This window comes from Ornithorhynchus anatinus, chromosome 3, assembly GCF_004115215.2.
Source record: "Ornithorhynchus anatinus isolate Pmale09 chromosome 3, mOrnAna1.pri.v4, whole genome shotgun sequence".
Classification (NCBI taxonomy): domain Eukaryota; kingdom Metazoa; phylum Chordata; class Mammalia; order Monotremata; family Ornithorhynchidae; genus Ornithorhynchus; species Ornithorhynchus anatinus.
The window spans coordinates 108,860,650-108,972,378 of record NC_041730.1 but is presented as its reverse complement, the minus strand read 5'-3'; the positions used below and the strand labels follow the sequence as shown (position 1 = coordinate 108,972,378).

Genomic DNA, 111,729 nt, shown 5'->3' with positions numbered 1-111,729 from the left:
GTGGGAACCTGGATTTTCCACATCCGGCGCTCTTATCCCTACTGCCTGGTGGGTCTGTGATGACTTCTGCTACCTATCTTTTTCACAATTTCCAGCCCCAAGGACTATTTCTACCTCCCACACTGCTCTCCTCTTCTCTCCCTTCTCCATGGTCCCAAACGTTCTGAGACACTGTTGTGGTTCAACCGACAGGTCCAGATTCAACTTTGCTCCAACCCTTAGTGCTCCTAACTGGCTGGTGGGTGTGTGCTGGGGGAGTGGTCCTAGAATCACTTTATGGGAAGCAGCATAGCCTAATGGATAGAGCAATGGTCTGAGAGTCAGAAGAACCTGGGTGCCAATCCTGGCTCTGCCACTTGTCTGCTGTGACCTTAGGCAAGTCACTTCGCTGGGTCTCAGTTACCTCATCTGTAAAATGAGGATTGAGACTGTGAGCCCTCTGTGGGAGAGGGACTGTGCCCAACCGATTAGCTTTTATCTACCCTAGTGCTCAGTTTAGTGCCTGGCACAATAAGCACTTAACAAATGCCATTAATCTTCTTATTATCCAGCAGGACAACAGCTAGAGCCAACTCAGAGTGCAGTGGCAGAGAGGTGGGAGGAGCAGGGAGGAATGCCTAAGACCAATGGATTCCAAGACTACATGGGGGACAGTGGTCAAGGAGTTGGGGGATAGGAATGAGGGACACAGCTCTGGGCATCTCCTTCCTGCTGCCCATGAAATTCCAAGATGGGTGTTTCCTCCGCACAACCAGACTCTGGACCTTTTTCTTCTCCATTCCATCTCCTAAACCAGTCTCAGGGTGGCTGCCTCCCAACAGAAGAAGGTGGCACTGTTGAATGGAGGAAGTGGCAGGGATTGGATCACTCATGGCTTCACTTGTCCATGCTAATAATCCCCAACCAACCCCAGGAAATCCAAGGGACTCTACTACCTTTTCTGGTGAGGTAAGTAAAGTAAGCAGGAACTTGAACCACCAGCAATGGAAAATGTCAGTGTCCTGGCAAGGGGTAGTGGAAAAAATGCAATTCTGGGAGTCAGGGGGACCTGGGTTTTAGGCCTGCCCCTGCCACTGGTCTGGTGTGTCATTTGGGGCAAGTCATAGCTTCTCTGCCTTGTTTTTCTTAGCTGCAAAATGGGGATGAAGTCTGCCCCACTGGGATTTTATGAGGCCCCCAAATGACATGGATAAAGTCAACCACTTCGGGAATGAAAATACTATGCAGAAAACTAGGATAGTATTATTGACCAGTAAATGCTGGGTTTGGGGGAAAGTAAAACCATGTACAGGGAAAGGAGAATCTGCTCTTCAATTAACACTGGTAACATTAGGACCTGGGCATGGGCTTTACCACTGAAAGACGAGTACTGGAAAGTACTATGTCCTGTACAGTCTGCCCCCTTTCTATTTTGAAGTAAGACATTACACTAGTGACATAAGTAAGTTCTGGCTTCCCCGTTTATTTGTTACCTTGAATGTTTCTTCATTGAGTTTTTGAACCTCTTTCTGTGTCACAGGTTTGACATTTGGGGTCCCCATGGGCTGTACCGCTACTCCACGATTCCTATGAGGAGATCTGAACAAGGTGAGTTGCAGGAGTCGGCTGTTTTGTTTTTTGTTTTTTTTGTATTTGTAAAGTGCTTGCTATGTCCTAAGCAGTGTCTATGCGGTGGGGTAGATACAAATTTAGGGTGGACACAGCCCCTGTCCTACGTGGAGCTCACAGTCTAAGTAGGAGGAAGTAGGATTTAATCCCGATTTTACAGTTGAGGAAACTGAGGCCCAGAGAATTTAAGAGATACTCGAGGGCAAAAAGCAAGTAATTGGCAGGGCTGGGATGGGAACCCAATCAACTGATCAATCTGTTTTTCTATGACCTTGGGAGAAAATATAACAATAGAACAGGGTTTGAAGACTTGTTCCCTGCCCACAACAAGCTTACGTTCCAGAGTTCCTCTAACCCCCAGGCCCATGCTGTTTCCACTAGGCAATGCTGCTGCTTATTCAGCAAGGCTCAGTGGAAAGAGCACAGGCTTGGGAGTCAGAGGACATGGGTTCTAATCCCGGCTCTGTCACTTATCAACTGTGTGTCTTTAGACAAGTCACTTAACTTCTCTGTGCCTCAGTACCTTATCCGTGAAATGAGGATTAAGACTGTGAGCCCAACGTGGGACAACCTGATTACCTTGTATCTACCTCAGTGCTTAGAACGGTGCTTGGCACATAGTAAGCATTTAACAAATACCATAATTATTGTTCAGAGTAAGCTAAAGCTTGTTATTCAAAGGGTTCCTAGAGACCAATGTCTTAAGCCCACCCTATACTGGGACTTGGGGCTCTAATTTGCTCATGAGCAGGGCATTTAAGTTCCCAAGGTAAAGAAAAATATGTTATTTGTTAAGTGCTTAGTATGTGGAAGCACTCTGTACCCAGCCCTGAGGTAGATACAAAATAATCAGGTCAGACAAAATCCCTGCCCCATATGGGGCTAAGTCTAAGAAGGAGGGAGTGCAGATAAGGAATCACCCCTTTTTCAAAGCCTTATTAAAATCACATCTCCCAAGATGTCTTCCTTAACTAAGCCCTCATTTCCCCTACTCCCTCTCCCTTCAGCATCACCCTTATACTTGGATTTGTATCCTTTGTTCACCCTACCCTCAGCCCCACAGTTCTTATGTACATATCCATAATTTATTTTAATATCTGTCTCCCCGGATAGACTGCAAGATGCTTGTGGTCAGGGAACGCGTCTACCGATTCTGTTATATTGTACTCTTCCAAGCACTTAGGGCAGTGCTTTGGATGCAGTAAGTGCTCAGTACATAATGGTTGATTGAAGAGCCTGAGAAGTTGTGACTTGCCCAAATCATAGAGGAGACAGGTAGCAGAGCTGGCATTAAAACCCAGCTCCCCTGACTCCAGGCCTGTGCTTTCTCCACAAGCAAGCAGGCCATGCCTGATTGGGGGAGCCTTTCCCAGTTTAAGCACTGTAGGATGAAGCTATTTTTGAGACTTTGTACATTTTTAAATAATATGCAATATGATTTTTGTCTTTGTCCCAAGGAAGTGTGATGATGGGCAAGGAATAGGATTTCATTGATCTCCAGGGCAGTGGCCTGCTGGTTGCATCCATCCATCACCCCCAGATGGGCAGAGCTGGGCACTTTAGGCTATAAGGAAGGGCCCAGCAAGGAATGGGAGCAGGAGGAGGAATGGTAATGTGCCCTGGCATTGGGCTTTTGCCCCTCAAGTGGCAAGGTAAGACCCAGCCACGGAGAGTGGATTCCAAAGTTCCTTGAGCAGCAGGGATCGTGTCTACTGATTCTATCGTATTCTATTTTCCCAAGCACATTCAACTCAATAAGCACTCAATAAATACTATTTTTTTGCGTGTGGTATTTGTCCAGTGCTTACTATGTGCCAAGCACTGTACTAAGCGCTAGAGTAGGTACAAGTATTCTGGCTGGACACAGTGTCTGTCCCACAGGGGCACACAGTCTTAATCCCCGTTTTAGAGATGAGGCAGCTGAGACACAGCACAGAAAAGGGTAACACAGCAGTCAGGTGGTGAATTAGAACCCAGATCCTTCTGACTTCCAGACTTGTGCTGTATCCACTAGGTCATGCTGCTTCTCATCTTGACTATTGAGTGATGGATTGACCGACCTGGTCGGGTAATAGAGTAGTGATTTGCTCAGTAGGCATGGCCCAAGAGACCACACACCAGTAGCATCATTCACCACAGAACCTCCTTGTTAAAGCGCCCCACTGGTCCCAAATACCAAGATGTCCCCGCCCGGCTTAATCCTTTGCAGTAAAGCCTTGTGTCTTCTACATCCTAGAAAATCCAAACTCCCAGAAACCTCCCCAACTCCTTCCCATAGTCCCAGTTGATCAAAGAGTACCTCAGGATGAAGTAACTATTTTCATTTAGTGAACAATCAGTGGTATTTACTGAGCACTTACTGTGTGCAGAGCACTGTACTAAGCACTTGGGAGATTACAACATAGCAGAATTGGTAGACATGATCCCTGCATACAGGAACTTAATAAATAAATTAGTAATGAATATATGCATAAGTGCTGTGGGACTGAGGATGAGGTGACTATCAAGTGCTTTCAAGGGTTCAGATCCAAGTGTAAAGGTGACACAGAAGGAAGAGGGAGTAGAGAAAAAGAGGACTTAATCGGGGAAGGCTTCATGAAGGAGCTTGATTTTAATAAAGTTTTGAAGGTTGGGGCAGTGGTGGTCTGTTGGATATGGAGAGAGAAGGGGTTCCAAGTCAGATAGAGGATGTGGGTGAGGGTTCGGGGCTGAGGTAGACAAAATTGAGGTACAGTGAGTAAATTGGACTCGGAATCCAAAGTGACCGCAGACCACCCAGAAATTCTCCATGCTGTCTGCTGTCTTTCAGCCTAACCTTGAGCCATTCTCTTCATTCTTTCTTGTTCTGATTGTTCGGTCAGAAAAATATTGTCTCTGTACTGATCATCATTTCATAGTGAACAGAGTATAGTATATCGAGCAGAATTTGGCTCTATTGCCGATAATGAGGGAAACTGGTTTAGTAAATGAATAGAATGTGGTGTGACCCAAATACCAACACTAAGCTTTGAAACTTCCCACAAAGCCCCTGGAAGCTATTTCACTGGGTGAAAGCATCTCGGGGGGGTAGGGCATGTTTTCCCCATTCTTGTTATTCAAGGCAGATTGTTTCTAGCAGGTGAAGAGACTGCAACTTTCGTCCCCACCCCTCTTCTCTCCTCTACTATCCCTTATCCTAGCCACACACCCCCACCTCCTACACAGACACACACACAGACACACACATACACACACCCACCCACACACACCTCCCCCCCCCCAAGCATGATTTAGCATATAGGGCCTGGGAGTCAGAGACCTGGATTCTAATCCCGGCTCTGCCACATATCTGTTGTGTGACCTTGGGCAAGTCACTTAACTTCTCTGGGCCTCAGTTACCTCATCTGTAAAATGAGGATTGAGACTGTGAGCCCCCTGTGTCCCACCTGATTAACTTGTATCTACCCTAGTGCTTAGAACAGTGCTTAGCACATAGTAAGTGCTGAATAAGGACCATTATTATTATACTCTCTCTCTCTCTCTTCCTCTGTCCTTTCCTCCCTTCCTCTCTCCTCCCACCAGGTTGAAGTTTTCCCATCCTAGCTGAGCCACTTGAATACTAAGGTTTGGCTGAAAGAAGATGTGTGTCTATAGGCCTTGGGGCTTACCTTGAATTTTGACAACTGGGACAGGGAGCAAGGGCTGCAGAGGCCCAGAGCAAATGACCTTAATGGAGGAGGCAAGTCTGCGCAGACCAGGAGAGGGAGCCACCCTCCCCTACTTAAAAGGTGTCTCCTCCCTCCCCATGAAATGTGGAAGGATTGCAGGAGCCATAAAGAACAAAATATTATTCAACTTACACTTTCCCCATATCCTACCCTCCCTCTCTGGGGGCATCAAAAAGAGAAAACTGTTCCCAATCCATGTGTCTGCTTGCCCCAATGCCCTGACCCCTTCTAGCCCTCTTGCTTGGCTGTGAGATCAGACCTACCCCCTCGAATTTCTGCCATCCTACAAGACCACAGGCTTTTGGATATAAATAGGCTGCTGTTTTCGCTTTCATGTTTTATAAGGGAAAGGACAACATGAACTGTCGCTAAGGCCTAGAAGCAAGTTTCTGCTTGGCCTAGGCCCATCCTGCAGCACTTCTGAAACGTTTCATTTACTCCAGTTCTCAGCCCAGTGCACTCGGGGAAGCCTCGATTGAGGCTTCCTCTCTCCCGCCAGTATTGCTCTGCTTTTCCTGACTTCCTGGGCTTCTGGAAGAAGAGATGATGGAAGCAGAGAAGTTGATCTTCCCATAGGTCACTCAACCCAACTCCCCAACCTGTGTTGGTAGCCCCAGTATCCTCCTCACTGAGCTGGGTTTGACCTGCATGTTCTGTCTGTTTTAAAATGTTGTCAATTTCAATCTATTTTCCCATATGTAAGCAGGGATTCCTTATTTAAAACCTCCTCAAAAATGATATTTAATCGTGATATTTACTAAGTACTTACTAGGGGCCAAGCATTGTTCTAAGGACTAGGGTCTAAGGACTAGGGTTGATTCGGGGTAATCAGATCAGATCCACTCCCTGTTTTACCCTGTGGCTCTTGAGCAACATGATATAGTGGATAGAGCACGGGCTTGGGATTTTGGAGGTCATAGGTTCTAATCTTGGCTCTGCCACTGGTCTACTGTGTGACCTTGGACAAGTCACTTCACTTCTCTTTGTCTCAGTTACCCCATCTGTAAAATGAGGATTGAGAATGTGAGCCCCATGTGGGACAGGGACCATGTCCAACCTGATTTGCTTGTATCCACCTAAGCGCTTAGAACAGTGCCTGGCACAAAATAAGCACTTAACAAATGCCACAATTATTATTATTATTATTATTAATAGGAAAGGAGAGTTTCCCCCATTTTACAGATGAGGAAACTGAGGCCCAAGGAGTTTTTGTGACTTGCCCAAGTTCACACATCTAGCCAGTGGTAGAGCTGGGTTTAGAATCCAGGCTTCCTGATTCCAGACCAGTGCTATTCCCCCAAATGTCAAAACAGATCATTGTAGTCTCTTCAGATTTGCACCCAAAAGTTCATGAAATTCTTCTCAGTGTTAATATTTAGTCAATGAAAACAAATCATTGCACGTCAAATGGACCAATGTTCAAACCTAGAGCAGCTAAGTCCAAGGGATGTTACTCAAGCCCTGAGCATGAGATAAGAAGTTAGAGTCAAATGCTCCAAACAAGATTTCCATGTCTCTGAAAAATGCAATGTCTCAATTGAACACCTTAAACGCCAAGCAAAGAGCAAGCGTCCCAGTGTTCATTTAATCAGTAGAAAAATTGGGCTCCGGCAAGGAGTCAGGCCAAAAGTCTCATTCCTTCCTTTAAGCTGCAGGTGCTCAGATTTCCTAGTGGAGTTTGACTAAAGTCGGTTTCACTTCTCCTTTTCCTTCTTCTCTTCAATACTCTACTCCTGGGGTGAGCAGAATTGACATTTCTTTTGAATTGTGAGTCTGTTAAGATACTTTCTGCCCTGCTTTCTAACTTCCTGGTTACAGTTTACCAACAACAGCTTTCTAACCCACTACTGCAACCAGACTCTTCTCATTCCAGGAACTGCAAGGTTGCATCAGCTCCGGTCTCTGGCAACCACACTGACATCAAGGCTGCACATTCAACCCCACTGTACCCTCCTAAAACGTCCTCCTGGAGCCTTTTTGTTTTCTCTTCTAGCGTCTCTGACCCCTAAATTGTAAGATCCCTGAGGGTAGAGATTGTGTCTACTTACTCTATCATACTCTCTCAATCACTTAGTTCAGAGATGGAATGAGAGCCATGGAGGCAATAGAGAAAGCAGTACCAGATGCCGCAAACGTTAAATATAACAACCTAATAAGAGACAGCCCTTTTGTGTGTACAATGTGGTTGGGACTAGGAGTACCACATTGGCCTTTTCAGCCACATATGACTCATGGGGGAATTTCACCACCAGTGGTGTCTCCTTTGAACGTGAAGGACAACTATACACGTGTGTGTGTGTGCATGTGCACGTATAAAATATATGTATACATATATGTATATATACATAGGGGAAAAGAGACAGAGGGAAGAAGAGAGAGACTACAATATGCTGCACGAGAAGCAGCGGGCCTAGAGGATAGAGCATGGGCTTGGGAGTCAAAAGGACCCGAGTTCTAATCCTGGCTCTCCCATTTGTCTGCTATGTGACCTTGGACAAGTCACTTAACTTCTCTGTGCCTCAGTTCCTGCATCTGTAAAATGGGATTTTTTTTTAAGGAATTAGTGCCAGGCACTGTACTAAGAGCTGGAGTGGATATAAGCAAATCGGGTTGGACACAGTCCCACATGGGGCCCACAGTCTTAATCCCCATTTTACAGATGAGGTAACTGAGGCACGGAGAAGTGAAGTGACTTGAAACAAGGTCACAGAGCAGACAAGTGACAGAGCTGGATTAGAATCCAGGTCCTTCTGATTCCCAGGTCTGTGCTCTATCCGCTTGACCACACTGCTTCTGATTAAGACTGAGTCTTATGTAGGGCATGGGCTGTATCCAACCTGATAAGTTTGTATCTACTCCAGAACTTAGTACAGTGCCTGGTAATAGTATGCACTTAACAAATACCATTAAAAAAAAGTAAGTGCTCAATGCTATTGATTTTTTTGAATCATCCTTCTCCTGCCCTCGACAAATATCCTCCTTCCATCTCCTATTCTAGGATTCTCCAGAGTTTTGGTGGCCATATCTCCCTGAATTCTATTGTACATCTTATCTGACATTTTTATTTTTTCCTGGGGATTCTGAAGGGAAAGCAAATAAATGTGGCAATCATGCATAAAGACAATTTACACTGAACCTCATTCTCAATTCCATCAAAAGGCTATGAACTTTGAATAATTCTCTTGTTCACTCAGCTTATTTTTGACAGTAGATTCCAATTACTTAAGACCTGAATTTTATCTAATGCTGGCTCCTATCTCAGAAGCAACATATTCACTAGCATGGGCCTGGGAGTCAGAAGGAACTGGGTTCTTACCCCAACTCTGACACTTGTCTGTTGTGTGACCCTGAAAAAGTCACTTCATTTCTCTGTGCTTCAGTTCCTTCAACTGTAAAATGGGAATTAAGACTGTAAACTCCTTGTGGGATATGGACTGCGTCCCACCTGATTAGCTTGTATCTACTCCAGCACTTAGTACATTTCCTGGCCCATGGTAAGCACTTAACAAATACCATTAAAAATTATATACTCTTGATGCAGCATAAAATTATATATTTTAATGTGTTTTTTTTCTATTGTTCAAATACTAGTGTAGTTAGTACTAGTACTAGTACTAGTAACTACTAGTGTAGTTACCACTAGAGGAGCAGCGTGGCTCAGTGGAAAGAGCCCGGGCTTTGGAGTCAGAGGTCATGAGTTGGAATCCCAGCTCTGCCACTTGTCAGCTGTGTGACTGTGGGCAAGTCACTTAACTTCTCTGTGCCTCAGTTACCTCATCTGTAAAATGGGGATTAAGAGTGTGAGCCCCACGTGGGACATCCTGATTCCCCTGTGTCTACCCCAGCGCTTAGAACAGTGCTCGGCAGATAGTAAGCGCTTAACAAATACCAATATTATTATTATTATTATTATTACCACATTACACTAGTAATTCCCCGATTAGACTGTAAGCCCGTCAAAGGGCAGGGACTGTCTCTATCTGTTACCGATTTGTACATTCCAAGCGCTTAGTACAGCGCTCTGCACATAGTAAGCGCTCAATAAAAACTATTGAATGAATGAATGAAGGTCAGGTGCTCAAATTTCATATACTGATAGAGAATTCCTTGCATGTTGGAGTTACGGTTCTTCCATGGTTTAGTGGATTAGCAATTCAACCCAAACCTTCAGAATTTCTGATAACCTTATTATTCCAGTCTTCTTATGCAGTGTTAATTGATGCTGAGAAATAGAAGAAATTGGAGTTGGTAACTCATGTTGCAAAAGGAGCGCTAATAGGTTTTATCTAAGATATTTTGATTCAGCCTGAGGATGGGCCCTGAGTAAGACTCCCCATTGTGCCGTAGTTAGATCCAGTCTTTAGCATCCTCTTGTGGTTAGCTCTGTACAATGTCCCCAAGCTGTGTTTACCTAGAACCGTTAGGGGAGGAGGTTGAGGTGAATAGCATCCTTGTGCTGCTTCAGCTAGCTTAATCCCATTCTCATTTATTTTTATGGGTTCCCCAGCTGGTTGAGCAGATACTTCAAATGATTGTTGTCGTCTGAATTACCGATATTTGCCAGTTCTACCAGCATCTCTTTTGGGCAGTGATTTGGTCTACCCAGCTGAAGTCAAGAGGAGGTCGGAGTAATTATCTTACTGACTGCTTCATGTAGACAATTCAGCCAGGTAACTCATGCCAAGGTAATAATGTTGGTATTTATTAAGCGCTTACTATGTGCAAAGCACTACTCTAAGTGCTGGGGGAGACAAGGTGATCAGGTTGTCCCACATAGGGCTCATAGTTTTAATCCCCATTTTACAGATGAGGTAACTGAGGCACAGAGAAGTGAAGTGACTTGCCCAAAGCCACACTGCTGGCAAGCGGTGGAGCTGGTGGTCCGGTTAGGCAATCTCCATAGTCATTTGAAATCAGGCAACAGCAGATTGCAATATTGCGAGGAATAGGACCCAAACAACACTCCAGCTTTGGAGACGAAGCCATTGTGGTTTATGTTATGTTAATATGATGCAAGTATTTCTAGCTCATGATTTTATCACCCAGCATCTTAAGTAAAAAATGCCCAGCATCACAGTGTGCCATCATAACTCCCTCCATTGTGTTAATAGGGTGGTTAGTAGCCCATTTTTTTCTGATAGAGAAGCAGCGTGGCTCAGTGGAAAGATCCCGGGTTTGGAAGTCAGTGGTCATGGGTTCAAATTCTGGCTCTGCCACTTGTCAGCTGTGTGACAGTGGACAAGTCACTTTACTTCTCTGTGCCTCAGTCACCTCATCTGTAAAATGGGGATTAACTGTGAGCCTCACACGGGACAACCTGATTATCCTGTATCTACCCCAGCACTTAGAACAGTGTTCTGCACATACTAAGCACTTAACAAATACCAACACTATTATGATATTTGGTAAGCACTTGCTATGTGCCCTGCATGGTATAAATGCTGGGGTAGATACAAGTTAATTAGGTTGGACACAGTCCATGTCCTACATAGGGCTCATAGTCTTAATCCCCATTTAGAGAAGCAGCGTGGCTCAGTGGAAAGAGACGGGCTTGGGAGTCAGAGGTCATGGGTTCGAATTCTGGCTCTGCCACTTATCAGCTGTGTGCCTGTGGGCAAGTCACTTAACTTCTCTGTGCCTCAGTTACCTCATCTGTAAAATGGGGATTAAGACTGTGAGCCTCACATGGGACAACTTGATTACCCTGTATCTACCCCAGCGCTTAGATCAGTGTTCTGCACATAGTAAGCACTTAACAAATACCAACATTATTATTATTATTTTACAGATGATATAATGAGACACAGAGAAGTGAAGTGACTTGTCCAAGGTCACACCGCAGACAAGTGGAGGAGTCGGGCTACAAACCAGGTCCTTCTGACTCCTGTGCTTTTATCTCCTAGGCCGTGCTGTTTCACTTTTATAAAGGGTCATCAATCAATAACTCAATCTCATTTCCTAAACATTTACTGTGTTCAGAGCACTGAACTCAATGTTTGCGAGATTTGTAGACTGTAGATTTGGAATGTTTGTAGATTTGGAAGACGTGATCCATACCCACAAGGTTCCAGGTTCATATATATCCTGGCTGGCTGGTGTTAGGTAGAAGCAGCATGGTGGAGCAGAAAGAGCCCGGAACTGGGAGTCAGAGGAACTGGGTTCCAATCCTGACTCTGCCGATTGCTTGATGTGTGACCTCAACTTCTCTGTGCTTCAATTTCCTCAACTGTAAAATGGGGATTAAATACCTGTTCTCTCTCCTACTTAGACTGTGAGCTCCATCCAGGATAAGGATGGTGTCCTACCCCTGTGCTTAGAACAGTGCTTGGCACATTAGTAAGCGCTTAACACGTAACATAAAAAAGGGGCATACAGTCTAGAGGGGGAGCAGATATAAAAATAAATTACAGATGCAAATTTACATAAGTACTATAGGGGTAGGAATAAAAATAAAGTATGTACATAAGTACTGTAGGTGTAGGAATAAAAATAAAGTATGTTGTACATAAGTACTGTAGGGGTAGGAATAAAAATAAAATAAAATTAAAATAAGGAATAAAGTATAAAAGATAATCACTTAATATTCACCCACCCTCAGCCCCACAGCATTATGTACATAGCTATAATTTACTTATATTGATGTCTATTTCTCCCTCTAGACTGTAAGCTCCTTGGGGACAGAGAACATTTCTACCACTGTGTTGCATCGTTCTCTCTTAAGTGTTCATTCACTCATTCATTCAATAATATTTATTGAGCGCTTACTATGTGCAGAGCACTGTACTAAGCGCTTGGAATGTACAAATCAGTAACAGATAGAGACAGTCCCTGCCCTTTGACAGGCTTACAGTCTAATCGGGGGAGACAGACAGACAATAACAATAGCAATAGATAGAATCAAGGGGATGAACATCTCAGTAAAACAATAGCAAATAAATAGAATCAAGGTGATGTACATCTCATTAACAAAATAATAGAATCAAAGTGATGTACATCTAATTAACAAAATAAATAGGGTAATGAAAATATACACAGTTGAGCGGACGAGTACAATGCTGAGGGGAGAGGAAGAGAGAGGGGGAGGAGCAGAGGGAAAGGGGGGAAAAGAGGGCTTAGCTGAGGGGAGGTGAAAGGGGGGGTAGAGGGAGAGCAGAGGGAGCAGAGGGAAAAGGGGGAGCTCAGTCTGGGTAGGTCTCTTGGAGGAGGTTAGCTCTCAGTAGGGCTTTGAAGAGGGGAAGAGAATTAGTTTAGCGGAGGTGAGGAGGGAGGGCATTCCAGGACCGTGGGAGGACGTGGCCCAGGGGTCAATGGTGGGATAGGCGAGAACGGGAGGTGGGCGGCAGAGGAGCGGACCGTACGGGGTGGGCAGTAGAAAGAGAGAAGGGAGGAGAGGTAGGAGGGGGCAAGGTGATGGAGAGCCTTGAAGCCTAGAGTGAGAAGTTTTTGTTCTTGCAGAGGTTGATAGGCAACCACTGGAGTTGTTTAAGAAGGGGAGTGACATGCCTAGATTGTTTCTGCAGGAAGATGAGCCGGGCAGCGGAGTGAAGAATAGACTGGAGTGGGGAGAGAGAGGAGGAAAGGAGATCAGAGAGAAGACTGACACAGTAGTCTAGCCGGGATATTACGAGAGCCTGTAACAGTAAGATAGCTGTTTGGGTGGAAAGGAAAGGGCGGATCTTGGCGATATTATAAAGGTGAGACCGGCAGGTCTCGGTGATGGATTGGATGTGTGGGGTGAATGAGAGAGCCGAGTCAAAGATGACACCGACGTTGCGGGCTTGAGAGATGGGAATGATGGTCGTACCATCCACAGTGGAAGTCAGGAAGAGGACAGGGCTTGGGAGGGAAGATGAGGAGCTCAGTTTTGGACATGTTGAGTTTTAGGTGGTGGGCAGACATCCAGGTAGAGATGTCTTGGAGGCAGGAGGAGATACGAGCCTGAAGGGAGGGAGAGAGGACAGGGCAGAGATGTAGATCTGTGTGTCATCTGCATAGAGATGATAGTTGAAGCCGTGAGAGTGAATGAGTTCACCGAGGGAGTGAGTGTATATGGAGAACAGAAGAGGACCAAGAACCGACCCTTGAGGAACCCCAACAGTTAGAGGATGGGAGGGAGAGGAGAAGCCTGTGAAGGAGACTGAGAATGACCAGCCAGAGAGATAGGAGGAGAACCAGGAGAGGACGGAGTCTGTGAAGCCAAGGTGAGATAAGGTATGGAGGAGAAGGGAATGGTCAGTAGTGTCAAAGGCAGTTGAGAGGTCAAGGAGGATTAGGATAGAGTTGGAGCCATTGGATTTGGAAAGACGGAGGTCATACAGTGCTCTGCAGATAGTGCTCATAAATATCATTGATTGATAAGTACTCTAGAAGGTGATGAGCACAAGTGCAAAAGGCTTCCGTGGTAATTTTGAGGATATAATCATGGGAGATTAAAAATTAATTGGGGAAGGTGTCCTGGAAGAGAAGTGATTTCAGAAGGGCTTTGAAGATGAGGTTTGTCTGATGTGAAAGGAAAGAGAGGTTAAGGCAGAGGCGAATGCGAGGAAGAGGTCTGAGGTGGGAAGACATGAGAACAAGGCCCAGCAAGTAGGTTAGCTGGAGGGGAACCCAGAGTGCAAGCTGGGGTACAGTGGGAGAAAAGAGTAGGGAGTTGATTAGACTGTAAGCCCGTCAAACGGCAGGGACTGTCTCTATCTGTTGCCGACTTGTACATTCCAAGCGCTTAGTACAGAGCTCTGCACATAGTAAGCGCTCAATAAATACTACTGAATGAATTAAGTGGAACCATTGATCTATCTGTTGCCGAATTGTACGTTCCAAGTGCTTAGTACAGTGTTCTACACATAGTAAGTGCTTAATAAATATGATTGAATGAATGAATGTGGCTCCTTTGAGGTTTTTGAGGAGTTCAGTCAGTCAATCGTATTTCTTGATCAATTACTCTGTGCTCTGCAGAGTACCCTGTGCAGAACACTGCAGTAAATGCTTGGGAGAGTAGAATAACAATAAACAGACACATTCCTGTCCACAGTGAATTTGCGGTCTGGAAGGGGAGACAGACCTTAACTGGGAGTTGGGAGTAATGTGCAGACTACCGTTACAGAAAAACAATCCAGGCAGCAGAGAATTGTATGGACTGGAGAGGGGAGAGACATGAGTTGGAGAGAGAATATGAGCCAGGATATCAGGGTGAGTTTGTGTCCAAAAGGCTCTGAGCCTTTCAGAGTGCCCAGAAAAAAGCCAGTTTCATTCATTCAATTATATTTATTGAGCACTTACTGTGTGCAGAGCACTGTGCTAAGTGCTCGGGAGAGTACAATACATCAGTACAGGCAATAAGCAGTCTAAAGGATTTCCAAAAAGTGACAGCATGCCAAGGCCATTGCTGATGAGCCAAAGGATAAGCCCAGGAAAAGGGGCAATAGTCACTTGTTCTCTCAGAGGAGTCTGCACCATACAGGGAGGTCCCTCTGGAAAGCGGCAGATGGGGAGTCAGAGGACACCGGTCCTAATCCTGGCTCTGCCACTTGTCTGCTGTGTGACCTTGGGCAAGTCACTTAACTTCTCTGTGCCTCAGTTACCTCACGTGTAAAATGGAGATTAAGACCCTGAGCCCCACGTAGGACAACCTGATTCACTTGTATAGGGAAGCAGCGTGGCTCAGTGGAAAGAGCATGGCCTTGGGAGTCAGAGGTCATGAGTTCTAATCCCGGCTCTGTCGCTTGTCTGCTGTGTGACTTTGGGCAAGTCACTTCACTTCTCTGTGCCTCAGTTACCTCATCTGTAAAATGGGGATCGAGACTGTGAGCCCTACATGGGACAACCTGATCACCTGTATGCCCCCAGCACTTAGAACAATGCTTTGCACATAGTAAGTGCTTAATAAATGCCATTATTATTATTATTATTCTATCTACCCCAGAGTTTAGAACAGTGCTTGGCACATAGGAAGCATTTAATAGATACCGTAATTTTTAATAGGCTCAAGGGGAGAAGTGATGGATCCAAGTCTCCACACTCCCTCAAATGAAAGGAGATGGTTCACACGTGGCATTGGACACTCAGGGCAGAATAGAGAGCAGTGGCATGGAGTGGGCTGTCTTGTTAAGCAAGGAGATTCGTTGCCTGGGAAATCCGAGGGAAATCCGCCGTAAATAGATAAGAAGCACTAGTCTGCAGGAGGCCCCAGGAGAGGATTCCTTGTAGAGGTCCTAGTGGCCTCTGAACCTCGTGGTGAGGTTGATTTCTCCATTGGAGGAGTCCCGCTGACACCATATCTGATGCCGTCACAAGAACCTGTGCCCAACAGGGTCTGGGGAGAGCCTGAGGACAGAGTAGTGCAGGCAGGCAGGATCCCTCCGACCTCCGACAAACACAAGCACGCATACACAGGTGTGTGTTCATGATATTATTTTTGTTATGGCTCTTCCTATAAATGCTTCTACCACTTGTTTTACATTTCCTTTTGAGTTTTCCCATCACTGTAGACAAGACCACTATTCTCCTTATCTCACAAACCTGTAACCTTGGCATTATCCTCCACTCATCTCTTTCATACAGCCTACGTATTTGGCACATAGTAAGCGCTTAACAAATATCATTCTTAGTAGTATTATTATGTTCTATATGACTTCAAATCCTGTTGGTTCCACCTTCACAACACCACAAAAATCTTCCTTTCCTTCCTACCCAAACTACTCCCATGCTGATCCTAGAACTTATCCTATTCCATTTTGACTACTTCATCTGCCTCCTCATTGATCTTCCTGCTTCCTGTCCCTCCCTACTGCAGTCCATACTTCACTCTGCTGTCATTCATTCAATCGTACCTGAGTGCTTACTCTGTGCAGAGCACTGTACTAAGCGATTGGGAGAGTACAATACAACAATAAGCAGACACATTCCATGCCCAGATGAGCTTACAGTCTAGAAAGGGAGGCAGACATTAATGTAAATAAATAAATGTTACAGATGTGCACATCAGTGCTGTGGAGCCGGGAGGGGGAATGAATAAAGGGAGCAAATCAGGGTGACACAGAAGGGAATGGGAGAGGAGGAAAGGAGGGCCTACTCAGGGAAGAGCTCTTGGAGGAGATGTGCCTGCAAAAAGGCTTTGAATTGGGAGAGAGTACTTGTAGGATTTGAGGAGGGAGGGTGTTCCATGCCAGTGGTAGGTAGTGGGTGAGGATCCGGTGGCGATATAGGATCAAGGAACAGTGAGAAGCCATTAAAGGACTGAAGTGTGCAGGCTGGGTTGTAGAAGGACAGTAGTCAGGTGAGGTTGGAGGGGACCAGGTGATTGAAGCAGCGTGGCTCAGTGGAAAGAGCACGGGCTTTGGAGTCAGGGCTCATGAGTTCGAATCCCAGCTCTGCCACTTGTCGGCTGTGTGACTGTGGGCAAGTCACTTAACTTCTCTGTGCCTCAGTTCCCTCATCTGTAAAATGGGGATTAAGACTGTGAGCCCCACGTGGGACAACCTGATTCCCCTATGTCTACCCCAGCGCTTAGAACAGTGCTCGGCACATAGTAAGCGCTTAACAAATACCAACATTATTATTATTATTATTATTGAATATTTTGAAACCAAAGGTGAGGAGTTTTTGTTTGATGCGGAGGTGGATGGGCAACCCCTGGAGTTTCTTGAGGAATGGGGAAACATGTCCTGCATGTTTTTGTAGAAAAATGATCAAGCAGCAGAGTAAAGTATAACTGTCCAGTTCATTGTTCTAAAAAACTGTTAAGCTACCTCTCCCTCTTCCTCGAGAGCCTCCAGGGGTTGTCCATCCACCAACACATCAAACAGAAACTCTTTATCATCAGTTTTCAAGCACTCAATCAGTTCATCCCCACCCACTTTATCTCACTGATATCCTACTACAGCAGAGTCTGCAAACTTCATTCCTCTATTTCCAGCTTGCTCACTGTGCTTCTAGCTCTCCTTTCTTGCTGCAGACCTCTTTCCCACATCTTCCCTCTGACTCGAACTCCTTCACTATTTACATATGCCAGACCACCACTCTCCCCACCTTCAAAGCCTTCTCCAATTAAGCCCTCTTTTCCCCAACTTCCTCTCCTTTCTGCATTCTCTATGCACTAGTTTTGATACTCTTTAAGCACTTGACATTCACCCCACTCTCAGTTCCACAGTATTTAAGTACCTATCCATAATTTATTTGTTTATATTAATGTTGGTTCCCCCCCACCCCCTTAACCCCCACCTGACTGTAAGCTCACTGTGGGCAGGGAATGTGTTGACCAACATTGATGTCTGTCTCCCCTCAACCCTGCTGTCCCCCCCAATACTGGTGAGTGCACTGTGAGCAGGGATTGCCCCTCTGTGTTGTGTATTGCACTCTCCCAAGCACTTAGTAAATACCACTGATTGAGCATTTGTCTGTTGTGGTTCTCCCATTAGACTGTAAATTTAACAAGGGTAGGATCTTTGTCTTGTTTACTACTGTCCCTTCCCACATTGTGTTGTCCAGTGTAGTGCTCTGACCCCAGTGGATGTCCAGACATTGTGGAAGTCTCTATCTCTCTCTCCGTTTGTCTCTGTCATATTTAGTTATATTTATTGAGCACTTATTGCGTGCAGAGCACCGTACTCAGCGCTTGGGAAAGTACAATACTAAACAAAGAGTGATAATCCCTGCCCACAGTGAACTCACAATATGGGGGTGGGGAGGAAGACAGACATTAATACAAATAAACAGACCTCAAAATAAATGAAATTACAGATATATACTGAAGTGCTGTGGGACTGGAAGAGGTGGGATCAAAGGGAGCTCTGATCACCTGCCTCTATGTGGGTTAGGGTAGATGGGGTGGGGAATTTGAATTCAAGCCACCACCCATTGAGAAATGATGGAAAAACCTGGTCAGACCCATCCTTACTGGTGGCAAGGTAGTACAGCCAGGAACTTGATGTAACACATCCTGGGAAACCAGAAAAGAGAAAAAATAAGAGGGAAAAGAAAAACTTCACTTCTTCCTCAAAACAGAAAGCTACAGAGCAGGGGGAGTTGGCTGTGGTTCTTCCTCACCCCCTACACATTTAAGTACTGATGGGTTCGAATCCCAGCTCTGCCACTTGTCAGCTGTGTGACTGTGGGCAAGTCACTTAACTTCTCTGTGCCTCAGTTACCTCATCTGTAAAATGGGGATTAACTGTGAGCCTCACGTGGGACAAGCTGATTACCCTGTATCTACCCCAGTGCTTAGAACAGTGCTCTGCACATAGCAAGCGCTTAACAAATACCAACATTATTATTATTATTATTACTTACCCATTCATTCAATAGTATTTATTGCGGACTTACTGCGTGCAGAGCACTCTACTAAGCTCTTGGAAGAGTACAATAGAACAAAAGACACATTCCCTGCCCATACTGAGCTTGCAGTCTAGAGGGGAGAGACATTAATATAAATAAGTTACAGATAGGTACATAAGTGCTATGAGGCTGGGAGCAGGGATTAATAAAGGGAGGAAGTCAGGGCGAAGCAGAGGGGAGTGGGAGAAAAGGAGGGCTTAGTCGCTTGTCTGCCATGCGGCCTTGGGCAAGTCACTTCACCTCTCTGAGCCTCAGTTATCTCAACTGTAAAATGGGGAGTGAGACTGTGAGCCTCTGGTGGCTTCTATCCACCCCAGCTCTTAGTATAGTGCCTGGCACATAATAAGCGCTTAACAAATGCCATCGTTATTATTATTATTTTTCAGGGAAGGCCTCTTGGAGGAGATGTGTCTTTAACGAGGCTTTGAGGGGGGAAAGTAATTATACCCACCCACTCCTCAGCACTTTGGTAAATAGCTTTTTGCTCAGTTGCTTCCCCAACCTGTACTTTTTTAGTGTCTGTCACTCCCACTAGACCTTAAGCTCTTTCAAGGTAGGGATCTAGTTCTCTAGCTCTACTGTACTCTCCCAAATGTTTAAAACAGTGCTCTCCACACAGTAGCTAGTCAATAAGTACTATTGATTAATTTGATGATTGATCCTTTCTGCACATGAGAAAAAACAAGCTCAAAATTCAAGCAGTGGTCGAAAAGCACGTCAAACAAGTGGGCACAGAGAAGTTGGACAGATGGGAATATCAGGACTTGATCCAATTCCTGTGGACTATACCCTGGCCAGGCCAAATTTTTGCTGTTCTAAAAAGCAAGTTTGAACCTTTGAACAAATAATCTTCGTTGTATAGGAGGTCGATAATACTTATTCATCACTTGAGAAGAAAGTGTGGATTGCTCAATGGCTGAGGGCAAAGAATAGCAAATTTCTAGTATACTCCCTACGTGATTTCTTTGAGACCCTCGATTTAATTTCATGGCTACTGAAATTCAAAGTGGATGTTAGCAGTTCAAGTGGCCTATCAATCAAATTTATTGAGCGCTTATTGTGTGCAGAGTATTGTACTAAGTGGTTGGAAGAGTACAATTCAACAGAGTTGGTAGACACGATTCCTGCTCCCAAAGAGTTTACGGTCTGGAGGTTTATCAATTCCTACCTTATTACTGGAGATTTCAGGCTTCTGAAGGATCACATGTCTTCCCTTCTCATCCTACCAGGAAGGGATTTGGATTTTGCCAAGCTCAAGCCCAACAAGAAAATCTGTTTTCTGCTGCATAGGCAAGGTCAGGAGGGTTGCCGAATTCAATTAATGATCAACCACTGAGCATCTCTTGAAATTTGGCCAGTTTTGACAGCTTGGTTCTGCAGGAAGCCACATAGGTACAGCTCTCCATTCTCGACATGTGTTAAGATGACATTTCAGCTACCTTCAGTCCAATTTTGGTGAATTTGTGTTTGCTTCACACTTTGGGAATGTTAATCGAAAGTAGAGATTATGTGTGCTGAATACATTGACATTTTCCTTTCTTGAAAATATGTTGCATTTCTTCCAGTCAATTTTTTCTTCCCATTCAGGACATAACATTCTGAGATTGGTGGGCTTTGGCCTTATTAATAATAATAAAGTTGGTATTTGTTAAGTGCTTATTATGTGCTGAGCACTGTTCTAAGTGCTGGGGTAGATACAGGGTAATCAGGTTGTCCCACATGGGGCTCACAATCTTTATCTCCATTTTACAGATGAGATAACTGAGGCGCAGAGAAGTTAAGTGACTTACCCAAGATCACATAGCAGACAAGTAGCAAAGCTGGCATTAGAACCCACAACCTCTGACTCCCAAGCCCGGGGTCTTTCCACTAAGCCACACTGCTTTTCTAATAATGGTATTTAAGTGCTTACTATGTGCCAAGCACTGTTCTAAGCACTGGGGTAGATATAAGGTAGTCAGGTTGTCCCACATGAGGCTCACAGTCTTAATTGCCATTTTACAGATGAGGTAACTGAGACCCAGGGAAGTGATATGACTTACCCAAAGTCACACAGCTGATAAGAGGCCGAGTCGGGATTAGAACCCATGACCTAATGTTGGTATTTGTTAAGCGCTTACTATGTGCAGAGCACTGTTCTAAGCGCTGGGGTAGACACAAGGGAATCAGGTTGTCCCACGTGGGGCTCACAGTCTTAATCCCCATTTTACAGATGAGGGAACTGAGGCTCAGAGAAGTTGTGACTTGCCCAAAGTCACACAGCTGACAAGCGGCAGATCTGTGACTCCCAGACCCATGCTTTTTCCACTAAGCCACGATGCTTCTCATCAAAGGGGCCTCCTTCCCACAGCCACAGCAGTCGTGACTGGCTGGATTCTTGTCAGTGGTTCCCAGTCCATCTCGAGCATGCTTCGTGTGTGTTGTCAATGATGATCTTCAGTGGTGAAGGAGGATGGTGCCCCAAGAATCTTTTTTTTTTTAAAAATGGCATTTGTTGTTAACTATGTGACAGGCACTGTTCTAAGCTCAGGGGTAGATACAAGCATGAAGCTTACATTTTTAATCCCCATTTTACAGATGAGGTAAACTGAGGCACAGATAAATTAAGTGACTTGCCCAAGGTTACACGGCAGACAAGTGCCAGAGCTGGGATTACAACCCCCGTCCTTCCGACTCCCAGGCTCGTGGCCTATCTATTAGTCCACACTGCTTCTCCTCAGCCATGTTGTTTTTGTCTTCAGTTTGTGAGCTGGGGCGTTTTGTTCTGAATCTTTAGTCAGTGGAAGTTTTACAAGAGCTCCTGTATGCTTTCCTTACCTGTAATTTAATGTCTGTCTCCCATGATGATATTTGTGTTGCCAGAATTCCATATCATCCAGAGGAATGTGACTGTTGGCTTCTTTGGAGGGGCTTTGGTGAGTATCCAAGAGCTGATGACTTAAAATTGCGGTTCAGGTAAATTTCTAAGTGGGAAAATTTAAAGTTCTTACTGAGTCTCCAGATTTGGACCTCTGGGACTCCACTGACCTATCTCAAAATGCAATTTGCCTCCCAAATGTTTAACATTTCTAGAAGACTTACCCCTACCTATGGAAATCAGGAAGCTTTGACCACCCTCACTGACTTTAAGCCCCCGTCCAGCTTTGTAGGCTACTGTGTAATAAACTAAACCAAATAGCTTGCTCCTGGGCTTGGCAATTGGATCTGAAGAATGGTGGCTCCTGAAGGGAAACCTGAAGCTTTAGAAATGTGGATGGAGGCAGGGAAGCTCCTTGGGAACATACGGGAGTAGAGACTTTAGGTGGACGCCTTAAGGAAAAAAGGCTGTGGCTAATAACTTCGGGGAAGCAGACATCTCTGAACCTGAATCCTTTGACCTTTTGCAGAGACCCCTTAAAAGTGGATTATCATTCTGGTAATAGTATGATTTCCTTGCCGGAACCCCCAAAATCACTAGAGCCCATATTTGGATGTCTCTGCCGCTGCCTTTGACCATCCCTGGGTACCTGGAGAAAAGACATGACCACTATCCAAGGGGCGCTGTCTACCTTCCTCTCTCATTCACCCAAAACATCCAGTCTGTCACCAACACCTGCCAGCCTCACTTTCACATTAACGCCAAGAGCCGCCCTTTCCTCTCCATCCAAATGGCTATCGTGCTGGTTCAAGCTCTCATAATGTCCTGACTGGATTATTGTGTTAGTCTCCTCTCTGATCTCCCTTTCTTCTGTCTCTCCCCACTCCAAGTCTATTCTTCATTCTGCTGCCCAGATCATCTTCCTACAGAAATGCTCTGGGCATGTCACTCCCCTCCTCAAAAACCTCCAGTGGTTGCCTATCAACCTTCGCACAAAACAGAAATTCCTCACTCTTGGCTTCAAAGTTCTCCATCACCTGGCCGCCTCCTACCTCACCTCCCTTCTCTCTTTCTACTGCCCACCCCACACGCTCCGCTCCTCTGCTGCTCACCTCCTCACAGTCCCCCATTCAGCCTATCCTGCCGTTGACCCCTGGGCCACGTCCTACCACTGTCCTGGAATGCCCTCCCTCCTCACATCCACCAAACTAGCTCTCTTCCCCTCTTCAAAGTCCTACTGAGAGCTCACCTCCTCCAGGAGGCCTTCGCAGATTGACCCTGCCCCCCCCCCCACACCCTCCCCCACCCTCTGCTCTTGCCCCTTCCCCTCTCCTCAGCTCTGTGCTCATTTGTATATATTATTTATTACCCTATTTATTTTGTTAATGAAGTGTATATCTCCTTGATCCTATTTATCTTGATGATGTGATGAAATTTTTTGTTTTGTTTTGTTCTGTTTTGCTTTGCTGTCTGTGTCTCCCCTGTTTAGACTGTGAGCCCATTATTAGGCAGGGATTGTCTCTATCTGTTGCTGAATTGTACATTCCAAGCACTTAATACAGTGCTCTGCACATAGGAAGGGCTCAATAAATACTATTGAATGAATGAATAAATGAATATTAGATTAAGAATGATTTGAGGACAGGAATTGTGTCTACCAACTCAAGTGAACTGTACACTCCCAAGTGCTTAGTACAATGTTTCGCCTACAGTAAGTGCTCAGTAGAGTCTGATGATTGACTGATTAATTGATCGATTGAATGATTTCAAATTCTACCCCTTCTATCTCTGCAACCTTCCCCATCCCTCCTCATCTAAAAACACTGAGAAGCAGCATGACCCTAGTGTAAAGAACACAGAACTACTGCATGGCCTAGTGGGAAAAGCACAGGCCTTGGAGTCAGAGGACCTGGGTTCTAATCCCAGCTCCACCACTTGTCTGCTGTGTGACCTTGGGCAAGTCACTTAACTTTTTAACTTCTCTGTGCTTTAGTTACTTCATCTATAAAACTGGGATTAAGACTGTGAGTCTTAATGCAGGACAGAGATTGAGTCTAGCTTGATTAACTTGATTACCCCAGTGCTTAGAAAGAGCGTTTGACTCATAGTAAAGGCCTAACAAATATCACTTTTAAAAAACCAAAAATCTTAGAGTCAGGAGACCTGAGTTCTAATCCTGGAACCACCGTTTTCATGATGTATAATTCAGGGAGATTCACTTACCTTTTTGGTGCCTCAGATTTCTCGTCTCTCAAATGGGGATTAAATACCTGTTCTCCTTCATCATTAGAGCAGCGTGGCTCAGTGGAAAGAGCCTAGGCTTTGGAGTCAGAGGTCATGGGTTCGACTCCTGGCTCTGCCACTTGTCAGCTGGGTGACTGTGGGCAAGTCACTTCACTTCTCTGTGCCTCAGTTACCTCATCTGCAAAATGGGGATTAAGACTGTGAACCTCACATGGGACAACCTGATTACCCTGTATCTACCCCAGAGCTTAGAACAGTGCTCTGCACATAGTAAGTGCTTAACAAATACCAACATTATTATTATTATTATGTGGGGGAGGGATTGTGTCCAACCTGGTTAGCTTGTGTCTGTCCCAGATCTTAGAACAGTGCTTGTCACATAGTAAGCCCTTAGCAAATACCATCATCCTCCTCCTCACCATGATTGTATCTACTGTAGTGCTTGGCATAAAGCCTTGTCTCATTTGTGGCATTTCTTAAGCGCATGCTCTGACGATCATTACATTGAAAATACTTGTTCTCATGCTTCTTCCTTTCTGTCTGCCATCTTCAACCACTCATTCTCTGATGGCTCCTTCTCCTCTGCCTTCAAACACGCTTATTTACTCCCCTATCTGTACCCTTTAGTTATCCTCCAATTCCCTCCCATTCTTTTCACACTCAGGAAATGGGTCATATACTCCTATTCACACTCAGGAAATGGGTCATATACTCCTAAGGTCTGTACATCTTCTCCAACTCAGTCTTGACCCTCTGCAATCTGGCTTCAATCAATCAATCAATGGTATTTATTGAGTATTTCCTATGTGCAGAACACTGTACTAAACGCTTGGGATAGTACTATCCAATGGTATTAGCAGACACGGTCCCTGCCCACAAGGAGCTTACAGTGTTCTCTCCACTGATACTCCTCTCTCCAAGGTCACCAGGAGCCTGCTCTTTGCCAAGTCAAACCGACTCCACTCTAATCCTCCTCAACTTCTCGGCAGCTTCTCATTTTATGGCCCACTCTCTTCTTGACACACTAGCAGTGAAGCAGCATGAACTAGTGGATAGAGCATGGGCCTGGGAGTCAGAAGGACCTGGGTTCTAATCTGGAATCTGCCCCTTGTCTGCTGTGTGACCTTGAGCAAGTCACTTCACTTCTCTGTGCCTGTTACCTCATCTGACAAGTGGAGATTGAGACTGTGAGTCCCATATGAGATAGGGACTATGTCCAATCCGATTTTCACGTATCCACCCCAGCGCTTGGTACGGTGTCTGGAGCATAGTAAGTGGTTAACAAATAACACAATTATTATTATTATTATTATTATTATTATTGTTTTAACTAGTACGGTTCACTCTTGGTTCTCTTCTACCTCTCTGACTACTTCTTTTGAGTTTCTTCTGCCTCAGCTCTTCTTCAACTTCCCACACTTTCCCAACTTGGGACATCCCTCAAGGCTCTGTTCTAGGTCCCTTTCTCTGGTACATTGTGGCCTAGTGGAAAGAGCATGGGCCTACAGTCAGAGGACCCATGTTCTAATCTCAGCTTCACCATTTACCTGCTCTGCGTAACCCTGGGCAAGTCACTTAACTTCTCTGTGCCTCAGTTCCCTCATCTGCGAAATGGGGATTCAATATCTGCTCTCCCTCCTTCTTACTATGAGTCCCACATGAGGACCTAATTGCCTAGTATCTACTTCAGGGCTGAGAACAGTGTTTAGCATATAGTAAGTGCTTAACAAATACAATTATCATTATTATTATGTACCTAAATGCTGATGATCAGAATTAAATATGTAAGTGCTAAGTGTATCTGCTGTGTTGACATGACTAGGTTGTTTTTGAATTCACTGAGGAAGGCTTTCTATGCCTGATGGTTATTTTGATTTTTTTATCTATAGACATCTTTTTCTTTTCCTAGGCAGAGGAAAAATGGAAATATGATTTTCTCCATTTTTTTATTTTGTTTCCCTGCTAGGCATGCTGTCAGCAGCAGATTTGCAGCAAATGTGTTAATCTAGTTGGACCTGCTTAGAAAAGCAAATTAATATCATTTCTCATTGAAGTTCAGGCTAATTTTAGCAGGATGATCTGGACAGAAGAAAGTGAAATAAGTCTCTACCTCTCTCATTTGTGTGCACGTGTGCACTCAGGTGGGGATATAGAGGATGGAGGATGGCTATGAGTTTGCACTGGTGAAGTGTTTGTGATGGGCAATTGCTGTGCATTTAAGAATTGGGCAGAATGTGTTTTTTAAGTGTGTGAGTGTTGCGAATGGCATCCTTGAGGATGTGAGCTTGAAGGGAGGTGGTTGGGCTGTGGCCACAGAGGAAAAGATCCGGCCCTCCAAATGCCTGCTGTAACATCGTGCTCTTAGCCGGCTCTTGGCCTGGTGGGTCCGGTGAGCACGGCAGCACACAAGTAGTTAAGCTGAAGTTCCTCGTGTTCCCCGGTTTATGTAGCAGCCTCTGACTGCTAACCTGCAGCCTGGCTCTGGAGAGCAGAGAGGAGGAAGCTGGAGCTTGTCTGGACGTCGCCGGCTCTGCAGAGGAGGCTCTGGGGGTTCAGAGGCAGCTACAGCGGCAGGCTCGGGTAGGTAGCGTTTGCCTTGATGGGTATTTGGTTTTTTCCCGGGGAGGGACGAGAGCTGGTCGTTCACGTTTGCGAACAAGATCCCTGTGACATGAACAGTGAGCAGATGTCCACGGTCCCGCTGCTTGCGATGGGAAGAAGTGGTCGTGGTGCAGGCATGCCGACTGACTCCCCGCACTCCTCTCTATTAGATCTGCTTCGGTTCCTTCAGTCTGTCTGAATGCCAGGCCTGGAGAGGTGATCTGAATGTCACTGTTCCATCGTGAGCTAAAAGGGGGCAGTTCTGCAGCACAAAGGCATCGTTCATACAATTGCATTTGAAGGTGATTTCCTGAATCGGGCAGCTGCAATTAAGGATGTAAAATTCTGATTCCTCTGGCCAGGAGAATTCATTTGTTCCAAACCATCTTTTGCCTCAAGAAGACAAAATCCTGGAGGGAGCCTCTCCTTTTCAGACCTTCCTGTCAAGGGCTAAAGCCTTTCCTGAAGTCCCCTCTTCCAAGCCCTTAGCTGTTTCAAAACCAGCCCGGCAGTGCCAGGCATTCCCTGGCTTGGTGGAGCACCCAGACAATCAAGGCTAAGGGCACGGGGCCCAGAGTCGGGGGACGTGGGTTTTAATCTTGGCTCTGCGACTCACCTGCTGTGTGACCCTAGGCGAGTCCCTTCACTTCTCTGTGCCTCAGTTCCCTCATCTGCATAATGGGGATTCACCACCCGTCCTCCCTCCTACTTAGTCTGTGAGCCCCATGTGGGATCTGATTATTTTGTATCTATTCCAGTGCTCAGTACCATGCTTGAAACATAGTAAGTGCTTAACAGATACCACTGTTATTATTGTTATTATAATTATCATTATCATTATGAGGAAACAGAGACGAGATCAGATTGCAACCGCTGGGCTGGTCTACTCCTTTCTTGATCTAATAATAATAGCAATCATGGTGGTATTTATTAAGCATGTGCCACGCACTGCAGTAGATACAAGGTAATCAGGTTGGACATGGACGCTGTCCCACATGAGGAAAACCATCAAAGTAGGAGGGAGGACAGGTTCCGATTTTACAGATGGGCAGGCAGGTGGAAGAACTGGAATTAGAATCCAGGTCTTCTGTCTCCCAGGCCTGAGCTCTTTCCACTAGGCCATGCTGCCTCTTCAGAGAATTTTCTGCCCATAGGCCAGCACCAGTCATTTTCCTGGCGACATTTGCTTGGCTGTGGCAGGGATAAAGGGTATTCATTCATTCATTCATTCATTCATTCATTCAATAGTATTTATTGAGCACTTACTATATGCAGAGCACTGTATTAAGTGCTTGGAATGTACAGTTCGGCAACAGATAGACACAATCCCTGCCTAATAACAGGCTCACAGTCTAAACGGGGGAGACACAGACAGCAAAGCAAAACAGAGCAAAACAAAACAAAACAACATCATCACATCATCAAGATAAATAGGATCAAGGAGATATACACCTCATTAACAAAATAAATAGGGTAATAATATATACAAATGAGCACAGTGCTGAGGGGAGGGGAAGGGGCAAGAGCAGAGGGTGGGGGAGGGTGTGGGGGGGGAGCAGGCTCAGTGTGCGAAGGCCTCCTGGAGGAGGTGAGCTCTCAGTAGGACTTTGAAGAGGGTAAGAGAGTTTGGTGGATGTGAGGAGGGAGGGCATTCCAGGACAGTGGTAGGACGTGGGCCAGGGATTGATGGTGGGATAGGTGTGAATGTGGGACTGTGAGGAGGTGAGTGGCAGAGGAGTGGAGTATACAGGGTGGGCAGTAAAAAGAGAGAAAGGAGGTGAGGAAGAAGGGGGCAAGGCGATGGAGAGCTTTGAAGCCAAGAGTGAGGAATTTTTGTTTCGTGCCAAGGTTGATAGGCATCCACTGGAGATTTTTGAGGAGCAGAGAGACATGCCCAGAGTGTTTCTATAGGAAGATGATCTGGGCAGTGGAATGAAGAATAGACTTGGAGTGGGGAGAGGCAGGAGGAAGAGAGATCAGAGAAGAGGCTTACACAATAATCCAGTCGGGATATTATGAGAGCTTGTACCAGCAAGATAGCTGTTTGGATGGAGAGGAAAGGGCGGACCTTGGTGATATTGTGAAGGTGAGACTGGCAGGTGTTGGTGACAGATTGGATGTTTTGGATGAATGAGAGAGCAAGGTAGACAGCCCCCTTGGATAGTGGTCATGTCTTTTCTCCAGGTACCCAAGGATGGGCAAAGGAATTGGCAGAGACATCCAAATATGGGTTCTAGTGATTTTGGGGGTTCTGACAAGGAGATCATACTGTTACCAGGATGATGATCCATTTTTAAGGGGTCTCTGCAAGAGGTCATAGGATGCAGGTTCAGAGATGTCTGCTTCCCTGAAGTTATTAGTCACAGCCTTTTTCCTTAAGGCATCCACCTAAAGTCCCTACTCCCGTATGTTCCCAAAGAGCTTCCCTGCCTCCATCCACATTTCTAAAGCTTCAGGTTTCCCTTCAGGAGCCACCATTCTTCAGATCCAATTGCCAAGCCCAGGAGCAAGCTATTTGGTTTAGTTTATTACACAGCAGTCTACAAAGCTGGACGGGGGCTTAAAGTCAGGGAGGGTGGTCAAAGCTTCCTGATTTCCATAGGTAGGGGTAAGTCTTCTAGAAATGTTAAACATTTTGGGAGGCAAATTGCATTTTGAGATAGGTCAGTGGAGTCCCAGAGGTCCAAATCTGGAAACTCGGGAAGAACTTTAAATTTTCCCTCTTAGAACTTTACCTGAGCCTCAATTTTAAGTCATCAGTTCTTGGATACTCACCAAAGCCCCTCCAAAGAAGCCAACAGTCACATTCCTTTGGATGATGTGGAATTCTGGAACATAAAGAACTTATGAAACAAACTTTATCCAACTTAGATTCTTCCAGAATTCGTCTCACTACCCAGTCTTACAAGCAGGAAGTCCTCACTTCACTGGTTTTGCCAGAAGGACAAAGAAGCCACCCAGAAATGGACGGGGGTGTGGGGAAAGGTGCCAAGGTTGGAGGGAACAAAGCTATAGGATAATATGGTGATTAAACAAGAAGGCCATGTCTGGAATTTGGGGAAGTCAGGCTAAGAATATTGAAGGCCCATTATATTATAGGATAAATCAGTGAAGCTCTGGAAATTCTCATCTGGAAATAAACCAATTTGCAGAAATTACTTCCTGTCACTTAAGTGAAAAGCCAACACAATCAATCAATTGTATTTATTGAACACAAGAGAGACCTTTAGTGAACGAGTTCATGAGAGGGCTAAATAGAGTGTGCTATTCCATCCTCAGCATTCCAGGCAAGCTGTTTATCTGCCAATCAATTTTTTTCATCTAAATTGGGAAAGACAGTTTATGTTTCAACAGGAATTATGCTACAGCTAAATGATGTCTAGCTAAAGATGGCTGTTCTTTCACAGAACAGTTGTCCTAATTTTCCTGAATTTTTCTCTTTTCAGGAAGTTCTTGAATGAGTTTAGAGGAGCAATAATACACTTTCATGGTGGCCTGGCGTTTTCACCACAGCTTAGATTAGCACATGGAAAGGACTCTTAAACCCACAGAAGGAGTGAATTCCTGGGTTCCCTTGAAAGTTAATACTACCTCCTTAGGGACCTCAGGTACTTAGTTGGCCTAGTGGAAAGAGGTCAGTCCCGGGAGTCAGAGGGACTGGATTTTAATCCCTTGTATGACCTTGGGCAAGTCACTTGTCTTCTCTATAACTTAGTTTCTTCATCTATAAAATGGAGATTCAGTACCAGTTCACCCTCCTACTTAGACTGTGTCCGATCTTATAAACTCGTATCTGTCCCGCTGAACACCCCTTGGCACATAGTAAATGTTTAAAAAAACTCAATTATTATTATAATTTTTATTATTATCTCTCCCTTCCTTGGTTTTGGGGCATTGACACTGGGCCATTAAGGACTCCTGTACATTTTAAAAGCCTTAGAATAAGTGATTGCTTACATTTTAAAAGTTTCTAGTTCTGCATCTCATCCCCACCTTCCATACACCCTAACCACCCCGGCCCTCACACATACACTTAGCCTAGGGATTTGGCCATTTGTGCTCCATTCTAGCCCAGGCTTGCTTAAAAATAATTCTTTGTCCTTAAAAGATAAAGTTGGATGGCTCCTCATTGAAAGAGAGGTGGCATGACCTAGTAGCAAGGGCATGAGATGGGAGTCATGAAATGCAGGTTCTACTTCCAACTCTGACACAGCAGTGGTAGTACCGGTGGGAGGTGAGGAGTGGTAATTTTCTCTCTTTCCACCCTTTACTCTCCACCCAAGCTGCTGTCACGTTACTCTAAGCACTTATCCTATCCCACTTTGATTCCTGAATCAGCCTCTTTGCTGACCTCCCTGCCTCCTGTCTCTCCCCACTCCAGTCGATGCTTCACTCCGCTGCCCAGATCATTTTTCTAAAATATGTTTAGGCCATGGTTCCCCACTCCTCAAGAACCTCCAGAGGTTGCCCATCCATCTCTGCATCAAACAGAAACTCCTCACCATTGGCTTTAAGTTACTTAATCACCTTGCCTCCTCTTACCTCTCCTTGCTACTCTCTTAACCCAGCCCACACATTGTGCTCCTCTAATGCCAACCTACTCACTAGACCTTGATCTCGTCTCTGGAATTCCCTCCCTCTTGATATCTATCACTCCCCCTACCTTCAAAGCCTTACTGAAGATACAACTCCCCAAAGAGGTCTTCCCTGACTAAGACCTTGATTTCCCTTCTCCCTCTCCCTTCTGCATCACCCTGACTTGTTCCTTTCATTCATCTCCCCTTCCCAGCCCGACAGCATTTATGTACTTATCTGTAATTTATATATATTAATGTCTGTATCCCCCTGTAGACTGTAAGCTCATTGTGGTGGGGAACATGTCTGTCAACTCTGTTACATTGTACTCTCCCAAGTGCTTAGTACAGTGCTCTGCCCACAGTTAGCGCTAAATATGATTGATTGATAGCAGTAGCATCATTTACTGAGCCCTCACTTGGTACTTGAGAAGTACTGATTGATGAAGAGATGGCCAGGGTGAGACTTTGGGCAAGCCACTTTACTCCTCTGGGCTTCAGTTTCTTCATCTGCAAAATGGGAATGAGGTAATCTGGTCTCTCTCTAGCATAGCCAGAAAGCAGCATGGCCTAGTGAAAAGAGCACGGGGCATGTATTCTAATCCCATCAATGCCATTTGCCTGCTGTATGATCTTGGGCAAGTCACTTAACTTCTCTGGTCCTTGGTTTCCTCATATGTAAAATGGGTATTGTATATCTGTTCTCCCTCCTATTTAGGCGGTGATCCCCATTTGGGGTCAAGAACCCCATCTGATCTGATTTTATTGTATCGACTCAAGGACTTAATATAGAGCTTGGCACATAGTAATAGCTTAAGAAGTACACCAGTTATGAGTATATCTATTGTAAATATTACTTGAGCCCCATATAGGACACAGACAGTGTCTGACGGAATAACCTTGTGTATATAGCCTTGTATATACCCGTCACTTAGCAGATAGTAGGCTCTTCAAACTATCAGTGGCATTTTTTGAATGCTTATTCTGTTCAGAGCCTTTGGAGAAGTACAACACAGTAAGTGCACATGATCTGTATCTTCAAGGAGTTTACAATCTAATGGGAGAAACAGTCATTAAAATAAACTACACACAGGGAAAGCCAAGGAGTATAAGGATATGTACATAAGTGATGTGGGGCTGGGGATGGGGAGAGTATTAAAGTGCTCAAGGGGTACAGACTCAAGTGTATAGGTGACTCAGAAAGGTGGGTGAATAGATATTATTTTAATTGGGCTTTGAAGATAGGGTGAGATATGATATGATATGAAAATATGAAGAAGGAAGGAGTTCCTAGCAGGAGGGCATGAGCAAGAGGTCCATGGTGAGAGGGACATGAGAGCAGGACAGAGAGACTGGATCAGTGTTAGAGAAGGGAGGTGATCAGATTGGATTGTAATGGGAGAAAAGTGATGCTTAATAGTAAGGAGAGAGGGCAGATTTAGTCCATTAGAGCCAAGGTAAGGAGTTTCTGCTTGAGGTGGCGGTAGATGGACAATGAATGGAGATTTTTTGAGGAGTAGGGAGATGTGTGCAGAACGATGTTTTCAAAAAATCACTTGGACAGGGGACTGAAGTATGAACTGGAGGGGGAAGGACTGGAGGCTGGGTGGTCAGTGAGAAGGTTAATGAAGTAGTCAAGACAGGATATGATAAGTGCTTGGACCAGCATGGTGACAGTTTGGACAGAGAGGATATAGGATTTAGAAAATCTGAAGATAGAACTGACAGGATTTGATGACTGACTGAATATGTGGAATGAAAGATAGAGAAGAAGTGAGTCCTAATAAATGCCATAATTATTGATGATGTCTATTATGAGTTGTAGGAAGAGTACTAGACACAGATTCTAATCCCGGCCCTGCCACGTCTGCTGTGTGACCTTGGGCATGTTACTTCACTCTCTGTGGCTCAGTTACCTCATCTGTAAAATGGAGATTGAGACTGTGAGCCCCACATGGGACAGGGACTGTGTCCAACCTAATTTGCTTGTATTCACCCACATGCTTAGTACAGTACCTGGAACATAGTAAGTGCTTAACAAATGCCACAATTATTATTTTTAAATAGAATCCCAGCTTAAATTAGAAATGAAAGCATCAAAAAGTGTTTATCTCCAACATCTTCCTTCCCTCCTAAATAGCTGGGCTCTTCCATAAGATTGCCATCTTTATAACAGCAGCAGGGAGTCAGGGATTGTAGATGTTGTAATCCAAGTATGCATCTCTCATTAAGTCACTTTTATCAGTAAAGGTGAGTCCAAACTCCGAGTTAATCAAGCATAGCAAGGAGAGGGCTCAGTCTGTTCTGTGCCTGGTGAACTGAGTCAATCGGGGAGCTAGTCTGCCCTCTGCCTTTCATTTGTGCTGACGAAGCTGGCTCCCGGCTTTCACCTCAGAAAGACCGAAGCCATAAAAATCTCTACGTTCATGACCTCATCGCCAGTGGATTCTGAAGTGAACCCACTCATCGTTTCAGTTAAAATGAAACCTGAACCGCAACCTATTTTTAGAATCTATTATTCTCCTTCTGACAATCCATGAGGATAATGCAGGAGTTTGAAATGTAACATTAAGGGGCAATTTTAAAGGAAAATGTCCTCCTCAAATCGATTTTGAAACTTTGATTTCAGGAACCTGTGATCTTGAAGAGGCCTCGAGAAAACCTAGCTATGTCTAAATATATTGTTTTACGTAGCAGCTTCCTGGGTTGTTGGCTAGCCTTTGTCCCAGTAATGTTCTGAATTTGCCACCCAGCAAAGCTTGTTCTCATCTCTTGAGAAGCAGGATAATCTCAGAGATGCTTACTGTAAGAGAAGACCATTATGGAAACCCCTCTCATCCTTCTCCAGCCCCTTGCCCTGATATGGTACCTGTACATCCATGATGTTTTAGAAGGTGGAGGGAGGAGCTTCTGGTCTGGAACAGTAGAAAAGCAGCACCAGGAGATACTTGAATCCAAGATGGGTCTTTTACTGGTCACCATTGGACTGAATCTATTTTTTTAATGGCATTTGTTAAGGGCTTACTGTATGCCAGGCACTGTAATAATAATAATAATATTTGTTAAGCACTTATTATGTGCCAAGCACTGTTGTAAGCACTGGGTAATCAGGTTGTCCCACGTGGGGCTCACAATCTTAATCCCCATTTTACAGATGAGATAACTGAGGCACAGAGAAATCAAATTGACTTGCCCGAAGTCACACAGCTGCTAAGTAGCAGAACTGGGATTAGAACCCATGACTTCTAGCTCCCAAGCCTGTGCTTTTTCCACTAAGCTAGGCTGATGCTTAAAGTTGTCCCATGTGGAGTTCAAAGTCTTAATCCCCATTTAGGTACAGAGAAGTTAAGGCACATAGCTGACAAGTGGTGGTTCAGGATTTGAACCCAGGACCTCCGACTCCCAAGCCCATGCTCTCCCACTGTACTAAGGACTGGAGAGATACCAGCTAATTAGTCTGTCACATGTGGAACTCACAGTCAGAATCCCCATTTTATAGATGAGAGAACTGAGGCAAAGAAAAGTGAGTTTCCCAAGGTCACATAGCAGACAAGTGGCAGAGGAGGGATCAGAACTCAGGTCCTTCTGACTCTCAGGCCACACTGCTTCTTCTTTTCATTGGGCCATGATGCTTCACACCCACTCTTAGCCTCTTTTTTCTGATATGGTTTGGTTCCTAGGACTCTTTTCCTTTGAAAAAAGGTGGGTGTTGTGATCGGGTTTATCAGGGTGAAATGTACTTAAGTGTACAGTAATTTCTCAGGAACTGCCAAATGGAAACCAGACCTGTCATCTAACTTCTGGCAGTTCAGCCTGTCAGTGATCCAGGTGGAGACTGGGAGCTTCTGAGAAAATCTCCAGCTAGTTCTACCGATGAAAAATGGTATATAAGAATAATAATAATGATGGCATTTGTTAAGTGCTTACTATGTGCAAAGCACTGTTCTAAGTTCTGGAGAGGATATAAGGTGATTAGGTTGCCCCATGTGGGGCTCACAGTCTTAATCCCCATTTTACAGATGAGGTAACTGAGACAAGAGAAGTTAAGTGACTTGCCCAAAGTCACACAGCAGATAAGTGGCAGAACCAGGATTTGAACCCATGTACTCTGACTCTCAAGCCCGAAGTCTTTCCACTGAGCCATCCTGCGGCTATAGTGACAGCCATCTGTCTAGGGAACTGTTGCTGGCCAACAAGAGGGAGCTTAGGCCTCCCAAAGGCCTCTAGGGAATGAAATGGGAACGACAATTTAGAGGGCTACAACTCTGTGCTTAGCTTTTGGTGATGAGCATTCATTTTCTAGCAGTAGTCAAAGCCCCTATCTCCAGAACATCCCTCTAAAATAAGAAGGTACAAGTGTTAATAACCTCACTTTTTAGGTGGAGAAACTAAGGTCCCAAGAGATGTAACTTCTGTGGAAGAGCCAAGTTTCACAGATTTAGTAAAGGATGGATACTACAATTAGTTTGTAGATCTTCAGTTTGGAAATAATAGTTGTAATAGTATCAATTGCATGCTGATTATGTGCTAAGCATGGGGGAAAACTATATAATTAGGTCAGACTAAGTATTTGCTCTATTTGGGGCTCACAATCTAAATGGGTTAGGCAAATATAAAGAATGATAATGATGAATTACAAACAACAATAAGTAACAAAGCCATTATACAAGATAACAAAACCTAAATAAATCAAAACAGTGCTTTATGTCTCCTCTGCTAAAACATAAGATCCTTAAGATCTTCTAGACTGTGAGCCCTTTGTTGGGTAGGGATTGTCTTTATTTGTTGTCCAATTGTACTTTCCAAGTTTTTAGTACAGTGCTCTGCACACAGCGCTCAATAAATATGATTGAATGAATGAATGAATGAAGGACAAGGATCATGTCTACTAATTCTATTGTACTTTCCCAGTTACTTTGTTCTACATTCTGCACATTGATGCTTATGGGAAGTGAACCACCTCTAGTATATTGCACTTTACTAAGGGCTTATTCATTTATTCAGTCATATTTATTGAGCACTTACTGTGTGCAGAGCATGGTATTAAACACTTGGGCAAGTACAATACAATAAACAGTGACATTCCCTTCTTTCAGTGAGCTCATAGACTAGAAGGGTGGAGACAGACATCAATACAAATTTAAAAAATTATAGATTTGTACATAAGTGCTGTGGGGTTGGGAGATGGGAAGAGCAAAGGGAGCAAGTTAGGGCTACGTAGAAGAGAACGGGAGATGAGCAAAAGTGGGGCTTAATCTGAGAAGGCCTTTTGGAGGAGATGTGCCTTCAATAAGGCTTTGAAGGCAGGTGAGAGTAATTGTCTGTCATATTTTAGAAGGGAGGGCATTCCAGTCCAGAGGCAGGACTTGAGCTAGGGTTCAGCAGTGAGGCAGGCGAGAACTACGCTCAGTGAGAAGGTTAGCACTAGAGAAGCCAAGTGTGCAGGCTGGTTATAGAAAGAGAGAGTGAGGTGAGGTAGGAAGGGGCAAGGTGATGGAGTGCTTTAAAGACAATGGTGAGGAGTTTTTGTTTGCTGCAGAGGTGGATGGGCAACCGCTGGAGTTTTTTGAGGAGAGGGGTGACATGTCCGAATGTTTTTTTAGGAAAATGGTCTGGGCAGCAGAGTGAAGTATGGATTGGAGTGGGGAGAAACAGGAGGGTGGGAGGTCAGCAAGGAAGTGATGCAGTAATCTAGGCAGGATACGACGAGTGATTGTATTAACATGGTAGCAGTTTGGATGGAGAGAAAAGGGCAGATTTTAGTCTTTGGTGGGACCAACAGGATTTGGTGATGGATTAAATGTGTGGGCTGAATGACAGAGAGGAGTCAAGGATAATGCCAAGGGCACAAGCTTGTGAGACAGGAAGGATGATGGTGCCACCTCAAGTGATGGGAAAGTTACAGGGAGAACAGGGTTTGGGTGGGAATATAAGGAACTCTATTTTGGACATGTTAAGTTTGAGGTGATGGAAGGACATCCAAGTGGGATTTCTTCAAGGCAGGAGGAGATGTGTCTTAACACAGTACTCTGCAAGTGCTCAGTAAATACCACCGATTGATTAATTAGGTTATTGATCCTTAAGTGTGGTTTAAGCCCTCTCAGGATCACACCTGGAGAGTTTCCAGTGGTTGCCTGCCACTAGGTAGCCACTGCCCAAGGTAGGAATGGAATGGGTAAGTCCTCTGCTTTACTTTCCCTTCCGTAGATGAGACAGGTAGAGTACTAGAAACTCTTCAGGTGTGATCCAAAGAGGGCTGAAACCAAACTTAAGGATCAGTAACCTAATCCAGGTGAGTTTTGACTTGTAACAGAAAAAGGTGTCCTATGAGAAGAAAATATCAAGAGTAATTCCTGATTGACAAAGGGAAGCTGAAAGGGGACTACGCCCTTCCCTTTTTGCTACCATTATCTAAAAGCAGCTGTCATTCAAAATAAATAAAGATTGAATGGTAAACTGAAATGATCTTTGCATTGCTAACCACCAGACTGCCCTCTCAAGGTTGCACCCGGAGAGTTTCCAGTACTCTCTCGGTCTTGATTATGGGAGGGAGAGTCAAGCAGAAGCATATCTGCTCCATTTTGAGCTTGGGCAGTGGCTAGTGTGTGGAAGGCAATCTGCTACAAGTCAAAATTCACCTGTGCTAGGCAGCAGCGGTGTGGAAGAGAGTCGAGGGTGGGCACTCAAGTTTACTGCGTGGAAGAAGGCAATGGTAAAACCACTTCCATATTTTTACCTAAAAAACCCTATGGATACACTACTAGAATGATTGCAGTTGGAGCTGAGGTGTTCTGGGAGAGACATGTCCGTGGAGTCCATGGTGACACGGCCGTTTAGATTGTGAGCCCATTATTGGGCAGGGATTGTCTCTATCTGTTGCCGAATTGTACATTCCAAGTGCTTAGTACAGTGCTGTGCACAAAGTAAGCGCTCAATAAATTCGATTGAAAGAATGAATGAATGGAGTCGTTATGGGTCAGAAACGACTTGACAGCATGAGACAAGATGAATATGGTTTCACAGTCAAGACATAGTCTAATAGACAGCACTACTTTACTCTGTGGGGATAGAAAAGATTTCTGACAAGGCTCCTCCAATTTGTAATCATCAGAGAGTCAATGAACTCTCGTCCCTCCACCGCCCCGGTTACCCCTAAGCCCCTTGAAATCCCTGTCCCAACCTACCCAACATTTTTCTAGGGTTGTGAACTTCCAAAAAAAATTGAGTTATCACTCTTCTTCATTCTCTTCTCCATCCAGTGGAAGATTCCCAAGATGTGTGGGGAGCAGGAGAGAGAGAAACAACTCTTGTTGAACAGAGAGAATAACAACAGCCCAGTACAATATTTGGGTGCCTAGCAGCTTCATTTGTGTTTGTGTTTGACTCTGCTACCATTCAAGGGATTTTGGGAACTCTGTAGCTTTGTAGAAGCTTGTGCTTTACCATTTTGGTGGTTTTAAAATTTTCAGGTTTCTCCTAGGAAGATTTAGATAACAATTGAACAATTGATAGTCAGTGGCTAGAAATGTCCAAGTATTTCTCAAGACTTGGTCAGAGCTCTTTATGGAGAAACTTGTTCTTTTCCAGTAAGCAGCAAAGCTCTTTTCTGAGACTATCACAGGGAGATTCTGAAATAACAATGAGGGGAGAAGGACAGACATAAGGATGGAGTAGGTACAAGGAGAGAACAAGGGAGAGGTCGGTTGCCAGTACTTGTCAGGCTTTTGCAGAGTGGCTGAGATTGGGATGCAGACCGTTGCAAGGTTTACTTACCCTCAATGCACTATATAACCTTTTATGGCAGAAAGGTTCAGTTTGCCATTAAAGGTTGCAATAAATTGTTATCGGTAGAACTGCAAGAGATAAATGACCAGAGACAGATGCCCAAGTGATTACTCTGAAGGACACATACTTTCCAAGGAGGATTTGCAGGCTGATTTTAATGTGGGGTTTTAATCATTTGTTTGCTCCTATAAAACCACAATGTGGAAAGTCTGCAAGTTAGCTGGTCCAAAGACCAGTGGCAGGTTTTAGGATGAGTGAGGGTTAAAAAAATCAACTCCCTCCCTCCCAGTTTCCCCTGTACAGACTTCACCCCTTGAGCTGTCTCTCAGCCACCTACAATGGGTTTCTGAGACCTCTGGGAACCGGGGTTTGTGGAAAGAGCATGAGATCGGTAGTCAGAAAACCAGCATTCTTACTCAGCTCTGCCACGAGCCTGATATTTAGTTACCTTGGCAAGTCTCAACTTCTCTAAGCCTCAGTTTCTTGACCTGCAAAAGGGGATGAGATTCCTGCCATCACTACTTGTGATTCCCTGGGTGGGAAGAGACTGTCCAGTCTGACTATTTGTATCTAGCCCAGTGTTTAGCACACAAGAAACACACTTCACCCTGCTGCCTGGATTATCTTTCTACAGAAACACTCTGGGCATCTCAGTCCCCTCCTCAAAAACCTCCAGTGGTGTTTAGCACACAAGAAGCACACTTCACTTCGCTGCCTGGATTATCTTTCTACAGAAATGCTCTGGGCATGTCTCTCTCCTCCTCAAAAACCTCCAGTGGTTGTCTATCAAGCTTCACGTGAAGCAAAAACTCCTCACTCTTGGCTTCAAAGCTCTCCATCACCTGGCCGCCCCCACCTCACCTCCCTTCTCTCCTTCTGCAGCCCACCCCATACACTCCATTCCTCTGCCACTAACCTCCTCACGGTCCCTCATTCGTGCTTGTCTCGCTTCTGACACCTGGCCCACGTCCTACCGCTGACCTGGAATGCCCTCCCTCCTCACATCTGCCAAACTAACTCTCTTCCCCTCTTCAAAGCCCTACTGAGAGTTCACCTTCTCCAGGAGGCCTTTCTAGATTGAGCCCTCCTTTTCCCTCTGTCCCTCTTTTCCTCCCCATTCCCCCTACTCCCTCCCTCTGCTCTACCCCGTTCCCCTCCCCACAACACTTGTGTATATTTGTATATATTATTTATTACTCTATTTTATTAATAATGTGTATATATCTATGATTCTCTTTATCTATTTTGATGGTATTGATGCCTGACTACTTGTTTTTTTTGCTGTCTCCCCCTTTTAGACTGTGAGCCCGTTGCTGGGCAGCGACTGTCTCTATTTGTTGCCAAATTGTACATTCCTAGTGCTTAGTACAGTGCTCTGCACACAGTAAATGCTCAATAAATACGAATGAATGAATGGATGAAAGAATAAGCATCGTCATTATTATTATTGCATGGAGGAAGAGAAGCAGGGTGGCCTTGGGAGGTAGGTAGAGAGCACAGGCTTGGGAGTTAGAAGGAACTGCCTTCTAATCCTGGCTCCACCACTTGTCTGCTGTGTGACCTTTGGCAAGTTATTTAATTTCTCTGTGCCTCATTACCTCATCTGTAAAATGGGATTAAGACTGTGAGCCCCATGTGGGATAGGCACTGTGTCCAAACTGATTAGTCTGTATCTTCTTTAATGCTTAATACAGTGTCTGGTAATTAGTAAGGGCTTTACAAATATCATTGTTTTTTTTTAAAAGGAGACTTACATTTTCCACATGCTCTGGCTCTAGTTCCTTATCTGATTTGGGCTAGGTGAGATAATGATAAAGACAAGGCAATTACAAGGTCATAGAATTCCTTTCAAATTTGAGATGTATACTAGCCCTCCCACTTAGACTGTGAGCCTCATGTGGGACAGGGATTGGGTCTGACCTGATTATCTTATATCTACCCCATTGCTTAATGTAATGCTTGGCTCATAGGAGGCACTTAATAAATACCACAATTATTATTATTTTTCTGTTGCAACACAGAAGTAGGCCCTGTCACTGAATTCTGCTAGCGGTACAGCACACTGACCAGTGATTCATTGATTCATAAGTAAAAAACTGAATCAAGAAGGTCCTCACATTCTTTGGGAGATTATCAAGCCATAGAGTGATAATAGCCTCCAGACCAAACTGGAGATCTATAGAGAGATAGTGTTGTCTAAACATCTCTATGGCTGGGAGGCCTCTCTATGTCTACAGGGCCCAGACTCCACACAGGAACCAAAGTTGGCTCCTTATTCAATCAGTGTAATTTACAAGCCACATTCAATATCAAAAGACAAGATAATAATAATAATGGTATTTGTTAAGCGCTTACTATGTGCAAAGCACTGTTCTAAGCCCTGGGGGGATACAATGTGATCAGGTTGTCCCCCGTGGGGCTCACAGTCTTAATCCCCATTTTACAGATGAGGTAACTGAGGCACAGAGAAGTGAAATGAATTGTCCAAAGTCACATAGCTGACAAGTGGCGGAGCTGGGATTAGAACCCAAGACCTCTGACTCCCAAACCCAGGCTCCTTCCACTGAACCATGCTGCTTTTCTGTATCACGAGCAATGAAGTTCTGGAACAGAGGTTACCTAGCATCAAAAGTATGCTGGCCTCAGGACAGCTGGAGACACACGCGAGGAGACAGAGCAAGAGCAGTACACCTTAAACAACTGCTCGAATGGTGCACCAAATTTGGGAAACCGAAAACAGTGGAAGACAAAGGAAATGTTATAACAGTACTGTAAAACAGAGGCTTAGACAGTACTACATCCCAGGTGGAAACTGGGAGTCAGGTACCGAGGATAGACCTGTATGGTTTTAGCTTAACCCAGGGGTGGGGTGGGTTGGTAGGGGGGTTCTTAGTGACTCAGGAATCACTTTAGGTGCTCCCAGACCCTGGTCAATCTCCACTGGGGTCCTAAAGCCCTCTTGTTCTCTTGTTCTTCTAATGCAGAATTGGTGATCTTTTTGGCTCCGTGCACCCCAAGTCCCTGCCCTGCTATAGCTACCACCACTCTTAGGCCAAAACCTAAGCTTCTGCCACCAAAACAATAGGGTCATCAGGGACTAGCTGACAGTCCTCCTCCCGGAATTGGCTAAAGGAAGCTTGTGGAGGGTTTGTTGTTATGTTGTACTCTCCTAAGTGTTTAGAACAGTGCTTTACATGAAAGTAAATGCTCAAGAAATGATTGAATTGAAATGAATTGAGGCAACACTCCCTCCCACTCCCACAGCTCACCCGTTCCACGTGTCTCCCCAGCACCTGGAGCTTCTCCTCCAGTCTTACTGCAGGCACACACCAGGATCTGATATCTCAGTAATGTTTAATGCTTTCTTACTAACGATGAAAACAATCCTAGTTCTAATGGCCTTGCCCTATATCTCATACTTTCTTCCTCCCACCCCTAGCACCCTCTGTATTTCCCCGTAGGTGTCCTAAAGCTCATGTTCCTCTGGTCCTTTCCTTTCTTCTTTGGGAGCTTCTCAAATTCTAGTCTCACCCTTTCTGAGTCATTCAGAAAGATGGTCTCAGCATCCTTTTTGCTCCTCAGGGATAGGAGTTTCACTCCTCCAGAGTCCTCATTCTAGACTCCTAACCTCAAGGATGTCATAACCCTAATCTGGGATCCTTTCTGATCCCTCCCTCTTCCTTGGGTCTGCATGGTGTCTACATCATGAGCCCTCCCTGAGTCCTGCTCTTCCAAGGCTATGGCTTGCTACCTTCTCCTCAAGATGGAGAAGTAGCGTGGCTCAGTGGAAAGAGCATGGGCTTTGGAGTCAGTGGTCAGGGGTTCGAATCCCAGCTCTGCCACTTGTCAGCTGTGTGACTGTGGGCAAGTCACTTAACTTCTCTGTGCCTCAGTTACCTCATCTGTAAAATGGGGATTAAGACTGTGAGCCCCACGTGGGACAACCTGATTCCCCTGTGTCTACCCCAGCGCTTATAACAGTGCTCTACACATAGTAAGCGCTTAACAAATACCAACATTATTATTAAGATATCCTGAGATTTTCTTCTACAACTGCCCTCATTCCTTCCTCCCCAATCCTTCTCTCTAATTTGCTCAGCTAAGTAGTTACACTAGCGCCTGGGTGGGGCACCGTGGAGTGGCTCACTTGGCCTCTTTGTCCCCTCCCTAGTGTGGGGGCCAGATGGACCAGCTGTCATAATGGTGCACTGCTATCCAGAAAGGAAGGGCTCTTTTCCAGCAAAAAGCTTCATAAGGAAAGAGAGACTTCATAAAGGAAGGGGAAGCAGAAGATAGAACAGTAAAACGGCTGCAAATATCAAACATAACAACACAGCAAGGATTTACCTTTTTGTACATACAGTATGGCCAGGACTGTGGATTCTGCATTGACCTTTTCGGCCACATATACATTCAAGGGTGAACTTCACCATCAGCGATATCTTCAAATTCAAAGGACTGTGGCATATTAGGCTTCCGACTTGAACCAGAAGGCACCTCCAGACACTTAAAACCAGCTTGAGAGGATGCAGTGGTGTCTTTCTATTTCTAAGGGCTCCATTAGAGGTTGCCTATGCAGTTAATGACCCATCTCCTGGTACATTGCAAATTCTAAATAACCCCAGCTTTAGAAATAAACAAATTACTGGGGTGATACAAAAAGCAGCAGGAGGACTTCAGTCTTGTCTAGGCTACTGGTAGGGTGATATGGCTGAAGGAGGCAAATCTTTCACCTTCATCGAAAAAAAATCTCTCCAAGAGCTAAACCAGACATGAAATCAATTAATCAAAGATACTTATTGGGCACCTTCTGAGTGTGGAGAATCATACTACTCTGAAGACTACTACTGTAGTGTGACTCATATTCACTCCCCTCACATAGCTTATAATTTAATGGTGAAGACTGACAAAAATTACTTTTAGATAGTGGGAGCAGAGGGCAGAATAAGGATATAGGAGGATGGGACACACACATCTGGATGAAATAGCTTAATACATGACAACTTAATGAATTAATTAAATGAAATGAATCCCAGGATAATGCTGCAGTTGCTTATATGTTTTTCTTTAAGAAGTTTTGTTGACTTTGCAAAAATGGATGAGTCCAAACATACTTTTACTATCTCCTATACTCTTACTATCTCCCTGTCCTTCAGGGAAGGTGTCCAGGTGGCCTGACAAATGTAATCCCAGAAAGCAAGTCATGGAGTTTCTGCCTTGCCTCTCCACTGAAACTTAGTTGCCACACAAACAGGAAATGTCTGAGCTTGAAATAAGCTTTGGACCTAAAGATTCTGGGTAACAAAGTGACCAAACAGAGAGCGCAGCCCACACTAGCTCAACATTATCAGCACATTCTTATCACTTCTGTGGTTCAGGTTCCCAGGTTCAAGATAGTAACAACCTTGCAGTAAATTGCTAATTCATTTGTGAAAATCCTGTCCCTCTTGAGATTTTCAGCCTGGAACTTCGAGTGCCTGTGGAATGAACGAAGCTGAAGAGTTTCTAGTCGGATCATTTCCACTTCTCAGAGCCTATTAACTGTACAATCAGGTAAGGAATTCAGAGTGGGGAGGGTTTCTAGGTGTGTGACTAGGACATGGTTATTAAGCTCGAGAAAGAACTTGGGGAAAGATCCTGCCATTAGCTCTTATCTTTCAGTATACTCAAAGATTCAGTTTCGTGATGGGGACTGTACTCTAGCTGACCTTCCTGAGAAACTGGAAATTTGGGAAAGAAAGAGCAGAAGAGATTTGGATGTAGGACAATTAGCTATTAGTCTCCCATCTTTCCTTCTCCCCTCCCTTGCCATCCCCTCTCAATTGTTGGGAGGGAAGAAGTCTCTGCCAGCTGGGAAGAGGACTCCTTTCAGAAATGAGGTGAGATTTTTTTGGTGGGTGAGTGGGGATTCCTTTCAGGAAGACACTGAGTCAGTCCTGAATTGGTAACAGAGTTCGGACTGATCCACCACCCCAAAGCAGTTCATAGTAATTGTGGTGAAAACTTTAAGGAAGATATAGGGATGGTGGGGCTGGTTAGAGTGGTGGGAAAAGGAGAAGAGTACATTAGCTGTAATTAGAGCCATAAAATGAAATGTGCTTTTTGTGGTATTTGTTAAGCTCTTACCATGTGTCTCAAACACCTTTTCTAAGCCCTGGGGTAGGTAACAAGTTAATTAGGTCTGTCACAGTCCCTGTCCAACGTGGATCTCTCAGTCTCAGTTGGAGGAAGAATAGGTTTTCAATCCTATTGAATTTTACAGTTGTGGAAATCGAGGCACCAAGAAGTAAAGAGACTTGCCCAAGGTCACACAGCAAGCAACTGGCAGAGCTGGGATTAGAACCCAGGTCCTCTGACTGCCAGGCCCATGCTCTTTTTCACTAGGCCACGCTGCTTCTCTTTGAAATGGTGATTATGATAGATGTAGCTGGACAGAAGGACTATATTTCAATACATAGTAGCTACTGTGATGCTCTCTCTCCCCATTCTTTTCTATCTGAGGATCTTGGGAATGGTGGACCATTTAGAAGAGAGACACAGTGAAAGCATTTCTTGTAACATGTCAGTTTGATAAATGGCCTCTTGTGATGATGCCATTTTCATCCCAAAGCTACAAATATCTTGCACAGGATTCTTTGAGTGTTTACCAGCTGTCGCGTCTCCATTTTTAATTGCCTCTCTTAAATATGGCAAGTCTCCTCCCTGCCAGCAGGAAGGTTGAACGAAGGCTGTGGCTTTGGAGGGGATATTCTAGATTCCATAGAGAGGGCAGGGGCTACCGGCCTGGCTGGCTTTTGGAAATGATCAAAGCTACAGATTAAAATTCCCAGACTCACTAAACTTCAACTAATCCACTTCTCCTCCCCATCCAGGGCTGGATTAACGGTGGACTGGAGCAGGTTATTTCTGGAGATTGGATCTGAAATTCCTACTGGGGTGTCCTGGTAAAAGGCTTTAGACTTAGTGGGAGGTGTTTGAATGGCAAAGTTTCCTTGGCTTCAGCTGGCTGCTTTCCTATCTGGCTCCAATTGTCTCCTTGGCTTAGATACAGTTGAAGGAAGTAATGGAAGCGAAAGGGCTTTCCACAGTGGTTCTTCTGTTGCAATCCACCCTGGTGCATCTGAGCAGCAGTCTACTAAGACCTGCAGAGCGGTGAAGCCCAGAGCAGCTGCTTCATTCTAACAGGTTTAATCTAACCTTGTTCCCCCCTACCCCCCTCAAAGCAGGGTAGGATTGTAATGTTTAGTTTCAGAAGATTTAAATGCACCCAACATTCCTTCCTGCAAAATCCTATGGAAACTGCATAGTCTAATGGAAAGAGCGCAGGACTCTGGGTTCTAATCCTGGCTTGCCCACTCTGTGTCCTTGGCTTAACGTTTTTGTGCTTCAGTTTCCTCATCTGCAGGATAGAGATCTTAAATTCTGTTCTCCTTCCCCTTTAGACTCTGAGCCCCATGTGATACAGGGATTGCATCTGAGCTAATTGTAGTATATCTACCTTGGCACTGATCACAGTGCTTGGCACATAGCAAGTGTTTAACACCAAAATTATTATTACTAAAGATTGTTACCTTGGCTTGGCAGTACTGTAAACTTCTTGTCTCACTGAATAATGACCTGAATCCCTAGGTAGTAGAATATACTAGTACTTGGCCAATCTGTGTAGGCTGACTTGGCAGCCAGTCAATCCACGTACGTTGATTGAGCAGCAAGCCAACTGATGTTACCTGGTTTAGCACCCGGCCAATTGGTATAGCCTAGTTTAAAAGTCCTTCTCAGGGTCGCACCTGGAGAGTTACCAGTACTCTACCAGTCTTGACTACGGGAGGGAGAGACAAGCAGAGGCATATCCATTCCATTCCTAGCTTGGCCAGTGGCTAGTGAATGGAAGGCAATCTGATACAAACTCACTTGTGCTGGACAGCAGTGGCATGGGAGAGAGTAGAGGGCAGAGACTCTAGTTTACTGCACGGACGGTGACAGTGGTAAAGCACTTCCTTACTGTGACCAAGAAAACTCTATGGATAAACTACCAGAATGAATGCAGTTGGAGGTGGGGCATTCTGGGAGAGATGTGTCTGCAGTGTCGCTATGGGTGGGAGATGACTTGATGGCATAAGAGAAGCTTAATAGTGAGCCAACCAGTATGTAGCCCAATTTAGCTGGCCAGCTAAAGGTGTGCCAAGAGGATGGAGAGAAGGGAGGGAAAAGTGGGGCCCAGCTCTCTCTCCAACTCTAGTCCCTGGGCCATCTCAGAGCTTTTTTGTTTTTTAAATGGTATTGGTTAAGTTTTACTTTGGGCTAGGCGGTATACTAACTGCTGTGGTATCTACGAGATAATCAGGTTGAACACAGTCCATGTTCCTCATGAGGCTCACAATCTTAATCCCCATTTTACATATGAGGTAACTGAGGAACAGAGAATATAATAGACTTGTCCAAGGTCACACAGCAAACAAGGGGAGGAGCTGGAATTAGAACACATGTCTTCTGACTCCCAGGCATATGCCCTTTTTACTAGGCTATGCTGCTTCATGTTCTCACACTGGTACATTGGCAATTAAACTGGAAACCATACCAAGCACATTTCCAGTCTTTGAGGAGGTGTTTTAGTCTCAGGACACACCCCTATATGCTCTCCTTTCTCAGTAGAGAGCAGCCCTAGCTGGCACTGGCCTCTTAGGTTGGTATGGAATATAGCAGCAGGCCTCAAAAACACACCACTGAGGTGACCTTAGGAGCCTACTGGAACTGGGCCATGTTTCCTGGTGACAGTTTTAGAGATCCTCATGTTGCCATGATGACCAATCAATCAACCAGTCAGTTGTATTTATTGAGTGCTTTCTGTGTGCAGAGCACTGTACTAAGCATTTTGAAGTGTGCAATATAACATAATTGGTAGACATATTCTCTGCCCACAGTGAGTCAAGGTTGAGGGGGGAGACAGATATTATTAGAAATAAATAAATTATGGATATGTACATAAGTGCCATGGGTCTGGATGGGGGCAGCCCGGAGGGGATGGATAAAGTCCAAGGGCAAGGGCGATACAGAAAGGAGAGTGGGATAAGAAGAAATGAGCACTTAGCTGGGGAAAGCTTCTTGGAGGAGATGTGTTTTTAATTAGATTTGGTATGTGGGGAGAATTTATCCTCTGTCTCATATGAAGAGCGAGGACAATCGAGACCAGAGGCAGGATGTGGGCGAGGGGTGGAAGGTGAAAGAGACTAGATCAATATACGGTGAATAGGTTGGCATTAGAGGAGTGAAGTGAGTGGCTGGCTGGTAGTAGGAAATCAAGGTGGTGAGGTGGGCCTGGGGTGGGGGTGGCGGCGGGGGCTAGGCGAGTGACTCCCCAAATTTTCTGGGACCCCCATGTCTGCCTCACTGAGCTACACAGTTTAACACATCTACAGTTTAGGGCCCTGGCCTCTGGGCAACTCAGCCCAGTACTTCAGGCTTGATTTCAGGAAATAGAGCTGAGGGGATCCCACCTCTCTCCTGAGGGCCGCCTACACAGAGGCAACTTTAATGCTCTGCCAGGTTGAGGGTGCAGCCCGTGGTGCTCCCTTGGAAAGGATTCTTGCACAGTGTCTGATCCAGAAGGCCTTTTGTTATTTTCATTTTGAGTAACTACTGAAAACTCTCCCGACTTTTTGTCCTGAAAGGCATTGGATAGACACCCTGATGGGAGGATAGACAGAGTCAGCCTCCACCCTTTAGAATGTCCCATCCTCTTAAGATTAAGCCCTTTCCACTGATGTAGAAAACGCTACTGCCATGGAGAAAAGGTGAGCTGTCTGGGTCTGTGTAGGTCAGGAGAAGCAGCATGGCTCATTGGAAAGAGCACGGGCTTTGGAGTCAGGGCTCATGAGTTCGAATCCCAGCTCTGCCACTTGTCAGCTGTGTGACTGTGGGCAAGTCACTTAACTTCTCTGTGCCTCAGTTCCCTCATCTGTAAAATGGGGATTAAGACTGTGAGCCCCACGTGGGACAACCTGATTCCCCTATGTCTACCCCAGCGCTTAGAACAGTGCTCGGCACATAGTAAGCGCTTAACAAATACCAACATTATTATTAGTGGATAGAGCAAGGACCTGGAAGGCAGAAGGACTTGGGTTCTAATACTGGCTCTGCAACTTGTCTAACCACTTGTTTGACCTTGGTTGTCATTTCACTTCTCTGTGCCTCAGTAACCTCATTTGTAAAGTGGGGATTAAGACTGTGAGCCCCATGTGGGATAGGGACCGTGCACATCCTGATCCATCCCAGCAGTTGGTACAGTGCCTGGCACATAGTAAGTGCTTAACAGATACCATAAAGAGGAACCACCATTTTGGGGCAGAAGGAGTGAGTTGGCACCACTGTGGTCCCTTTCCCTGAAATGGGGATCTTGACACCTTTAGCCTGGGGTCCCCACCAGCTTAAGCAGCTTCCAGATCCACTAGACTGTAAGCTCCCTGTGGGCAGGGATCATGTCTACTAAGTTTACTGCACTCTCCCAAGCATTTAATACAGTGCTCCTTACACAATAAGTGCTCAACAATACCAATTGATCGAATGTCCAAGTTATGTGACAAGTTGAAGAAGGTAGGGATTTGTGGTCACTCTAAGATTACTCAGTCACTTGTTCCAGTCAACCTCTAGTGAAAAGGGGATTTAGAGTAAGTAGATTTTCACATTAGTCCACCCTAAGGTCATTATGGGCAGAGAACGTGTTTGGTAATTCTGTTGTGTTGCACTCTCCCAGGTGCTTAATACAGTGTTCTGCAACAGTGCTTTGCACATTGTAAAAGCTTAACAAATGCCATTATTATTATTATTATAGTAAGCACTCAATAAATACCATTGATTGATTGATTTAGGACTCAATTTCTCCTGTTCATTCCCTGATAGATAAATTATTCTCTTTCTCCTTCTGTTTCAGCTTGCATTCCCAATGGCCAAGCGTACGTTCTCCACGTTGGAAATTATGTTAATCTTTCTCCTAGTGATGATGACGGCTGTCACTGTGGCCCTTCTGAGCCTCCTCTTCATCACCAGCGGGACAACTGAAAGCAAATCAGGCAAGTTGCTCTCGTTCGATGTGCCGGTCTTGGGGTTCAGACATAACCACGGTCCTAGTAGGGAGTGTGATAACTGGACATACCTCATCCTCATGGGGCTGGAAGCTCCCCGTGGGCAGGGAATGCTTCTAGAGACTGTTCTATCATACTCTCCAAGCGCTTTGTGCAATAATAATAATGATGATGGTATTGTTAAGCGCTTACTATGTGTCAAGCACCATTCTAAGTACTGGTGTAGTACAAGGTAATTAGGTTGTCCCACGTGGGGCTCACAGTCTTAATCCCCATTTTACAAATGAGGTAACTGAGGCACAGAGAAGTTAAGTGATTTGCCCAAAGTCACACAGCCGACAAGTGGCAGAGTCGGGGTTAGAACCCACAACCTGTGACTCCCAAGCCATGCTCTTTCCATTAAGCCATGCTACAATGCTCTGCACCTAGTGAGTACTCACAATTACCATTGATTGATTGATTGATTATTGATGGATGGACAGACCTCCTGCTGAATTAAATGGAACTGAATGAGCATGGCCCAAAGGAAGAAGATGAGGGGCTGCAGACTGTTATAGATTTAGGGACTCTCGTCCTGGAATTCCCCTTTCCACAAACTTCCATTCCTTGGGGTCAGAAATGCTCACTGTGCCTAAACACCTTGGCCTCTGGAGCGGAACATAATGAGAGTATCAGCGGCGACTTGTACACTCATTAACAGAGCAATTTGCCTCTGAACTTTAGTTATCTTCCCTCTGAGGGTTGGTGATCCAAAACCTGTTTCTTTAGGTGGGGCCTGAGATAGTGGATGTGCCCAGAGAGAGGGAAGTGGAGAGGAAGAAAAGGAGGAGGAACCGAGCAAAAGGGAGAAAGAGTAAAAAGTGGGGAGAGGGGAAAGATGGGCAGATGGACAAGAGGGAAAGAGGTACAGAGAAGGGGAAGAGCAGGGAGAGCGGAAGCCCTGGCCTGCTTCTTCTGCTACTGCCTCCTCTGGAGCAGCCTCCTCTCTTGCTCCCAACTGGGTCCTTGGCAGAGACGAGGTCCAGGGAAGGATGCTTCTCTCTCGGCCGGCCTCTACTGCTTCTGCCAGTTTGTCAATAGTGATGGTTGCTAACCCTGGGTTAACTGGCCCATCTTGGCTGTGTACCTGCCAGGGCTACCAGGCCCTGTCTGCCCCCACAGGAAGCCCCTGGTCTTTTTTTTTTTAAGAGTGTCCATATTTCCAGACCTAAAGGTCCACACTTGAAGTCCTGGGCCCTTGGAATAGCACTTAACTGGGAACTGCGGGGGTGGGCTTGAAAGCCAGCCAGGACTGACCTCCTTTGTCCAACCCCGCTCTTCTCTACCTAAAGAGGGAAAAACTAAAATCTAGGCAAAACCCTTGCTTCCTTTATGAATTCAAAGATGGTTGATCAGAGAAACTGCTCACCTGGCAACACAAATATCATTATTCTTCAGGTGGTTTTCCTCTTGAATCCTATCACCTGTCTGGTGCAATCAATCCACAGACCATATGGGTCACTTTAAGCATTCTTGGATGGTCACCGCATTGATGTTCTCTCCAACATCTTATTCTGCTTCTAGAACCGTCCCACACTTCTCCAGCACCCACCTCCAAGATTCCTTCAACCACCATCAGCACCAGCTCCCAGGATCCTCCCGTGTTTCAGAACTTCAGTGGCTACCATATTGGTGTTGGACGAGCTGATTGCACTGGACCCCTGGCAGATATTCCTTTGGTAGGAATATCGCAAGTTCCTGTGTAGATTGTAATTTGACATATTTTTTCCAATGTTTATTTCTATGAGCTGATAACTGTGAAGTAGTTCACTTTAAAAAATGACTGAAGTTTCTAATACACCCCCACTGTCTCACTCACTTTATGATCCATTCTTTTTCCTATGGCTCCCACCTACCTAACCTCTCCCCACCACCAGTTAGACATTCTCATGATTATTCTTACTTTTTTGTATCTGTGAGTCTTTCTTTGCCTAGGTTTCTCTCCATGCCTTATGGCTCCTTCTCTGTGTTTATTTTTGTCTGCCTCCATTTCGAGCTCTGCATCGTCTCGGTAGCTCAGCACACTGAGGATGCTCAGATGGACTGATGGTATCCCTAGCTTCCAGTATTTTATATATAGTGATATGTACTACCATACTGCCTTTCCTTCCCATCTTTTCTATTTACTGGCTATCACTGTGAATAACCTAATTCAGCTCACTTCAATTACGCATGTGAAGAAGACAGACATTTTATTCATCACTGTTTCTTCCTCTGCCATTACTGCTGAGTAGCTATGGTGATACACCTCTTCTCTCCCCCACACACGCACTCCAGAGTTCCTATCCTGAGTAGAAGGTGAGTATGTTTTTTGATCATATTCCTTCTCCCATTCATTCCTTCAATCACATTTTTTGAGCGCTTATTGTGTGCAGAGCAAAGTGCTTGGAAAGTACAGAACAGCAATAAAGAGAGACAATCTCTGTCCAAAACGGGCTTACAATCTTGGGGGGTGGGGATGACAGACATCAAATCAAGTAAACAGGCATCAATATAAATGGAATTATAGGTATATATATATATACACAAATTCTCTGGGGGAGGGGAACAAAGGAGAGAGTCAAGGTGACGCAGAAGGGAAGGGGAGCTGAGGAAAAGGGGGCTTAATCTGGGAAGGCCTCTTGGAGGTGGTATGCCTTCAGTAGGGCTTTGAAGGGCTTTGAAGGGGGGTAGAGTGATTGTTTGGTGGATTTGAGGAGGGAGGGCGTTCCAGGCCAGAGGTAGGATGTGGGCCGGGGTAGGTGGCGATACAGGTGAGATCAAGGCACAGTGAGAAGGTTGACACCAGAGGAGCTGGGTGTGAGGGCTGGGCTGTAGGAGGAGAGAAGGAAGGTGAGGTAAGAATGGGCAAGGTGATGGAGAGCTTTAAAGCCAATAATGAGGAGTTTTTGTTTGAAACTGGAGATTTTTGAGGAGGAGGGTAACATGCCCAAAATATTTCTGTAGAAAGATAATCAGAGCAGCACAGTGAAATATGGACTGAAGTGGGGAGAGGCAGGAGGTTGGGAGGTCAGAAAGGAGGCTGATACAGTAATGCTGTCAGGTTAGGATGAGTGACTGTACTAACGTGGTAGCGGTTTAGATGGAGAGGAAAGGGTGGATCATGGCGATGTTGTGAAGGTGAGACTGTCAGGATTTGGTGATGGATTGGATAGGTGGGGTGAATGAGACAGCGAAGTCAAGGATGACACCAAGGTTACAGGCTTGTGAGACGGGAAGGTTGGTCTACACTGATGGGAAAATCTGGAAGAGGACAGGGTTTGGGAGGGAAGATAAGGAGCTCAGTCTTGGACCTGTTGAGTTTGAGGTGGCGGGGGGATAACAAAATAGAGACGTCCTGAAGGCAGGAGGAGATACGAGCCTGGAGGGAGGAGGAAGAATAGGGAGGCGATATAGATTTGGGTGTCATCCGCATAGAGATAATAGTTGAAGTCGTGGGAGTGAATGAGTTCTCCAAGGGAGTGAGTGTAGATGGAGAATAGAAGGGGACCAAGAATTGAACTTTGAGGGACCCCTACAGTAAGGTGATGGGAGGGGGAGGAGGATCCCACGGAGAATGAGAATGAATGGCCAGAGAGATAAAAGGAGAACCAGGAGAGGATGGAGTCAGTGAAGCCAAGGCTGGATAAAGTGTTGAGGAGAAGGGGATGGTCCACAGTGTCAAAGGCAGCTGAGGAGTCGAGGAGGATTAGGATGGAGTAGGAGCCATTGAATTTGGCAAGAAGGAGGTCATTGGTGACCTTTGAGAGGGGAGTTTCAGTGAAGTGATGGGGATGGAAACCAGATTGGAAGGGGTCCAGGAGAGAATTGGAGGAGAGGAATTTGAAGCAGTGAGTGTAGATGACTCACTATAGGAGTATGGAGAGGAAGCATAGGAGGGAGATGGGGCGATAACTGGTGGGGCGGTGGGATGGGGGAGACATGGTCATGTTTGAAGGCTGTGGGGAAGAAGACAATGGAGTGTGAGTGGTTGAAGATGGTAATTAGGGAGGGAAGGAGGGAAAGGGTGAGAGATTTTATAAGGTGTGAAGGAATGCAGACTGATGTGCTTGTAAAGGGAGTGGCACATGAAGGGAGGCAGAAGATCTCCTCTGGAGATACTGCTGGAAAAGATGGGAAAGTTGACAAGGGGGCCGAGAAGAGGGGGGCTGGAGGAGTGGGAGCTGTGATTTGGGGGAGCTCACACCTGATGGTGGTAATTTTCTTAATGAAGTAGATGGCCAGATCACTGGAGGCGTGGGATTGAGGTTGGAGTTGTGGGGGAACAGGGGGCCTGAGGAAGGAGTTAAATGTGTGGAACAACTGGTGAGACTGTTGGGCATAGGTGTCAATAAGGGAAGAGAAATAGTTTTGCCAGGCAGAGTTAAGGAAAGAAAGGACAAACTTGAAGTGGAAAAAGTTGGCCTGATGTTTAGATTTCTACCAGCAGCGTTCAGTGGCTCAAGCATAATAGCGAAGGAGGTGGACATGGCTTAGTGGAAAGATCATGGACTTGGGAGTCAGAGGACTTGGGTTCTAATCCCGGCTCCACCACTTGTCCGCTGTGTGACCTAGGGCAAGCCACTTGACTTCTCTGTGCCTTAATTACCTCATCTGTAAAATGGGGATGAAGACTGTGAGCCCCACTTGGGACAACCAGATTACCTTGTATCTAGCCCAGTGTTTAGAGGAGTGCTTGGCACATAGTAAGTGAGTGAGTTGTGTTCTCCCCTCACCCTAACCTTACACTGTGATTCCAGAGGTTGCACAGAGCAGAGTGCCACCTCTTGCTGGCGGGGGGGGGGGGGGGGAGGGGGAATAGAGACCCACAATCAGGGTGTCTGGGATGGCAGGTGGGAGATCTGGAGTGGAAGGAGTCATCTGACTGAAGACACGACACACTAAAATCCAAGGTGAGATATTTTTGTGAGGAGTTTTATGACCCTAACATGGCCTTCTCTGTTACCACCCCTTCCTTTGAAAAGAGTGGGTAATCAGAAGGTAATTGGAGGAGTGTCACACTGTCTAAAATTAAATGCTGAAAAACTAGATGGGGAAGCATTCAAATCATGAAATTTCCAAAAATCAACCTCATTCGTAGTAGGGCCAGGGATCAGGGTGGAAGTTAGGGGAAAATTTAGGCCAGGAAAATCATGAGGGATCTCTAATAATAAGAACAAGAATAATAGATGCAGGAATAATAAAAATAACAATAATAATACTGATTTTAATGAAGTGCTTGGTAATGTGCCAAAGCCCAGTGCTAGGGTAGATATGAGATGATGAGATCAGACATGATTCCTGTCCCATATGGGGCTCAGAATCCAAGGGGATGGAAGAAGAGATTATTTTAGCTCCATTTTGCAGATGACAAAACTGAGCCACAGATGGGTTAAGAGACTTAACCAAGGTCACACAGCTGACCATTTGTGGATCTGGAGCTAGAATACAGGTCTCCTGATATCGCTATGAAATTGAGAAGCAGAGTGGCCTAGTGGAAGGAGCACGGGCCTTGGTCATGATGAAGATAATGGTATTTGTTAAGCACTTACTATGTGCCAAGCACTGTTCTAAGCGCTAGAGGAGTCAGAGGACTTGCGTTCTAGTCTTGGCTCTGCTGAATGCTGCTGTGTGACCTTGGACAAGTCACTTAACTTCTCTGTGCCTCATTTCTCTGGTTCTCCCTCCTACTTAGACTCTGAGCCCCCTGCGGGACAGGTAATGTGTCCAACTTAATTCACTTGTATTTGCCCCAGTGCTTAGAACAGTGCCTGACATTTAATAAGTGCTTAACAAATACCGTTAAAAAATTGGTTAAGGAAAGCCAGGTGACAGAGACAGTCCCTATCTTTTTGTTTCAGTTCCATTAGCGACTAAGAAGAATGAATCTAATTTAGGTAAATTTGCCCTTCATTTACAAAGAAAATACCACCAATGGTGAAGTTCACCAATGAGTGCGTGTGTAGCTAAAATAATAATAGTTACAGTATTTGTTAAGTGCTTACTATATGCCAGGCATCATACTAAGTGCTAGGATGGATACAAGCAAATCCGGTTGGACACAGGCCCTGTCCCATATAGGGCTCACAGTTTTAATCCTTATTTTTCCAGATACGGTGACTGAGAAGTGAAGTGCCTTGCCCACTGTCACACAGCAGACACTTGTCAGAGCAAAATGTTTGCAACACATTTCCCCACTCCTCAAAAAATTCCAGTGGGTGCCCATCCACTTCTGCATCAAACAAAAACTCTTCACCATTGGCTTTAAAGCACTCCACCACCTTGTCCTCTCCTACCTCACCTTCCTACTCTTGTCCACAACCCAGCCTACCCACTTTGTTCCTCTAATGCTCACCTTCTCACTGTGCCTCGATCTCGTTTATCTCGCCGCCGACCCCTCGCCCACATTCTGCCTCTGGCCTAGAATGCCCTCCCTCCTTAAATCTGATAGGCAATTACTCTCACCACCTTCAAAGTCTTATTGAAGGCACATTTCTTCCAAGAGGCCTTCCCGAACTAAGCCCCCTTTTCCTTTCATTTATTCATTCATTCATTCATTGACAATCATATATATTGAGCTCTTACTGTGTGCAGAGCACTGTACTAAATGCTTGGGAGAATACAATGCAACAATAAACAGATTCATTATCTAATCACAACAAGCTTAAAGTCTAGAGGAAAGGAGACAGACATCAATGCAAATAAATAAATTACAGATATGTGCATAAATTCTGTGGAGCTGGGAGCAGGGATGAACCAAGGGAGCAAGTCAGGGTGATGCAGAGGGGAATGGGAGCAGAGGAAAGAGGGCTTAGTCTGGGAAGGCCTATTGCAGGAGATATCTTCTCCCACTCCCTTCTGCGTGGTCCTAATCCCTTTGTTCATCCCTGCTCCCAGCCCCACAGCACTTATATATATATCTGTAAAGTATTTATTTATATTAATGTCTGTCTCCCCCCCAAAGACTGTTAGCTCATCGTGGGTAGGGAATGTGTCTGTTTATCGCTGTACTGTAATCTCCCAAATTCTTAATATAGTGCTCTGAACATGGCAAGCGTTCAGTAAATACGATTGAATAAATGAATGAATCCAGGTCCCAGACGCAAGCTCCATTGACTGAACCATGCTGCTTCTCTAAAAATGCCAGTGTGGGACCCAAACTCCCAGCCTCATTGTAGATTTAAAAAAAAAGATGTACTTTATTGGATTGCTATGCTTAATGTTTGCAGTACATGGTGCTATTTTCTCTTTTGTCCCCTTTTTTCCCATTCATTATGAATTGAAATTCACAAATAAGATTGGAGGAGATGTTTCTATTCATTAGCCTATAGAGGACCTTAATCAGGCTTGCAGAGAAACAACAACAGTATGCTACTGCCACCTTTCCCTCAAGGTTTTGATTTAGATGTGAAAGGCAAATCCATTATGGCTGAAGAGCAATATTAGTCGGCTCTGCAGTTGGGCCATTCATTCAATAGTATTTATTGAGCGCTTACTATGTGCAGCACACTGTACTAAGCACTTGGAATGTACAAATCGGCAACAGATAGAGACAGTCCCTGCCCATTGATGGGCTTACAGTCTAATCGGGGGGGACAGACAAAAACAATAGCAATAAATAGAATCAATGGGATGTACATCTCATTAAAACAATAGCAATAAATAATAATGCTAATAAAATGCTAATAATAATAAAATAATAATAGCAATAATGATGATGGTATTTGTTAAGCGCTTACTATGGGCCCGGCACTGTACTAAGTGTTGGGGTGGAAACAAGCAAATTGAGTTGGATGCAGTCCCTGTTTCCCATGCGGCTCACAATCTCAATTCCCATTTTCAGATGAGGTAACTGAGGTACAGTGAAGTAACTTGCCCAAGGTCACACAGCAGACAAGTGGTGGAGCCAGGATTAGAACCCATGACTTTCTGACTCCCAGGCCCACGCTCTATCTTGTTGGCCATGATTTCTCGTTTGCCACACTGTTTAGTGGAGGCCCGCTTTTGGTACAGCCATTCTTTCAGAGTCCTAGAGCTGGAGACACGACTCTAGGTCAGCAGCAGGGGAATCCGTCTCAGTTGCTCTCTTGCTATCTTCCTTCTCTGCAGATGGGGTATGCAAAGTCTGGCCAGGTGGCCGGTGGCCTTCTCACCAGACTCTACAGTCGAGCTTTCCTCATAGCAGAAGCCAATACAACCAAACGAGTGGTGTTTGTCAGTGTCGACATAGGCATGATGTCGCAGAGACTCAGACTGGAGGTAAGCATTTGGTGGGGAGGAATATGGGTAAAATCCCCTACCCGCTCAATAGCGCGGGACAAGTTGGCTTCAACTCCCAAGCACTTAATACAGTGCTGTGCACACAGTACATGCTCAATAAATGAGATTGACTGGCTGGCTTCAACTACAATATCCTAGAGGTGCTTCGTCTGTCTGAGAAGGAGGGTGGGTAATGACAATCCAAGACATCTGGCTTTTGGGAAGTTTAGGTGGAAGCACCAAATCATTTCCTAGCCCCAAATGGGCCCTAGAAATATTGGCATGTCCAGTGAGAGGAATTTTCCATTAGGAGTGTCAATCATTACATCTGATTGGCCTTTGGGGACTTCAGTCAATCGTATTTATTGAGCGCTAACTGTGAGCAGAGCACTGAACTGAGTACTTCACAGAGGGTGCGCATGACCTGCTAAAGAATTGACTCTGGAAAAAGCTTTTCCTACTCAGGAGCCAAGTCTCAGTGCATCCAGTTCTCAAAGTGAAGGGCAATTCAAATTATTCCATTAGCCCTATCATGCTAATGCATGAAAGTGCCATTTGATGGCTTGAATTTTCTACGTTGTGAAGTACATTAGATAAATGATAGGAAGCTCATTCATTACAGGAGTGGGGCTTGGTAGGTGATGAAAAATAAAGAGCAAACACAGAATCCATTAGATGCTCAGAGCCCGGTCCTGTGGGATTGTGGGATGCTTAAGAAGTGAGTTGAACAGGAAAGCAAGGGCTAGTTTGCCACTTGTCTGAGCCTGGGGTGAATTCTTCGGTGGAATATATTAATATTAATTGTGGTGTTTGTTATGGGAGGTACTATGTGCCAAACATTATTAAGTACTAGGGAAGATACAAGATAATCAGGTCAGGCACAATCCCTGTCCCACATGAGACTCACAGTCTAAGGAGGAAGGAGAACAGGAAATGAATCCCATTTTATAGATGAAGAACTGAGTCATCCATGGTCACACAGCAGGCAGGTTATGGAAACATGTCTCCTGCCCCTCAAAACCTGTGCTCTTTCCACTAGGTTAAGCTGCTTCTCCTTTTTAGAAGAGTGATTCAAAGTGTAGCATCTAAGTAGCTCTTTAATAATGTCTGGATGGAATTGGTGATATTTTCAAGTTGAGTCACTGTTCCAGGTAACTGGGTGGAAGTGATTTCTGGACCAGAGTTGAAAAATGAGAATTGATTTTGCAGGGATATTTGGGAACCTCCCATCTTGATATATGTAAAGAACAGGTTTCAGCCTCTAGAACTACTCTAAGGTAAGTGTTTCTCTCCTCCCCGCTAAGGAAATCCAAATCCAGGGGAGGTTGCCAGTGGACTCCCAGCAGGATCGTCATGGGGCTTCTTCACCACTAGCCCCCAGGCTAGTGTCCTGATTGATGTTCTCTCATGTAAGAAACCAAGCTCCACTCAGAACTCAGGGAAGTATAAAAGCTCCAATTACTATAATGGTTTTGAGATATTGCTATTGATAATGTCAGTTACTGTTATTATGGTCAATAACAATAATAATAATTTAATGGTAGTATTTAGCACTTACCATGTGCCAAACATTATGCTAGTGTTGAGTTAATACAAGATAATCACTCTTCTAGATTCTAAGATCATTGGGGGCAGGGAACATGTCTACTAACTGTTATATTGTACTCTCCCAAGTCCTTAGTACAGTGCTATGCACACAGTAAGCACTCAGTACAATTTGATTGATTGATAATCAGATTGTCCATAGCTCTGCCCTACACCGGGCTCATAGTTTAGAACGTAGGGAAATATGGAAATTTTATCTCCATTTTACTGATGGGACTGAGATGTCTTACTGTGAGGTCATGCCGCAGACTAGCAGCAGAACTGGGACTAGAACCTGGATCTCCTGACTCCCATTCTTGTGCTTTTTCTACTCGTCTTGGACCTTTATTCATTCGTTCAATCAATAAATCATATTTATTGGGTGCTTACTGTGTGCAGAGCACTGTACTAAGCACTTGGAAAGTACAATTCAGCAACCAATAGAGACAATCCCTGCCCACAATGGGCTCACAGTCTAGCAGGGGGGAGACAGGAATCAAAACAAGTAAATAGGCATCAGTAGCATCAAAATCAATAAATGGAATTATAGATATATACACATCATTAACATAAATAAATAGAATTATGAATATGTACATATATACACAAGGGCTGTGGAAGGGGGAAGGGGATAGAGCAAAGGGAGCAAGTCGGGGCGATGGGGAGGGAAGGGGGAGCAGAGGTAAAGGGGGGCTTAGTCTGGGAAGGCCTCCTGGAAGAGGTGAGCCTTCAGTAGGGCTTCGAAGGGGGGAAGTGTGGGCATAACCTGGACCTTAGGAATCTGCTCCAATCCAGGACCCGGCCCAGGAGCATATCCTAGCTCTTTACTGAGTTTCATGTGGGTTCAGAAAGATGCTAGCTAAGGTGACCTCTTAGCCTAGCAGAGTGATAAAGTGCTCCATTCTGTGTACAGCTCAATTAATCCTAACTTTATTCCACATGGATAGGGAACAAATTAACCTTTGACTTTTTTTCTTATCCCTTCTGCTTTTTAGAGCTTGGGGAAGATTCTTTTCATTAACATTATCTCCTCTTCCTTCTGGCTTTGGACATCTCTTCCATTTTACTCTCATTTTCTTGTCTAAGATAAATCACAACATGAATACCTTCATGTTGATTCCCTTGCTTGTCTGATTCTGAGAATAAAAGCCCTCCTTGCATCTACTCCACTAGCCTTAATGTACTTCCCCTGGATTCTCAGGTTTCAATCCCCTACCCTAGCATTTAGCACAGTGCTTGGCATGTAGTAAACAAATACTACAATTTTTATCTCCCCAACACTCTCCCAGGCTGGCTATCTGGACCCCAAACTCCCTTAGTAATTATTCTCTCAAACTGTTGAAAAACACAGGGACTGTGTCAACCAACTCTGTTACATCGTTATATTGTACTCTCCCAAATGCTTAGTACAGTGCTCTGCACACAGTAAGCATTTAATAAGTTTTACTGATTGATTCCTTTTGAGACCCCTTGCATTTCTCTGCCCGGATGTGCCTTTCCACCTGCTCTCCTTCCTCCTTAGAATGTGAGTCTCATGTGGGACAGGGATTGTGCCTGACCTGATTATCTTGTATCTTCCCCAGTTCTCAATAGTGTTTGGCACATAGTACCACCCATAACAAACACCACAATTAATATTAAAATATTCCACACCAAATAATTCACCCAAGGCTAGCTCAGACACGTGGCAAACTAGCTCTTCGTTTTCCTGTTTGACTCACTTCTTAATCATCCCACTTCTTAATCATCCCACAGTGCACCGTGATGACAGGACCAGGCACTGAGCATCTAATGAATTCAGTGTTTGCTCTTTATTTTTCATCACCTACCAAGCCCCACTCCTATAATAAACAAGCCTCCAATCATTTATCTAATGTACTTCACAACGTAGAAAATTCAACACATTAAATAGCACTGCCATGCCCAGGTGTGCCTTTCCAAATATATACCAACTCTGGACCATTTCTACTGGCACCTGTGTCTGCTGGTCAACTAACCCCCTCTTCCTGTTTACCCATGGTGATGCCGAGGGCAAAGGGAGGGCTTGGGCATCCCCTGGATTCGAATGCCTCTGACGACTGCTGAATTCCTTCCTTCTGGCCCTGCCTGTTTGGCTTTATGGCAACCAGCCGATGACCCCATATACATAAGCCTTTTCTTTTTCTCTCCTATCTTGGCTACCTACAATCCCTTGCTCCCAGTGGCTGAGGCTGAAGGAGCCCGTGTCCAACATTGCAAGAAATCCAAATTGTGCTTCAGAGTCATAGGGGTGTATCTGTGTCACTGGTTCCTCTGATTTTCCAGGGATAGATTCTTTGGTGTCCTTAGAAAAACCTGGACTATTTATGATGATGATGATGATGATGATGACGTTTGTTAAGCGCTTACTATGTGTTAAGCAAGGACTTACTATGTGTGCTAGAGAGAGCAGTGTGGCTTAGTGGAAGAAGCACGGGCTTGGGAGTCAGAGGTCATGGGTTCTAATGCCGGCTCTGTCGCTTGTCAGCTGTGTGACTTTGGGCAAGTCACTTAACTTCTCTCTGCCTCAGTTATCTCATCTGTAAAATGGGGATTAAGACTGTGAGCCCCTCATGGGACAACCTCATCACCTTGTAGCACCCCCAGTGCTTAGAACAGTGCTTTGGACCTAGTAAGTGCTTAACAAATGCCATCATTATTATTATGTGTCAAGCACTGCTCTAAGCTCTGGGGTAGATTCAATCTAATCAGGTTAGACAGTTCCAGTCCCACATGGGGCTCACAGACTTAATCCCCATTTTACAGATGAGGTAACTGAGGTACAGAGAAATAAAGTGACTTGCCCAAAGTCACAGCAGACAAGTGGTGAGCTGCAATTAGAACTCAGGTCCTTTTGGCACCCAGTGCATGTTCTATCCAGTAGGTCAAGCTGCTTCAGCCTGGTAACACCCTCAGCACTGCCCTCTCAGGGAGGGTTAGAATGGATATGCTCTGGGCTGCTTTGTTCAGAATTTAGTTACTCTTTTTCAATAGTATTTGTTAAGCACTTACTAAATGCCAGGCACTATACTAAGCATTGGGGTAGATACAGACTAGACAAAATCATGTGCCACTCTTTAGCTCATTTTACAGATACAGTAACTGTGGCACAGAGAAGTTAAGTGATTGTTAAGTCATACAACAGACAACTCATGGAGCTGGGGTTAGAACTCAGGCCCTCTGAATCCCAGGCCCACGCTCTTTCCATTAGGCCACGTTGCTTCATGGCTTAGAGAAGCAGCATGACTGAAAAGAAAGAGCAAGGGCTTGGGAGTTAGAGGTCATGGGTTCTAATCCCAGTTCTGCCACTTGTCAGCTGTGTGACTTGGGGCAAACCACTTCACTTCTCTGTGCCTCAGTTACCTCATCTGTAAAATGGGGATTAAGACTGTGAGCCCCACATGGGACGACCTGAATACCTTGCATCTACCCCAGCGCTTAGAACAGTGCTTGGCATGTAGTAAGTGCTTAACAAATGCCATTATTATTACTATTACCTATCTCAATTTGAAGAACTAAAGCCTAAGATGCTTCTTCCAGATGCTGGCTCATCCACAGGACTGACTCTTTCTCTCAAGCCAGTTGTCTGGTGGGGCTTGTTCTCCTTTCTGCCTTCTTGTCCTCTCGCTTTATAGCCCAGCCAGGAACAACTCTTCTCAAAGCAGGGGAAGTAAGTCTCTTAAAGAAGCAGTTACTCCTTCTTGACTCAGTAGTTTTTACTGCTGACAATGAAGAGAGGAGTCAGTCAAGTAGGTACTGGGTTTAACTTGCCTCTCTTCCATCTACCCACCCTTACTTGTTCTTGTTCTCTTTTGTTCTATCCCTTCCAAACCTCATAGCCCTGCCCTTAAGCTGCTCTCATGAAGACGTTATCTGTGGGTTTGGGAGGGGAGTAAGGGAGAGAGAAGCTACAAATGATTTAGAAACTGAGTCAAAGGAAAAAAGGAGCAGAAGATGTAACAGAAGTCTGCCCTTCCTTCCCTGTCTTCCTCCTAGAGTTTCAGGAATTGTGAAGAACATGCTCCAACCAGCGCTTTCTCATTGGTTTATTTCTCTTGAAGGTCCTGAAAAGACTGCAGAGCAAATACCCTGGCTTGTATAGGCAGGATAATGTGATCCTGAGCGGCACACACACCCATTCGGGACCGGCGGGCTATTTCCAGTACACTATCTTCGTGCTGAGTAGCAAAGGCTTTATCAAGCCATCATTCGAAGTCATCGTGAATGGCATCGTGAAGGTAGGCCGAGCTCAGAGAGTTTGGGTTGGTGTTTTTATCATGGCTCCAGTGGGGGGCCACGGGGTAGCCTGATACTTGCAGAGGCTGAGACCACAACATAGGGGGCCTGCTTTGGAGAGTTCATGTGGCTCCTGTAGTGGCGGGGCTCTGGATTTGAGCACCACCTGATCTTAATAGTAATGATAATAATAATAATGGTATGTGTTAAGTGCTTACTATGTGTCAAACACTGAACTAAGTGCTGGGGTAGATACAAGGTAATCGGGTTGCACACGGTCCCTGTCCCACATAGGACTCACAGTCTTAATCCCCATTTTACAGATGAGGGAACTGAGACACAGAGAAGTAAAAATGACATGCCCAAGGTAACACAGCAGATAAGTGGTAGAGCTGGGATTAGAACCCAGATCCAGGATAGGTGCCTCCCCTCCCTCTTACTGGGGGGAAACCCCTGAGAGGCCCAGATTGGTAGTGGCCACAGTCACCCGGGAGCATATAGAGTAGACCGGGAGTTGGGACCACATCAGCTGCAGGATCCTCCACTGCCCCTGGCCCAGAGACCCACCCCTCCAACTGGGGGATTTTAAAGAGGGTCATGGAAAAGGGTAAGAGCTCCTGAGGAAGTTTTTAAAAGGTTAGGGAACAAAAGTTTATGTCCTGGGAACTCCCCAAGCTGGAGAGATAGGCCAAGAACCTCCCACTGGTGCCTCCTCTATCCATTCTTTCTGGACCTCCCACATCCATAGGGATGTGGAGTGAATGATCGAGGATGCAGAGTGTCTGCACGGTGGAAGGTCCCTTCTCTTGCTAATCCACCTCAGCTGTGCCCAAAGCTGCTGCCCTGCTGGCTTTTCCACCACCATCCTGCTGCCATTCTAGGGGGGCCTAAGCCCTGGAGGTGGAAGTTGCTTCGTGTCCTCCCTCTTTCCTAGGTTCCGGCAAGAGCTATCATACTTGGAAGGTGGCAATTCCACAGTGGTATCTCTCTACATTACCCTTAAGGTTCGCAGGAGCCATTTTGGGATGCGGAACTGCTTTGGAAGTGCATGATTGGAGCTGTCCAGACCAGGATCAGCTACTGAATTTAGGGATAAAAGATGAGGCCATTTCATATTACCACTTCAGAACAAGGAAACTTCTAAAACAATATCAGTTTTCCATGACTAACTAAATGGGATCCATAGTTCAAGTTCCATCATTAATTAGCCTTGAAAAGTAAATCATGGAAAATATACTTGGTATCATGTTCAAAATTTCATAACCAGCAGCTTGTAGTTTACCCAGAAGCTTGCAGCTTCTCCCAGGTTCTGCTCCTGTTTTTACACCTGACAGCACTGAGTCATACCACTGGCTGAGGGGAGAGGAATCATCTTACTTGAGGAGTCCTTCAGAGTTTTCTAACCCTGTCCAAATCTGGTCAGCATTCTGAGTATGAGAATGGATTGTCTATTTCCCTATCCTCCCTTTCTGGGTCTGGACTTCCATGGAAGATTTTTCAAGAGTAAAATCAGACACCAATCAGCTTGGACATCTCTTCTCCAGGATTATTGTACTGACTTGTCTTCCTTTACATCTTCAGAGCATTGAGATAGCACATTCGAATATGAAACCAGGAAAAATCTTTATCAATAAAGGAAATGTGGAAGGTGTCCAGATCAACCGCAGCCCTTATTCTTACATGCAGAATCCTGAGTCTGAGAGACAAAGGTAAGACAGAAGTAATCATCAATAATGAAACCACTAAAGTGAAAGCATTATGATCTCCAGTCCGTGTATGCAAGTCATTGACATTCCGACCATCACACAAACCAAACATCTATCCTTCCCCTAGCCCAGTAAAGTTACCGGGGGTTGATTTTTATCATGACTGAACCTTTTCAATTTTTAACATTGACAGTTCTTGACCATTAGATGTCTGATTTTTGATAATTCCTTGCAAATCTAGGAAAAAACATGGAAGTAAAACTTAACTACACCATTTGATTTTCCAATAGATTGTAAGCTCCTTGAGGGCTGGGATCATGTTAACCAACTCTGTTATATTGTACACTGCCAAAGGCTTCCCACTCTCAGAGTTGCACCTGGAGAGTTTCCAGTACTTTACCAGTCTCGACTACTGGAGGGAGAGTCAAGCAAAGGCAAATCCATTCCATTCCTAGCTTGGCCAGTGGCTAGAGAGTGGAAGGCAATCCGACGAACTCACCTGTGCTGAGTAGCAGCGTCATGAGAGAGAGTCGAGGGTGGAGAGTCTAGTTTACTGTGTGGAAGAAGGCAGTATTAAACCACTTCCATAGATCAAGAAAATTATATGGATACACTACCAGAACAATCGCAGATAGAGGTAGGGCATTCTAGGAGAGATGCATCCATGGCATCGCTGTGGGTCAGGGATGACTCGACGACGGAAGACAAGACTAAAAGCTTAGTACAATGCTCTGCACACTCAGTGGAAAGAGCATGGGCTTTGGAGTCAGGACTCATGAGTTCGAATCCCAGCTCTGCCACTTGTTGGCTGTGTGACTGTGGGCAAGTCACTTAACTTCTCTGTGCCTCAGTTCCCTCATCTGTAAAATGGGGATTAAGACTGTGAGCCCCACGTGGGACAACCTGATTCCCCTATGTCTACCCCAGCGCTTAGAACAGTGCTCGGCACATAGAAAGCGCTTAACAAATACCAACATTATTAAATAGTTACCATTGATTGATTGATTATTCACATTTTATCCGCAAACACTAGAAAAGTTAACAACAAGTTTGGCAGTAAAGACTGTTCAGATAAATGATCCATGAATCTCAATATACTCTGTCTCTCATCAGGCAACAGGATACTTGGGAAGAACAATGTGATGTTTGTGCCTGTCTCATCTAACATCTCTAACACTTCCCTTGAATATCTATAATTTTCTTCTCTAATAATCCTTTATGGTTTTATCATCCATGAATTTATCCAAATCTTTTTTGGACCTACTGATATTTTCTGACAGCACAACTTCCTGGGATACTTTACTAGGGACACTAAATCACAGAGGAAATGAGAAAAAAAGTGTTTTCCGTGGAGGCTTCTGTATTCAGTGAAGGAGGAGGTTGAGATACATAGGAACTGGGAGACCAGATGCCAAAGGGAAAGCTTTGGGCAGACTGGCAGAATTGCATTCTGAGGAGAGGGATGATCAAAAGGGTTCTTTTGATCCCCTGGATTGATGGGAAGCCACCCCTGGGGGAGAACTGATTTTGGGGGTGGGAGGGTCAGTGGAAAAGGGTTAGAGTGCTTAAAGAGATGTGTGGTGAAAGGGAAATGTTTGTTCTTCAAGACTGGCATCTGGATGACCAGAGAGAGAGAGAGAGACGGAAGAGGCTAGGGGCCTTGAATGTGCTATCTCTCTTGTAGAGTGATGGTCAACTGGTTGGGTCCGGGAGCAAGAATCCATTGGGAGATGCAGTAGGGGCTCACTGTTTACTCTGTTTGGCTGACTAGGTATACCTCCAACACTGACAAGGAAATGGTGGTCCTGAGGATGGTGGATTTAAAAGGAGAAGACCTGGGCGTTCTCAGGTACTGTGGTGTGCCTTCCCGAGGGCCTGCTTTCTCCAGGGTATCTGAGGGAGTTATTATTTGAGACACAATTTCCCCCTCCAGGAGGAATCTTTTCCTTCACAACAAAAAGCCAGAGTGGCCCAGGAGATCATAGGAATCAAGAAGTCTGGGCACTAGACCAAGAGCATTAATGACTGATTCTGTGAGGGAAATCTTTCGCTTCATCGCTCTGAGCCTCTGGTAATCTACACCGACCTCTATTTACTGGGCCATGGTCATTTCACTTTCCCTGTAGGGTAATTGGCTAATTGAACAGTGGTTGCAGCAGGATGGTAAGCATATCCCACATCTCCCTGAAGGTCCTGACTGATTTACTCATTGACCTGCCTGGTGGCAGGAGGCCAGACAAGAAGAGCTCAAGGACTTTAGGATCCTCTGATTTTACAACAGGGCTCCTTAATCCTGTCTACAGGGAAGTGGACTGCCTTATCTTCAACTCAACTTTGCTTCAGGTCACATAAATGAGGCCCCCCAGTTTTCTCTCATTTGTTTCGGAATCACTTAAAGACCCGGCATGAAAACGTTATTCTGTTTTCTGCTCCATATGTTCTTTGCTCATCTTGTGGACTCTCCATGGCACATGAGGAGGCCTATGGATCGTCATTCCAGGCCGTGGTGATGCTTTTCCATCTGTCACTTAGAAGCCTGCCATTTGGAAGATGTTGATTCTGCAGCCAGGCCAGTGGACCCCGGTTGGAATCCTTCCTGCTCGTCTTCCGTTACGCAGTGATAATGGCCTATTAAATCAACCTTCTCCCTCCTGCAAAGTCTATTTAAAATATGAAACAAAATATTTGTTGCTGGGTAAATTAGCTATCCAGGTGCCTGTGGTCTGGTTCCATCCCCCAGTCTGATTATCTGAGGAGGGAGGAAGAGAATTTCATTTGCTCTACCTATCCCCTTCTCTGGGATGGTTTTTCCCCAGACAGAGGTTTTGGAAATTTGGATTCATAATTACATCTACAAGTGGAAGAGGATTTTATCTCCTTTGTACTTTCTGCATAATAGTGATGATAATAATAATGATGATAATGATGATACTGGTATTTGTTAAATGCTTACTAGGTGTCAAAGTTTAAGAAGCAGCCTGGCCTAACGGAAGGAGCACCGATCTGAGAGTCAGAGGACTTGGGTTCTAATACTGGCTCTGCTATTTGTCTGCTGTCACTTAATTTCTCTGTGCCTTAGTTTCTTCATCTGTAAAATGGAGATTAAAACTGTGAACTCCATGTGGGACAGTGACTGTGTCCAACCTGATTAGCTTGTATCTACCCCAGTTCTTAGTACAGTGCCTAGCACATGGTAAGTGCTTAATAAATACCACAATTATTGTTATTAAGTGCTAAGTGCTGGGACAGATATAAGATAATCAGGTCCCACATGGGGTTTAACAGTCTAAGCAGGAAAAACAGGTATTGAATCCCCATTTCACAGATTAATTCATTCAATCAGGTTTGTTGAGCACTTGCTGTGTGCAGAGCACTGTACTCAGTACTTAGGGGAATACAATATAAAAATTAACACATAGACACATTCGCCGTCCACCACAAGCTTACAGTCTGTTTGAGGCTCAGAGAAGTTAAGTGGCTTGCCCAAGGTCACACAGCAGGTATGTGGTGGAGCTGGGATTAGAATTATTTCCTTATTAGACATATTCTCCCAAGCACAGGCTTGGGAGTCAGAGGTCATGAGTTCGAATGTCACCTCTGCCACTTGTCACCTGTGTGACTGTGGGCAAGTCACTTAACTTCTCTGTGCCTCAGTTACCTCATCTCTAAAATGGGGATTAACTGTGAGTCTTACGTGGGACAACCTGATTACCCTGTATCTACCTCAGGACTAGAACAGTGCTCTGCACATAGTAAGCACTTAACAAATACCAACATTGCCCCTTGATCGGGAGTTTTGCTCCTAGGCGCTCTTAGGAGTTAAGCCACTAGACCAGAAGGGATTTTGTCCTATCAGCTGTGCTTAGCTGCAATTTTCTACCTCTTGCTCCCACAGCTATGACCTGGCTCTTAGTATCTCCTTTTTTTTTTTTTTCCCGACCCAAGGTGCTATTTGAGAGCAGGTGTTGGAATGAGAGCCAAGTGACATTCTGACTCTGTGCATTTTCAGGTGCTAAATGCAACAGAAAAGGGGACATAAAACACTTTCTTAAAACAGTTTTGGAAAGTCAGCAGGGTTTGATTTGAGCCATTTGATCCATTTTTAGTGCCAGATGTAAAACATTTAGTCAAGTTTTTTTCTGAGGGTAGAACTTCCAGAGTTGAGTTTCTGGATAGAAATTTCTTTTCTCCTATTTATGGCTAACCTTCTTGAGTATATTTGCTGTTTCCGTTTCCCTCTCCACAGCTTGCCCTGTGGCCAGGTCTGTAGTGAGCAAGGTCTGGTTTCTGAGAGGATTTTTCCAGTGGAAAATTCTCCTTGTAACCTGCGTCTTTAAGGGACCAATTTATTAATGTTTTGGGGAAGGAGACGGTGTGTTTAGGGGAGAATCATAATCATTGCAATAATGGTGGTATTCGTTAGCCCTTACTCTGTGCCAAATGGTGTGCTAAGCATTGGATTAGGTACTAGGTAATCAGTTTGGACACAGTTTTTCTTGTCCCTTTGCACATAAGCCTGCTAGTCCTCCCCAACTCCTGCTCCCAGGCAGCACAGCTGAAACCTGTCACTGGTCGTGGGCCATGAGAGGATGGGGTCCTGTATGAGCTAAGGGAGCAGAGTACACCTGGGTCCTTGCTGCAGTCCCCATAGGGTTGAGAAGGACTCCTGGGTTCTACTGGTTGTGTAGAAGGCTCGGGATGTTTACTTTCTCTGCCCGCCATGTGGAAGAAGAAGTTAATGCTGGTCCATCACACTGCTCCTCCTTCCCCCTTCCCTTTCTCTCCCTTTTCCCTCCCCTCCCCTTTCCTTCTTCTACAGTTCCCCTCACTTCTCTCCCCCTCACCTTCTAGCTTGCTCTTCCTTCCCCTCCCTTTTCCTTCCCCTCCCCTGCTGGCTAGAACAAGAAGTAGCTGCCTGGCACAATGACCTCCTTACATTCCACTATGCCCCCGAGGATTCCATAAAACCAAATAACCCCCAAACTCAGGGTAGGGCTGGGGTGTTAATCTAACCCAGCAGACACCAGGCAGGCATTGTATGGTTTGTGTGTGTTGGGGAGGAGGGGACAGGAGGGGCTTGGGGGGTAGGAGGGAAGACATTTAAAACCGTGGTCGCTGGGCAAGGTGGGGATAAGGCATTTAGATGAAGGAAGCAGTGTTATGCCTGTTTAAATGGTACGATTGGTTCTTTTTAATGACCAACTGTTAGGAAACAATGATTTGTTTGGCTCTGTTGCTGATCCCTGCTCTACTCCAACTAGTCCTCTATCTGTAAGCTTTCTAGTTGATCTCCCTGCCCAGATTGTCTCCCCACTCCACACTGTCTTGCACCAAGCAACACTAAAGAGTGTCGTCAGACATGGGTTTTCCCCATCACTCTCCTGGTCAGAATCCCGATCAAGCCACCGTTTTGGTCCCTCTACTTAAATTCCCTTAGTTACTATCAGGCCCCTACACTTCCAAAAGGCAAGTAGACTTTCTGACCCCTGCTCATGCTGCACCTAGTCCCCTACAAGACAAGCATCCATTCTATTGAAAGGTTTTTTTTTCTCCTCTTCACTAAATTCATTCATTCATTCAATAGTATTTACTGAGCGCTTACTATGTGCTGAGCACTGTACTAAGTGCTTGGAATGTGCAAATCGGTGACAGAGACAGTCCTTGCCCTTTGACAGGCTTACAGTCTAATCGGGGGAGACGGACAGACAAGAACAGTAGCAATAAATAGAATCAATAAATTATGCTCATCTCTTTCAAAGTTCTACTCAGGACTCACCTCTTCCAGGATGCTACTCCAGCCTACCCCAGTTTACCTTCAGTCACTTAAATTGCATCTACGTCCCCACCTAGATGGAAGCAATCAATTGATTATATTCTTTTAGCACTTATTGTGTTCTAAGCACTTGGGAGAGTACAATATAGAGTTGGTAGGCATGTTCCCAGCCCACAATGAGTTTATAGTATAGAAGAGTGTGGCCCAGTGTAAAGAGCACAGATCTGGACGTCAGAGGGCCTGAGTTCTAATCCCAGGTCTACCACTTGCCTGATATGTGACCTTAGGCAGGTCACTCCACTTCTCTGAGCTGCAGTTTCCTCACCTGTTCTTCCCCCTTCTTAGACTATTTAAACTGTGAACCCAGGGTGTGACAGAAATTTGACTGACCTAATTAATTTATATCTACTTCAGCTCTTAGAACAATGCCTGATATATAGTAAGGGCTTAACAAATACCATAGTCACCCACTTTATTAACTCACATTCAGTGATATCTTAACAAACTGAAAAAAATGAGTATCAAATCATTGAGAATCAAAACATGTAATTATCAACTGTAAAATAATGGCTCCATCCTAATTCCTAATACCTAACACCTAACACTATTTTATTCCAAACCCAACCCAACTCTCTTCCAGCCTATTTACAACTGACTATATTATTCTTTGTTCTGATTCCCCTTTAGATGGTAAATTCTTTGTGGGCTGACACCATTTTCTGTGTTCTTTCTAACCCTCTCCTGTACTTCTTACTATGCTCAGCACACATTGATGTTCCAAAAATGTTGATCGACAGACTAGAAATGAATCACTTTATGGACTGATGCCAGCTGAAGAAATCGCAGGGTGTAATCTCGCTGTTCAAGGTGCAGAAATCATGGCCATGTTAACAGGTCACGGTGCTGACGGTAATCGTAGAAACTTTGGACTCATTGAATGTTGAGTTAACCAAGCTCAGAGCAATTTTCTACTATGCAGTTTGGAGCTTTAATGGACCAAGAGAGGAGAGTTTGACATGTTTTTGTTTTGTGTCGGTGTTTTGAGTATGTATGGCTGCATGTGTCAAACACTGTTGTTGGTTTAAAAGCAATTTATGATGCAGTGTTACATCCCTCTGGCTCTTTTTGTGTTCCTTTGCTTACCCAAGCCATTCAGGTCTTTTGGCCAACCTCCCACCTCTTTTCTTCTTTTTTCTATTTGCTCTTTATGAACAATTTCTTACCCAGATAAAATGCTCACCAGTTAGCTCAAGCAGGGCCACTTACCAAATAGGCTGCTAAGCTCCCTTCATCTGCCTATACCTCTGATTAAGTAGCATCTTCCATCCACACTGAAACAAGGAAATCCTTGGCTCGATCTGCTTTAAAATAAATTGCACAGAAGCCAAGGGGGCTGGAGGATTTTTGAAGAATTTTTATACTCCCCATTTGCAGACAAGATATGCAAGGGGTTTCCAAAGTTGTCAGGAAAGAGCATGACCTGAGAGTTGGAGGACCTGCTTAAGGACTCACCTCTTCCAGGATGCTACTCCAGCCTATCTCAATTTACCATCGGTCCCTCAAATCTCATTTTGTCTCCACCTCGATGGGAGCAGCGTGGCCTAATGAAAGAGAATTGGCAGGTCCATGAAAGGACCTAGGGTCTAATCCCGGCTCTGCCATTCGCCTGCTGTATGACTTGGGCAAGTCATATGACTTCTCTGTTCCACAGTGTCATCTGTAAAATGAGATGTAAATATCTCTTTTCCCTCCCATTTAGATTGTGAGTCCCATGTGGGACAAGGACTGTACCCAACCTGATTATCTTGCATCTACCCCGTGCTTGGCACACAGTAAGCACTTAGCAAATATCACAATTATTATTATTATTGTTAATATTGCTAGTAATAATAAATGAGTAATAATATTGCTAGTAATAATAAATGAGTAATAATATTGCTAGTAATAATAAATGAGACATTTGTCCCCAAGAGTCTGGATCTTAATGTGAGCTCCTTCCTCAGACTCATTCTGAACTATAGGGTTTCAATTTTTGGAGCCTGGGGGTGCCCAGGGGCCAAGATTCCAACACCAACACTTTTCTTCTGCCAGAGGAAAGTTGGGCTGGATCAGGTCCCTGAAGATGAGTTCTGTTTCTCCCTCTGGAGGTCCGAGGACCCTAATATTTGTGGTGATTGTTATTCCCAGCTGGTTTGCTGTGCACCCCGTCAGCATGAACAACTCCAACCACCTAGTGAACAGCGACAATGTGGGCTATGCCTCTTATCTGTTTGAGCAAGAGAAGAACGCGGGACAGCTGCCTGGACAGGTAAGAACTTGTCTGATGTCAGAGTTGAGTGAGAAGGATAAAACAGGGGTAAAACTTTGCAGTAAAACCCCGTTCATTTCCTTGTGCTGACATCTTGCTTTCTGACACTCTGCGTAATGAATTCAGGTCCATAAAAGGAGGACTATCTGCTCCTCCTATGCTAGTGTCTGCGCAAGAGAAATGAGAACAAAAGAACTGAGAAATAGCTGGTTAGTCTTTCCCCCAGATATGATTTTGGTGATATTTTGAGGAAATTCTTCAGGGTCATTTGGTCCTGCCATGGATTAAATGGTCACTTTAGTAAATAGGCCACATGGGATGGTTGGTCCAGAAATAGTTCTTGAAGCCAAATTGAATTTTTGAGGAACACTTGAAAGATTGACAATTTCTGATTCTAAGGAAAAGACAGGTGATTCAGAAGAATTGTTTTAGACATAGCCAATCAATCAGTGTTTTTTATTGAGTACTTAATGTGTGCAGAGCACTATACTAAAGGTACTTGGGAGAGTACAGTACAAAAGAGTAGGTCTAGACAAATCCCTGTCCACAAGGAGATTGCCAACTGGAAAAGGAGACAGACATTAAAATACATTACAGAAGGATCGGCACCTAGGTCCCTTGAGGGTGAGGGAGGGGTGACTATCAAAGTGCTTGAAAGAAACAGACCCAAGTACAGAGGTGATGTAGATGGGAGAACTTAGGCAGGGAAGCGAGGACTTAGTTGGAGAAGGCCTTTTGAGGTGATGCTACTTTAGGAGGGTTTCAAAGATGAAGGGTGGTAGACTTTTGGATATGAAGAGGGTGGAGTTCCAAGCCAGATGGAGGATATTCACTCATTCAGTCATATTTATTGAGTGCTTACTCTGTGCAGGGCACTGTACTAGGTGCCTGGAAAGTACAATACAGCAATAAGGAGAGACAATTCCTCCCCACTTGTACTCTTCCAAGTGCTTAGTACAGTGCTCTGGACACAGAAAACACTCAATAAGTATGATTTATTGATTGAAACAGATGAGATGAAGGTATAGGGAGAAAGATGGTGTTAGAGGAATGTTGGTTGGGTTGTAATAGATGATCAGGGATGTAGACTGGAGGGAGAGAGCTGATTGAATACTTTAAAACTGATGGTAAGGCATCTCTGCTTGATGTGGAGGTGGAATGGCAACCTTTGAAGTTTTTTAAGAAGGGACACAAGGGCTGAACTTTTAAAAAAAAATAATCCAGGCAGCAGAGAGAAATATGGACAGGCAAGGGAAGAGACAGGAGGCAGGGAGATCAGTGTAGAGGCTGAGGCAATGGTCAAGATGGGATATTATGAGTGCTTGGATCAGCATGGTAGCAGTTTGGGTGGAGAGGAAGGGGTGGATTCTAGAAATTTTGAAAAGGTATAGCCAACAGGCTTTGGTGAATGTTAGGGTGAATGAGACAGATTAGTCAAGGATAATTCCAAGCTTAAGGGCTTGTGAGGGAGGATGGCGGTCTGTCCACAGTGATAAGAAAGTTGTGAGGAGGACAGGGTTTGGATGAGAAGATGAGGAATTCTGTTTTGGGTACGTTGAGTTTGAGGTGTGGGGCATCCAAGTAGAGATGTCCTGAAGGAAAGAAAAAATGTGAGACTACAGAGAAGGAGAGAAGACAGGGATGGAAAGGTGAATTTGAGAATCATCTGCATGGAGATGATGGTGGAAGCCATGGGAGTGATGAGTTCTCCCACTGAGAATGCTTAGTACTTTGGTTGGCATTTGTTTGGCGCATAGTAAGCACTTAACAAATGCCACAGTTATTAAGGGAGAGGGTATAGCTGGAGAATAAAAAGGGGCCCAGATCTGAGGCTTGAGGGACTCCCACAATTAGACATGGGAGGCAGAAGAGGAGTAGATGAAAAGCACTGAGAAGGAGTAGCCAGAGAAGTAGAGGGAAAAGCTGGAGAGGATAGTAACAGTGAAGCCAAGGTTAAGTAATGTTTCCAGGAGAAGGGGGTGTTCCACAGTGTTGAAGGCAGCTGAAGGTTGAGGAAGATTAGGATGGAGTAGAGGTGATTGGATATGGCAAAAAAGAGATCATTAGTAACCATAGAGAAGACAGTTTCTGTGGAATAGAGGGGGCACATGCAAGTGCAAGGGGTCAAGGAGAGAATTAGAGGAGAGAAAGCAAAGGCAGCGGGTGTAAACAATACTGTGACCTCTGGGCATCAGCTGGATCTCTTTCTAGGCAGAACAAAACACAGTTTGACACACTTTGAGACTGAAGTGTATTGGGTGACAGAACAAGCCAGAAGAAGTCAGTGTTGGACAGTTAATGTTTCCTGTCTGCCTCAGTTGCCAACTCAGTTGCCAACTCAGACACATCATTGGAATATTCAGTCGTTTTGTATTTATTGAACACTCTCTCTGTGCAAAGCACTGTACTAAGCTCTTGGGAGAATATAACAATAAACTGACACATTTCTGCCCACAACGAGCTCGCGGTCTAGTGAGGGAGACAGACATTAATATAAATAAATGGATAAATAAATTACAGATGCATATATAAATAAATAAGTATAATATAATAATATAAATAAATAAATAAATTACAGATAATTTATAAATTATTTATATATATACTGTGGGAATGGGAGGGAAGATAAAAGAAGGAGTAAAGGAGTAGAGCATCAATCCCACAGCAGTGGCAAGGGTCAGAGGAAATCCCAAACAGATTTAGAGTAACCTTTTTCAACAGGACAAGAGGAAACGGAAGGGCCAGAGAATGCTTGAAATGACAACCAATGGGATCCCATAATCCCCTTGATGGCAGGGATTGGGGTCCAGTTACTCTATTGAACTCTCCCATGCACTTAGTACAGTACTCTGCACACTATAAATGCTCAACATATACCACTGATTGATTGACTCACAAGTGGTCTGTGTATCTTTCAGCGTATATTTACATATCAACAGCTATCTTTTAATATGTCAACACAATCTATTTACAGCTCAACATTCACCTATTTACTCTTAAGGATCCAAAGATTCCTCTGATTAGGTGTGCTTCTCCCTCAACTGAGAGGACTTTCATTCAGTCCCACAAATTCTTGGGAGAGTGAAGTACAAGAGAAGTGATAGACATGATTCCTGTTCACATGAGGCTTAAAATCTTGAGAGGGAGGCAAACGTTAAAATAAATGACAGATAGGGGAAATGGGAGGGTATAAGGATATGTACATAAGTGCTGTGGGGCTGGGGGTGTTAGATGAATATCAAGTGCTTACAGAAAGGAGGGCGAATAGGGGAAAGAAGAATGTAGACAGGAAAGGCCTCTTGGAGGAGATGTGATTATAGTAGGCCTTTGAAGATGAGTAGAGTGGTGATGCCAATTGGATATGAAAAGGGTGGGAGTTCCAGCCAAAGGGGGACTATTAATTATTATAATATTATTATATTTGTTGATAATTCTCATATTTGTTAAGCACTTACTATGTGCCAAGCACTGTTCTAAGCACTGGTGTTGATACAAGGTAATCAGTTTTTCCCATGTGGGGCTCACAGTCTTAATCCCCGTTTTACAGATGAGGTAACTTTAGTCACAGAGAATTTAAGTGGCTTGCCCAAAGTCACACAGCAGAAAAGTAATGGAGGTTGGATTAGAACCCATGTAATCTGTCTTCCAAGTCCTTGCTCTTTCCACTAAGCCTTTCTGCTTCTCACTTTAAGTGTTTAACAATGTGCTAGACACTATTCTATATGCTGAGGCAGATACAAGTTAATCAGGTTTGACTCAGTCCCTGTCCTACACGGGGCTCACACTCTTAATCTCAATTTTACAGAAGGGGTAACTGAGGCACAGACAAGTTAAGTGACTTGCCCAAGGACACACAGCAGATAGTTGGCAGAGCTGGGATTAGAACCCAGGTCTTTCTGACTCCCAGGCCCATGGTCTATCCACTAAGCCACTGGAGTGGTCTCTACCTACGGTGTTGGGAAACTCTGAGAGTGGATGGGGTTTTGGAAGTACTGTTTTGGACATGTTAAGTTTGAGATGTCACTGGGACATCCAAGAAGAGATGTTCTAGAGTCAGGAGAAAATGTAAGACTGCACAGAATGGGTGAAGTCAACGCTGAAGAGGTAGATTTGGGAATCATCCACTTAGAGATGGCAGCTGAAACAATGGGAGTGAATGAGTCCTCCAGAGGGGTGGGTGAAGATGGAAAATAGAGGAGGACCTAGCACTGAGCCACTTTTAGGGTATGGAAGGCAGAGGAGAAGTTTGTCAAAGACTGAGGAAGAGTGGCCAGAGAGATAGGAAGAGAACCAGGAGATTGTCACTGAAGTCAAGGTTGGCTAGTGTTCCCAGGAGAAGGGGATGGTCCACAATGTTGAAGGCTGCCGAGAGGACGAGCAGGTTTAAGATGGAACCACACAGTGCTTTACACACGGTAGGTGCTCAATAAATATTGACAAAAACAATCTGAAGTTCAATAGAAGTTTGGCCCACCAGGAGCCTCTCTGTAGAAGAGGGAGCCCTCTTTATTGGCTCCTAACAAGATCCTTTCTGCCACTAGCCTAATTCTGTTCCTTAACACCACCAATCAGCTTTGCAAAAGAAATACACAAACTTGTTGCTGTTGTCTTATGCTGTTGCATCATGTCCAAACCATAGCAGTGCCATGGACACATCTCTCCCAGAACGCCCCACTTGCATCTGCAATTGTTCTGGTAGTGGATCCATAGAGTTTTCTTGGTAAAAATACGGAAGTGGTTTCTTTCCACTGCCTCTTTCCACACAGTTAATGAGTCTGCCCTTGGCTCTCTCCAATAACGCTGCTGCCCAGCACAGGTGAGTTCTGACTTGTAGCAGGTTGCCTTCCACTCACTAGCCACTGGTCAAGCTAGGAATGGAATAGGTAGGCCTTTGCTTGACTCTCCCTTCTGTAGTCAAGACTGGTAGAGGACTGGAAAGTCTCCAGGTGCGACCCTGAGAGGTTACACAAACTTAACCAGCTCATAAAAATGATTGCACCCTCCCTAGGAAGTCTGTGGTGAGTACTGGCATTCTTTCCTGAATAAAATGATATTTCTCCTTTTTGCAGAGCTGGTATTTCACCAGATCTCAATTTTCCACAGTACAGTTGAAAAGGAAAAGCCGGAATAAATAGCTTTGAAATCCCTTGTTTTAGTCAATAGTTTTAACTTCTGCCCCTCTTTAAGATGGTCTGATTTAACTGCATCTCCTTTGCCATTTCTCTCTTCAGTGTTGGGTAGGGGTCATAATAATAACAATAATAATTATTGTACTTGTTAAGCCCTTACTATGTGTCAAACACTGTTCTAAGCTCTGGGGTAGATGCAAGTTAATCAGGTTGGACACAGTCCCTGTCCCATATGGGGCTCACACGTTTAATCTCCTTTTTACAGATGAGGTAACTGAGGCCCAGAGGAGTTAAGTGACTTGCCTAAGGTCACAAGGCAGACCAGTGGTGGAGCTGGGATTAGAAATCAGGTTCTTCTGGCTCCCAGGCCTGTGCTCTATCCACTAAACCACACTGCTTCTCATGAGCAGGTGGTGCTGCAGAGTGTCCTTAGGGTTTGATTGTGCGATGCTTAGTATAGTGCTCTGCATACAGAAAGTAGTCAGTTAATGTCCCTAAGTCTCATCTGACACCCCTGCTCCACTGTGTGCTGATGTTGAATGTGATCTTCCCCCCACCCCCCCGCCACTCCTTTAGACTGTGGCTGCCTTGAATATCAAGTGCCATGGCCAGGGGTGCCCTGGAGTTGCTTGTGTGACTTGTCAATATTTGGTGTTTGGAGGGGCAAGAGGGTCTGCTCAACTCTGAATTGCACTTTCCAAGCTGTTAATACAGTGCTCTGCATACGGTGTGCACTTAATAAATACGATCGAATAAATGAATGACCTCCAGCGATGAAAGCCACGGATCAGCTGATCCTTCCACCATGCTGCTGGGAACGGACTAGACTTGTTTGCTTTGGGAGGATGGCATATAATTATCAATTTTGTTGCACTCTACTCTCCAACATGCTTAATGTAGTGCTCTACATGCACTAAATGCTCAGTACATTCCATTTATTGATTCCTCCTTCTAAATCACCCTCAGTATTCACTGAGCACTTTCTACACGCAGAGAACTGTACTAAGCACTGGGGAGAGTGTACTACATATGGCATAATGGATAAAGAGAAGCAACGTGGCTCAGTGGAAAGAGCACGGGCTTGGGAGTCATAGGTCATGGGTTCAAATCCCGACTCAGCCGCCTGTCAGCTTTGTGACTTTGGGCAAGTTATTTAACTTCCTTGGGCTTCAGTTACCTCGTCTCTAAAATGGGGATTATGACTGTGAGCCCCACATGGGACAGCCTGATCACCTTGTATCCTCTCCAGTGCTTAGAACAGTGCTTTGCACATAATAAGCACTTAATAAATGCCATTATTATTATTATTATTATTATTATTATAAAGCATGGGCCTGGGAGTCAGAAGGTTGTGGGTTCTAGGTACCTCTGGCACCTGTCTATGTGGCCTTGGGCAAGTCACTTCACTTCTCTGTGCCTCAGTTACCTTGTCTATAAAATGGGGATTAAGTCTGTGAGCCCCGTGTGTGATGGGGACTGTGTCCAACCTGATTTGCTTGTATCCACCCGAGTGTTTAGTACAGTACTTGGCACATGTAAGTGCTTAACGCATGCCACAATTATTATTAACAGAGTTTGTAGACCCATTGATGGATTGATTGATTGATTGATGAGAGAGACCAGCTTGAAACTGAAGAATGCCTAAGCCAGTAGGAGGTTTATATATTGCCTTCAGTTTGGGCAATTTCAGAAACGATATCTTCCATGGAACATTTCACATCTTTCTTTTATTGTCTCAGTGATTTCAAGTGGAACACCAGAGCAGATTTGAGGCCTGCATTTTAATGGAGCTAATTACAATAAGACCTAAAAGCATAATTGCATTTTTCTTTCGGCAGGGACCATTTGTGGCTGCATTTGCCTCATCGAACCTTGGAGACGTGTCACCCAATACTAAAGGTCCACACTGTATCAACACAGGAGAATCATGTGATAATCCCAACAATGCCTGCCCTGTTGGTGGGGTAGGTAATGGTTCATTCTGGAAGTGATGTTTGAATTCTGTATAACTCAGTTTAGAGGAAGTGCAGATCTGGTTCCACAATTTCTTCCCACTGACTTTTGGCATGGGGTTATTGTCCAAATCAACCACCAGAAGAAACAGTCATTCCAGTTTATGCAGTGAAAATGGACTTTCTGATTCACCATATGTAGCTCAGCTGATAATTATCCTCTTCGGTGACAACTTGGTCCTGTATTCAGTCATTCAGTTAATTCAGTATTTATTGAATGCTTACTGTGTGCAAAGCACTGTACTAAGTGCTGTGAGCCCGCAATGAGCTTACAGTCTAGAGGGTGAGACAGACATTAACATAAATAAATAAAATTACAGATATGAACACAAGTGCGGTGAAGCAGATGGCGGTGGGGAAGATGAATAAATGGAGCAGGTCAAGGAAGTGTAGGAGGGAGTGGGAGAAGAGGAATGGAGGGCTTAGTTACGGAAGGCCTCTAGGAGGATATGCCTTTCAAAAAGACTTTGAAGTAGGGGAGAGTAATAGTCTTTTGGACATGAAGAGGGAGGGCATTCCAGGTCAGAGATAGGATATAGGCACGGGGTCATAAGCGAGATAGACAAGATTGAGGTACAGTTAGAAGAGTGGCCATCTCAGGTATCCAAATACCTCTTATTCCCCAACCTAAAATAATGTTTTATTTCCACTGGCTTTTTAAATGATATAACCTTGTTCTTCTACTATAATGGAGTTTGGGATCTGGTGAGTTAAGGAAAAATTTCTGACAGTGAACAGGAAAGACTTGGGTATTAGTCAAAAATTGCTACCGACAAATTATGAATGTAGTTATTTGCCTTTACCATGCATTAAGTGCATTTCTTCATCCTCCAAACTACTTACCAGAAGGAGGACATACATTTCATTAATAATGGTTTCGGTCTTTTGCTTTCTACTAGCCTGACATGTGTATGGCTGCAGGCCCTGGGAAGGATATGTTTCACAGCACACAGATTATAGGACAATCCATCTATCAGAGAGCAAAGGTAAATTGAGATTTCACCCCTTTATTCCAATCCTTCAAAACTAAGCGCTGGGAAACACACTTGGGTTTTCTTCTGGCCAAGGTCTGATGAGTAGGACTTTGCAAAGATCATTTCAGGATACCATTCAATCTTTATTCATTTGGAATGGCAGTTGGGTTTTGATAAAGATGGCAAAAAGAGAAGATTGTAGTTCCCTTTCTGCTTTCCTTTCTCAATCAAGTATTACTCTTGACATTTTCATCTCGTAGGACACCCTTTTCTGCCAAAATGTTTCTTTAGCTGAGGCAAATACTGGGGTTTGTCTCCTCCTAGTTTCTTCTTCTAGAATAACTGGGAGCATCATCTAAGTGATGCTTTTTTCCAGTGGAGGATTGGGCATTATGGGAAATTAAAGCTGAACAACCTCTTTTTTTAAAATTTCTTCTCTAACTCTCTTGCACCAGCTGGGACCAGAGCAGGAACAGAGAATGGATAACCCCAGCCAGCAACATTGCTGCAATCTTCTTTTTAATTACTATCGAGTGTTTTAGGTCGGCTCACTCTAAATTGGCATCGAATTGTAGGCTAATAGATATGGGAGTTCAATTTTAACTGTGCACAGATGCCATTTATGGGGGAAAGGTGTTTCCCATGGGATATGGGGAGAAGATCCAGCATTAGGCAGACACGTTACTGTACTAACACTGCTTCCTTATCCAGAGTTGTGTTTCTCTTTGTGCTTCCATCTATCGTTGGATGTGCTTGCTCTGTAGGACTTGTATTCTTCGGCTTCCCAAGAGGTGACCGGGCCCCTGTCTTCAGCTCACCAGTGGGTGAACATGTCAAATATCACCATCCAACTTAATTCTACGCATACCGTGAGTGCCACTGGGGTTCTCATCATCTCATCTCACTGTGCATTCATCAACATAGATAGATAATGTGCTGGGGGCTGCACAGATGAGCTGAGATTGGGTCCCTCCTCTTGAGAGCTCAGCATGTAGAGCAGATACTACTGATGCAGAGGGATATATAAAGACCGGAAAATAAATATGGAACTAATTCCTGAATGATATAAACAAGACTTTTACATTATATACAATTAAATGGTTAGATGCATTTTATTGGATAGTGAGTGAGGAGCAGTGTGGCCTAGAGGAAAGACCACAGAAATCTGAAGATCTGGGTTCTAAACCCAGCTCTGTCACTGATCAGTTGTATGACCTTAAGGCATGTTTCTTAACCTCTCTATAGTGCAGGCTTCTCCTCTGTAAAATGGAAATAAGACTTCTACTTTCCTTCTCCCTTTGAAAGTCAGCCCACGTGGGACAGGGATGGTGTCCAGTCTCATTATATAGATTTACCCAAGAGTTTATCACAGTGCCTTGGCACAACGGAAGTGGTTAATATTAATTATAAGAGTTATATGAACCAGGGTGGACCATGTTGAGGTCATGACTTTTCTTCCAGTTAGTCAGGGAAAGTTTCTTGGAGGAAGTATTACTTTGGAACGGTGAGAGCTTGGGAAACTGGAACTAAGAGGAACTTTGTCAGATTGAGGGGTATTTTGAGAGAAAGACACCCCTATATTGCCTCTGTTTGATGTCGGTCGTAGGTGCTGATTCTCGATTTTGGTCATCCAGTTATGATACTGGTGGTTGGTGGAATGTCCCTTCTATTGTTCATGTACTTATTAAGGGCTCAAGGCCTAGAACAAGGACCTAAATATAAGTGAACAAAAGGCAGGACTCCCACGCTGGAGATCATAACTAGATGAACTACATCAACAACCAAGACCCAGAACTGTCCTCCAATTTAGTAAATACAGAATTGGTGTGAGAAGCAGCATGGCCTAGTGGATAAAGCCCCTTGTCTGTCCGTCTCCCCCGATTAGACTGTAAGCCCGTCAAACGGCAGGGACTGTCTCTATCTGTTGCCGACTTGTTCATCCCAAGCACTTAGTACAGTGCTCTGCACATAGTAAGCGCTCAATAAATACTATTGAATGAATGAATGAATGAATAAAGCATAGGCCTGGGAATCAAAAGCACCTGCCTTCTAATCCCGACTCCTCTTCCTGTCTACTCCATGACCTTGGACAAGTCACTTAATGTCTTCGTGTCTCAGTTCCCTCATTTGTAAAATGTGGATTAAGACCGTGAGCCCTATGTGGATCAGAGACTGTATCCAACCTGTTTAACTTGTATCTGCCCCAGCGCTTAGTACATATCCTGGTACATAGTAAGCCCTTAACAAATTTCATAAAAAAAAATCAGCACCTAAGAACAGCGAAATTGACAAATCAGGAGCTGGAGACTGATTAAGCATTCAGAAGACTGATGTAGAGATCTAGGATGACAATCAGTAGCAAATGTTAAAATAGGGATTGGCTCATTGCAGTCTTCCCTGGACATAATCAGTTTTCAGTCACATTTTCCTTTACCTTTTAATCACCCCATCCTCAGGCAAGAACCTGCAAAGCAGCTCTGGGCTACAGCTTTGCTGCTGGGACTATGGATGGAGTTGGGGGACTCAATTTCACCCAGGGTGAGTATGAAAGTCAAATCTGTAGATCCAAAAGATCCTTTCGATCCAGGATTCCTGGGTGCAAATGGGGGTTGGAGACAGTTCCTAAAATGTTTATTTTTATGATTCCACCGAGGCGGGGTGAGAACAGACTGTAGCTAAGCTGGGGAGAGATGGGATCACAGGATAGAAGAATATCTGGCCCCTTCATCTGCTCTGGAAAGTCATATGACAGTCTGGATGGGGTATGGAGTAGGGCTGTGTATCCTAGAAATTCTGCCATAAATAGGCAGAGAGTCAGCGGAGATGAACTAAGAGGCAGGGCTGACAGCAGAACTGCTCCTTAAGTTTGATCTCCCACAGCACTTGGCAGTCAGGATGAACAGCTGCAGCCCAAGGGCAGAGACTTTCTCCTTCTGACTTTGCTTTTCTCCCAGCACTGGGCCTCAACAGGGTTCTTGAGGGAGCCTGATCGTTTTCTTTCAGGGTGCATTTTTCAACGTTTCATTGGGCCTGAAGTAATTCCTACATCTCTGCCACTGAGGGTGGGATCAGACCCAACCCAGATCTGTCACTAGAGAATGATCTTGTCAGATGTCTGTTAAGGTATTAAAGGTGGTTGTCCTTCACAGGAGCGACTGAAGGGGATCCTTTTTGGGACACCATTCGGGACCAGCTTCTGGGAGAACCGTCCAGTGAAACCAAAGAATGTCACAAGCCCAAGCCCATCCTGTTGAGCACAGGCGAGGTACAGTACTCTGGTGCCCAGGAGTGGAGGAAGGGTTGCCACTGTTCACATTCAGGATGACAAGCGATGATTTTCATTTCTGGATTTTTAAAGAAGCCTGATCAGGTGACATGGTTTAGCAGGAGTCCCCACTATCCCTCCTCTCCACTTAAGATCAGCTCCCAGGGATACCTTTTATCAGCAGGGAACTAGACTTCCTTGAAGCTTTTTTGGGCTTGCTTGTAATGCACTGCAAAATTCCACACCTTCACTATATTCTTCAACTATTAGAAGATAGAATAGACATTCCCAAATTGGTCCTATTTATCAATAAGTAGCACTTATATGAGATTTATTCTTGTGACTGCACACTGTTTTTGTGGTTGGGTGGAATTCAGCAAGGTGTGATAGATTGAAAAGTTCAGCTGAACCTGCTTGCATCAGCAATGGTCATTGTCTCATCTGAGCTGCAGTTGTGTTATGTCCCTAGGTCTGAAAATGAGTTGTTTCATTGAGGTTCCACTTTAAGAAAATGGGCAGGACTGTCCAGGGGAAGGGTCTCCAGGATCCTCTCTCCTCCCCTGTTCCACCAGGCCAGAGGCCTTCTAAATTCCCTGCTGTACTCGGGGAGAATGGTGGGGAAAAGGGCAGGATATCACAGGATAGACTGTGATCTCGTTGTGGGCAGAATTGAATGTGTCACAGTAAATGTTCAATAAATACAAATGATTGATGATTGGTTGAAAGATCTGTGGAGTGAAAGAGAGGTCCAGATCTGCCATTTTTTATGTCTGGAATCCCCCTGATAGACATAAACATGCTTAGCTTAAGGAAAGATTTTCTTCAGTGAACAAGAAAAGGCTTCAAGGCTTGAGGATTAGTCAAAATTACTGCTGACTAGTGTAGTCCCTCTCTGGTCAGCACTTAGTATTCAGTGAGAAGGTTGGCCTTGTGGACTGTCTTTGGTTTGAAATAGAACATGTTCAGATTCTTTAAATACTTTAAATCTTCCATCAGAGAGTCCCTAGGGCTTCTAGCTTAAGGGGGTAGCCCTGTCTATCGATTCCTGTATAGGTTGAAATGTGGTATGTATCCCTCTAGACTGTGAACTTGTTGTGGTTAGGGAATGTGTCTACCAAATCTGTGGCATTGTGTTGTCCCAAATATCTAGTACAGTGCTCTGCACATGGTAAGTGCTCAATAAATATGATTGATTGATCTGCAATATGCAATGTGTTTACATGGTGTGAACTGGGTGTTTGTAGCCTGTGTCAAATGGCAAGGCAAAGTCACAAACAACAAAATCATACAACCGGAGTCAGTCTCCAGGCAATGAAGCTATGCTCATCTCAACACAGTTTTGCTGGTTGGGACATCTGAGGAGAATGGATAAAAGAAGGATAATCAAACAGCTGCTCTATGACCTGCTGAAATCGGGACACTGAAAGCCAAAAAAGACAGAGAAAACACTTTAAAGATGAAGACAATCATCATCTTTATCATCATCATCATCATCAGTGGTATTTATTGAGCACTTACTGTGTGCAGGGTATTATATTCAGTTCTTGGGAAAGTACAATACAACACAGTTGGTAGATGTGTTTCCTACTCATAGCATGTTATATCTTAGCCAAAAACTGGGATTTAATGGCCTTGGATAGATTGTATTGTGCCCTGCAACCAAGAAATTATCAGTTCCTTTTAAGCAAAAACTTCATAAGGCTCATATGAAAATAATGCCAGGAAGTGCAAACATCAAATAATAATTGTGGTATTTGTTAAGCACTTACTATGTGTCTGGCATTGTACTAAGCACTGGAGTAGATACAAGATAATCAGGTCAGACATAGTCTTTATCCCAAGTATTGCTAACAGTCTTAATCCCCATTTTACAGATGAGGTAACTGAGGCCAAAGAAAGTAAGTGGCTTGCCTGAAGTCACACAGTAGACAAATGGTGGAGCTGGGATTAGAGCCCAGGCCCTCTGACTCCCAAACCTATGCTCTTTCCAAATGTCAGTCTACATCTTTGACAGTCTTTGTGTAAAGTATGATCAGAATGGTGACTTCCTACTTGGTCTTTTGAGCCCCACACACATGTATAGGTGAATTTCAGCAGCAGTGGCAACATCTAGGCTAAAGGACAAATATGTGTAGATTGGCCTATTCTTTGGAACTTTTGATTCAATAAATTAATTTTTTTCTCACATGAGGGCAAGTATGCAAGACTGGTATTCAGAAGTGACATAAGACCTCTGAGGCTTCTGTTTTCTTTAATACCTATGGCTTAGAATTTGGAATTAATTTAACTCTATTCTTTATCCATGTTGGGAACAAAAGTGAGTGGGTTGACCAAACAGCAGCTGAATGGTGATCAGCAATCAATCAATCAACGATTGTATGTATCGAGTGCTTATTATGTATAGAGCACTGTACTAAGTCCTTGAGTGGGTACAATATAACAGAATTGGTAGACATTCTCCCTTCCCATAGTGGACTTACAGTCTAAGCATTAATAATAATAATAATTTTGGAATTTGTTAAGTGCTTACTATGTGCCAAGCACTGTTCTAAGCGCTGGGTAGATATAAAGTCATTAGGTTGTCCCAAGTGGGGCTCACAGTCTTAATCCCCATTTTAATAGATGGGGTAGCTGAGGCACAGAGAAGTTAAGTGACTTGCCCACACAAACAGGGAAGGGCATTAAAGACTCAGTGAAGCACAATCTCAAACTACATGGTTAAGCAATAGATTCTGGAGAGATAATTGAGCAGATTAACTGAGGTTGCTTGCAGCAATCCAGAAAAGTTAGCCAGGGCGACTGTTCTAATATCATACACACTAGGACCCAATGAGGCCATATATCACATGGGAGTCCCAGCCAAAAACTATTAGCCCTGGTCCCAAGAGGGGGCTAAATACAGCCCTGCCATCTAGGCAGATATATTGTTCAGTGAAGCAAAGATAAACAAAGATGTATATAACCATATAACTAAGGGCCAGCAGTACATGAGGCTAATATGCCAACAATCTTCAGATCAAACTGATGGTCTACAGAATAACTGTAGTGCCAGACCTTTTATTCAACTGAGAGATCTGCTCTTATCCCAGCAATTTCAGGGCATGTGATGTGTCTGTTTACTGTTGAATTGTACTTTCCCAAGTGATTAGTACAGTGCTCTGCGTACAGTAAGCTCTCCATAGAACAATTGAAAGAATGAATAAAGGAACCAGCTCTAGAGCAGTTCCCATTCTGCCTTGTCAAAATGGCATTCATTCATTCATTCATTCATTCAATAGTATTTATTGAGCGCTGACTATGTGCAGAGCACTGCACTAAGTGCTTGGAATATACAATTTGGCAACAGATAGAGACAATCCCTGCCCAATGATGGGCTTACGGTCACTTTGCACCTCTGTGGGTGGAACAGGTGAGAGATTGGATGACAACAGAATGTTTAAGCAGTTGATATGGTGATCTGAAGGTGGGAAACCATCAACTATGATAAAAGAATTATTTTAAACATATAACAAGGCTAAACCACTGATCTTGTGGCATAGCTGGGGACAGCTAGATGGCAATGACAGCAGACTGATTTGACAGGCAATTAAAAATTGGATGACTTTCTTAGAGCAGAGACTTCAAGAAGATTTCAGCACAAAAATAGAGAAATGAAAACAAATGTGACATTCAAGCAAGAGTGGAAAAGATCGTTGGTTACACATTAATCTTATCAGCTGCCCTAGCACACTTTAATTAAATCTCATTATCATTAGTCCCATCTTTGAACACCCCTCCCACAAACCTGCAGATAGATTCATTTATGACTGTGGACTTGGACGAGGGTGTGGGATGCTGTCTTAACAGTAAATTAGGATCTCTAAACAGTGATGTATGATTGAAATGTTGTCTGTTGAATTAGAAAAAAGCAGGTGGATTAAGGCCAGGACTGAGAATTTGTGAGGAGAGCTTGATATAGGGAAGCAGCGTGACCTTATGGAAATAGCACCGGCCTGAGAGTCAGAGGACCTGGGTTCTAATTCAAGCCCTGCCACATGTCTAACCCTGCCACATGTCTAATGGGTGACCTTGGGCAAGTCACTCAACTTCGCTGTACCTCAGTTACCTCATCTGTAAAATGGGGAATAAGACTGTGCGCTCCATGTGGGACATAGACTGTGTCCAACCTGATTAGCTTGTATCTACCCCAGTGGCTTAATAAAGTGCCCGAAACATTGCAAACACTTAACAAATATCATATATATAGAGATATAGATATAAAGATAAATAGCTATATCCATATCTCTATATCTATTGTCTTGTCATGCTGTTGAGTCATCTCTGACCCATAGCTACTCCATGGTTACATAATAATAATGATAATGATGGTATTTGTTAAGTGCTTACTATGTGCCAAGCACTATTCTAAAAGCTATGGGGTAGATTCAAAGTAATCAGGTTGTCCCGTGTGGGGCTCACAGTCTTAATCCCCATTTTACAGGTGTGGTAACTGAGGCACAGAGAAGTTAAGTAGCTTGCCCAAGGTCACACAGCAGACAAGTGGCATCTCTCCCAGAATGCCCTACCTTCAGATGCAATCGTTCTTGTAGTGTATTCACAGAGTATTCTTAGTGGAAACACAGAAGTGGTTTACCATTGCCTTCTTCTGCTCAGTAAATTTCAGGCTCTGCCATTGACTCTCTCCCTCACCTCTGCTGCCCAGTACAGATAAGTTTTGACTTGTAGCAGATTGCCTTCCACTCGCTATCCACTGCCCAAGCTAGGAATGAAATGGGTATGCCTCTGCTTAACTTTCCCTCATGCAGTGTCAGTGCTGTAAAATACTGGAAACTCTCCATGTGAGATACTGAGAGGGGATATATATATATATATATACAGAGAGAGAGAGAGAGAGAGGATATATATATATATATATATTTAGAGAGAGAGAGAAACAGATAAAAAGAGAAAAACAACAGTATGGCCTGGGAGTCAGAAGGTCATGGGTTCTAATTCTGCCTCTACTACTTGTCTGCTGTATGGCCTTGGGCAAGTCACATTACTTCTCTGTGCCTCAGTTGCCTCATTTGTAAGATGGGGGTTAAGACTGTGGGCTCTGTGTGGAACAGGGACTGTGTCTAACCCGATTGCTTTTATCCACACCAGTGCTTAGTACAGAGCCTGGCACACAGTAAGCACTTAACAAATACCATAATTATTTTATATATATATATACACACACATATATATATATATATGCAGCGTGGCTTAGTGGAACGAGTACGGACTTGGGATTCAGAGGTCCTGTTCTAATCCTGGCTCCTCCACTTATCAGCTGTGTGACTTTCAGCAAATCACTTGACTTCTCTGTGCCTCAGTTACCTCATCTCTAAAATGGGGATTAAGACTGTGAGCCCCACATGGGACAACATGATTACCTTGTATCTCCCCTGTGCTTAGAACAGTGCTCTGCACATAGTAAGCACTTAACAAATACCAACATTATTATTATTATTTATTGAATATTTATCATATGCAGAACACTAAGTGCTTGAAGAAGAGAGAGTAGAGGGACTTGGGGGTGGGGGGGGAAGAGGTGGAAGGAAGCGAGCCGGAGAGGGGAAAATGACGAGAGAGATAGAAGAGGTGGAGCCTTATATGGCCAGGAGTATCTTGCTCTAAAGCAGATTTGCAACTGCAGTGGGTTTATGGTGTGCTATAGTGGCCTATGGTGAGAGAGGCTTTTGCTCGGGATCTGATTTTGCTAAATCTTGGCTTTAGTATCAGATGCTCCTGACTGGTTGGCTTTGATGTCTAAGGCTGCTGGAGGCTATTGGGTGCAGAGAGATGGACTGGTGATCCTGGCATTGTGGGGCTTAGAATCCAAGTCCTCTGACTCCCAGGCCCATACTCTTTCCATGAGCCCCTGCCTAGCAACTTGAAGAACTAATGATACCCTGGCAGTGAGGGATAGGAGCCCCAAAGGTCTGATAAGAAAGACTCTGTTGTGGAGAGGGAGGACTTGGATGATTTAATTAGCTTAATTTCTTAGGAGTAATTTAATTTGCAGTCTGTAAACTATTTTTCATTGCTCTTGGAAGCTGGTGACTGAATTCCACAAAGCTCTATGGGACAATGGCTTACTTAGCTTACTTGCTAAGGGTCGACAAGGGTGAAGGAGGGGTGAAGTAGGGGTGAAGTTTTAAATTTGCTTCCACTTTATTCTTCCCTCACTTCTCCCACTCTCTTCTGTGTTGCCCTGGCTTACTCTCTTTGTTCTTCCTTCCTCCCTGCCCCACAGCACTTATGTACACATCTGTAATTTATTTATATTAAATTCTGTTCCTCCCCTGCTTCTAGACTGTCAGCCCGTTGTGGGCAGGGAATGTGTCTGTTTATTGTTGTATTGTACTCTCAGTTCAGTTGTGCTGTGTTCAGTTGTTCACTTGTTCTATGAGTCCCTAGATTTGACCTTTATGTGAGGCCACTGCAAAGGTTTTTCAAATAGATATTCAGCCGTGTTTAACTGTTGAAGTAGAGGCTGGCCTGGGAAAAAGGGATAAGGCAGTCAAGACTTCACCAGTCCAGGAACACCTAGGTAAATAAGTCCTGCCGCTGGTACACCTCAGCAAAGCTTGATTTTTTTTTAAATGGTATTTTTTAAGTGTCAAGTACTGTTCTGAGTGCTGGCATAGACACAAATCAGTCAGGCCAGACGTAGCCCTTGTCCCATGAGAGGCTCAGTCTAGGTACGAGGGAGAACAAATATTGGATTCCTATTTTACATTTGAAGAAACTGAAGTCCAGAGCAGTTAATAATAATAATAATATTGGTATTTGTTAAGCGCTTACTATGTGCCAGGCACCGTTCTAAGCACTGGGGTAGATACAAGGTAATCAGATTGTCCCACTTAGGGCTCACAGTCTTCATCCCGATTTTACAGATGAGGTAACTGAGGCACAGAGAAATTAAGTGACTTGCCCAAGGTCACACATCTGACAAGTGGCAGAGCCCACAACCTCTGACTCCCAAGCCTGTGCTCTTTCCACTAAGCCACGCTGCTACTCAACTAAGTTAAGTGACTTGCCAAAGGTGTCACAGTAGTCAAGTGGCAGAGCTGGGAGTGAAACCCAAGTGCTCTGACTCCCAGATCTGTACTCTTTCCACTAGGCTATGCCACTCCCCAGTTTGGCTTGATTTGAGGGAATCTCGAGGCCCCATGCTGATCATCATGCTTTCCTGTTTTATCTTTCAGTCTGGTCATCCTTTCTCCCTAACTGCCTCAGGTTTGAATTAATTAATTAATTAATTAAGTTATATGTATTTAGTGCTTACTGTGTGCAGGGCACTGCATCAAGCACTTGGGAGAGTACAATACAACAATAAACAGACACGTTCCCTGCCCACAACGAGCTGACGTCTAGAAGCAGGGGGGGAGACAGAATTTAATATAAATAAATTACAGATTTGTACATAAGTGCCGTGGGACCGAGAGGAGGGAGAACAAAGGGAGTAAGTCAGGGCAACACAGAAGAGAGTGGGAAAAGACAAAAGGGGGGCTTAGTCAGGAAAGGCCTCCTGGAGGAGATGTGTCTTCAATAAGGCCTTGAAGGGGAGGAGAGTAATTGTCTGTCAGATTTGAGGAGGGAAAACAATCAGTGTGGGGAAAGAGAACAACCAGGCAGAGGAAGGGAGAATTGTCAATCACTGAAAGCAGTGTGTTGTATTTAATGCCTGGACAAGTATGATGAAAGATTCAAGTTCCCTGCCCTGCCTTCAAATGACTTGCAATCTAATGGAGGGATGTATGACACAGTCACCCAAAGGAGGCCCTGAAGGGATTTGCACAATGCTCTGAAGAGTTGGGAAAGGAGTAAGGCCAGAAGACTCAGTTCTTATGTGCTGAAGGAGCCAGTCTCAGAGCAGAACGAGTCAGGACAGGGTAGATGAAGAGCAACCAGCTGAAGAAGTTGGGGCTGAACCTGCCTAAGGGCAAATTACAGATCCTCATATTCGCGACAGAAAAAATTCATCCTTTTAGTAATCACAAGTAAATGGTAGAAGCAGAAAATCAATGGCTAAAACAAATTCCACCTAGGGAGTGAACATTTTCAGGAGGGGAGGTCTCTTACAGGACTAAAACTGGAAATTCAGCAGAAAGCTGCTGTTCCTAAAGTGCTGTGGGATAATGTCACCAAAATTTTGGGAATTGAATCTGGTGAACCTTGTATCTTATATCTAAATCAATGAGTGAACAGTAAGGAGGGTCTACTTAAACCCAGAAGGATGGAGAAACAGCATGAGAACAGTTTGTACCATTAGAGTACTAAAAGTCAGCTTGACCTTTGGCTCGGTTAACTGCCTAAATATATCACTTCATGAGAAAGACATGTGGTCCATGGAAAATTCTGTCAAGAGAAAATGTGGACTATAGGGGTAGAGCTATGAGAAGGACAGACTCTTAGTCTAGCCAAGGAAGGCTGAAATATTTCAAACTAGACTGCACCAGGTTAAAAAAAGATCATTTAAGATGTCCAGAAGTAGTAATTTTGATTATTATAGGGAAATAATCAACTTAATATGAAGAATTTGAAATCTTCTCTCTGGTATTGAAATGTCCTTGACTGGCTTTCCTAAGTTAGTTGCTTCCTGGTGGGCAACTATTCCTCCTACTCAATGAATAAAATAAACAGACACTTCTGGAACAGATTCTTTGGCGACTAAGTTTTCCGGTCAGAAAATGACCACTGGCTGGTGTGATGTTATGGATCTGCTGAGTTCACCAGGACCCTTAGCTGGGTGGAAACGACAGAAGAAGGGTAGTGCCCATGTCAGCATCACAAACAGAATAGTACCCACCCTCAGCATCCCACTTCACCCGAACACTGAGCACCTGAGCACCACCTTAATCGGAGACCCTGACCTGCTTTACAACAGTATGCTGGGCAGAACTCAGGGTGTGGCAAGGTGTGGAAAGACTAGAGAATGTTAGGGAGGCTGTGGCTATAGCTGTTTTTGTGGTTACCGCTGGGACTGTTGGGCTCTGAGCCATGAAGAGCCTGAAACTCTGCTCCTTGAGTTATAGCATCTTTCAGGATAGAACACTGAAGCACCTTGGTCGTGGACTCACTAACTAGATAAGTAGCATAGCTTAGTGGTTAGGCCATGGGCCTGGCAGTCAGAAGGACCTAGTTCATTCATTCATTCATTCATTCATTCATTCATTCATTCATTCATTCAATCGAATTTATTGAGTATTTACTGTGAGCAGAACACTGTACTAAGCATTCGGGGAAGTACAATACAGCTGTAAAGAGAGATAATCCCTGCCCACAGTGAGCTCACAGTCTAAAGGCAGGGAGAAAGATATTAATACATGTAAACAGACATCAATAGGAATAAATAAAATTACAGATAAAAACGTAAGTGCTGCGGGGTGCCGGCTCGCTACTTGTCAGTTGTGTGATCCTGGGCAAGTCATTTCATTTCTCTGTGATTTAGTTACCTCATCTGGAAAATGGGGATTAAGACTGTAAACCTATGTGAAACAGCAACTGTGTCCAACTCAATTACCTTGTATTTACCCCAGTGCTTAGTACAGTGCCTGCCCAGTACATAGCAAATGCTTAACAAATACCACAATTATTGTAATCATTATTATTATTAGGTCACAGTAGGAGAGGAGCAGGACAATGAAGTTTCAAGGAAAAAGAACAGGACGTCAAAATGCAAGGTTAAGGATTAGCTGAACCACCACCAGGGATGACCACCATTCATTCATTCAATCATATTTATTGAGTGCTTACTGTATGCAGAGTAGCGTGGCTCAGTGGAAAGAGCACGGGCTTTGGAGTCAGGGCTCATGAATTCGAATCCCAGCTCTGCCACTTGTTGGCTGTGTGACTGTGGGCAAGTCACTTCACTTCTCGGCGCCTCAGTTCCCTCATCTGTAAAATGGGGATTAAGACTGTGAGCCCCACGTGGGACAACCTGATTCCCCTATGTCTACCCCAGCGCTTAGAACAGTACTCGGCACATAGTAAGCGCTTAACAAATACCAACATTATTATTATTATTACTGTACTAAGTGCTTGGAAAGTACAGTTGGACAACAGATAGAGACAATCCCTACCCAACAATGGGCTCATAGTCTAGAAGGGGGAGACAGACAACAAAATAAAACAGACAGGCATCGATAGCATCAAAATAGATAAATAGAATCATAGATATATGTGCATCATTAATAAAATAGAGTAATAAATATATACAAATATACACAAGTGCTGTGGGGAGGGGAAGGGGGTAGAGCAGAGGGAGGGAGTAGGGGGAATGGGGAGGGGAGGTGGAGCAGAGGGATAGGGAGGGCTCAGTCTGGGAAGGCCTCCTGGAGGAGGTGAGCTCTCAGTAGGGCTTTGAAGAGGGGAAGAGAATTAGTTTGGTGGATGTGAGCAGGGAGGACATTCCAGGTCAGAGGTAGGATGTGGGTCACCAGAACTGGTCAGAACCAAGTAAGACCACTCCCACCCCAAACTTCTAGTTTCACAGGAAAAGAACATGCCCAGAAGTGAAGATGAAGATTTTTCGGTCACAAGAGACTCATTTGCAGGATCATGCCAAGCATCTGGGGCATACAAGTGCGTGCTAAGCCTGTTCAGTAGACTGTTTGGGCAGGATGGTAACTGACTGATAAAAGTACTGCCTTCTGAAGCTGGTTGGCTGGCTGAGAAACAGGCAGTTTGCAGATAGACTCGGTATGGTAATAAACATTTTGTTCAAACGCAGGTTCCTTCCTCCTGTCAGATAAGTGGGGGAAAGTCCTTGGGGAATGCAAACTCATTTAATCTGCTCCCTGCTAGACCAGAACCCAGGCCTCCCTTGCTATAGTCAGCTGCAGGGAAAGGCTGCTGGGGTTTCTGTGTTTTTTTTACTTTCTGTGTTTATCCTTGTTATCTTTTTTGTCATTTTTCTTGACTTTGCTTTCTTTATATGTCCATCACCCATCTCTTCTTCCCACCTGTATTCTCAGTTTGTGAGCCCCTTGAAGGCCAGGGACCATGGCTAATTCTCCCCCGTGCATTCTTTCCCAACCCTTAGGACCTTGCTTTGAACACAGTAGGTGCTTAATAAATCATATTCCTACTTATAGAAAATAAAATCCTGCTGTTCTGCCTTTCTGCTTTTCAGATGACGAAGCCTCACCCGTGGCACCCTGAAATTGTTGACGTCCAGCTGGTGACAATTGGGTCCTTGGCCATAGTGGCAATTCCAGGAGAGCTGACGTGGGTACTTCTTGTCGGTTCAGGTGGCAATGAGTTGTGTGTGTGTGTCCATATTATCATAAGAGGATGTTTTGTTCTGCTATTGCCAGTTAGAGTCAGTGGACGATTTAAGCTTGAGCTCATTGGACATTTTCGAGACCTGTAAGTGTGCATTCTTTCCTGTCCTTGTCCCCATCTGTCTCTCCCGGCTTGAAGCCTTGGTGCTGGTAGGGATGACTGAGGTGGTAGTGCTGGGTCCTGGTGGAGACTGCGGTGACTGGGGAGTATGAAGAAGAAGAAGAGGAAGTGGGCAGGGTGGGATAGGAAAATGATGAGCAGGGACCAGCTAGGCTCCAGTGGGAACCGCCACCCTAAAGCAGGACTGTTGTAGCCAGCTCCTTTCCCTCTAGAAATAACAGAGTCCTGGCGATCCTACCAATAGTAGCAGCAGCATTCATTCATTCATTCATTCAATAGTATTTATTGAGCGCTTACTATTTGCAGAGCACTGTACTAAGCGCTTGGAGTGTACAATTCGGCAACAGAGAGAGACAATCCCTGCCCAATGATGGGCTCATGGTGTAAACGGGGGAGACAGACAGCAAAGCAAAACAGAACAAAACAAAACAAGCAGTCTAGTGCAGACATCATCAAGATAAATAGAATCATATAGATATACACATCATTAACAAAATAAATGGGGTAATAAATAATATATACATGTATGCACAGCGCAGAGGGAAAGGGGGAAGAGCAGAAGGAGGGAAGGGAGAATGAGGAGGGGAGGAGGAGCAGAGGGAAAGGGGGGGCTCAGTCTGGGAAGGCCTCCTGGAGGAGGTGAGCTCTCAGTAGGGCTTTGAAGAAGGGAAGAGAGTTAGTTTGGCGGATGTAAGGAGGGAGGGCTTTCCAGGACAGCGGTAGACATGGGCCAAGGGTCAACGGCGGAACAGGCACCAACGGGGGACTGTGAGGAGGTGAGTGGCAGAGGAGCAGAGTGTACAGCGTGGGCAGTAGAAAGAGAGAAGATAGGTGACGTGGGGGGGGCAAGGTGATGGAGAGATTTGAAGCCAAAAGTGAGGAGTTTTTGTTTTGTGCGAAGGCCAGCGGCTACTTTGGCCACCATCACAGCACCATTGTCCACCAGAGGCAATGGTGAATAGAAACAGGAGGTAGCTGTTGAATCCTCCCAGCTGGAGAACTCCATGTCAGAGTGGTGGGAGAGGGAGGAAAGGTTACATGGCAACCATCCAGACTGTCATGTGGAGGCCATCCAATCCGTCACCAAATGCTGCTGGTCTCACCTTCACAGTGCCAACAAGATCCGCCTCTTCCTCTCCATCCAAACCACTGCCACATTATAATCACTCATCCTATCCCAACTGGATTACTGCATCAGCATCCTTTCTGACCTCCCAACCTCCTGTCTCTCCCTACTCCAGTCCCTACTTCACCCCTCTGCCTGGATTATCTTTCTATAGAAACGTTCTAGGCATGTCACCCACCTCCTCAAAAATCTCCAGTGGTTGCCTATCAACCTCCTTATCAAACAAAAATTCCTCACTGTTGGCTTTGAAGCTGTCCATCACCTTGCCTTTTCTTACTTCACCTCCCTTCTCTCCTATTTCCCAGCCTGCACACTCCACTCCTCTGGTCCTAATCTTCTCTCTGTGCCTTGATCTAGCCTGTCCTGCCATCGACCCCTGGCCCACATCCTACCTCTGGCCTGGAATGCCCTCCCTCCTCAAATCCACCAAACAATCACTCTCCCTCCCTTCAAAGCCCTACTGAAGGCTCACCTCCTCCAAGAGGCCTTCTCAGACTAAGTCCCCTTTTCCTCAGCTCCCCCTCTCTTCCATGTCACCTCAACTTGCTCCCTTTGTCCTTCCCCCTCTCCTTGCCTCATAGCACTTATGTATATATGTATATATTTATAATTCTATTTATTTCTATTGATGCCTGTTTACTTGTTTAGATGTCTGTCTCTCCCCTTCTAGACTGTAAGCCCTGTGTGGGCAGAGATTGTCCCTCTTTATTGCTGAATTGTACTTTCCAAGTGCTTAGTACAGTGTTCTGCACACTAGTAAGCTCTCAATAAATACAATTGAATGAATGAATGAATGATCTCTCAGGCGCTGGGGAGAGGGATGGTGCTAGTAGTGTGGAAGAATAAGTGACAGGCCTGGGGCCTGGGTAGCGCAGTCATCATTCTGCCCTAAACTGCTTTTTGGAGGTGGAGTCCTGTTCATTAGGTGCGACTCCTTCTTTCCCTTCACATTCTTCTCAGCCCCAGCCAAAGCTTTCAGGCTCAGCCTTTGTCTTTTGGGCAATGGAAGAGGGATGGTCTGGATGAAATCACCTCGAAGCTGTTCTCAAATTTGCCTGAAATGCAAATGGCCTGCAACTTTTCTTCTGGTTTCCAAGTGTCCGAAGAGCTTGGGAACAATCTAACTGCACCAGGCAATGCATTCCCTTACGCCTGGCCTCCATCTGTGCCTTACCTCACCCCCTTTGGAATTTGATAGGGAGATTTCCCCAGAGGGCCCTGAAGGTTGTGAAAGTTGTGAATCTGCTTCCGACTGCTCTCTTTTTAAATTCAACAACAGGCAATAGTTGGATATGTAGGCATCACAGAGGATTTCCTTTGTGACAGTAGGCCTTCTTAGGTAACCTAGCCATGGCTAGGTTCACTTTTGAGGTTTCCTTGGGCCCTGGGAAAATTTAATATTTAGAGGTGGTGTAAGGTCAGTGCTTTATCAGGTGAAGTTTCCCAAGCCTCTGGCTGGGCACTATTGCACAGTCCAGAACTCTCCCCCTGAAATGGCAAAACGTTGACAGTGTTGTTTTTGTGTCCCAGGACGATGTCTGGAAGACGACTCCGGGAGGCTGTTCAATCAGTAAGTAACAAATACGACATCCGGACTTGTTTACAGCTCTAAACCTTAGCAAGACTCCAGATGTCCAACGTTTGTAATCTGGTGGCACCTCAGATCCTGAGAATCACCTAGATTTTTGAACGTTGAATGGAGAAAGTGAAAATTTATGAATTTAGCAATAGCACATGTAAAGAAAGTGGGGCCAGAGTAGAAATATTCCCTTTTTTTAGTGGTATTTGTTGAGTGCTTGCTACATACCTAAGCACTGAGGTAGATCTAAGTTATTCAGGTTAGACACAGTCCCTTTCCCACCTGGGGCACATAGTCTTAATCCCCATTTTATAGATGAAGTAACTGAGGCACAGAAGTGAAGTGACTTGTCCAAGGTCATACAGCAGACAAGTGGCAGATCTGGGATAGAACTCAGATCCTTCTGACTCACAGGCCCATGATCTACCCACCAAGTCATGCTGCTTCCATAGAGCATGCCTTTCTTTCTCTGAGGCTTCCATTAAATTAAGCTACATCCTCACCTCCAATTTACTAGTCCAAAAAAAAAAAAAAAGAACCATGTTAAAGTCATGAGAAGAGGTTAAATTGAGTCCCTCCTTCCATAGGACTTCTGAATTTGGGGCATTCATCTGATCCTTTGTACTCAAGAAGGACAGGCTTCCGACATTTAGCTTCTTATGGCAGGGAAAAAGTTTGCTACACTATTCCATGAAGCAGCATGGCTTATTGGAAAAAAGCACAGGCCTAGGATTCAGAAGACCTGGATTCTAATTCCAGCTCTGCCACTTAGCTGCTGCGTGACCTAGGGAAAGTCAGTTCATTTCTCTGTGCCTCAGTTACCTTATCTGTAAAATGGGGATTAAGACTGTGAACCCCACAAGGGACATGGACTGAGTCCAACCCAATTACCTTGTATTTACCCCAACACTTAGTACAGTGTTTGGCACATAGTAAACACTGAACAAATATCATTGAAAAAAACAAAACAAAATGACAATGACAAAAACAAACACAAGTTTTCTGCTTTCATTTTTAATCTACTGCCTCCCTGGCAATACTTCCTGATTCAGGTGTTTGCCTAGTGAACTATCTGAAGTCAGTCCAGTCCTCAAGGGCTGTTCAGGGCTGCCAGAGTAGGCCTTCACTGTCATCTGAACTAAAACAGAAACTTTATTCTGTTCATCTTAGTGACCTTCTCTTTTTTATATGGAACCTCCAGCATAGATGTCCAGGATAGACTGGAATTTTATTTCCAGAAGCACGTTAGATTTCTTACATTCTAAGAGGACCTTGTTAGGGGGTCTGACTTTGGTCATAACCTTTATAAACTGTCCATGCAATTCAGAGGGTTGGATTCATTTTCTGAACTTTATCTTTGGCTACATTTTGATTGATGAAGATTAAATTGTATCACTTCAATAATGCATCACCATGATTAGAATGCAATTACTTTGACTGCTTTCTACATTCAAGGAGAGGAAATTTTATGGCAACATTCTGTCTTTTTTTCTTAGGAATTTGAATCTGAAGGTCAGCAGAATATGAATGTTGTTATTTCTGGCCTTTGTAATGTTTACACTCATTACATTACCACCTATGAAGAATACCAGGTAATTCATAGAGCTCTACAGGCCTTTAAAATATATTTGGTCTATCCATTCTCCATCTATAGACTCCAGCTTATCTATGCAAAGCCACAAATCTAATCCAATTTATATTTTGCAAGTTTACCTTTCATAAATCCAGAGGAACACATGCCAAGCTAAAGGCATGTACAGAAGTGGGATGAAGGGCTCATACAATGTTGTTAATCCATTTCCAGGTTCAGCGCTACGAATCTGCTTCCACCATTTATGGACCACATACTTTGTCTGCTTATATTCAGTTGTTTCGGGGCCTTGCTAAGGCCATTGCAATGGTAATTATAATTTTCTGTGTATGATGCAAAGCTGAAATTAGGTCTTGATTTTAGACCCTTCTAATATCTGTTTCTTCCAGTATCTTCCATCTTCAGTCACTGAATCTTGATTTAGAATGGTCACTGATCAGTCAGTAGTATTTATTAAGCACTTACTCTGTGTGGAACACTGTACGAAGTGCTTGGGAGAGTTCAGTATATCAGACACATTCCCGGCTTACAACGAGCTTACAGTCTACTGATGGTTAATAACTATTAAAAGGTTTCAGATGCTTGTGGGAATATTACTAGATGATTTTTCAGGCCAGATTTCTTGCTATGTCAAATCATATATGCTAAATATCCAACATCTCTTCCTTCCCTCTACATCTGGGATATTAAGTGGGCAGCAGGGCTCCAGGAATGGGAAGAGAACAATGGCAGAGGACTCTATAGTTCTGACCATGGGCACTGGGCCACCTAGGGGCCATGAGGGGCCATGAGGGTGGAATTTTCATTGCCAATGTTTAGGGAGTAATGGAGGCTCTCCTGGTTTGTAGGAGGGAGCAGGAGCCACTAAAGAGTGCTAATAATACTAATTGTGGTATTTGTTAAGCGCTTACTATGTTCCAGGCACTGGTCTAAGAGTTGGGGTGGATACAAGCAAAGCGGGTTGGACACAGTCCCTCTCCCACGTGGGACTCATAGGCTCAGTCCTCATTTTACAGATGAGGTAAATGAGGCCCAGAAAAGTAAAGTGTCTTGCCCAAGGTCCCACAGCAGATAAGTGGTGGATCCAGGATTAGAACTCCGTGGCTCAGTGGAAAGAGCACGGGCTTTGGAGTCAGAGGTCATGGGTTCGAATCCTAGCTCTGCCGCTTGTCAGCTGTGTGACTGTGGGCAAGTCACTTAACTTCTCTGTGCCTCAGTTACCTCATCTGTAAAATGGGGATTAAGACTGTGAGCCCCACGTGGGACAACCTGATTCCCCTGTGTCTACCCCAGCGCTTAGAACAATGCTCTGCACATAGTAAGCGCTTAACAAATACCAACATTATTATTATTATTAACTCACAACCTTCTGACTCCCAGGCCGGTGCTCTCTCCAGTAAGCCATGCTGCTCCATTGGCCTGTGCAGTTCCCCATTCAGTTTACATTCTGTTCTCAGGAAAATATGATATATCATTTCAGAACACTGTTCCTGACTTGCCCAAAGGGCCAGACCCACCATTTTTCACTGGTTTGATGAACTTACTACCTGCCAGCCCTGCTGACAAAACACCGAATAACATGACATTTGGAGATGTGCTGCGGCAAGTGGATCCACAATACAGAAGGGTGAGAATAGCGGGGATAGATGGTTTCCTTAGAACACTTATCCAGCCCTTCTCCAGCTCAATTCTAACTACTTGAACAGTACGCTGACTAAGCCAGCTGCTACACTGGTCATGTTGACAACTCCACTAAACTCTCTCTAGAGTCTCCAGGGGAGTGGTAATGAGAAATGGAAAAGCATTTCTTTCAGGAAGTAATGGTTTCTTTTCTTTCACTATAGTTTTATGAACACAAAACTCTACAGCCTCAGTGAAATCCCATTTTTAATCAAATTAAGCATGGCACATTAAGAGAGGAGATTATTGGCTCTCATTCTTAAATTGACAATTCATCAAAGAATGAGCCAGTGAACAAAAAGTGTTAGCTGAACAAAGGGGCAGTAACTCTGCTGGGCCATGGCTGCTATCTTGATTGATCTGGAGCTCCAGCAATTAGGGAGTCATGAATCTGGAAGGAATGAGAGAAGAAGGTAGTGCAGGAACTCTGTGCAGAACACTGTACTAAGTGCTTGGGAGAGTACAGTATGTCTGATACATTCCCTGCTCACAGTGAGCTTACAGTCTATTGATGGTTAATAATTATTAAAATGTTTCAGCTGCTCATGGGAACATTACTAGATGACTTTCCAGACCAGATTTCTTGCTATGGCAAATCGTATATGCTAAATATCCAACATCTCTTCTTTCCCAGTTGTGAATCTGGATCTGGCAAAGGAGTCCTCCTCTTGTCATTTTGCCACATGCTCAGGCTCAGAGAAGCAAATTTTTCGGTAACTGATCCCAGGTCTGGCCTTACCATGGGACCAACTGGAACAATAGCCCTCAGTCCAAATGCTATGGGGAACTTCCGATCTCAGTCAGCCAGTCAATTGTATTTACTGAGCACTTATTGTGTGCAGAGCCCACTACTAAGCGCTTAGGGGAGCATAATGTAACAGACACATTCCCTGCCCACAAGCTTAGGGAGCAGGTTTCCAGACACTTGTTATCATGTTGATTATCAGGAGAAGAGGTGGAGAGTACAGGTACCTGTATGCAAATTTTCTCACTTCCTCATTAATAGTAATAATAGTAATTGTGGTATTTGATAAGCAATTGCCATGTACCAAGCACTGTACTAAGCGCTGTGGTAGCTATAGCATGTATATATTGAGCATAGTCTAAGTAGGAGGCAGAACAGGTATTTAATTCCCAATTTACAGATGAGGAAACTGAGGCACATTGGGGCCCAGATCACATGTCAGGCAGGTGAGAGAGTCAGGGTTAGAAGCCAGGTCCTCTTACTTCTAGGCCCATGCTTTTTCCACTAGTCCACACCGTTACTTCTTGTCGGCTCTAACCTCAGTTCCCCTGCCTGGCAGCAGCAGCAGCGAGGGGTTGCTCTGACCAACCATCTGTATATTCATAATGTAATGTCTAGTCCATCCTCCAACTTCCAGAAGACAGAAATAAATATTAAGTGAAATATGAATAATAGAGAAATTTTATTCTGTAGTTTCTTGATGATATCTTACAAAATGAATTTTAATGATCTCCAGGGTGATGTTGCTGAAGTGAGCTTTGTAGGAGCAAACCCCAGGAATTCAGTGGAGAACACGGTAAGTGGTTTAGCTAGCACCCTTCCTGCTGCTGCTATGGGACCCTTTCTGGGGTTCCCATTGGGGCAGACATGTTGCCCAGCTGTTGCCTAGTTGTTCTAAGAGAAATTGTTCTTTGTGTGTCTGCCTCTTGGCTTTTCTCAAAATGAATCGCCCCCTTCCCTCATATCTGATTCATCAAAATACTCTAGAGTAGTATTTTAATTTTACTAGGGAGCCAGAATTCACCCTTTTGGAAATTAAACACTCCTGTTTCTGATGATTGTTAATTTTTTTAGGAAGTAAAAGTTGTCTCGGACAGTACCCATGCTTTTAAGAAAAACCTGTTTTCTGAGGCTTATTTTTAATGATATTTTTTAAGATCTTACTATGTGTCAAGCACTGCGCTAAGTGCTGGGAGAGATACAGGTTAATCAGGTTGACACAGTCCATATCCCACATGGGGCTCACAATCTTAATACCCATTTTACAGATGAGATAGTTGAAGCATAAAAAAGTTAAGTGACTTGGCCAGGGTCACACAGCAGACAAGTGGCAGAGCAGGAATTAGAACCCAGGTCCTTCTGACTCCCAGGCCTGTGCTCTATCCACTAGGCCGTGGGTTTTGAAAGTGCACTACCAAAAGCCTCTGATTCATCCATGCAAGTTTCCTGAGAAACAACAGAGGAAGGTAGTGTTATCTACCTTCATTATCTATATTATCCTGCTAGAGAAATGGTTACCCAGAATGCTTGCACACAGTGGAGGGAGGGAACAGAATGATTACCTGCAGGGACCCTATGGATGAGGGCTCAGTCAATCATGTAGTTATGTTCTTGCCCAGATGTAGTTACAGTGAATTATGTGTTCGGGCCACAGTGGGAGAAGAAAGAATAATCATATCTTCCCACTAGAACCCAGATTGGCTGATTCATTCAATTGTATTTATTGAGCATTTACTATGTGCAGAGCACTGTGCTAAGCCTTGTTAAAGTACAATACAGCAATAAACCAAAACATTCCCTGCCTACAAGGAGCTTACAGTCTAGATTCAGGGAGAAGACAACATAAATAAATAAATTACAGATACATTTGTAAGTGTTGTGGGCTGGGAGGTGGGATGAACAAAGGAAGCATGTCATGGAGATGCAAAAGGGATTGGGAGAGGAGGAAAGTGGGGCTTAGGGAAAGCAGGTAAAATGGACATCCTAACTGAGGTGTTAGCTGACAGCATCTCTGGCCAAATGCAGGTGCCCTTATCTTCCTTTCCTCCCCATCCTTCCTTCTCACCACTCTTATCTCCCCTGCCTCCCTACTCCCTCCCTGACTCTCAGCTGCCTGCCTGGGTTTCAGCAGGTCAGGGAAGAAGCCAAGCCTTGGTCTGCTCTTCAGCAATTCCTCTGGAGGGAGTTTAATTCAAATGTAGGAAGGAAGAGAAAGAGGAAAAGTTGTGTCAAACCTTATCGTGACCCTCATCCCAAATCCCTTGGTCCTATTCACCAATGGGTAGTTCAACTGGGCAATCAGTGCAGACAAAGGCCAACTGAGAAGCAGCATAGCTCAGTGGCAAGAGCCCAGGCTTGGGAGTCAGAGGTCATGGGTTTGAATCCCGGCTCTGTCACTTGTCAGCTGTGTGACTGTGGGTGTCACTTAACTTCTCTGTGCCTCAGTTACCTCATCTGTAAAATGGGGATTGACTGTGAGCTTCACGTGGGTCAACCTTATTACCCTGTATCTACCCCAGCACTTAGAACAGTGCTGTGCACATAGTAAGCGCTTAACAAATACCAACATTAACTGCTGACCTCAGAGAATTGACACTAAGCTACTTCAAGGCTCTTGTGGTGTAGTGGGAGGGATGAGTTCCCTTTTTCTCCCATGCCTGATTTCAACTCGCTCTTGGGCCAGTACTCATAAAGCTCTGAACACCCAACTCTTGCCTGACTTAAGCCCTGGTTTTGTGGACATCCAGCACAAGAAAGGACTAGGAATAGATTTTCCCATGTCTTTCAATAGAAGGAATAGTTATGGAAAAAGTCCAAGTTTCTCAGGAGTCTTATTCACTCCTGGGGCCTCAGTTCTGCTTGTTCTGGACCCCTTTGGGTCCCACATCTCTGCTAATAAGCTGTGGGGTTTTAGTGTTGTGTGTGAACCTGTTCAATTCCTAATTTGCTCTGTGTTCATTGAATTCCAGACTCATCAAACCTTTCTCACAGTAGAGAAATATCAGAAAGCTCCTGCATTATGGCAGGCGGTGCATAATGATGCCTCCTGGGAAACGAGGTAAGCAGTTCTGCAGGATATGGTACTTTGGATTTCAGAGATCTGGAGAGTGTGCCCGGGCCATGTACCATGCTGAGGAAGAAGTTTGGCATCGATTTTCAGTGTCTCCCCCAAACTTATTTGTATCTTTCATTTGACTTTTGCCTTTGCTGATCTGCGAGCGGTTGTCTTCCCACAGGCCATGTCAGTGTTGTCTGTCTTAGGCTGTAGAATATACTCCATGAGCTCTAGAACTGAATTCAATCTGTCCTTAACTCCTGTTGCTTCAACCTTCACAACCTCGCTTAAATCCACCCTTTTCTCCCCATCCAAACTGCTACCACGTTAATCCAAGAATTATCCTATCCCACCTCAATTACTGCATCAGCCTCCTTGCTTACCTCCCTGCCTCCTGTCTCTCCCCACTCCAGTCAATCAATCATTTTTATCAAGCGCTTACTATGTGCAGAGCACTGTTCTAAGTGTTTAGGAGAGTACAATATAACAGATACATTCCCTGCCCACAAGGAGCTTACAGTCTAGTGGGGGAGACAGATAAGTACATAGATGCCGTGGGCCTGAGGGAGGAATGAATAAAGGGAGCAAATCAGGGTGACTTAGAAGGGAATGGGAGAAAAGAAAATGAGGGCTTAGTCGGGGAAGGCCTCTTGGCAGTAATGGTATTTGTTTAGTGCTTACTATGTGCCAAGCACTGTTCTAAGCACTGGGTAGATACAAGGTCATCAGTTTGTCCCACATGGGACTTACAGTCTTAATCCCTATTTTACAGATGAGGTAACTGAGGCACAGAGAAGTTAAGTCACTTGCCCAAAATCACACAGCTGACAAGTGGCGGAGTTGGGATTAGAACCCACGACCTCAGACTCCCAAGCCCGTGCTCTTTCCACTAAGCCACACTGTTTCTCAATGTGCCTTCAGTAAGGCTCTGAAGGTGGGGAGAGTAATTGTGTGTCAGATTTGAAGAGGAAGTGCGATCCAGACCCAAGGAAGGACATGGGCAAGAGCTCAGCAACAAGGTAGATGAGATGGAGGTGCAGAATAGGAAAGCACTGGAGAAGTGAAGTCCGTGTGGGAAGTCCATACTTCATTCTGCGACCTGAGTCATTTTTCTACAAACGTGTTCAGTCCATGTTTCCCCACTCCTCAAGAACATCCAATGGTTGTTCATCCACCTCTGCGTCAAACAGAAACTTCTCACCGTCGGCTGTCAGATCACTCAATCACCTTGCCCCTTCTTACCTTACCTCGTTGCTGTCCTACTACAACCACACACACTCTTCACTCATCTAATGCCAACCTACTCACTGTACCTTGGTCTCATCAATCTCACTGCTGACCTTTCACCCACGTCTTACCTCTGGCCTGGGATGCCTTCCCTCTTCATGTAATAATAATAATGTTGGTATTTGTTAAGCGCATAGTATGTGCAGAGCACTGTTCTAAGTGTTGGGATAGATGCAGGGTAATCAGATTGCCCCATGTGAGGCTCACAGTCTTAATCCCCATTTTACAGATGAGGGAGCTGAGGCACAGAAAAGTGAAGTGACTTGCCCACAGTCACACAGCTGACAAGTGGCAGAGCTGGGATTCGAACCCTTGACCTCTCACTCCCAAGCCCGGGCTCTTTCCACTGAGCTACACTGCTTCTCTGGCAGCCACTTACTCTCCCCACCTTCAAAGTCTTATTGCAGACTCATCTTTCTCCAAGAGGCCTTCCTTGATTAAGCCCTCTTTTCCTCTTCTCCCACTTCCTTCTGCATAATAATAATACTTGTTAAGTACTTGGTACTATGTGCCAAACACTGTTCTAAGTGCTGGGGTAGATACAACCTAATCAGATTGGACACAGTCCCTGTCCTACATGGGGCTCACAGTCTCAATCCCTATTTTCCAGATGAGGTAACTGAGGCCCAGAGAAGCGAAGTGACTCATCCAAAGTCACACAGCAGACAAGTGGTGGAGCCAGGATTAGAGCCCATGACTTTCTGACTCAAAGGCCCGTGCTCTATCCACTACACCCTGCTGCTTCTCATGGCCTGCTGCTTCTTGGTTTTGCAGTTGGATTTGCTCCCTTTATTCACCCCAACCTCAGCCCCACATCACTTTCATATATAAATGTAATTTATTTATTTATATTAATGTCTGTCTCCCCCTGTAGACTGTAAGCTCATTATGGGCAGAGTCTACCAACTCTGATATATTGTACTCTCCTAAGTGCTTAGAACAATGCTCTGAACACAGCAAGTGCTCAATAAATATGATTGATTGTTTAATTATGCTCTGTTGAAGAAGAAGCCCGAGGCCAGGACAAGGAAGGAAAACTACTGGGAAATAAGCTATTCTGGAAACTGTTTAGGGCCCCAAATTGGCTTCCTAGTAAAATCCATGGACAAAAAGAGTTGAATCCTGTGTCTTAAGGTTCATACAAGGACCAAGTACTCCCAAGACACCTCTCTCTCACCTCAGGATAACTTGTTTTGCCAGAGTCCTTATGGAGCCACTCCTTGGCAAGGCCAGACTCACTCTTCCTGTTTTGGCTGTCACCTGTCTCAGCCCCTCCCTTCCATTTTCCTCCCCTTGGTGGACTGTATCTAGCCACTCCTCTGGGACCCTAATTCTGGGCCTTGTATTATTAATTTTTATTCGCTTTAACCTCTTGTATGGCAATGTAGTCCATGCAGGACCATATTACCTGAATTGTTTTGCCAAGAGGACATCACCCCATTAACTAAGCAGAGTGTGAAGAGGGCACCAAGAAGAGAGGAATTTCTGTGGATTTATTTCTTGGCTTGATTAATTCCCACTCCTTCATGAGTTCTTCCACTTTAAAAAGGGATCCAGGACCCACCAGGAAAGGGGCGACTCCTTAATCATTTGGTCCTCTGTATGCAGAATATTTCCAAAATCCCAAACTGGAAGTTTTAGGAGTTAGGCATTCTGCTCCAAATGGAAAATTTTTCTCATGGTCTTCCAATATCCAAGAATTGGGAGTGTTGTGTGTAATTTTTAAATGGTCCAAGGAAATATATTTAGTTTCTATCCCAGGGTTTAGTACAGTGCTTGGCACATACTACAGTTATGATTGTGATTATTATTATGATTATTATTTATCAGTGGGGTTGTGGCCTTTCATTTTAATTTACATGGGTCGGCTGTCCTCTCCAAATTTATTTTTTTTTACCGAGAAATTGATCTTTTAAAAATAAGGATTTTTGTATTATGTTTTACCACTAGATTTTACTGGCACAAAGGAAGCAGAGGACTAAGCAATGTGACAATAGAATGGCACATCCCAGAAACGACCCAGACTGGGACCTACAGGATACGATACTTTGGGCACAACAAGAAGAAGGAGCTTTTGAAGCCGGCAGTGATTGAATCATTTGAGGGTTCTTCTTCAAACTTTGAAGTTGTCGTTCCTTAGTTATAAACTAACAGGCAACCAAAAAAAAAACCACAATTCTCCTTCCTCTGGATAACTTCTAGAATATTGTTCCATGGTCAACATCAGCTGTTAGAGATAGCACTTTAGGAGATGGCTGACATTGCCTCTCGTTTTGTCTGAGTTTCTCATCTACTTCTTCTGGTTAAAGGATTATTTTTTGGTGGTGGCATATAATGGATTTATGAGTCTTCTGGGCTTTGCAAACTTGATAAATTTAGCTCTGCAATATTGGATGAGGCCAAAATAGATTGAAGTGATGATTTATTACAACTCAGAGCACCTTTGCCCCACATCATCCTTAGACTTAAACTTACACACGCTTCAAAATTTGATGGAGTTGATTTCATGTTTAATAATAAACTTGGAATGACAGAGAAAGGTTTTTACTCATGGAGAGCCAGTGGAAATAGGGCCAAAGGGGAAATGCCTCTCAGCTGGAAATTCCATTAAAGATGCGCTGAATTCGTAGATCTAAGAGAAATTCCCAAATTGCGAGCAACGGAAAAGCTGGTTCCCTTGCTACAAATGAGGCAGTTTTCCACAAAAATCCAAAATACATCTCATCACCTATTTTTGCTATGAACACTCCCACCTCCCTCAATCAACCAATTAATGGTATTTGTTGAGCCCTTTCTAAGTGCAGGGTACTATGTTCAATGCTTGAAAAAGAATTTAGCAGAGGATGGCTCTCCATCCTCCCACCTCCCAAGGAACTTCTTACTAGGTAGCAATATACCAATTTTATTTACTTCTTGCCTTGAATGAAATGTCAATTAGTCTGGCCTAGTGACTACTGGACATCTTGCTTTATAAACCAATTCTTGAACAATAAAAACAAAGAATGAGTTTCACTTGATTAGATTGTGAGCCCTCTGTGGGACAGGAACTAGATTTGAATTAATCAATTTGAATTTACTGCAGTATTTAGAACAACGCTTGACACATAGTTATGGTATTTATATAGTGCTTACTAACTAAAAGCCCAAATATAGTACCCTGATGAAATAATATTGGCCATAAAGACTTTGTTTCCAAGATTCTGAAATGTGTTATTCAGAAGATCTGATACACTGTCACAAGGTCAAAACTGCATTTACAATGGAGTCTGAGTTACCGTGAAACTGATGTCTGGAAAACCAAACTTAAGGTTCAATCATAAAATGCCTAAAAAAAATGGAATGATCTGAAATGCCGTTTCTTAATGCACAGTGATGCTGACCCCTCTTGGCAGGGCTACCTGTTTTAGGTATGGTCTGTGAGTAGCTGAATAAACCAATGGAAAACCAGCAAATCCTCAGTCATTGTATGGATATCAAGTATCGATCATCAGGGCTATTCCAGTTAATGAGAGAACAGTTCTGTTGGCTACTAGACCCTTGAAAGCACACTTTATTTTCTTCAATTTTTTTACTGAGTTCCCTCAGTTATGATCAGAGAAACAGCAGCACATTCTGTGATGAAGGTTTTTCTATCATAGTGAGTCATATCAGGTGAGGCACCATCTTAGCTGATCTTTTTTTTCAGGGAAATTACAAGCCTTATGACAAGGAGGTTGTTGTGATACCCATTAAAGCAGGATGATTTGGAAGAGCTACTTCCTTAATTCATGATTTTTTCCTTTAGAAAAAAGGGAAAAAAATTTCCCATGAAATAAAAATTCCACTTTATCCTAGTTTTTAATAACTAAAAGTAACTCTAACTCTGGAACTAAGATGTCCAAACATTATTTTTTTTTCATTTACAATATCTTTGCTTGATTTGGTTTCAGAATAAAATATAAGTATTCCTTCTGGGACTTAAAATCTTAAAGTGCAGCCCAACTTCACATTCATCAAGAAAGTATCAATATCTCCACCTTCTCTTTGCCTTTGGAATAGATAAGGGCTCCAACAATTGCTCTTTTTAATGTAAGAAAAACTCAGGTGTACTATCATTTTTTTATGGCGTTTGTTAAGTGCTTACTATGTGTTAAACACTGTTCTAAGCCCTGGGGAAGATAAA

At 44.3% G+C, this 111,729-nt stretch overlaps 1 protein-coding gene and 2 non-coding genes across 3 annotated transcripts; 2 read left to right on the top strand and 1 right to left on the bottom strand.

Moving 5' to 3' along the window:
* The first annotated feature begins 26,150 nt into the window (after positions 1-26,150).
* LOC100075060 (putative neutral ceramidase C) lies at positions 26,151-110,902 on the top strand. The gene is made up of 22 exons (XM_029059291.2): positions 26,151-26,328; positions 44,169-44,261; positions 49,636-49,774; positions 51,350-51,504; positions 57,914-58,063; positions 63,727-63,903; positions 65,483-65,610; positions 67,379-67,456; positions 73,568-73,688; positions 80,656-80,781; positions 81,729-81,815; positions 82,568-82,672; positions 84,260-84,341; positions 84,953-85,068; positions 96,233-96,327; positions 99,161-99,200; positions 100,706-100,801; positions 101,014-101,109; positions 102,281-102,427; positions 103,962-104,021; positions 106,195-106,283; positions 109,518-110,902. Exons 3-22 carry the CDS (start codon positions 49,648-49,650, stop codon positions 109,705-109,707), a joined length of 2,265 nt encoding a protein of 754 aa, XP_028915124.1. The 5' UTR covers positions 26,151-26,328; positions 44,169-44,261; positions 49,636-49,647; the 3' UTR covers positions 109,708-110,902.
* LOC114810622 lies at positions 46,478-46,615 on the top strand. The gene has a single exon (XR_003758318.1). It is a non-coding gene; the product is annotated as a small nucleolar RNA SNORA7 (small nucleolar RNA).
* On the bottom strand, positions 78,515-78,652 carry LOC114810385. Its single transcript, XR_003758085.1, has one exon. It is a non-coding gene; the product is annotated as a small nucleolar RNA SNORA7 (small nucleolar RNA).
* Positions 110,903-111,729: the final 827 nt, after the last annotated feature.

What these genes read in the sequence shown, in the direction of transcription:
- LOC100075060 (XM_029059291.2), top strand. Translation starts at nt 49,648, where the DNA reads ATGGCCAAGCGTACGTTCTCCACGTTGGAAATTATGTTAATCTTTCTC. An exon ending in TCGTGAATGGCATCGTGAAG is followed by an intron (nt 63,904 to 65,482) that starts GTAGGCCGAGCT and finishes TTACATCTTCAG; the next exon opens with AGCATTGAGATAGCACATTC. An exon ending in GAAGACCTGGGCGTTCTCAG is followed by an intron (nt 67,457 to 73,567) that starts GTACTGTGGTGT and finishes TGTTATTCCCAG; the next exon opens with CTGGTTTGCTGTGCACCCCG.